The following is a 144179-nucleotide window of genomic DNA, read 5'->3' as shown; positions in this document are numbered from 1 at the left end:
TAACTTATCTTTGTTTCCTTATCATTGTAGATTCAAGTTTGAATTAAGGAAACAAGATCAAAACTCTTTTTGGAGATAAGTTGACACGCTTAAATGGAAGAAAGAACGTAGAGATCTGCGGCTTGGAGAAAAACGAGAGAGCGCAGAAAAGAGAGATCAAGCCGTAGATGAGAATTTGAGTGTACAAAATAAAAGAGAGAGTGAGGCGACCAAGAGAGCTTTGAACGTACATTGTGAGAGACTTTAGCATACGCATAGAAGATCTGGAGAATCATAGAAAAGCTGAAGGACTCATAGTAGCTCTTGTCGTTGTTTTTCGTAGATGTCTTGAAGGTTTAGAGAGCACATGAAGATTGGAGATTGAAGTTTGCGTTGCTCTCGTATTTTGGCATCAAAGGGCCAACTCTATTCTCTTGATTTTCTTGTCTGCCTTCAGTAGATTTTTAGGAGTTGGTTTATTTGTTTTATCCTTTATTTTCTCACATGCTTTGAGAAAATTGATTTTTACAATAATTCACTAGTTTTAGGGTTTGTAAAACTCTTTGATTATTTTCTAGTGAAAGTTTTGCCCTGAGGCGCTGCAAGAGTATTTTATACTCTTGCTTAAATATTTGAGTCTGATTTGTTTGGTTGATTATCTATTTTATTCATGCTTTCAAAAATTATGATGCATGTTACTCAAGGTGTTATTGAAGATGTTGTCAACACCTAGTTATAACATCTGAATCTGTTTGTATGTGCAACATTTTATTACTTTAGTACTTGTGCATATTTACTCTTGAGTATTTTTATTGTTGGTTTACTATTGGTTTACTGTTACTATTCACGTTTTAATATTTTCGTTGCATGTTGTGTAGGATGTTGTCAACACCTAGTGACAACATCTGATTCTGATAATTTTTATGAACCATGATATCCCTTACAAAATATTCCTCTCATTTTCCACTTATATTTTCAATAATAAAAAATAATCGATATATAATTAGAAAGATTTGAAATGTCGCTTACTATAAAACTTTCACTTTAGGTGCTCCATATTTACGATTAAGGTAGTGTTTGGGAGAGCTTATAGGAAGCATTTATCAATTTTTCTTCACAAATTTTTAAAATTTAGTTAATAAAAGCTAAGAAGTGCTTTCTATAAGCTCTCTCAAACACTACCTGCGAAGAATTGCTTCGTAAAAGTTCTTCCAAACACCATCTTAATCGTAAATATGAAGCACCTATAGTGAAAGTCACTTCTCAGCTTTTTCTTTACAAAATTTAATAAAATTTCAAAATTTTGTTAAGAAAAAACTTAAAAGTGATTCCTAAAATCTCTACAAAACACTACCCGAGCATATTTGTTTAAAATATGTGTTAAAAATAATTTCTCGATAATTTTGTAGTATGCCGATTGCCCACTACTTTTTTCTTAATGGGCCTAAATCCTTACTACACAGTTCTCTGGCAAATAGTCCAGTACTAGAACTTAGAATCTAAGCCTAGCTTTAGGCTTAATTAGCCCAAACTAGTGTCCACGTAAAACGTGAAATGCCTGTATTGCTTTTCTGACCCAGTCCGTATGTTCTTAGCCCAAATTAATATTGCTCTCCACTCCACGTGTGAATAACTAAATTGCTTTTCTGGCCCAGTCCATAAGAAACAACCCAATGTAAATTTTCTATAATTTAGGGAGCAACAATAACACGAACAAATGCAAGGGTTCAATAAAAATGGTTGAATCATATTGAAACTAATTAAAGCATCTGCATTATATTAATTTTAATATATCATTTTGGTTACATCACATTTTATTATGAATTTGAGTTCTCAATCATTAAAAAATTTGACGATTCTTGGGTAATCACAAAAAAATTGCTATAGATTACCTTCAAATTTTTTCTTAAACCTAAAATATTTAGATTTTAAAATTTGTAATTGTCACCATGTAATTCTTGATTGATCAAGGGGTTGGACTATATCAAGTTTAGCATCGAACCAGATAATTGCAGAGAGCGAGCGGATAAAGGGCGACAAAATGTGCACAAAATATTGATTCAAAATATATATTGCAATAGGTAATGATTAATAGCTCATCTCACAATGATGTTCCAATTTTTTTAGATAAATTCTTGGTTTGAGGCTCAATTACATCAAATCCAATGGGAAAAACGGCTGTCTATTAAAAATTGTTTATATAAACATGTCGCTGTGGTGAGTGGTACTTCAAACAATTGCAAACTTGATATTTTTTAGGCATGAATATTGTTTGTTTCGCACTTTTGGGAGCAAAAATATTGATTAGGTTTCATAATCAATTTTCTCAACCCCTTGTTTCTAGATGGATTGCATATGTAACTTAGTTGCTCGAATATAAGTTCTAAGAAAATTTAACTTGAAAAAATCTTTCAACAGATAAAGTTTTTAACGGATCACAAAAATTATGTCGTCAAGCGTCGAAAAATCGTCTGAATCAGATTGACAGATGGAGAAATCGATTGATAGCGAGCTTGATCGTAGTAAAATAGTGAATGATTTGTTTTTTGGAGGAAACTCGACCGGAGGTCTTCAAATTGATTATCAATTTTTTTTTAATATTTATGAGTAAATTTTTTTTTTAAAAAAAACGGCGAGATTTTAAGTTTTTATCATGAGTGATTGTCTATTAATTTATAAGATGAAGTAATGAATATAAATACTAGTAATTTTCTTTTTCTTTTCTTTTTTTTTTTGAAACTTTCATGTACGTCTACGCTCGACTTAGATTTTATATTACAGCTAGGGGTGTTCATGGTTCGGATAACCGCCCGATCCGAACAGAAACCAAAAATTCGGTTCGAACCGAAAACCGAACCGAAAATTCGGTTCGGTTTTCGGTTTTCGGATTTCCGGATTTTCGATTTTTCGGTTCGGTTCGGTTTTTTTTCGCGGTTAACCGAATCGAACCGAAAAACCGTTTTTTTTTTTTTTTTTTTGCTTTTTTTTTTTTTTGAATTTGAATTTTTTTACCAATCAATTAATATGTACATCAATATTGTGTGCCCATAAAATTAATTTTATTGAAAAACTGAAATAACAAAAGTCATCCTTCGTTCTTTTTTTAAAAAAACATAATTGGTTTAATTAGTTATCTAATTATTCAAACATACTTGAATTATGAATTCAACTTGAAAAATGTATTGATTTAGTGATTTTAAAAAATATTGATTTTTGAAATAGAAATAATTAAAAATTAATGAAGTTATTTTATTATATTATATATACACATATTTGCATTATATATTACATTATTTTTATAAATTCAAAAATTATTATTATTAAAATTAAAAACGTTAGCAATTTTTTTTGTTTTAAATGCAGTTATTTTCAAATATATTTTTCGAAGTATTAAATCACAAATATTTGATTTAACCATTAATTTTTCCAAAAAATTATTTGAATAACTAAAAATATTTAGTTTTTTTTAAAAAAAAATTATTTTAATATTTTTTTCACAAAAACCGATTTTTAGAAAAAAAAAAAAAGTTCAAATTTTTTTTAAAAAAAAAAAAACCGAAAAACCGAAATAATTTCGGTTAAAAACCGAATCGAACCGCCCAGTTCGGTTCGGTTTTCGGTTTGGCTTTTCGGAGAACCGAAATTTCGGTTCGGTTCGGTCCAAACCGCCCGAATTAACACCCCTAATTACAGCTCCGGGCTCGAGTCCCGACTTCAAATTGGTTTTGTTAACTGAAAAGGGGAAGATACTCGTATATTTTACAATGTTTTAAAAAGTTTGATTAAGTCTCACTTAATCTTGCTTAAGCTTGAAACTTCTCTAAAACGCTTCACTTCGGCCAAAAGCGGTCAGACATAGGTTGACCATGTCAAGTGTCATTAATTACGCATAAATGTGATTTTTCTAAAAACCAAAATTGATTAATAAAACAAAAATAGATTATAAATTAGTGTTTTTACTAGTGAGTGATTGTTAGCAATGTTATAAATGTATAATATTGTATGACCAAGTGTAGCGATGATGTGAATGCAGAACATATTGAGGGATTTTACAGCTAATGTTTTAAATTAGACCAATTTATTTAGTTTATGTTCGATGACACGGGATATAAAGTGAATGATGAAATTAATTGAATTAGAATCTCACAAAGAATTAATGCATTACACTTGATTTGTTTGAGATGACTAAAATTATAGTTTAAATTAAAAACGTTTTTTTACGCTTAAGCATAACTTAAACTCGCAGCAATCGCGCTTAAGCTTAAAAAGCTTGAAGTTTGACACTCACGCTTCGATATGCTTCACGTCTTTTAGAATCTTGATATTTTATATTTTATATTATATTTATATTATATATATTATATATTATATATTATACTGTATATATTATAATTATAATTATAATATAATCCATCGTGGCTATATGTTAGTAGTACTGTATGCCTTTGGGCCTCGTACATAATCTTTTTGTCTCGTTCCTGCATGTGATCTTGAACTTTATTAATGCTTTTATTTATTTATCTAATCATAAAACTTTTTCTATTATAATATTATATTATATGCAATGTCAAGATCTCGTCTTGATGACAACAAGCTTCAGGCTTCACGATATATATATATATATATATATATATATATATATATGTATCAAAAATAAATATAGTATTGTATATGGATAACGGTTGCCCAGCACAGAAGACACGTGTGAATTCAAAATTAGAAACAAGTATACAATTGCATTGATTTCGATTTTCGAATGATAATATTGATAGTTATTTCTCTGCTTGGAAGTTGAAAATAATCTCATGTGAATTGGTGAAATTACCTATAATGCTAATGAATATCAATCTTTTTTGTTAAGAAATGAAATAATCGTAAATTTGCTCAAAGCTTCATCGATTTAATTAATGATACATTAACAATTAATCATATACAAAAAGAATAATCAAACCAATTTTTTTTTTTTTTTGAATAGTGCTCCGCTAGATCGATAAGATCAAAAATAAGATTTTGAGTATAAAATCTAAACATCTTTATTAATATGAACTTACAACCTATGTTTGAGTACTAAAAAATTATATATTTGTATCAGATCTAACACATTGGGTACTCAAATATCATATATGAGTACCATATTTTCAATGTTTTGTATCGATTTCCATCCAAATAAGATAAATGTGTTATTAATATCAATATTTTTTTAGTACTCGAAAATCATATATTTGTACTAGATCTAACACATTTGATACTCAAAATCTCATATATTAGTACCGTATTTCTAATATTTTGTATCGATTGTCATCTAAAGAAAACAAATGTGTCATTATATCAATATTTTCTTACATATTTGAGTACTCAAAAATCATAAATTAATACCAGATTTGAAACAATTGATACTCAAATATCATGTACTTGTATCATATTTTTCATATTTTGTACCAAATTTCATCCGAAACAAAACTTGTGGGCCAAGGAGTTTAAACAAAGTTTTTTTCTAACAGGGACTGATCACTGATTTATGTTTAGGTTTGGGGACTGAATTATAAATTATCTTCTTTTTTCTTTCAAAACCATACATATGCTTTACTTTTATACCAGACACCTTGCGTATTCTAGTAGATATTAAATAGTAAAATATTGGCATCTGCATTAAATGATACACTTGTGTATATGTATGTATTTTGGCATATTTTATACGAGCTTTAGATTTTAAATTTGCTCACATGGGAGATTACCATGGGATAACTTTTTGTACAATGGATTACGTCTCACTTAATTAATTTTATAGAAAAAAGTTGACCCTGAAGAAGACCCTATTTCACATAAGTGAGAGGTTCATTGACTCATGCGGAGATTAAATCGAGGGATGTGCACGAGCGGCAGGAACCTGAAAGAGTGAGCAACATGGTCAACCCCGAGAGCATAGCCCACAATATTTCAGCAAAAAATACGCTCCACACGAGGATCGAACCCGCAACACTGGAGAATCTCTTCTCACATCAATTCAGGTCTTACCAACTCGCTTATGCCTATATGAGCCACTTAATTAATTATATATTAAATTGAATAATGGATATATATAAATATTTTAAAAAAATGCATCTCAATCATTGATTACATAAATCTATCTAATATCTAATATCTAATATCAAGTATATGAAGACTAATATCTAAAGAATCTAATATCGTGCAAAAAAATATCTAAAGAATCTAAAAAAAATAAAATAAAAGAAATTCATCACTTAGTATAATTAGTAGTCGTTATCATTTTATGTGTATTATATAAACTTATAGATTAACCTAATATAATAGTCTGTAAATCAAACTAATTAATCAAGTTAATCCTTAAGAATATATTCATAGGGATTATTAGACTTTTGACCATTGATCAAACAATCGTCTACTTTTTTTTATGACGTGGGAACTCGTAACCGTTATCTTTCGATGCGCACCGGATAAACATCAAACATTCGTCTACTTGATCAATTCAAAAGGATTATAAATCTATAATCTATAATTTTATATAATATATGTATGTGTAATGAATCGATGAAATTATTATGCTTTTAGAATTTATCAACATCCACAGGAACTAATTGGGAACTCAATTATTGTAGTCAAAGAAAGTAAGTTGGGCATCCCGTGAATAAATGAATCAACTAACGTCACGTTTCAATAACCAAATTAATAGAAAACATTTTGGTGTTTGTATGTATCACAAATTCATATGGACAAATAACAATATGTTAGATTGAAGGTTGTTAAAAAATTTGAGAATTTGTTAGGTGAAAGGGGTTTTTGGGGGTTGGGGGCTGACGGCTGCCCCAAATTTTTATTTTTATTTTTCCAAAAAACAAATATATATAGGTACGATATTGGGTGATGGAAGCGGCTTATCTAACTAATTTTCAAAAAAATTTAATTATTATAAAATTGTATATAATAATAAAACAGAAAAACAATTAATATTTCCAAATTTCATTTAACTCTAATCCTTAACCCAATTTTCCAGTCATTTAATTTCTTTACAATTCTTAAATGTCACGCTCCGAGATCGAGACGCGGCACTGATATGGTTAAACAATTTAATATTGCAAGAATAAGCATCGTAGTTCATCAAAAGACCATAAAGTCAGTCTATTACATAAAACAGAATTGTCTTTTACAACTCAAAATAAGAATTCAAAAGCGATAACATAAGGAAAATCAACTTAGACAAATCCAAAAATTTTCTTGTCTAGAAACTTGATCACCAACCCCAAAATATGTCTTGTTCATCTTCATCAACTTGGTCTTCAATCTTATCTGGGGAGGGAAGTAAGGGGTGAGTATCTGGGAAAACACTCAGCAAGTGGAGGACGATCATACACCCAAATAATAGGACATATATAAACAAAAAATGGTTCTTGACATGACATGACCCAGAGCATGTCACGACATGGGTCAAGACATGATAGATACAATACTCAAACGAATCATTGAAACATACCAGCGGTGAAACATAAAAGTATAAATATGATATTGGAATTCATATAGATGTACATGATACGAATATACTTGTAAATATGATTCTGGATGTGAAATGTCTCAGGACGTGTCACGACATGAGTCAAGACATGGTAGAAACAATTCATGGTTCGGTTTTTTGTCTCCTATATGTTACTCCTCTAAGGGACGAGGTCATTGTTTTGGTTTTATACCCACCAAAGGGGGCCATAAGTACGATTTTATACCCATCGTACAGGGCCATAAGTACAATTTTATACCCACAGTACAGGGCCATAAGTACGATTTTATTCCCACCGTACAGGACCATAAGTAAGATTTTATACCCATCGTACAAGGCCGTAACATATCATATTTCTTTCCACTTCAAAATCAAATCATAACAGTGTCGTTTCGAAAAATCAAAGCATAACAAACGAATAACCAGAGTTGCTGAACATATACAAATCAGAGTACTCGAACACATGATGTACGATCGCATTGCAAAACCGAATGATTATTGTTCAAAGCGCAGACTTAAAGAAACTAAGAGCATATGAAAGGTGCCATAGAGAATAGAACGAATTTATACATATCAAAACATGAACGAGATGACGTACGATCAAATTTTAACGCAATATATAACATTTTAAAACATATGTAAGCCCACTTACTGTTCTTGAATCGAAAACGAGGTAAGATCCTCGATGCTCGAAAATCCTTGCTTCTTTGTGCTCGCTCAAGCGTGCTTCTTCCTACCAGATTGTTGTTCGAATTTAAACAGAGGTTTATGCTAATAGTTGGGCAGAGTGCCGCCCAAGAATCTCAAAAATCTGCAGCCTGGGGTTTCGAATTTGAGAGTTTTGCGTGGGGATTTTGGTGTGTTTATATTTGCAAAAATCAAACGTGAATATAGGCTGATGGGGAGGTGAATTTGTAGCCTATTTTGGGATTGAAATCAGTCATGAATATATGCAAAGTTTTGTCTTGATTTTTGCTTCTGATTGTTGGCTGATTTTCGGTCCTTATTATGGCCATCATATGCCTTGAAAAATGAAATAATACAACTTCCGAGTTTGAGTGATTGTGCCTCCAGTTGAAAGCTCCTTGGATGGTAAGCTTCGAATATTTGGGTTTCACACTAAATCTCTAATTTCTTCTTGCCTAATTTCATTTTCTTTTATTGGTTTATCCCCTATTTCATGCCAAAAATCTTTAAGTGATGTAGTAGGCGGTCTTTATTGTTTTTATATTTATCTTATCCACTTTTAAGATATATATATATAGAAATGTAGCCTCGAACCCCATATATAGGCAGAGTTCGGAAGCTCCAAACCCGAGTTCGGACCTTTCGAACTCTGTATGTGTGACACGTTTTCGATTGCCGAAGTTCGGATGTTCGGATCACATTTCGAAGGTTCCGAACTCTGCATGCAGTGGATGAGTCATCGATGCCTAGACAGTTCACTGATAGCTGGCTTCGAAAGCTCCAATCAGGAATTCAAACCTTTCGATCTACCACGTCGCTTGTATCCAACCCTGACCCCATCGACTTACTTGTCTAGCAGGGATGGGACGTTCCGAATTGATTATATGCTTCCAAACTCAAACTGTGCTTTCGAAGTAAGAGTTCGGACCTTTCGAACTGCTTTGCATTCGAACTTGTCAAGGGTCCAGTTCGATGCTTCCGAAGCTTACAATTCATAGCGTAATTCCAATTAATCCATTGATTTTTTAAATTAGTAACCCTTGATCATATTTAAACTTAAACCAGAGTACGAGTTACAACTCACATGATTGGATGCGAATACTTTTTTCCCTCATTGCATTGGATTATATATATCACGCCAATTTCCAAAATTTAGAAATTCATAGATAATTTTTGGAAGGTAGCAATGTTCTAAAAAGAGTTAGGCGGTAGGCGGGCATTCACCCACTGTCTAGCGTCTAGACGCTTAGGCAGCCGCCTAGACGGTTTTTAATTTTTAGCTTAAATATTTAATTATTCTAATCCGATCTATCTCAATATTTCTCCAATAATTCTGTTTTATCGAATTCACCTGCCTAAGTGGTGTTTTTTTCTTTTAAATATCTAATTATTCTCGTTCATCTTAATATTTCTCCAATAATTTCTCTTTATCGAATTTAAACTCGAATTACATGACATATTTCTCGTTTTCATTCGATACAAATTTATGGACAAATATGTCAAATAATGTTTTTTAAAAAAACTAAAATAAAAAATATTATATGTTAATCTAGGCGGCCGTCTAGACGGATTTTGAGGCGTCTAGGCGAAGATTAGGCGGCCTAGACTGTCAATTAATGTAATAACTCCTAAAAGCTTCAACTGTCTAAAAATCGAGGCGGTGAGCAACAGCCTAGCGCCTAGACGCCGCCTAAGTGGTCTTAGACGCCGCCTTTTAGAACACTGTAAAATAGTTATGATCAATGTTTGAGATTTTCGTAGAGCGTGTTAACACATGTAATATTATGTTTAATTAATTTTATTTGCACGCGGTGCGTATATATATAAAAATATTTTATTGTTTTTATTATATATATATATATATATATATATTGCTAATTAATTTCATATTAATTTCAAGATTATGTGGTGAATTAAATATTAAAAAATTTATATAAATATAAAATAAAATTAAAAATTGTAAAAGAGGATATGGATATGATATTATAATTATAGATAATTACAAATAAGTAGATATCATGCATAGTGATAAATATAAACATTTAAAAACCAATTTTATAAAATATTATAGGAACTTTTTGTGAGAATGATGAGATTCCTAGATATATACTCAAGTTTTGCAATAATTTAAGTGAAAAAACAACAGCAAATTTGTGATAAATCCCTACTAGTAAACATAAATTCCTCCTCAGTCTCCAAGTCAGTAATTATTTGTTCTAAATCCCTGACATAAGGCTGCTATTTGTTACAACTCCCTATTTGGGTCAGTTTACAAAAATGCCCCTAAAATTTATTTAAACACCCAACACTATCCCTCACTTTATTTTTCAAATAAACAAAAAACAAGAAAACAGAGACGATCGGTAGTTTCCCTCCCTCACCCAACCGATTCTTCCCGCAGGAAAGCAATGATCTTTTGCGACAAGTTTTTGAGATCAGAAAATGGCACCATTGACTAGACGAAGCAGACACTCAAAAGATAAGTCAGTTGAAGGAGCTTCTAGAGTCCGGAAGGAAAAGAAATCTAGCACGGTGAAGAAGTCGAAAAAATCAAAAATAGGTGAACCATGTTTTAAATTTGTTAAATTGGCCGCTATATATGATTAGTCTCTCGAGTAACTGAGAAAAATTGTTCGTTTAGAGGAATAATTTGGTCCTCATTGTAAGAATCTTTAATATTTATGTGTTTCCATTATTTTTAGGGTTTCGTGGCTCAATTGTCTTAGTACCGTTCTTGTTTGCATATATTTTTCGAAACATTCGCATCATTATTCCTAAATTTTGTATTTAATTTTGACAGTTCCTCAGTTTAAATTATTGATCCCCAATTTTTAGGGTTTTGTTCTTGAAATTGTTTTTGAAGTATATCTTCATAAATGAATTCTATATTGTTATGTTGTTGTGATGTTTGTGATTTATTGCATATATATTCAATAATGTTATATTGTTGAAGACAATTGATAAATTTCTGTATAAAAGTATCCAATTGTTCCCAAATTTGAAGTTTTTGTTCTTTTCCATGCAATATTCCATTCTGTTATTTTTATAATGTAAAATTTTTGTAATGATTTTTAAATATTAGAAATGGCTGATGAAGAGGAAATATGTGATGATTTTGAGTCGATCAAAAGTGGCAAGGTTATATTTACTCGATGTTCTCCCGCCTATTGTAAAAAAATAATGGAGGAGTTGAAGGTGGTCATAGGGAATGAACAAATGAGCAGAATAAAAAAAACTCCATTTGGTAAATGGAAAGACATGTCTATTCTACCTGTGAGTAGTGGCAGGGTTGACTATCTGTTTAAAAGATTTGATAGTCCTTCATGCTCGTTCGTTGTTGGTGGCGATATTTTCATTCCTTTCACATCAAGAGACTTCTCAATCGTGCTTGATTTGCATCAGAGAGGTCAACAAGTTGATCTGGACCTCAAGCTTGAATCAAGCTTTCTTTCTCGGCATTTCGGAGGGAAAATAAGCAACACTCATAGGATCGTTATAAAAAAAAAAGCTTGTTTTCCTTGCGAGTAGTAATATCGAAGCTGACATTGATGACTTTGTTCGAATGTTCATTTTGTTCATATTTAATTCTGTAATATTCTCGACTGGTAATTAAATTACTCCTGCTTTTATCTTTCCCTATATTGATGAACTGAGCACTTTTTTTGAGTTTGGATGGGGAGATGCTGCGTTTAGGTTTTTATACCGAGAATTGGACAATCAAGCGAGTAAATTGTATTTGGATGGTTGCACGGCTGGTTTGATGGTTAGTATATAATTATCTGAGTTATTGTGCTATTAATTTGTTGAATTTGTTTACTTATATGATTTTTTGCTTAGGCTTGGTTCTATGAAAGAGTGTCGTCATTAGCCGTCCCTCGTGGTGTTCATATCTGCCCCCGCCTGTTTCGTTTCGAAAAAAGCAAGATCAAGTTGGATGCTGTGAAAGCTGAAGTGGCTTTTGATGCCATATCGTCAACCAAGGTATCTTCTATTTTACTAATCATATTTCGAATGCTGGAGGTTTGCATGATATATATTTGTTTTTGGATCAGGTTTTGTCGATTCATCCCTTTCCTGAAGAGGAAATGTTGTTGGAGAACAAGGTAATTTGAGTAGCAACCTTCATTTCACGTTTTAAAAATAAGAAATATTCTTCATTAACTTCTTTGTTGTTGTAGTTGTTGCTGCTGGTTTCAAAGGACAAGGAGGCAGCAGAGATAATTGTGAACTCCAAAAAATTATGAATAAACAAATTGCTGAGATTAAAATGTTGAAAAGAATTTGTACACAGCTGAAACGTGAGAGAGTTGGCGCTAAGAGGAAGCTGTTTGATTTGAAAGAAAATCTAGATTTGGAGAAAGAATTTTCTCGAAATCGCAAAGGCAAGGACATTGTAGTTGATAATGATCTGAGTGTTGATGACGCTGCTGATGGAATGAATGAAACCGATGAGCAAGAGGAGTTGAGTGCGAGTCATGACCTATGGGGTAATTTAAATGATTTTGTTGATGTGCCTGTCAAAAATTGTGTTGATTTATCTGAAAATTTGAATGCAGAAGGTGAGGTTGTTTAGAAATTGGTTGAGACAAAAATTTCAGATATTGGTGAATTGAAGAAGGGTGAAGATGTATGTGCTGACGGATTGGGTAAGGGAAAGGGTGTGGCTGGTTTGAGATGAAAGAAAGTATAGGTGTTGATGACTTGGGGGATGGAAAAGGTGTTGTTGGTGCTGAGCTTGAGAGGGATAAAAATGAAGAAAGTGGTGACATGGAAATGAAAAAAAGCAAAGCAGATGGAGAGAATTCTCTTAACGGATCATGTGACGGTAGTAGTGAAGATCTGAATGAGATTGATAAGTTGTTGGATAATATTGTAAAAAAAGTGGTTAAAGAGAATAATGTTTCTGCGGGTGATATTTCAACCAACGTGGTTGAACGAGACTGACGATAATTCTGAGAAGGTTGAGGAAATCATTAATTTTCAATCTTCTGTTGTCGATAATGTCAGAACGAGGGGTGATCGGGTAAAGAAAAGAAAACCGTCAATGTTTGTGACTCCACCCAGTACCACGCCAAAGAGGAAGGGAAGAAAAAAGGTTTAACTTTGATAGAAACCTTCCTTTAACCTTGATTATTTGATATTGAAGTCCTATATTTTAATTCGTGGAAATCTTTATTATTTTTTACCATCTTTGTGTATTCTGACGTAGGCAAATAAAGTAATTGATGTTGACGAGCTACCTGATAACGACTTGAGTAAGGCTTGGACTGGTGAATATCAAGGTAGAACAGATTTCTGTGAACATGAAGAAGCCACCGACGAAGAGAAAAAATTGTTGAAAGAATATCTTTTGAGTGATGACATAGCGTATGACTTTCTATCTGAAAGATCGTGTATTAATTTTAATCTTTTTTTGGGATCTTTTTTTAATACAAAATAATTCGTATTTTCTTGTAGTGTTGATGTTTGGCTAGACGGAATTGTCCATTTACCAGGGTCCGTTTTCTGTGATTTCTTGTTTGGTAAGCTTGTTAGTCATGAGATTATAAATGTTCAAATGCGGATGATGGAAAAATTCAGTGTGGATAATGGAAATGAAATATTTTGCATGGACACTTTGGTGCAGGTTAGTAAAATTTTAATATTTGACGTTTGATATACTATACACTTGAGTTAGTTTTTCATTTTTCTTGTTCTTCCATTTGCAGGCAGAATTGTTTGAGCACCTCAAAAAATTTGGAAAAAAAATGAAGGTTCAAAATAATGATTACGACTCCTTTTTTTCGCGACTATCTTCTGCCTCAAAGTTATTTTTGCAGAAAATGAATGGTGATTTGTTTAAGAGATGCAAATACCTCATTTTTCCAATCAATAGCAGAGCGCATTGGTTTCTGCTAGTGTTTCACGCAAAGGAAGGGGTGTTCAAAATGTGAAATTCACTTCCCGATTCGTTCAGCCTAGGGGCATGTAGAACGTTGGTGAGTTTTTGTTGTGTCATGTTATGTGAATTGTATAAATGTGTATTGATAATATTTATCTTTGAAGGCACGTTTTTTGGTTGGTTGGGTTCATCATCATTCAAATTTCATCATACCCGACTCCGCTGTGTTGAGGGAACGTATGCGTCATCAAGGTGAAACACTTGACTGTGGTGTTTATGCATGCATGTGGATAGAGTGTCTAGCCCGTGACTCAGATGAAATGTGGACATATCAAAATACTGTGAAGATGGACACCTATCGTGCAAGACTGGCTGCAAGTATTTTATGTCACGAAAGGGGAATGCTGAAAAACAACTTTGATTAACATGTATAGTCTTTGTATGCTTTTATGGTTTATGGAGATACAGTATGTAAGTATGTTTAAAAATTGTGCCCCACTTTGTCTATGGTGTAGGAGGAATACATTGATAATTCACCGTTTGTGGATGTCCACTAACAACCAATATATACTATTGTGGTATATTTTCCTAATTCCATACTTGAGAGTTGTTTGATGTGATTTATTCTAGTCTAAGACACCAATTTGTGGACTTCCACTTAGTATAATTTCACTCTTCTATAATAACACGAGACTCTGAGATCGAGCACAACTAGTAAACAATAATGGGATAATCATAACTTAATCGAGAACAATTCGTTCTGATTGTAGGACATACATTGTGTGACATGAGGATCTCACTCTCCTATTGGAAGTGTCTTTGGATCAAAATGTCAGTTAAGTAGAACAATTACATATAAATTAAGAATAATCCTCCCGAAATATGGCACAATATGATTTTTCCTTGTGAACATGCTCCAATAATTACATATAAATTGATTGTGGTGTTTTTGCATGAATGTGGGTAGAGTGTCTAGCCCGTGACTCGGCTGAGATGTGGGAATATCAGAATACAGTGAAAATGGACACATATCGTGCTCGACTAGCTGCAAGTATTTTATCACACTCCCCTAGTGGAAGTATCTTAGGATCAAAATGTCAGTTATGTAGAACAATCCAATATGAATTTGGAACCATCACCCAAGTGTTCCACTCCAATATGGTACAATACGGTGCATGACACAAGTGGAGAGGAGTGTTCAATCCTTAGAGATTGGTGGAACCATCACCCAAGTGTTCCAATTGTAGGACAAACACATGTTTAATATGATTTTTTCTCGTCTTTAAGGACAATCATTTACTCTAATTCCACTCATCTTTAAAAACAAGTCAGTGAGAGATCGAGCACAACTAGTACGCATGGATGGGATAAATATTATTTAATCGAGAACAATTCGTTCTGATTGTAGGACATACATTGTGGGCCATGAGGATTACACTTTCCTAGTGAAAGTGTCTTTGGATCAAAATGTCAGTTATGTAGAACAATTACATATAAATTGAGAATAATCCTCCCGAAATACGGCACAATATGATTTGTCCTTGTGAACATGCTCCAAGATTGTACAATACGCTGCATGACACAAGTGAAGAGGATATTTCAATCTATAGAGATTGGTGGAACCATCACCCAAGTGTTTGTCTTGTAATGGCTTGTGCCCCACTTTGTCTATGGTGTAGGAGGAATACATTGATAATTCACCATTTGTGGATGTCCACTAACAACCAATGTATACTATTGTGGTATATTTTTTGAATTCCAAACTTGAGAGTTGTTTGATGTGATTGTTTCTCGTTTAATACACCAATTTGTGGACTTCCACTTGGTATAATTCCACTCATCTATAATATCACGAGACTCTGAGATCGAGCACAACTAGTAAACAATAATGGGATAATCGTCACTTAATAGAGAATAATTCGTTCTGATTGTAGGACAACCATTGTGTGACATGAGGATCTCACTCTCCTATTGGAAGTGTTTTTGGATCAAAATGTCAGTTATGTAGAACAATTACATATAAATTGAGAATAATCCTCCCGAAATACGGCACAATATGATTTGTCCTTGTGAACATGCTCCAAGATGGTATAATACGCTGCATGACATAAGTGAAGAGGATATTTCAATCTATATAGATTGATGGAACCATCACCCAAGTGTTTGTCTTGTAATGGCTTGTGCCCCACTTTGTCTATGATGTAGGAGGAATACATTGATAATTCACCATTTGTGGATGTCCACTAACAACCATTGTATACTATTGTGGTATATTTTTCGAATTCCAAACTTGAGAGTTGTTTGATGTGATTGTTTCTCGTCTAATACACCAATTTGTGGACTTCCACTTGGTATAATTTCACTCTTCTATATTAACACGATACTCTGAGATCGAGCACAACTAGTAAACAATAATGGGATAATCATAACTTAATCGAGAACAATTCGTTCTGATTGTAGGACAACCATTGTGTGACATGAGGATCACACTCCCCTATTGGAAGTGTCTTTGGATCAAAATGTCTATTATGTAGAACAATTACATATAAATTGAGAATAATCCTCCCGAAATACGGCACAATATGATTTGTCCTTGTGAACATGCTCCAAGATGGTACAATACGCTGCATGACACACATTGTGGGCCACGAGCAACACACTACTTTAGTGGAAATTGACCAATCAAATACTTTAACCACCACCTACCCCCTCATTATTAAGCTTTATCGGTACACTTCGTCTCTTCCATTAGCTTCTTGGTTTCAGTTTGGTTAGGGTTTTGCTTTTCGAAATAAAATTTCAATTCTCAAGATCTAGCACAATGGAAATGAAGATTACACCACAATGTATATGTGGTTTTGGAGAAATGATATTACGAAGAGCCGGACCACGTTCGACCTGCCCTGGGGAGTTGTATTACCTCTGTCCTCGTGAGCTGCAACATCAAAATCGCTTTTTCTGGTACGATGATTATCACGGTGAATCTCTTCAGAAATCGTCAATGTAGTAGCCCGTAACCAAAATCAGTAATTAAGGAATTAATCATAATTACTTGGATAGAGTTCGGAAGCTCCGAAGGTGAGTTCGAAAGTTCCGAACAGGATCGGAAGCTCCGATACAGGATCGGAAGCTCCGATGGTATTTTGTCAGGCATGACGTGTGGCAAGATCGGAAGCTCCGATCAGGATCGGAAGCTCCGATCACCCCTATCCGAAGTCAACAAGTGATATTTTGACACGTGGCAGATCAGGATCTTTGAAAGCTCCGATGGCAGGATCGGACGTTCCGATCGAGGATCGGAGGTTCCGATCGTTGTCTATAAATAGAAGGCCAAGAATTCATTTTCAATTGCCAATTCCGGATTTCCTCTCTACTCTAGTCGTATTCGAGTTGTTCTAGCCTTCCTAGGCTTGACCCGGGAGTCGTCAAGGTGTTCGATAGTCGTAGCGGAGTTGTGCCCAAGTTCTGGAGGCATAAACATCAAAGGGCTAACGATGGACGAAGGTATAGCTTTTGCTTCCTAAAAATATTTAGGAGTATGCTTTAGCGTAGTTAAGGCTTTTAGAGCGCTATAATGATAGTAGTATCATTTGGCAGTGTAGAGCAGACTATAGGCGTGGACCTAGAGTTGGTAGAGCTTGCACTGATTTGAGGTACGGATGTACTGTTCGAGATATCCTGACTGAGTATGCATGTGTTATGTGACTGCATGGTTTATATGTCATTGATTTATGCTGCATTCATTTGCATACTGAGCTATCTCCTTCGAGATGTCTGTTAGTAGGGTTTTTCCCTATCCTGTTAGTGGTTGGACTTCCATCGATTTGGGTCCGGCATATCCACTTGTATTATGGTATGGGAGCCACCTCCTGAAGCGACGGCATAGCGTGCTACAAACCAGGGCCCGGTCTGTCTCTGTTATTTGATCCTTGACCTCGAGTTTATAGGGAGTTCACTTTGCATGCATGTATACTCATACTCTCGTACTGAGCGTTTTATGCTCACGTCTCATACTCTGTGTTTCTGGACACCCTATTCCATGGGGCAGGTTTGCGATTGGACGAGGCTGGGGGATCCAAGAGAGGCTAAGCAGTGGTTGTCCAGCTGGAGCTTCGTCTAAGTTTTATTTCTGTTGTTTTGGGTTGATACAGCTATTCGATTTGGTTGTATAATTTTTGGATAAATTATAGATTCCTTTCCTTGGGATTGTATTTATTTATGGTTTCCGCAAGATTATTTCTGATATCTATTTTATTAAGTTAATTGCATGCCTAAGTTCTGTTTAGTAGGTGATCCGCGTAAGGGTGACTACATTTCGTAAAGCCCATTTAGTTTGACTAATGCGCCGGCTATATTCATGGATTTGATGAACCGTGTCTTCAGGGAGTATTTGGACAAGTTTGTCGTGGTCTTCATTGACGACATCTTGGTGTATTCGCGTAATACGGAAGAGCATGTTTCTCACTTGCGGTTGGTACTGCAGACTCTTCGAGATGAGCAGTTGTACGCCAAGCTGAGCAAGTGTGAGTTCTGGATGGATAGAGTGGTCTTTCTTGGCCATATCATATCCAGAGAGGGGATTTATGTTGATCCAAGCAAGATTGAAGCGGTACTTAATTGGTCGCGTCCGACGACGGTTGCTGAGATCCGTAGTTTTCTGGGTCTAGCAGGGTATTATCGTCGCTTCATTTTGAACTTCCCTCAACTAGCTCGACCTTTGACGCAGCTTACCCGCAAGGGTGTGGATTTCGAGTGGTCTTCCGAGTATGAGGAGAATTTCTGTGAGCTTCGACGGCGGTTGACTTCTGCGCCGGTGTTGGCATTATCGTCAGGATCTGGAGGGTATGTGGTATACACGGATGCTTCTCTTCAGGGGTTAGGTTGTGTCCTGACTCAGAATGGGCATGTGATCGCATACGCTTCTAGACAGCTGAAGCTTCACGAATACAACTATCCAGTTCATGATTTGGAATTGGCAGCCATTGTGTTCGCTTTGAAGATCTGGCGTCATTATCTGTATGGCGAGAAATTTGAGATCTTCACCGACCATAAGAGTCTCAAGTATTTGTTCACTCAGGCGGAGTTGAACATGAGGCAGAGACGTTGGATGGACTTGCTTAAGGACTATGATTGCGAGATTAAGTACCATCCGGGAGCTGCTAATCTCACCGCTGATGCTTTGAGTCGCAAGATGCGACTATCCGCACTTCAGACTTGTTCGATGTCTAGTGCGATCGGTGACTGTTGTACTTTGGGATATACCTTCAAGCATAAGAAAGGTATGCAGAGTATCCAGATGTTTGCGATACTATCTGAGCCAGCTTTGTATTCGCGGATCCGAGATGCTCAGATGTCTGATTCGAAGACCCAGCATTTAGCTCGTCTAGCTAACGAGGGTAGCTCGTCTGGATTTCATTATCAGTCAGATGGCTTTCTGTGTTTGTCTGGTAGGCTTGTGATTCCGCAGGCTGAAGAGTTGCGAGAGGAGATTTTGTCTCAGGCGCATCGCACTAAGTTGAGTATTCATCCTGGGAGCAACAAGATGTACAAGGATCTACGTACTCGTTTCTGGTGGAAGGGTATGAAACGCAGTGTTTATCAGTTTGTTTTGAGATGTTTGGTGTGTCAACAGGTCAAAGTAGAGCACCGACGACCTGGAGGATTGCTTCACAGTCTGCCTATTCCTGAATGGAAATGGGAGTTTATCACAATGGACTTTATGACCCATTTGCCGGTATCTCCGAGGAACTGTGATGCTATCTGGGTTATGGTGGACCGACTCACCAAGTCAGCGCATTTCATTGCCTATAGTCGAGAGTACAATGTGGATCGTATGGCTCGGTTGTACATTCAGGAGATCGTTCGACTTCATGGAGTGCCTGTGAGCATTGTCAGCGATCGGGACCCCAGGTTCACTTCTAGATTCTGGGGGAGTGTTTGCGTGCGATGGGTACTACTCTCAGTTTGAGTACTGCCTATCATCCGGAGACTGATGGTCAGTCAGAGCGCACTATCCGTACTTTGGAGGATATGCTTAGAGCGTGCTTTATGGATTTTGGTTCAGCCTGGTAGGATCATTTGCCGTTGATCGAGTTCGCGTACAACAACAACTATCATACTAGTATTGGGATGACACCTTTTAAGGCGTTGTACGGGCGACGTTGTCGTACTCCACTCTTCTGGGAAGAAGTGGGGGAGAGACAGGCTGAGGGACTGGAGCTTATCCAGCAGGCGGTAGACATTGTCGATCAGATCAAGAAACGGATTAAGACTCCACAGGATCGATGTCGGGAAGAAAGTGTTTCTGAGAGTGTCACCTTTCCGCAAGATTCTCAGATTTGGCCTTAAGGGCAAGTTATCTCCCAGGTTTATCGGTCCGTTTGAGATCTTGGAAAGCATTGGCGATTTGGCTTATCGACTAGCTTTGCCACCGCATCTTTTCAGTATTCACGACGTGTTCCATGTATCTCTATTGCGATGATATGTGACGGATGAATCTCATATTCTGCAGCGATCTGAGGTTCAGGTGAGCAAGGATTTGACTTATGTTGAGAAACCTATTCGTATCCTGGATTATAAGGATAAGGTTTTGCGGAACAAAGTCATTCCTCTGGTTTTAGTTCAGTGGCAGCGCCGAGACACTGCGGAAGCTACTTGGGATCTTTAGGACAGGATGCGTGAAGACCATCCTGAGTTGTTTTGATTTCATTCTTAAGTTGTATTCAGTTGAAAAATCTGTAAACGTTTGATTTGAATAAAGAATGTTTCTGATTTCTGTATTTTATTCAGTACTTAAGATCTGATTTCGAGGACGAAATATCTTAAGTGGGGGAGAATGTAGTAGCCCGTAACCAAAATCAGTAATTAAGGAATTAATCATAATTACTTGGATAGAGTTCGGAAGCTCCGAAGGTGAGTTCAGAAGTTCCGAATAGGATCGGAAGCTCCGATGCAGGATCGGAAGCTCCGATGGTATTTCGTCAGGCATGACGTGTGGCAAGATCGGAAGCTCCGATCAGGATTCAACTAGTGATATTTTGACACGTGGCAGATCAAGATCTTCGGAAGCTCCGATGGCAGGATCGGACGTTCCGATCGAGGATCGGAGGTTCCAATCGTTGTCTATAAATAGAAGGCCGAGAATTCATTTTCAATTGCCAATTCCGGATTTTCTCTCTACTCTAGTCGTATTCGAGTTGTTCTAGCCTTCCTAGGCTTGACGCGGGAGTTGTCAAGGTGTTCGATAGTCGTAACGGAGTTGTGCCCAAGTTCTGGAGGCATCGACATCAAAGGGCTAACGACGGACGAAGGTATAGCTTTTCCTTCCTAAAAATATTTAGGAGTATGCTTTAGCATAGTTAAGGCTTTTAGAGCGCTATAATGATAGTAGTATCATTTGGCAATGTAGAGCAGACTATAGGCGTGGACCTAGAGTTGGTAGAGCTTGCACTGATTTGAGGTACGAAAGTACTGTTCGAGATATCCTGACTGAGTATGCATGTATTATGTGACTGCATGGTTTATATGTCATTGATTTATGCTGCATTCATTTGCATACTGAGCTATCTCCTTCGAGATGTCTATTAGTAGGGTTTTTCCCTATCCTGTTAGTGGTTGGACTTCCATCGATTTGGGTCCAGCATATCCACTTGTATTATGGTATAGGAGCCACCTCCTGAAGCGACGGCACAGCGTGCTACATACCAGGGCCCGGTCTGTCTCTGTTATCTGATCCTTGACCTCAAGTTTATAGGGAGTTCACTTTGCATGCATGTATACTCATACTCTCATACTGAGCGTTTTATGTCACGTCTCGTACTCTGTGTTTCTGGACACCCTATTCCATGGGGCAGGTTTGCGATTGGACGAGGCTGGGGGATCCAAGAGAGGCTAAGCAGTGGTTGGCCAGCTGGAGCTTCGTCTAAGTTTTATTTCTTTTGTTTTGGGTTGATACAGCTATTCGATTTGGTTGTATAATTTTTGGATAAATTATAGATTCCTTTCCTTGGGATTGTATTTATTTATGGTTTCCGCAAGATTATTTCTGATATCTGTCTTATTAAGTTAATTGCATGCCTAAGTTCTATTTAGTAGGTGATCCGGGTAAGGGTCACTACAGTCAAAGTTGAAACCAAACACAAGTAAGCAAGGTAAAGAGAGCTGCATGTATTCAATGCCTCAACATTCTGCCTCCTCCTCCGTCCATGATTCAACGGAATAGTTGAATTACAAGCTTAACGAGCATTCGTCCTCTGAGGCGCTACACAACCAGCCTACTAGTGCATCAGTACACGACCATATTATAGGAATATGTTGTTGCTTTGGTTGCACATGTTTCGTTCTTGTGCTAATATTACTTGTAGCGCTGTGTATTGTAATAATCCGACATTAAGTTCCAATTTTATGTAGCTTTATTCCATATTAAATACAAGTTGTACGAAATACATATCACTTAGCACTTGCCATTTCAAAATGTAAAGTAACGACTTATTTGATTAGTTAACTGAGAAGGCATCGTCCACTGAAAAGTACTGACAAATATCATTTCTCAAATTTAAACATTACATATTTGTTTACCACAAACAGAGAGTTGGTTTCAGAAGAACTTAAGACAACACAATACACTTAACTACACTATGACCCCAGCTCAAGTTAAAATGTGACAGCAGATGGTTCCACAAAATCCTCAAACCAAGCGCAATCCAGCAATGCTTCCACTCGAACGTGTGTGCCTTTTCGAGGGCAATTTCATGCTCGAACCAGCTTCCAGTATTCGCTTGCCCCTGCATATTTTTTGAACAGTCAAGATTAAGTTTTGAATAAATTCTGTTAAAAAGTTATGCTAATAACCAATAATTGAAACATCATATTTTTAAACGATTACATCTACTCTATAGGTTCCTTGCAACTGCGTCTATTGTGTCCTCTAGCATGATAACAACCACATGTTGAGACACGTGTATTAACTTGCGATGGTATTCTCTTCGTCCTTCTGCGATCGGGCTGACTACGCACAGAAGGAGCTTGGATTATATCGGATTCAGCAACACATGACTCACTGATGTCAAAGGTTGGGATAGGATTAATATGTCCTTTGTACGCAGCGCGATACGATTCGATTTTGAAATACTTGTCACAAAAATCATACACAGACAGAGATTTTGTCTCAATGGCAGAAATGGCGTGCTTGCACGGAATCTTATTGATCTGCCAAACTCTGCATGAACAAGTAACTAAATCCACGGCAAATGACTTTTCACCATCAACAACCTCAAACTTCCAATCACATGACCGCTGAACTCTTAATGTTCGGGATTCCATATATGCGCTTACAACAGACTTTTATTTTCTTGGACTTAATTCCTTGGTCATGAACAGAGTTGATTCACGTCTTCGGTGCATCATTTTCATTATCTGCACACGTATGTGATCAACCATAGCAACAATAGGCAGATGACGAGCTGGTCTAACCCAATTATTCCAACACTCGACTATATTGTTATTTATAACACCCCATCTATTGCCAACAAACAATGCATTGGCCCAACTCTGTGGATCAAAATTTACAATAAATCCTCTGGAAAGTGGCATTGACTCTAATATATTGTTTATATGTTGCTCGTACTCTTGAAAAGACGGAGCATACGCAACTTTCTTGAATACCGAAGACCAATATTTTTTGTTATGTCTGGGATAACTTCTCAACACCTAAAAAGATTAATAAAAATTTAGATCCAGCTTAAAATTATCAGATAATATGAGAAATTTAAAGTAAAATTGCTCAAGGATTCGTAATTTGGAATTTACCTGCTTAACGAAATTGTCCACTAAATGTCTCAAACAATAAGCATGGTGACTCCCAACAAATACTTGATTCACTGCCTTGATGATACTGGGATGTCTTTCCAAGAAAAATTTGAACTCGTCGAATGGAATGCATTGATAGTAAAGGAGCACACGACTCAAATGATAACAAAACCAATCCCAGTTCGCATCATTCTCCGCATCTACTATGGCATAAGAAATTGTGAAAAGATCATCGTTCGCATCTTTCGACACAGCAACTAAGATGCATCCTTTATAATTATTCTTTATATGAGTACCATTCAAAATATCAATGGCCTACAACCACTAACAAAACCAACGACACATGCATGAAAACAAATGAACAACCGTCTGAATTTTTTAGTCAAAGGTTCAATCTCACACTCTACAACACTACCAGGATTAGTATTTTAACAGCATCACAATACCATCTTAATCTATCATAGCATCCTTCATCTGTGCCAGGAATATCATGCATCGCCAACTCTTTACCCTTCCACACTTTGCGGTATTCTAACTCTAACCCGAAATCTCTTTGCAAGTCCATCTGCATTGTACACGGACGATAAGAGGGCTCCCCTCTCAATTTTTCTTTCACAACATTCGCTATCCAATAGGCATCGGCTCTAGGATGCCCTCTGCTACGTAGATTATTCTCACCACAATTATGTTGAAGTTTACATTTTCTGATGGCAAATAGATTGTCTCTTTTATGTTTCGAAGCATAAATTCTCCAACCGCAGCTCTTTTCACTACAAATCACAATTACCTTCTCGCTGTCATTTTTTACATACATAAATGAACGTCTTGTGGCAACAGAAAAGTTTTTCAAATAATTCCTAAATTCACCAGCACCCTTGAATGTTTGTCCTACACCATGAATACAATTAATCCAGGCATCTATAGTATTGGCGCAATGGGGCTGTTCAACCTCGTTGTCACTCTTCGACTGCGTGTCTTCCTCATAAACCCTTACAGTTTAGTTTACATTTAATAAGATAAAAAAGAACAATAACCACAAAAACAAATTGATAATGACTAAAAATAAATCTTGGTTTCAATCAACTAATTGATAATTTATACAAAGCAATCTACAATATTTTACCTTTAATTTTTTATATTAAACATGTTACTAAACATATCAAAATAGGAGAATGAAAATATACGTTTAATAATAAGTAAATGAATTTTACCTCCCATCATTCAAGTTGTTGAACTGTTCATTTCTTTTCTCTGCCCTCAATTCAATCGTCGTAAGCTTTACACACATATGAAGATGAATCATATTAAGGACATCATCATCATCATTCAAAAACACAAGCATCTTATGCAGTGGAGCTACGTATTGAAGCATAGTGGATTCCGGAGATATTTCTGCACATTTTTTGCTCAGACTAGAAAAAACATCCGTCAAGCTACAACCACTGAAAATTGATATGACAAACAGCTTCTTCTTGAATTTACAGCAACCCAAAAATGAAAGATTGCAAGGACCACTTCCAGATTCCATCCTCAAACTACAAAAGGGGCATGCTCTTCAATACAGTAAATCGAAGAAATAATATATTTTTTCATCTTATATTACACACAAACAGTACAAAATAAAAAATTCAGAATACTATATTTTAATTCAAATAATTTAAATCACAATATAAATGTAATAGTACTGAACTAAAACCCCAAAATTAAGAATTAAAACATTATAATCGAAAATAATACGAAATATATGCTTATATATCACAAATGCTCATGAAATAAACTGCATTCCCAACAACAGACGTAAAAATTGATATTGGTAAGCTAGTCTGTAAAACTTCATTTTCAAACTACAAAAGGGGAATGCTCTTCAATACAATAAATCGAAGTAATAATATATTCTTTCATCATATATTACACATAAACAGTACAAAATTTCAAATTCAGAATACTAGATTTTAAGTCTACTAAATTAAATCACAGTATAAATGTAATAGTATAGAACTAAAACCCCAAAATTAAGAATTAAAACATTATAATCGAGAAAAATACGAAATATAAGCTAATATATCACAAAAACTCGTGAAATGAACTGCATTCCCAGCAACAAACGTGAAAATTGATATTAGTAAGCTAATCTGTAAAACAAACGCGATGCCCGGAAATTCAACACCACCTCTATAATCATAAAAAATCTCAAACAATTTCATCAATTCAACATTTTAAATTTGTAAGTCATACATCAAGCCGTGACAATAATTTATTCACTCCAAATTTATAAGATTTCTAATCTAAAAACTAACCTGCAAATATGTGAAAATTTCCGTTTCAGCACAAAAATGGGAAATTCCCTCAACCCACGTCAATGTAGATCTTCAACATTACCCGAGTAAACACAGATCTGCGACTTTGGTTGATGGATTAAACGTTTAAGATTGAGAGAAGAAAAGATTCGGGAGAGGAGAATCAAGAAGAAGAAACAGAGGAAAAATAACGATTACAGTGGAACAATCTTGTTTTTTTTTTCATAAATCATTTTAGGGGCATTTTTGTAAACTTACCCAAATAGGGAGTTCAAACAAAGAGCAGGCTTTTGTCAGGGAATGAGAACAAATAATGTCTGAAACGGGGACTGAGGATGAATTCGAGTTTGCTATGAGGGATTTATCCCAAATTCTCCCAACATCAAATTTGTGATAAATACCTACTAGTAAACATAAATTCCTCCTCAGTCCCCAAGTCAGCAATTATTTGTTCTAAATCTCTGACATAAGGCTGCTATTTGTTACAACTCCCTATTTGGGTCAGTTTACAAAAATGCCCCTAAAATTTATTTATACACCCAACACTATCCCTCACTTTATTTTTCAAATAAACAAAAAACAAGAAAACAGGGACGATCGGTAGTTTTCCTCCCTCACCCAACCGATTATTCCCGCAGGAAAGCAGTGATCTTTTGCAAAGAGTTTTTGAGATCAGAAAATGGCACCGTTGACTAGACGAAGCAGACACTCAAAAGATAAGTCAGTTGAAGGAGCTTCTAGAGTCCGAAAGGAAAAGAAATCTAGCACGGTGAAGAAGTCCAAAAAATCAAAAATAGGTGAACCATGTTTTAAATTTGTTAAATTGGCCGCTATATATGATTAGTCTCTCGCGTAACTGAGAAAATTATTCGTTTAGAGGAATAATTTGGTCCTCATTGTAAGAATCTTTAATATTTATGTGTTTCCATTATTTTTAGGGTTTCGTGGCTCAATTGTCTTAGTACCGTTCTTGTTTGTATATATTTGTCGAAACATTCGCATCATTATTCCTAAATTTTGTATTTAATTTTGACAGTTCCTCAGTTTAAATTATTTATCCCCAATTTTTAGGGTTTTGTTCTTGAAATTGTTTTTGAAGTATATCTTCGTAAATGAATTCTATATTGTTATGTTGTTGTGATGTTTGTGATTTATTGAATATATATTCAATAATGTTATATTGTTGAAGATAATTGATAAATTTCTATATAAAAGTATCCAATTGTTCCCAAATTTGAAGTTTTTGTTCTTTTCCATGCAATATTCCATTCTGTTATTTTTATAATGTAAAATTTTTGTAATGATTTTTAAATATTAGAAATGGCTGATGAAGAGGAAATATGTGATGATTTTGAGTCGATCAAAAGTGGCAAGGTTATATTTACTCGATGTTCTCCCGCCTATTGTAAAAAAATAATGGAGGAGTTGAAGGTGGTCATAGGAAATGAACAAATGAGCAGAATAAAAGAAACTCCATTCGGTAAATGGATAGACATGCCTGTTCTACCTGTGAGTAGTGACAGGGTTGACTATCTGTTTAAAAGATTTGATATTCCTTCATGCTCGTTCGTTGTTGGTGGCGATATTTCCATTCCTTTCACATCAAGAGACTTCTCAATCGTGCTTGGTTTGCATCAGAGAGGTCAACAAGTTGATCTGGACCTCAAGCTTGAATCAAGCTTTCTGTCTCGGCATTTTGGAGGGAAAATAAGCAACACTCATAGGATCGTTATAAAAAAGAAGCTTGTTTTCCTTGCGAGTAGTAATGTCGAAGCTGACATTGATGACTTTGTTTGAATGTTCATTTTGTTCATATTTAATTCTGTAATATTCTCGTCTGGTAATCACATTACTCCTGCTTTTATCTTTCCCTATATTGATGAACTGAGCACTTTTTTTGAGTTTGGATGGGGAGATGCTGTGTTTAGGTTTTTATACCGAGAATTGGACAATCAAGCGAGTAAATTGTATTTGGATGGTTGCACGGCTGGTTTGATGGTTAGTATATAATTATCTGAGTTATTGTGCTATTAATTTGTTGAATTTGTTTACTTATATGATTTTTTGCTTAGGCTTGGTTCTATGAAAGAGTGTCGTCATTAGCCGTCCCTCGTGGTGTTCATATCTGCCCCCGCCTGTTTCGTTTCAAAAAAATCAAGATCAAGTTGGATGCTGTGAAAGCTGAAGTGGCTTTTGATGTCATATCGTCAACCAAGGTATCTTCTTTTTTACTAATCATATTTCGAATGCTGGAGGTTTGCATGATATATATTTGTTTTTGGATCAGGTTTTGTCGATTCATCCCTTTCCTGAAGAGGAAATGTTGTTGGAGAACAAGGTAATTTGAGTAGCATCCTTCATTTCACGTTTTAAAAATAAAAAATATTCTTCATTAACTTCTTTGTTGTTGTAGCTGTTGCTGCCGGTTTCAAAGGAACAAGGAGGCAGCAGAGATAATTGTGAATTAGAAAAAATTGTGAATAAACAAATTGCTGAGATTAAAATGTTGAAAAGAACTTGTGCGCAGCTGAAACGTGAGAGAGTTGACGCTAAGAGAAAGCTGTTTGATTTGAAAGAAAATCTGGATTTGGAGAAAGAATTTGCTCGAAATCGCAAAGGCAAGGACATTGTAGTTGATAATGATCTGAGTGTTGATGACGCTGCTGATGGAATGAATGAAACCGATGAGCAAGAGGAGTTGAGTGCGAGTCATGACCTATGGGGTAATTTAAATGATTTTGTTGATGTGCCTGTCAACAATTGTGTTGATTTATCTGAAAATTTGAATGCAGAAGGTGAGGTTGTTCAGAAATTAGTTGAGACAAAAATTTCAGATATTGGTGAATTGAAGAAGGGTGAAGATGTATGTGCTGACGGATTGGGTAAGGGAAAGGGTGTGGCTGGTTTGAGATGAAAGAAAGTATAGGTGTTGATGACTTGGGGGATGGAAAAGGTGTTGTTGGTGCTGAGCTTGAGAGGGATAAAAATGAAGAAAGTGGTGACATGGGAATGAAAAAAAGCAAAGCTGATGGAGAGAATTCTCTTAACGGATCATGTGACGGTAGTAGTGAAGATCTGAATGAGATTGATAAGTTGTTGGATAATATTGTAACAAAAGTGGTTAAAGAGAATAATGTTTCTGCGGGTGATATTTCAACCAACGTGGTTGAAAGTCGTATTGATGAGGATACTTCTGACAAAAGTGGTGGGGTGGACGAGACTGACGATAATTCTGAGAAGGTTGAGGAAATCATTAATTTTCAATCTTCTATTGTCGATAATTTCAGAACGAGGGGTGATCGGGTAAAGAAAAGAAAACCGTCAATGTTTGTGACTCCACCCAGTACCACGCCAAAGAGGAAGGGAAGAAAAAAGGTTTAACTTTGATAGAAACCTTCCTTTAACCTTGATTATTTGATATTGAAGTCCTATATTTTAATTCGTGGAAATCTTTATTATTTTTTACCATCTTTGTGTATTCTGACGTAGGCAAATAAAGTAATTGATGTTGAGGAGCTACCTGATAACGACTTGAGTAAGGCTTGGACTGGTGAATATCAAGGTAGAACAGATTTCTGCGGACATAAAGAAGCCACCGACGAAGAGAAAAAATTGTTGAAAGAATATCTTTTGAGTTATGACATAGCGTATGACTTTCTATCTGAAAGATCGTGTATTAATTTTAATTTTTTTTGGGATCTTTTTTTAATACAAAATAATTCGTATTTTCTTGTAGTGTTGATGTTTGGCTAGACGGAATTGTCCATTTACCAGGATCCGTTTTCTGTGATTTCTTGTTTGGTAAGCTTGTTAGTCATGAGATTATAAATGTTCAAATGCGGATGATGGAAAAATTCAGTGTGGATAATGGAAATGAAATATTTTGCATGGACACTTTGGTGCAGGTTAGTAAAATTTTAATATTTTACGTTTGATATACTATACACTTGAGTTAGTTTTTCATTTTTCTTGTTCTTTCATTTGCAGGCAGAATTGTTTGAGCACCTCAAAAAATTTGGGAAAAAAATAAAGGTTCAAAATAATGATTACGACTCCTTTTTTTTGCGACTCTCTTCTGCCTCAAAGTTATTTTTGCAGAAAATGAATGGTGATTTGTTTAAGAGATGCAAATACCTCATTTTTCCAATCAATAGCATAGCGCATTGGTTTCTGCTAGTGTTTCACGCAAAAGAAGGGGTGTTCAAAATGTGGAATTCACTTCCCGATTCGTTCAGGCTAGGGGCATGTAGAACATTGGTGATTTTTCGTTTTGTCATGTTATGTGAATTGTATAAATGTGTATTGATAATATTTATCTTTGAAGGCACGTTTTTTGGTTGGTTGGGTTCGTCATCATTCAAATTTCATCATATCCGACTCCGCTGTGTTGAGGGAACGTATGCGTCATCAAGGTGAAACACATGACTGTGGTGTTTATGCATGCATGTGGGTAGAGTGTCTAGCCCGTGACTCAGATGAAATGTGGACATATCAAAATACTGTGAAGATGGACACCTATCGTGCAAGACTGGCTGCAAGTATTTTATGTCACGAAAGGGGAATGCTGAAAAACAACTTTGATTAACTTGTATAGTCTTTGTATGCTTTTATGGTTTATGGAGATACAGTATGTAAGTATGTTTAAAAATTGTGCCCCACTTTGTCTATGGTGTAGGAGGAATACATTGATAATTCACCATTTGTGGATGTCCACTAACAACCAATGTATACTATTGTGGTATATTTTTCGAATTCCATACTTGAAAGTTGCTTGATGTGATTTATTCTAGTCTAAGACACCAATTTGTGGACTTCCACTTGGTATAATTTCACTTTTCTATAATAACACGAGACTCTGAGATCGAGCACAACTAGTAAACAATAATGGGATAATCATAACTTAATCGAGAACAATTCGTTCTGATTGTAGGACATACATTGTGTGACATGAGGATCTCACTCTCCTATTGAAAGTGTATTTGGATCAAAATGTCAGTTATGTAGAACAATTACATATAAATTGAGAATAATCCTCCCGAAATATGGCACAATATGATTTGTCCTTGTGAACATGCTCCAATAATTACATATAAATTGATTGTGGTGTTTTTTCATGCATGTGGGTAGAGTGTCTAGCCCGTGACTCGGCTGAGATGTGGGAATATCAGAATACAGTGAAGATGGACACATATCGTGCTCGACTGGCTGCAAGTATTTTATCACACTACCCTAGTGAAAGTATCTTAGGATCAAAATGTCAGTTATGTAGAACAATCCAATATGAATTTGGAACCATCACCCAAGTGTTCCACTCCAATATGGTACAATACGGTGCATGACACAAGTGAAGAGGAGTGCTCAATCCTTAGAGATTGGTGGAACCATCACCCAAGTGTTCCAATTGTAGGACAAACACTTGTTTAATATGATTTTTTCTCGTCTTTAAGGACAATCATTTACTCTAATTCCACTCATATTTAAAAATAAGTCAGTGAGAGATCGAACACAACTAGTACGCATGGATGGGATAAATATTATTTAATCAAGAACAATTCGTTCTGATTGTAGGACATACATTGTGGGCCATGAGGATTACACTTTCCTACTGAAAGTGTCTTTGGATCAAAATGTCATGTATTAGGAACAATCTTTGAATTATGAAGAATAATCTTTTCCATATGAGGAACAATAAGGCATGTCCATGTTAACATGCACCAAAATCATATAATACACTGCATGACACAAGTGGAGAGGTGTGTTCAATCCTTAGAGATTCGTGGAACCATCACCCAAGTATTTGTCTAGTAATGTATTGTGTTCTACATTGTCTAAGGTGTAGGAGAGAGACATTGATCATGACCCAATGAGAGCACCATTTGTGGATGTTCATTGCTACCCAATGTATATAATATGGCTATATTGTCCAAAATCCAAACTCATTACTTGTTTAATATGATGTTTTCTCGTCTTTAAGGACTATCATTTACTCTAATTCTACTTATCTTTAAAAACAAGTCAGTGAGAGATCGAGCACAACTAGTACGCATGGATGGGATAAATATTATTTAATCGAGAACAATTCGTTCTGATTGTAGGACATACATTGTGGGCCATGAGGATTACACTTTCCTAGTGAAAGTGTCTTTGGATCAAAATGTCAGTTATGTAGAACAATTACATATAAATTGAGAATAATCCTCCCGAAATACGGCACAATATGATTTGTCCTTGTGAACATGCTCCAAGATTGTACAATACGCTGCATGACACAAGTGAAGAGGATATTTCAATCTATAGAGATTGGTGGAACCATCACCCAAGTGTTTGTCTTGTAATGGCTTGTGCCCCACTTTGTCTATGGTGTAGGAGGAATACATTGATAATTCACCATTTGTGGATGTCCACTAACAACCAATGTATACTATTTTGGTATATTTTTTGAATTCCAAACTTGAGAGTTGTTTGATGTGATTGTTTCTCGTCTAATACACCAATTTGTGGACTTCCACTTGGTATAATTTCACTCATCTATAATAACACGAGACTCTGATATCGAGCACAACTAGTAAACAATAATGAGATAATCGTCACTTAATAGAGAATAATTCGTTCTGATTGTAGGACAACCATTGTGTGACATGAGGATCTCACTCTCCTATTGGAAGTGTTTTTGGATCAAAATGTCAGTTATGTAGAACAATTACATATAAATTGAGAATAATCCTCCCGAAATATAGCACAATATGATTTGTCCTTGTGAACATGCTCCAAGATGGTATAATACGCTGCATGACACAAGTGAAGAGGATATTTCAATCTATAGAGATTGATGAAACCATCACCCAAGTGTTTGTCTTGTAATGGCTTGTGCCCCACTTTGTCTATGGTGTAGGAGGAATACATTGATAATTCACCATTTGTGGATGTCCACTAACGGTTATTGTAACTATTATGGTATATTTTTCGAATTCCAAACTTGAGAGTTGTTTGATGTGATTGTTTCTCGTCTAATACACCAATTTGTGGACTTCCACTTGGTATAATTTCACTCATCTATAATAACACGATACTCTGAGATCGAGCACAACTAGTAAACAATAATGGGATAATCATAACTTAATCGAGAACAATTCGTTCTGATTGTAGGGCAACCATTGTGTGACATGAGGATCACACTCCCCTATTGGAAGTGTCTTTGGATCAAAATGTCTATTATGTAGAACAATTACATATAAATTGAGAATAATCCTCCCGAAATATGGCACAATATGATTTGTCCTTGTGAACATGCTCCAAGATGGTACATTACGCTGCATGACACACATTGTGGGCCACGAGCAACACACTACTTTAGTGGACATTGACCAATCAAATACTTTGACCACCACCTACCCCCTCATTATTAAGCTTTGTCGGTACACTTCGTCTCTTCCATTAGCTTCTTGGTTTCAGTTTGGTTAGGGTTTTGCTTTTCGAAATAAAATTTCAATTCTCAAGATCTAGCACAATGGAAATGAAGATTGCACCACAATGTATATGTGGTTTTGGAGAAATGATATTACGAAGAGCCGGACCACGTTCGACCCACCCTGGGGAGTTGTATTACCTCTGTCCTCGTGAGCTGCAACATCAAAATCGCTTTTTCTGGTACGATGATTATCACGGTGAATCTCTTCAGAAATCGTCAAAGTGGAAACCAAACACAAGTAAGCAAAGTAAAGAGAGCTGCGTGTATTCAATGCCTCAACATTCTGCCTCCTCCTCCGTCCATGATTCAACGGAACAGTTGAATTACAAGCTTAACGAGCATTCGTCCTCTGAGGTGCTACACAACCAGTCTACTAGTGCATCAGTACACGACCATATTATAGGAATATGTTGTTGCTTTGGTTGCACATGTTTCTTTCTTGTGCTAATATTACTTGTAGCGCTGTGTATTGTAATAATCCGACATTAAGTTCCAATTTTATGCAGCTTTATTCCATATTAAATACAAGTTGTACGAAATACATATCACTTAGCACTTGCCATTTCAAAATGTAAAGCAACGACTTATTTGATTAGTTAACTAAGAAGGAATCGTCCACTGAAAAGTAATGACAAATATCATTTCTCAAATTCAAACATTACATATTTGTTTACCACAAACAGAGAGTTGGTTTCAGAAGAACTTAAGACAACACAATACACTTAACTACACTATGACCCCAGCTCAAGTTAAAATGTGACAGCAGATGGTTTCACAAAAGCCTCAAACCAAGCGCAATCTAACAATGCTTCCACTCGAACGTGTGTGCCTTTTCGAGGGCAATTTCATGCTCGAACCAGCTTCCAGTAATCGCTTGCCCCTGCATATTTTTTGAACAGTCAAGATTAAGTTTTGAATAAATTCTGTTAAAAAGTTATGCTAATAACCAATAATTGAAACATCATATTTGTAAACGATTACATCTACTCTATAGGTTCCTTGCAACTGCGTCTATTGTGTCCTCTAGCATGACAACGACCACATGTTGAGACACGTGTATTAACTTGCGATGGTATTCTCTTCGTCCTTCTGCGACCGGGCTGACTACGCACAGAAGGAGCTTGGATTATATCGGATTCAGCAACACATGACTCACTGATGTCAAAGGTTGGGATAGGATTAATATGTCCTTTGTACGCAGCGCGATACGATTCGATTTTGAAATACTTGTCACAAAAATCATACATAGACAGAGATTTTGTCTCAATGGCAGAAATGGCGTGCTTGCACGGAATCTTATTGATCTGCCAAACTCTGCATGAACAAGTAACTAAATCCACGGCAAATGACTTTTCACCATCAACAACCTCAAACTTCCAATCACATGACCGCTGAACTCTTAATGTTCGGGATTCCATATATGCGCTTACAACAGACTTTTCTTTTCTTGAACTTAATTCCTTGGTCATGAACAGAGTTGATTCATGTCGTCGGTGCATCATTTTCATTATCTGCACACGTATGTGATCAACCATAGCAACAATAGGCAGATGACAAGCTGGCCTAACCCAACTATTCCAACACTCGGCTATATTGTTATTTATAACACTCCATCTATTGCCAACAAACAATGCATTGGCCCAACTCTATGGATCAGAATTTACAATAAACCCTCTGGCAAGTGGCATTGACTCTAATATATTGTTTATATGTTGCTCGTACTCTTGAAAAGACGGAGCATACGCAACTTTTTTGAATACCGAAGACCAATGTTTTTTGTTATGTCTGGGATAACTTCTCAACACCTAAAAAGATTAATAAAAATTTAGATCCAACTTAAAATTATCAGATAATATGAGAAATTTAAAGTAAAATTGCTCAAGGATTCGTAATTTGGAATTTTCCTGCTTAACGAAATTATCCACTAAATGTCTCAAACAATAAGCATGGTGACTCCCAACAAATACTTGATTCACTGCCTTGATGATACTGGGATGTCTGTCCGAGAAAAATGTGAACTCGTCGAATGGAATGCATTGATAGTAAAGGAGCACACGACTCAAATGATAACAAAACCAATCCCAGTTCGCATCATTCTCCGCATCTACTATGGCATAAGCAATTGTGAAAAGATCATCGTTCGCATCTTTCGACACAACAACTAAGATGCATCCTTTATACTTATTCTTTATATGAGTACCATCCAAAAATATCAATGGCCTACAACCACTAACAAAATCGACGACACATGCATGAAAACAAATGAACAACCGTCTAAATTTTTTAGTCAAAGGTTCAATCTCACACTCTACAACACTACCAGGATTAGTATTTTTAACAGCATCACAATACCATCATAATCTATCATAGCATCCTTCATCTGTGCCATGAATATCATGCATCGCCAACTCTTTACCCTTCCACACTTTGCAGTATTCTAACTCTACCCCAAAATCTCTTTGCAAGTCCATCTGCATTGTACACGGACGATAAGAGGGCTCCCCTCTCAATTTTTCTTTCACAACATTCGCTATCCAATAGGCATCGGCTCTAGGATGCCCTATGCTACGTAGATTATTCTCACAACAATTATGTTGCAGTTTACATTTTCTGATGGCAAATAGATTGTCTCTTTTATGTTTCGAAGCATAAATTCTCCAACCGCAGCTCTTTTCACTACAAATCACAATTACCTTCTCGCTGTCATTTTTTACATACATAAATGAACGTCTTGTGGCAACAGAAAAGTTTTTCAAATAATTCTTAAATTCACCAGCACCCTTGAATGTTTGTCCTACACCATGAATACAATTAATCCAGGCATCTATAGTATTGGTGCAAGGGGGCTGTTCAACCTCGTTGTCACTCTTCGACTGCGTGTCTTCCTCATAAACCCTTACAGTTTAATTTACATTTAATAAGATAAAAAATAACAATAACCACAAAAACAAATTGATAATGACTAAAAATAAATCTTGGTTTCAAGCAACTAATTGATAATTTATACAAAGCAATCTACAATATTTTACCTTTAATTTTTTATATTAAACATGTTACTAAACATATCGAAATAGGAGAATGAAAATATAAGTTTAATAATAAGTAAATGAATTTTACCTCCCATCATTCAAGTTGTTGAACTGTTCATTTCTTTTCTCTGCCCTCAATTCAATCGTCGTAAGCTTTACACACATATGAAGATGAATCATATTAAGGACATCATCATCATCATTCAAAGACACAAGCATCTTATGCAGTGGAGCTACGTATTGAAGCATAGTGGATTCCGGAGATATTTCTGCATATTTTTTGCTCAGACTAGAAAAAACATCCGTCAAGCTACAACCACTGAAAATTGATATGACAAACAGCTGCTTCTTGAATTTACAGCAACCCAAAAATGAAAGATTGCAAGGACCACTTCCAGATTTCATCCTCAAACTACAAAAGGGGCATGCTCTTCAATACAGTAAATCGAAGCGATAATATATTTTTTTCGTCATATATTACACACAAACAGTACAAAATAACAAATTCAGAATACTAGATTTTAATTCAAATAATTTAAATCACAATATAAATGTAATAGTACTGAACTAAAACCCCAAAATTAAGAATTAAAACATTATAATCGAGAATAATACGAAATATATGCTTATATATCACAAATGCTCATGAAATGAACTGCATTCCCAGCAACAGACATAAAAATTGATATTGGTAAGCTAGTCTGTAAAACTTCATTCTCAAACTACAAAAGGGGAATGCTCTTCAATACAATAAATCGAAGTAATAATATATTCTTTCATCATATATTACACATAAACAGTACAAAATTTCAAATTCAGAATACTAGATTTTAAGTCTACTAAATTAAATCACAGTATAAATGTAATAGTATAGAACTAAAACCCCAAAATTAAGAATTAAAACATTATAATCGAGAAAAATACGAAATATAAGCTAATCTATCACAAAAACTCGTGAAATGAACTGCATTCCCAGCAACAAACGTGAAAATTGATATTAGTAAGCTAATCTGTAAAACAAACGCGATGCCCGGAAATTCAACACCACCTCTATAATCATAAAAAATCTCAAACAATTTCATCAATTCAACATTTTAAATTTGTAAGTCATACATCAAGCCGTGACAATAATTTATTCACTCCAAATTTATAAGATTTCTAATCTAAAAACTAACCTGCAAATATGTGAAAATTTCCGTTTCAGCACAAAGATGGGAAATTTTCTCAACCCACGTCAATGTAAATCTTCAATATTACCCGAGTAAACACAGATTTGCGACTTTGGTTGATGGATTAAACGTTTAAGATTGAGAGAAGAAAAGATTCGGGAGAGGAGAATCAAGAAGAAGAAACAGAGGGAAAATAACGATTACAGTGGAACAATCCTGTTTTTTTTTTTTTCATAAATCATTTTAGGGGCATTTTTGTAAACTTACCCAAATAGGGAGTTCAAACAAAGAGAAGGCTTTTGTCAGGGATTGAGAACAAATAATGTCTGAAACGGGAACTGAAGATGAATTCGAGTTTGCTACGAGGGATTTATCACAAATTCTCCCAAAAAACAATTGTGTTATCTTTATTTTTAATTTGTTATATGAGATCATCTTACTGACCAAATGTGTTATCATTCTATTTCTCGAGTCAAACAATGCAAAAAATACTTATTTTTCAAGATATCGAACTGAACTGCAACCCTTCTTGAATTGGAATACTATTACAATCGCTCCTTACCAGAGTCGAGATATAACTCATGGTTGAATGATAATTTTTGAATAATTTGGTCGGTGTATAATATTTTTAATTAATTAAATTTCTAAAATTAAAAAAGCAGCCGCCAAAATTAAAAATAAAAAAAATATTAATTTGGAAATTTGAACACGTCGCGATGGGTGTTTCGCCACCAGACTTTGTTTGGTTACTCACGTAATTAATTAATCGATGGCTAAGTGATGAGTATCATTATAGCAGGCAAATTTGATCTTAAATTGAGTCAAATAAGGCCACTCGAAATTAAATACACACGTTTACTCAAAAAAAAATTAAATAAATACATATGTGGCAGAGTCATCAAGCGATTTACTCAAATTATTAATTATGTTATATTATATGCATCTAATAATATATATATATATATATATATATATATATATATATATATATATATATATATATAACATCAAGGTCAAAGTTATCCAAATATTTAGATATTCAATAGTCAATACTAATCAAAATTATGAGTAAAAAAAATATCAATCAAAATTAACATCTCACAAGTAATCAAATCCATAACCGAGTACCTTTTCAGAAATAATTGATCACGTACAATCATCAAAATTAGAATCACGATCGATCGAAACCAAAAACCTTATCTGATAGATACTATTGTAATTTGTATTCGTACGTATAAATTAAATCAATGTATGTCTATTGTGAGAGAAATCAATCGATGTGTACATGTAATCAAAATTAATATTTTAACATAAAAAATAATATTTTTTTTATAAATTGATTCATCTCGTTGAGTTTTTGTGATGATTTTGTTTTATATTAAACACAAAACGATGTCTTATAACTCTTTATTATGGTTTAATTAATTGAGATGTTAAATACAAAATTTATTTTTCCTCTAATTTCCCCTTATATATATATATATTATATATATAATTCAAAAGCATGAATTTAAAATCTATGGTCATGCCACCCGGTACCTTGTCATAACTCATACGTAAAAAAAATTGCAAGATTCATGTTATCAATTCGATTCATGGCACGCATGTACGGAATTTTTATATGAAAACACTAATATTTGACGTATAATTTCATTTAATTTTATCATTAAATTAAGTTACGTGTACTAATTATTACTATAAAATTATGAGTTGGATGGAAGTATTTGGGAAGGGGGCCCGTGTTGATGGAATCAATATTAACAAGGCATTAATATAATGAAACAACTAAAAAAATAAAATAGGATAATTATTCTTCAATTTGGTGTCGTGTTGTAAACCAGTTGCTATTGGGGACCCATAATCACAATAATATTAGCAATAATACAGCTACAAACATATATTCGTGGGGGCGTGCATTTATACTTTCGTTTTGCGCTCCACTTAGATGTCCTTATCACTCTTAAATATTAATTGTCCACATATATATTGAATTTGTGTGGTTAAAAATATGATCTTAATATTGGATTATAAGTTATTAATTATATTTTCAGTAGTTCTCCAATCCGTCACGTCATATTAATCATCTTAATTGGTTTATGTGACATGCGCGCTCAAGAAAATGTTGATAAAGAAAATCGAACTCCTAATCATTGATTAAATGTTCACGACGTATTTCACCATCTCCTGACAAATTTTAAGAAATGGTTATATATATGATTCTATTTTTCTTGCATACTTGCACATTAATTATGTACATCCATTGAGTCTGAGTGGCTTAAAATACTTGTAGTACGGTACTGAAATTGTGATAGTTTGCATGTGAATGAATATAATTAAATTATTGGCTTAAAATAACTCGTGTTGCTCATGAAAATTATGATATAGTTTGCACGCGAATGAAAATACAGTATAATTTAGAATCTCAAAAAAAAAAATCTGTATAATTTATATAAAAATGGCTAGCTAACAAACATGCTGCACGTTTTTTGGACGAACAATTAAAGTCCAAAACATGATCAAACAAGTGAATGATGATGGAAAATTTCTTGATAAACCCTCCGATGTTCAAATCAAATAAATAAAATGTACGTAAAATAGCGAGCATACTGACATATTTTAAAAAATAAAAAATATATTACATATTTCTTTCCAAAAAAAAATTTAAAAGTAAGTTCCAATATTCTATTTCTGTAAATATATAAGTTTTTGCGTGTACCACTTTGCTTGTGCTTCGACACATAAGTTTGGCAATCTATCAACGTATCATCCTTCTGATAAGTTATCTCCGATTGATTGGCTCTTTATATTTTGCCCAAAAGATTTAAAGTCTTTTTTTTTTAATTTGCATCACATCCTAAAAATGTTCTCGTAATATATACTTCATTCATACATAAATACAAAAAATGTATGTTTCATGTAAATTTAGTCTCTATTTTTGTTTTCACAAAAGTAACAAAACATTTAATGATCTTAAAATTCTCTTTATACATCTTCCTATTTAATTAAAAACATGTTATCTTTAATAACTAAACTCTTAATCAATTTAATGAAAACCAAAATGAATTTACAGTTGATATTAATGTCTATTTTTTTATTTTACCCAAAAAATTGATTTTTATCTGTAATTTCTCATTTTTATTAGTGATTTGAAACTTATTTTTCTATTTTTCTAAAATATTGTTTCTTCATGAATCTTAGATACTATCTTTATCTAAAATTTTAAATTCAATCTTATCTTTATATGTATTTTTATATTCTATATGACAAAAACTCCTATGAGACGGTCTCAATGGTCATTTTTTAGACGGATATCTTATATGAGTTATCAATTAAAAAATATTGCATTTTATGCCAAAAGTATAACTTATTATTATAAATATGAGTACAGTTGAGTCGTCTCACGGATGAGACCGTCTCAAAGGAGTGTTACTCATTTTATATTAGACGGTCTATTAATCGTAATTTGCAGGTTATAACGTTAGTTCGAGGGTTTACCCAGTGCGTACTGAAAGGTAGCGATTGCGGGTTCTACGTCATAAAAAAACACGAAAATATCATTCATTGATAACAAAAAATTATCATTGTTAGATATATATTTCAGCATAAAAACTCCTACTAGATGTTCTCGCGAATAAATTTTGTAAGAAGGATATCCTAATTGGGTCACTCACTAATTAAAGTATTATTCTTTATCTCAAATATATTATTTTTTGTTGTAAATGTAGAAAAAAAAATAACATGTCTCATAGATAAAAATGGTCATCACAAAAAATTTCTCATATTTCAATTCCACAATCACACCACATACACAAAAAGTCACTGCTACATATACATACATATATATATATATATATTTATAACCAATAAACATATCAATATATCATGACATAAAAGATTTTTGGGCATGTGGTGAGCTGGAATTGAAATTAATACTTATCAAGAGTGATAGATAATGTGGTGTGCAAATGACTGGTGTCCATGCATGCAACATACCCATGTGCCATAATACAAAGGCGTTGATTCTTTGAATATCACATGTATATATTTCTAATTATTTTATTTTATTTTCTCGCCTTTTACATGGAAATTTTTCATATCAAACAAATGCATCCCATCTAAGATTCAGCAGGTGGAGCATCATTTATTCAATACACGAATATTTAGGCTTGCTTACGTCTTAGGATTATAGTAAGATGATTAAATAATTAAACAAATTAAATTATTAGATCCCATCGTCATAAATTAAATATTCGCTAATCCCAGCATTGATTAGCTCGGTTGGCCGCCATTTGATTTCACGCTCGTCTGCAATCTAATGACATGATTCGATTAACTAATTAATCAAGTTCGAGTAATTAATTAACGTCCTCACATGTTCTTCCGGTAAACTCCATGTTATATTTGGAGAAATTTTCTAGATTTATCATCTTAAATTGGATAAAATTCAACCTACTTTAAAAATATTATTTTAATTGTCGATCAGATCACTCAATAATTTATGAAATCAACTATGTAACATTAATTATATCTATATATTAAAATATAAACTATTAGATTCACGACTTTACACTGTCCCGAGGGGATAGAACATTGAATCGTGAACCCACAACAATCCAATGATTTTCTCCTAGCGCAATTGGTGTGCGTAAATTAATTATGAACATTTATTGAGTTTTCATGTTATCCAGCTAAGCTCGACCCACTTGCAAATTGGCCATTTATATAAAATATATGTATAATATTTAAAATCTAATTTTCAACAAAGCTCTCTCGCATTTTTAAATATATATTCATGTTTGTATCTAAAGTTTAACACGATAAATGTTTTTTTTTTTTTTTAAACGATAAATTATTACATCCTGATGCAACATTCGCAACAAGTAAAAGTACAACAGCTACGTTGCATTTCACTTGGTGAATGTGACTTTTCATATAAAAAATTATAACAAGCATTGCTCAAGAAATGGAGTTACAAAATACCGACTCTTAATTTGCTTGATTTCATATGACCAAACCTTATATTATTGTCTACATAAAATGATAAATCAACCATTTATCTCCCCTTATATATTAATTTTGTGTTTCACATTATAATATAATGTTTAATTCAATTTTTTTTTTACAAAATATACTTTATAAAATAGCAACACAAAACTCCAATAAAACGTTCTCAGTAGTCGATTTTGTGAGACATCTCTTATTTTACCCAAAACTCATGAAAAAGTAGTGTAATTCAAAACTGGACCGGATCAGCCGGTTCGAACGGGAACCGGTCACTGGTCCGAAACTCTAAAAAACCGTTTTAACGGTTGAACCGCGCTCAGAACCGGTCAAGAATCGGTCGAACCGGTTCAACCGGTATTTCGAATTTTTTTATTTTTTTATTTGAAAAATTAGTTTTTTTTAAAAAAAAATTTAAAACCTTAACTTAATATTTTATTATATATATACATGATTATTTAAAATTTGTACATCGAAAAAAAAATTATTTTAGTATTATTAGATTTTTTAATTAATTTATTTATTTTTAAATATATATAACTATAATTAATATTTTGAATATATTTATATCGTTATTTATTTTTTAAACTAGGATAAATATTTTTTTTTATTTATATACATCTTTTAAGTTTTTAAAATTTAAAATATATTATTAATTATATTATATTATATTATATAAACGGTTTCCGATCCTACTGGTTAAACCATTTTTTCAAGGTAGATCGGTTCGATCACCGGTCCTGTTATGAAAACATTGTGAAAATGTATTGCTTTTTTAAAAGTATTACATTTCATTTTAAATATAAACAATATCGATCCGTCTCACGGATATAAATACATGAGACCGTCCGAGACTTACTCAAATAGCAAATAAAATATGCTTGAGTAAGTATCCAGTGAGACGGTCTTATGGATCTATATCGTTGATACGATCCAAATTTATAACAAAAAACTAATACTTAATTTTGAAATAAAAATATAATATTTTTTCATGAATCAAGTTCAATAGGATATTTGTTACAAAATTGATATGTGAAACCATTTTATAAGAGTTTTTTATGAACATGATTGGTATGACACACACAAGATAATAATCGCCTTTTCTTTATTATTTTTTGGGTAAATTTTCTTTATTCAATATATTTTATGTTATTTTATAAAGAAAAGAAGTCTCTGCTCTGTATGATGAGTAATAAATAGCATGAATATTATTCAAAAGAAAAAAAAAAGCAAGTGATCGTGGGCCCACAGTATTTTCCACGTATGGGCCAACTCAGACACCAATACAACGTCGTTTTGTACACCCAAGTAGCCGCTTGTCCCATTATCTCCTCTCCTATAATTTGCAACCATCTCCTCAAACGGGCTCTCATCAAAGCCAACTGCATCATTAAATTTTTATTTACCCTACAACAATTTCCCCGCGGTCTCTCCTCTTTCCTCTTTCGTTTTCATTTCCATGTCCTCTCCCAATCCTTCTTTTTAACCACATGTGTTTGCGCTCCCTTTTGCTTCGTTCCAAGGAATATTGCCCCTTCAAAGATCTTATTTTAGATTCTGTTTTTTCACCCTGCCTCACAAATTAGCTGAATATATAGGGACCCTTTTCGAATCCAAGTGGGAGTGTGTAGAAAAGTGAGGATCTTGTTTCTTGAGAGGTGGGATATCGGGAAATTTTCTTTTTAATGGCGGGGAATCAAGGCAAATGGAAGGCGTTCATGCCCTTTTTAACTGTCGTCTGGAGCTTTCTGTTGGCGTCGATCTTTGTTTCTGCTGAGAGAAGCTTAAAGCGAGAATCTTTGCCGTATAATGGAACTGGGATGTCGGTTCGTGATCCGGATTCAGGCCTTTTGACTGCCGTTGTGAATTTCCTCTGGCAATCGGACGCATCAGGTTACCAGCATGTTTGGCCGGTGAGTCAAGATCATATATTCCAGTTTTAGTGTTGATTGTTTATTTTCATTTTTCTTGATTTGAAATTCTGTTTTTATCCGAACTTTTATGTATGCTGACTTTGAAGATTTAATTTTTTAGAAGTATTTATGGATATTGCTGACAGGAGTTAATTTCTGTAAAGGCATCGATTTTAAATGTCTTTAAGTTATTATCTAATTGTAATTGGATCGCCAACATTAAAGTTTTTTACGTCAGTCTGTTGGGATAAGCTTTGTTAACATGTAAAGTAATGCGTATCCATCATGAATTTATTGTCATTGCATGAAGGTATGGGAACTGTTCATTGAAATTTGGTAACCTCGGAGGAGGAACTAGAAGGGTAGTGAGGCTACCGCCTACCGAATTACTTTTTATTTGTGATTCTTAATATATTAGTTTTGCGCCTCAAAATATATGAAACTGGCTACCTCCACCTATCTCTTCCCCTCCCTTGTTTCTATCATTGTGTGACATCTATAATTCACGCAGTAGACCCCGTTGATGTTTACAGATGTACATAATTGGAATTGTACTTGCTTTGTGAAAATCCATGAACCGAACCATCTTATGATGTTTTTGAATTAATTATCTTTTGCATTGCCTTTGATCTGTTGCCTGGGTTTGTGATCCACAGGATTTGGAATTCAATTGGCAAATTGTTGTTGGTTCCATTATTGGATTCTTTGGAGCAGCTTTCGGGAGCGTTGGTGGTGTTGGTGGTGGGGGCATATATGTTCCCATGCTTAGTCTGATTATTGGATTTGATCCAAAATCATCAACTGCTATTTCAAAATGTGAGTCAGAAACATATTTGATTGCCATGCAATCTTTGGGCATATTCTGGATTTTTTTATGCAATAATGTTGAAACCTTTTGATTTTACGTACATATCATTTTATTGAATTGATCTAAATATGATAAGCAAAATATTAGGTCTCTGAGCTATCCGGTAAGGATGTATACATGAAGATGTTTCAAAATAAGCTGTTCAAATTCCAAGATTGGTGGCGATTATCTCGGGGTCTTATTGAGTTTGTGAGTGCGTTTAGCAAGTAATTTGTTACACATGTGAAAATGATAAATGTGTTCTCTTGTACAACAGGTATGATCATGGGTGCTGCCGCATCAACTGTTTACTACAATCTTAAACTCAGGCATCCTACCATTGACATGCCCATCATTGATTATGACTTAGCTGTTCTCATCCAACCAATGCTCATGCTGGGAATAAGTATTGGAGTTACTTTCAATGTGCTATTTGCGGATTGGATGGTCACCGTTCTTCTAATCATTCTCTTCATAAGTAATACTTTGATGTATTAAAATTTTACATGTTAGAAATTTACAATCCTTTTTCTATCTCCTTACTTTATATGCCAATTTCAGCCACATCAACCCGGGCCTTTATGAAAGGCGTTGAAACATGGAAGAAAGAAACTATCCTGAAGAAGGTGACTAAACATGATTTACTATGTCCATAATTTATTATTTTCCGGTGTTCAAAAATTATGTGCGTGATTTACTAGTATGAAAGTTCAAATTACTAATAGACCTTTGTTTCTTGTTGCAGGAGGATGCAAAGCGATTAGAATCAAATGGTGGGTTGATTGATTCCATATCCTATTCCTTTTTGCCCTCCTCAGTTCACTTACTTATTAAAGCATGTATGCTTCTGCATTGTTAGGCAGTGGTAAAGATGAAGCAGAGTATAAGCTTCTTCCTGGTGGCCCCGTTACGGATAAGGGTGCCACAAATTCAGGAGAAATTGAGGTGAGATGTTTCACCAAGTATCAAATAATCGAGAAAACCAAAGTTTCCTAGTTACATATATCTGGATGTTTCAGGTTGGCATTCTTGAGAATGTTTGCTGGAAGGAGTTTGGGCTTCTTGCCTTTGTTTGGTTTGCATTTCTTGCACTTCAGTTGACTAAGGTTTGGAATATTTTTACCATTTTACTACCATATTGGTTTTCTTTTCTTTTTTTTTTTTTGGCAATTATTATAGTTTCTTTAAACTTGTGCAACCAAGTAAACTTACCGGTCTTGAATTGCTGCTACAGAATTATACATCTACTTGTTCGGCAGCATACTGGGTGGTGAACTTGATGCAGGTTTGTTAGTGTGATTTTCAAATTAATAGGCAATGTAAAGAAATTTCTGTATTTTGTTCCGCATAATCATCGGCCTGAGATTCCTATGCAGATCCCTGTGTCGTTTGGTGTATCTGGTTATGAAGCTCTTTGCCTGTATAAGGGATGGCGCAAAATTGAATCCAAGGGAGATACGGGTACCAATTTTACAGTGCTCCAACTGATTACTTATGGCTTCTTCGGTGTCCTGGCTGGTGTTGTAGGTGGGCTACTAGGTCTTGGAGGTGGATTTATCATGGGTCCACTATTTCTGGAGTTGGGTATTGCTCCACAGGTGAGCTCCAATTCTTGATAGCTTCTTGTATTCAACCTGTATACTTATTTTCCTCTTGAACCACCGTGTATTCTTGGAGAAGAATCTGCAATGTTTTTGCACGGCAAACGTGACTGATGATTTGCAAAGCATTAAAGCCTAGAGGAAGTCACCGAACTTTTGAATTTCAGGATTCATGTGATGAAGTAAAAAAGTTTAATCCTATCTGAATAATAGTTTGATGATAAATCAAGCTGTTAAGCCATAGCTTAAAATGTAAACCATTTATACCTGGTAAGTGGTAACAGATAGCTATTTCGATTTTCAAATGATGTATATCCCAATGTTTTGTTTTATCATTTATTTCTTCTAGAAGTAGAGAAAAACAACTCATAGCAATTGCTTCTTGCTAATTCTTGGCAAATTATGAGCCATAGCTCTAATGTATGATGGCATTCCCATTTAGGTTTCAAGTGCCACAGCTACTTTTGCCATGATGTTCTCCTCATCAATGTCAGTGGTTGAGTATTATCTCTTAAATCGTTTTCCGGTTCCTTATGGTAAGTGAATATCGACACTAAATGCATTGTTCTCATGTTGCTGGTAAAATAATCTTGGAACGTTTTGTTTTATATGTTTTGCTGTTCTCCATGGCAGCTCTGTACTTTGTTGCGGTTGCAACAGTTGCTGCATTTATCGGGCAACATGTCGTTAGAAGAATCATCATTATTTTGGGAAGGGCATCCATTATCATCTTCATTCTAGCTTTCACAATCTTTGTGAGCGCTGTCTCTCTAGGTGAGTACATTTTGCATCTAAAATATATTACTGCCTCTTGTAGCATATATTATCAGTCTCAAAGGTCATTTACTTTTAGGCACCATTTGGTTAGGTGTAGTACTTCTGTAAACGAACTGACCTTTAATGGCCTTATACAAATATCCAACTATGGTAAGATTTTCGCCATGCCAGATATTTTCTTGACTCATGAGCTTCCTCTCCTGTTTAAAACAGGTGGAGTTGGCATTTCGAACATGATTGGAAAGATTCAGCGCCACGAATACATGGGCTTTGAGAACCTCTGCAAGTACGACGTGTGAGATCAAAGATCTTAGCTGCGAATTCTTACACCTTGCATCGCAAGAAGGGCCTTGAATCTTGTTCAAGTACTCTTGTGTGAAACAGGCGACAGGCGGAATTCCATATTATTTATTTTTCCAGATTCTATGTAACATTCAAATTGTCTTAAGGACGATTTTTGTACCTCGTGTAAGTCTTACCTATTTGATCTTGTGGAGCATGTGCTCCTAAGAACAACTCTTGTTAGCTGTAAATTAAATTCATCAGTGTCTCAAGATAAGTTTCACTTTTCGAGCGATATGTTGAGATATTTCATATGGTGTGTCGAACCAAACTCCATGATTTCAGGTGCGCGCCTAGGCACGAAGCATGCCGGTCAAATTCATATACGGCTAGTTGCGTTCCATCAGCTTGTTTTTGCTGCCACCTAAAAAATATTTAAGGTCAATGTTGGAGGCTCTTCAAAATTGCAAGTTAAAACTTACAAGGGCTATGATCAAGGGTTGGTGTTAAATTTATTACATAGATGTATGCATTTTCAAACCAACTTCTTCTTTTATTTTCTTTTTTTAAAAATAAATTTTCAAAGAATCTTTTATTTATTATATATATTAGTGTATCGTGAAGTATTTTTAAATTTTTTTTAAATAAAATTCATAATATTTTAAATTGAAATGGTTGGAGAGAAAAATAAAATATAAAGAAAATATTATTATAATATTGTAAAACCATGTGTGTAGTTTGATAAAATCGATAGTGTTTTAGACAAATAAAAAATTGCGTTATGATTTCACATAATGAGTATAGAGTGTCCTTGCATCATATATGATTTCATCGCCATCATCTCTCTCTCCATACAATTTTTTAGCATTGAAATAAGAAAATAAATAAATATTGATCCCTAGTCTTTTTGATATATATACATTTTTTTTCAACACGATACCTAGTCGTTTTTATTTTTTATTTTTTTGAACATAAAATAATATTCATTTAAGCAGTCAACAAATCAATGCTTGCAACATTTTTCAAAAACACTGGGATAATTTCTGAGTACACAAAGTTGGTTCCCCTGGTGATGCTTATGAGCTAAATGTGGTGTGAAATTTTCCAGGAATTAAAGCAGCGTCCTTCTGCGAAGAGAACAATTCCTGATGAGTCTCGGACTACTATCCCAACACCAAAATAATCCTTATCATTTTCTTGTCCAAGAAAAGTGTTTTTTTTAATCATAAAAAAAACAATAATTTCTCTTTGTAATTGAACTCAATGAATAGACTACATGATGCATTATTGAATCAGAAGGACCACCTTACGCATTAGGTCCCTGCACAATTATCCTCAAAGTGGATGATGAAGAACCAGCTAAAATAATTGAACAGGGACAAGATTTTGATTTGAAACTCGAAAGGGCAAATTTTAATTATTCTTTTCCCGTAATTTTCAGGGAAAATAATTTTTTCTGATGAAATAACTTGTCTCATTTTGAGTTACGATTCAAGGCTCCAAGTATTAAAGATTTGGTTTTTATGCATTAACTTTGATACACATGCATATATATATATATATTTGTTTTTAGTCCTAGTTTGTTGGTGTTTTGTTATCGCATAAAAATTTTGATGTAGTGTCGGAAAATACGGTCTTTACTCTTTACAATGAAAATTGCTGAATTGACTTCAAGAAAAATAATGTGTCCAACGTCTTATTAATAATTTGATCAAGATAGACGGAAATGAAAAAAATCACTGTAAAAATATTAAAGTTTGCGGAGTTAATAATTGACAAAATCAAAGAATAGATCTCTTTTTAGACAATCTTACGGATCTATATCTGTGAGACGGATCGACTCGATTCATGTATACAGTGAAAATTAATATTTTTTTGCATAAAATATAAATTTTAATAGGTCGGTCCGGTCGAAGATTTGTCGCAAAACATTGACCCATACGACATTCTTAATTAGGGGTTTGAGTAGGTCTTTCGTGAGACGATATCACGGATCTATATTTGTGTAACGGGTTGACCCGATCCAACTCAACTTGACCCATATTTACAACGAAGAGTAATACTTTTGACGTAAAAAATAATAATTTTCTATGAGTTGTCAAATAGAAAATTTGTATCACAAAATTGACTCGTGAAGCCGTCTCATAAGAGTTTTTATATAAAAGTTTTTGTGAAACCGAAAATAACACAATTATTTTTTTTTTGGGGGAGGGACGGGGGGGGGGGGGGGGGGGGAGGCCAAGTGTTTTCTCTAGTTTTTAGGATAACATATATAATACATTATCGACCTTGAATTGAATTTTTCTAAGTCAAAATAAGTTAATTTAAAATTTTGTGAAGAAAAAAACTGAGAAGTGCTTCCTTGAAACTATCTCAAACACTATTTAAATTTCATATTAAAATTTTGTGAAGAAAAAGCTGAGAAGTGCTTTCTTAAAACTCTCTCAAACACTACCTAAATTTCATATACTTCCTAACCATACTAAGTTATGTGCGAAAATTAATTGTCATAACCTTTTTGGTTAATTTAACAAGAAATCATTAAATATCCTTGAAAGCTTTGATCTATAAGATTTTTACTTATTTTATGTATCACCTTGAGTGTTTATCTCCCAATGATTTCGTGAAATTTAACAAGAAGTCGTTATATATCCATAAATACGTCTAGAAAGGCTCCAACAGAGTTCCTGCAAGCTTGTTCTAGGACATTTTTCCAACAATGGCAATGTGCTTTTGTGTTTTTATCTGTGTATCTGATTTAAATCCGATAACCAATATAGTTATATACTAACGTTTCGAACATGCGTTGCATGCTTGTACAATCATGATTTTGTTTAATAAATTTCATAATTAAATTATAAAACAAGAAGATTTGTAAAAACAAAAAAAAAAGTAAATCAAAGTTTGTAAAACAAAACAAAAAAAAAAAACTAAGGACATTAAATGATTGATATATTAAAAAAAACTTCACTAAAATTCACTACTGCAAAGTGATGAACTAATGGTACATACACGAATACGAATATATAACCCGAGCATTCCTAATTTCTGCATCACCCTTTAGATGATTAAGATAGTGTTTGCAACCATAAGTGATTGTGGAGATTTTCTTCACAAATTTGTTAAGAGAATCTTCATAATCACTTATTTTTAGAGCTTGCAAACTACCTAAATATAGAGACTGACTATTAAATTCGTAATATATTCAATGCATAATTTGATATTGGATATTTCGGTTTGAAATTGCTTTAAGGATTGGGATCGGAAGATTATTTTCCCGCTTATTGAATGATTTTCTTCACTCACTCACCCATGTCATATGAAAATGAAGAACAAATTGAAAAAAAAAAAAACAGTAAACCCAGTTTTAAGATTGGCGAAGAAATTCGTTGCTGCTGCTATTAATTATTTAGCTTTAGCATTATTCCACAGTATGACATCTATTTTTTTTAGCCATACAAAGTTACAAACACTGTATTATTATTTTTTGTAGGACATCTATTTATTTCTGTTATTAAACAATCAATATTTTCAGTATTATGAAATTAACGACATCTTGGTTGGCGGACACTACAATGCGAACCAACATGTTGGTTTTTTATGAAAGTTTTCTACATAATACATTTTCTTTAAAAAAAAGAGGCCGAAAAAAAAAAAAGCCCTCGAGTGCCCGCAACAAAATGTTTTTCTATCATCTTGACTTTTTTTAGTTTGTTTGTTTGTTTTTTTTTTAAATACCAAATTTTGCCCCAAGTACATTTTGTTTTTCTCTCTGCAAATCCATTTTTAGGAAATGAAAAGTCTCATTAAAGAATAAGAGAGCGACCAAAAGAATATTATTTTTTGTACATCGGGTCAATTATGGCATGAATTCAAAACGTCCCCTTCAATATTAATTAGGCTTAAAAAAAAAAATCGGACATCCCATTCCTAGAGCTAGTTCACTTCTTGGTCAATAATGGCAGCAGCTAGCTAGCTCACCATGTGTGGATAAGTCATCTTCTTTGTTCCCCTCTCAATCTTCCACCCGATTATATAATCCAACTTAAACACGAAACAGCTAGAAAATTAATATCGAAAATAACCGGATAATTTCTATGTCGACTTTGATCAGCAACTGGAAGAACTCTCGCAGCAAGAGCACCGCAGTGCACAGATTGGGCCGGAATCCCTCGAAAATAGAAGAGTATCGTGTTGAGCAGTTGAATATAAATAACAGTGCTAACAAATGGCTGGTGTTTTGGCGAAGCTGGATGGGAGGGAAGAAGAAGAAGAAGAAGAACTCGGACGACCCTTTGTTTTATGTGCAGAAACGATATGATCCAGAGAGTTACTTGCTCAATTTTGATGAAGGGCTGGGGAGGATTGAGCAGGATAATTTCTTCAGATCTTTTTCTGTTAGATATGCTGATTCTTCCAGATTATTTCATGTAGGGAAATGATGAAGAGCATGGCGAGATATTCGACTTGTTAGCACGTGCACGCGCACACATATATATGTATATGTATGTCAGTATGTATGTACATCTTCCTGGTTGAAAATTAGAAGTGCAAATACATGTTAGTTTTATTCATCTGACTTTTTTTTGTTCTCTTTATTTAAGTATTTGAATTTGATTTTCTTTTTGTTTTCACTTGCCATAGAGGTCCGTGATAGTAGTTAACTCGAATTAGAAATCTCATTGCAAATTTGAGACATTCCAATATAATTTGATTTTTTTTTCCCCAATGTTTAGAGATTTTATGTCACCGAGTTTTTGTATAGGTTCTTTAATTTGGTTTAGTTTATGTTATATTGAAATCAATAATATGATAGACTTATCTCTACATGAGATAATTCAATCCTACATACTGGAAGTATCCCAATTTAATACCCTCTCTGCAGTGTCGAGTACCCTCTATGTGATTGTATGTGTACAAATATGTGCGAGCCACACGTTAAAAATGCAATGCTTTTAAATTTAATCGCATTTTGAAATCAATGCACCAAAACGAGGATTTAGGAAAAGATGAGTAGCCTCAAAAAGCAATTGAGATGATTGAGTGTACGAAACTGAGGTCGAATTAACCAAGGTTTCAAGTTCGAATCCCACAAAGTCTAAGTATGTTTGAGCATTTCGATAATCTTCTACAGATTTAGTGCATGTTTTGCAGCAACTATACATATTCGACTGTTACCAAGACAACGAATGACAGAGGTTGCAAGTTCATCATAAATATATATATATTCTTATATATAAAAAAATCTTTCTCTTAGACACCATCTTTTTATTTGTCGAAATTGTCCTTATGTGATATAAATATTACACTTTTCTTTTATTTGTTTTTTTTTTTTTGAAAATTTGATATTTCATATTTTTATAGAAAGATAAGATAAATTGATAAATAAATGTTAAATTTATTTTTATATTATTTTATAAATGAAAAAGTTAAATTTAAATATTATCAAAAAATAATATTTATACATAACATACAATATTAAATATATTATATGATTTTATACACACGCAACGCGTGTGTACGATTATGCTAGTATAAATAAATGATGAGTGTAATGGTTTTTTTAAAAAATAGTGAATGTTATTAAATGATAATGATAATTGAGTAAGTCTCTTGTGAGACGTTCTTACGGATATTTATCCGTTAGATGAGTCAATCTTGTCTATATTTATAATAAAAACTAATATTTTTTTATGAGCGATCGAAATAAGATATTCGTTTAAAAAAAATGACCTATGAGACCGTCTCATGTAAATTTTGGTGATGATACTCACTTAATATGAAGGAAATTAAATAACAATGAAGTATGTAAATTGAAATGAAGTTAAATAAGAATATATTTGTGATACGATTATTTACTTTGGTTTTTTGGATAACACGAGGTTTTTAATAAAATCGTAACATTTCCCGGTATGTTGGTTTTGGTTTTTTAAGCAATCAAATTTCAATTTCAGTTTATTATTATTATTTTTGGTTATTTTACTAAGTTATTTTTTTATTATAGTATTTTTTGGCAATGACATTGATATGACACCAACCAAATGTTCAATAAAAGATTCCATGTAACTTGTAACCAAATGTTTATAAATATATTTTAAAAATAGATATAATTTAAGATAACATAATTTCAATATTTTAAAGAAGATACAGTTTAAAATAACACAATTAAAAAAATGCATAGTAAATGACATGAAAATGTTTATGTTAATGTAAATATTTAACCTCACTACTGCTCAAATCGATGACTGACGCAATTAAAGGTGAGTAAAATATCTATTTAACCAAAATAATTGATCGAATTAAATTAGAGAATTATAGTTCGTATTTTTTTTAAAAAAAAATCGACTGCTAATCAATGAAAATTTTGGGCACATATGTTCTGGTCAACAATTTTTTTTAAAAAAAATAATCTCTTATGCAATTCCATCGACCCATTCCGATTCCTAAAACCCTAACCCCCAAATTTAAATTCGCATATTGAATCAGCCCCTGATCCGTTTTCAATTACTGAGAGGAAAAATAATGGCGTTTAGATCACGGGAAATGATGAAGAAAATTGTGAAGAAAATTGGCGGCGAGAATAATTTAGCTCCGGGAGTGAAAGAGCAATTGAAAAAATCTGTTCCGGGTAGCAAAGTCGTAATGGGCCGGGCTCACAGAGGGCTTTACGCCGGTCGCCATATCCAGTTCGGAAACCGTATCAGTGAAGAAGGCGGCAACAAGTAAGTTTTCATGTTTCTTGGTTTATGTGTGAGTGGTGGCGTTTATTATTTTGTTATGTATTTTGAAATGCGATGAGAGGCAGCTGGTGGAATTTGAGAGTGGAGGCGGTTTAGTGTTACTAATGCTATACTGGCTGAAATTGCATCGAACGGTGATTTGACTATGTGTCGTCCCAAAAAAAAAAGTGTTGAAGCTGGCAGTAGCTTCGTGCCTTGCGCAACATAAATGTCAGAGTTTGTCTTACTTGGAAGAATGAACCTATCATAGCTTCAAGTAGTAGTAAAAACCATTGAAACGGGCATATTCGTGGTTCCTTGTGCTGTATGTCTGACTGTCTGTATCTTTGGGTTGGACTTTTCTATCCTTGAGGTGAGCTGAAATATTGACGGCGCAGCTATAAGTTATTGATATGTGTTTGAATTAAATTTATTGTTTTGTTAGTTGGAAAATACTTCTGGTTTTTTTTTACAGCACTCTGGATTATCTTGTTGAATTTCCCTTATCATACTTCTCCATTTGGTGATGTTGCCAGGAGTAGGAGGACATGGAAGCCCAATGTGCAAGAGAAGCGGCTCTTCAGCTACATTCTTGACCGTCATGTTCGCGTTAAGGTAACCACTCATGCATTGCGCTGCATAGACAAGGCTGGTGGGATTGATGAGTACTTGTTGAAGACACCGTACCACAAGATGGACACGGAAATGGGCCTTTACTGGAAAACTAAGATTCAGAAGATGTATGAAGATCTCGGGGAGATGGAGCTAGTTTTCTTTTCTCAAGAGGACGAGGCCAACATCGAACAACAATTCAAGGAACTGAAATTAGAGGAGCGCGCATCACGTAGAGAAGCTAGGAGAAAAATGTATGGTTGGGCTGCAAAAGAAGAACAAACAAAGGACGAAGCAGATGTTAGTCATACTAGTGAAGAGGCTTCCAAAGGCAATGAAGGAAGCCTTCATACTGACTTTCATGAACGGATGATAGCCAATGCTTAAATGTGCAATTTGGTAACTTAAAAAAAAATATTTCTCGTAATTTTGTTTTTGGATAAACTATTTTATTTTCTTGGTATCTTGGATACATCTCGCCTCATGGTAGATGCCTCTGTCTTAGAAAAGATATCTGCATAAACCACTCTCATATGAAGAGAAAAAAAATCCCACAAAAAAAAAAAATAGAATAAAAAACTAACAAATGCGAGAGAAGATTCATCCATTATTTATGTTTCTTAAAACGTAAATTAATAAATGGGAAACCATTGGCACCGAGCACTCTACTACGCTGTATCTGCTACTATAAACACTTTATAAACCTCGTTCAAGACAATCTAATGATACATCGTATGATTCGTGATATATTTCAAGTGATGAATGCGTTTTAAGAAATGATGTGTGCCAAAAAAAAAAAAACGAAGAACAAAGATAATTTGTGAAAAAGAAAATGAAAAAAAATGATAATAATATAAGAAACTATTTAGTTCGTAGATAAAATGGTTGATAGATAAGACGAGATATGATATGTAATATAAGGTATTAAGGATACTCACATATTTGATAACATAATATTGAATGACACTAATTTTTTTTTAGAAGGGTGGATTATCTTTTAAAAAAAAAGGGTTGATTAATTTTGTGAATTACGTTGTAATGACAAAAAAATTTGAATAAAATTAATTTAATTGAACTATATTGTTAAATAAATTTAGGCTCCGTTTGGTATCAAAAGCCAGATCAGAGTGTTTGTGGTTTAGTCTATGCTAGCACATGGGGCATTGTCCATGTGCTGCATCCAAGGGCGCACATGAACATCTCAAATGCAAAAAAATATGGGTCGTTGGATCTTCATTCGGGTAGTGCCTGAATGAGATAGCATAGACTAAACCGATGTGTGGATTGTCATTTAAGTGCTTAAAAAAAAATACATTTTTAAATTAAATTTAGACCTTTTTCAAAAATCCAAAATTAAAACTTAAAAAAACACTATTTTTTTTTTAAATATATGAATTTTTTTTTTTTTTTTTAAATATATGAAATCCAAAACGGGCTCTTAAAAAACATACAGCAATTCACTTCACGAGGAAGACGAAGAAGAAGCCAGTCTCATGGAAAACGAGAGAGACACGGTTGATTTATGTTGATTCGATGTTGTTATTATGTACACTGCCTCTGTTTCTGATTATTTGGGATGAATTTTGGTGTAGGTGATTCTTATTCATCTTCTAGAATTTGGTTTTGAACAGTGAGAGCTCTGCTAAGAAAATTTAATCATGGAGGACAAGGACACCGAGCTCCTCTCCAGAGTCACCGTCAACCACTTGTTTCTTGGACAATTCGAGGCGTTTCGGGCCACGCTCCGGAGCCTGCGTGCCCGGAACGCGGACCTGGCACGAACCATTCTTCAGACGGTTGTGTCCCGGGGAGGCCACGTCAGTCAAAGCCACCCGGTTCTTTGGTCCGATTCATGCCCTTCTCCCGCCATCCTCACCTTCTTATGCACGCTCGAACTTCTTCAATTCCCCGACCCCACGGCAAATCTTTGGTCGTTCGATGGGAGTATGTTGAAATTGCGTGTGGAGTTTTTGTTGTATGTACATATGGTGAGATCTAGGGTCTTGGAAAAAGTTGAGGATCGTGTAAATACGCAAGGGAGTGAGGAAATTGTTGATGGGAGTTCCGATAATGAGGAGTTGATGGTTCTGGGGAGGTTATGGGAAGTGGGATTGAGCCGTTTATTGCCTAATTTGATAGTTTTGGAAGAAATGGACGAGGGGGTTTTGAGGGGTTTGGATGAAAGGGAAGTAATGAAGTTGAGAGAGGTGATTTTGGATAATTCTGATATCTTTGACGTATTGTGTAGGAATATAAGGGTGCAGATTGGGCAGATGGTGGATGATGATTCGGGGGGGTTGGCTATTGCTTTGAGAGCGGAGGTGAGGCGACAGAATGTAGAGGAGGAGGTGCTTCTGTTGGTGCTGAAGTGTGTGCAGGTAGCACACCTGGATGCCATGAGGCAGTGCTTGGGAATTGGTGACAAGGATGGTGTAGTTTTGCACATTAGATTTCTTCGTTTGGAATGTGGAGTTGAAGAGGCTGAGTATCGGTATGTGCACCCTTGTTCTCTTGGCTAAACTTGAGCACGGTGATGAGTACATCCTTGTCTAGCGTTTCCTGATTTTTCATACGTTGTCTACAAGCTCTTTGTTACTTGTTTTTTTTCTCTCTCAATCGCTACTTCTGACTTGCCTATTGTGATTTACCGCTACTCCTTTTTAATTCTGTAATAGCATGGTTTTGCAAGATCTCCTCAAGACGGTCTTATCAGGGAAGGTTGATTATGGAGACAAATCGCATGTTATGAGGAAGAAATTGCTCTCTATATATGCAGAAGTGCTTTCATCTCGTTCCACTTCCCTCCTGATGATGCTTCAGGTTGACTTTATGCTTCAATCTTTTTTAGCTGGTTTATTCATGTTTTACTTCTGAGTGAATTCTTACTTCAACTGGTAAATGTGCTCTTTATGTATTTTATATGTGTTAAATGCGTATGAACTTGTGCATTCAATGTTTGACACAATGGTTCTGCCATCTTCTCCAGGATAAGAATTATGTTTTAAAAGCCAGAGTAATGAAAGTTTCTAAATATATCCTTTGATTTTGTTCAATGTTTTTGATGTAGTTTGTTTGCTTTATGTTTGTCTTCCAGATTTCAAAACCTTATAAAATTAAAGTAAGTAGAAGACGGTACTGAAGAACATAATGAAATAGCAACAGATGCATTACTCGAGTTCAGTATAATGCTTTTACCGCATCCTGTTGTTGGCAGTGAGCCCACAACTGAGTAAAACTTTTGACAAGCATGATGTCCAGGAAATATGCTACTATAGCATTGATAGAACTTCTTGTTGAATACAATACTAATTTCAGGGATCAATGTGACAATATTATTTTCACCTCCAAGCATTTTCCTGCATACTTTCCGTTGAAACTTTCTTGTTTATATCACCATGAAAGGATTAGTTTGTGTGATGATTGGTCTTACAGCTTATTCAAGATGACCTGCTTTGTGAAGAAATTGAGGCATATAAGGCGTGTGAAGCTAACCAGATTCCTATTCCTTTTCAACGCCTTCAAAACTTTATATCAGAAACAACACTTGAGACAAATTTAAATGACTCATCACCGACACTGAAGATTGCCACTGCTTTTTGCATGCGGGACTTATATCATTATGCTCGTGTGCAAGGCTTCCATGCACTGGAAACTGTCATGGATACTGCTCTGTCTCTGGTAAAGAGAGATCAGATTCTAGAAGCTTCCCAGGTTTGTCTGGTGATTTTTTGTTTTGTTTTTAAGTATATTCTGTCAATAAGTATGTTTCGATTATGATCCATTTTCAATTTGCACATTGCATCTCTAAGTTCAGCTACAAAATGAAATACGTTTGGTAAAAATATATATATTGATTACTTCCCTGATATCAATAAGTTAGTCTAATGACTTAGATGTAGGTTGTTTATTCTTTCGACTTTTCCAGACTTGTCCAAACACTGCTATTGGTGAATTAATTTTCCATCTTAAAATGTTAACTTTTACATCATCAATTATAGATTTTAATGTTGTCTATTAACCAACACATGCCTTATGATACGAGTCAGCAAAACATTTCCCATGGTCTCCAGTTATGTTTTATTGTTTTAATGAAGGAACCTTTTGTGCATGATCCCGCTTCAAGGCTTCCTCTTTAGGGAAAAATAGTGTTAGGACAGTTTCCACGTGCCGTGCTTCCACAGTAGAAATGAGATGATTTTTTATTTTTTATTTTTATCGGAGAGTTTAAAACTTGAAGTCATCAATGACTTTTGGTCTTGCAGTGATTTTTTTTCTTATTCTGGTTACTATATGTATTCTAATATCTTGAATTTTGCACATTAGGTTCTTATGCTGTTTCCTCGGCTTCAACCCCTGGTAGCTGCCTTGGGTTGGGATCTTTTGGCTGGGAAAACCAGAATGAGAAGAAAACTTATGCAGTCTCTATGGACAAGCAAATCTCAAGCGCTGAGGTTGGAAGAGTCTTCTCCTTATGCTAATAAATCAGATGAGGTGAATAATGCCATAAACCTGTGGTGCTGCTTTCTCTATTCATGCATGTTTTCATTATTTTTTATATGGCAATATCTCCACTACTTATTCTGCATGGATTCACCTAGATTTACTTGTTATTTTCATTTTTGGCAGGCATCATGTGTTGAACACCTTTGTGATACGTTATGCTACCGGCTTGACATTGCTTCGTTTGTTGCCTGTGTAAATTCTGGTCAATCATGGAGTCTCAAATCTTCTGTACTATTATCTGGAAAAGATTTAACGAACAATGGTACCGAGGATCCCCAGTTTGATCCATTTGTGGAAAATTTTGTATTGGAGAGGTTGTCAGTCCAGAGTCCTCTTCGGGTGAGTTTTTTAAATGTGTATACTCTGACATTGATGCGCTCTCAACTCATTCTTTCTTGGTAGATTCCTTGAGAGTTGAGGGCATTGGTCATCTTTGATATTATTATATTAATACAAGGAATGTGCACACACGATTGTTTCTTCTGCTTGTAGGTAATTTTTGATTTAGTTCCCAGCATAAGATTTCAAGATGCTATTGAATTGCTCAGCATGCAGCCAATCTCTTCAACAGCAGAAGCTTGGAAGCGGTATGACTGTAAATGTTATATTATATTTAGAATAATGTTATCGTGGTTGTATGGTTTTTTTTAATGAATTTTCAACTTTATTTTGTCATGTAAGCTACTCTGTCTGACCAAGCCAGTAGATTTGTTAACTGGTGTATGTTAGGGCGAGATTATCTTGTAGATTTTATGAATGCATTATTGATTATATAGCTTTGACTGAACATGGGGCACAGTAGTTTTTCGCTTGCACTAGCGTTGTTTCAGTTTCATGCTAGGGAGATTTATATCCTTTTTGTAGATAGATTAGCTTTTTTTTACAAAAGCTCAACATTTTTATAAAATGGATTATCCTTTCGTAATATTTTTTTCCACGGGTTTTGTCTTGCATTGAATTCATTTGGCAGGATGCAAGATATTGAACTAATGCACATGCGATATGCTCTTGAATCTGCTGTTCTCGCCTTCGGAACAATGGAAAAGAATATTTCTGATGGACCAGGAGATCAACAAATGTCGTTAAGTTATTTGAAAGAACTAAAGAATCATTTGGAGTCGATCACAAGCATTCCTCGCAAGGTTTTGCTCACACTCAGCAAATTTATCATACAACAAAAATTGTTCCAATGAATTTTCCAAATTCATCATATGATAAAAATTACTAGTAATAAATATCTGTATTTTAAAAGCTCCCCATCTTGATGTTTTTTTTGGTTATTCTAGTGAATTTTCCAAACGTTAGTTAGTGTGCTAGATCCAGACAATGATCAAGTATTGCTAAAAACTGATCTTTTTCTATGTTTGAAATTCACAACGATGTCTTTATAGATATCTGTGAAGTTCCAATACTCTTTAGGCAATCCAAGCTTTTGAGTGTATAATTCCGGTTAGTAATTGAAAATGCCTACCTAGTTTCTTGTTCTGTCAACATCGTAAAGGTTTTTCAGTGAAATTGAAATGTTTGTCTTCTCTCATTAGTATCTTTTGTTTTAATTTGATCAGCTTTCTTGACCATTGATTATGGGTTGAACTGATGGAGGCCTATGCAAATTTTGGGCATCAGTTGAAATCAAAGATATCTTGAAAAAAATTTATTTGGTTCTTATACCAACTTATTTTAGGTCTTGTTTATTAAATGATTTTGTATCTGTATAATTTGTTTGTATTGCATTGATTATGGAGATGATAAACAAATTCTGTATGTTGAATCAAGGAACACTACGTAGTTTATAATTTGTCATGAGATCTGCACAGTGATAAACTCCATATAACTCAATCACCTAGACAAAGACTTCTGTTTTAACTATAATCAGTCGAGTTAAAGGGTGTTTGGCGAGACACTTCCCAACCAGAAAGCAAAGTTCCCACTGATGGTATACTTAGTGTAAGCGAGCTCTAAGATCACATCTTTGGAATAAAATCCAGTTAGAAAAGGAAATCCAATTAGGGATAAGCTGCCCATAAGCATCATGGCATAGGTAAAAGGGAACGAGGAGGCAAGCCCCCCCATCTTCCGCATATCTTGCTCATCCGACATGGCATGAATCACCGAACCTGCACTCAGGAATAGTAATGCTTTGAAAAACGTGAGCTCATAAGTTGTTCGGATTTATTTTAAAAATAAGTTGTTAAAGTGTATGAGTAAACTTATTTTAAACAACTTAAAGATGTTGATATATTTGGTATTATAAGATTTTTTTATTGTCAAAATTACTAAAAAAAGTATAATGCAATAAAGATAATGTTTCGAGTTATATATATACGAAAATAGTTTTAGAATAAACCTATATTTAAAAAAACAAAACTATTTTAATATTTTAGTTTAGAAAATTTTATGTGATTTGGAAAATTTTGTAAAATAAAATATTTAATGGGTGGAGAATATGATGGGGATTTATGAAAATATTCAAGGATATTTTGGAGAGATAGAATGTTAAAATAAGATCTTTTTCAAAAAAGTAAGGTTACCTTTACTTTTTTAAAAACAGCTTATTTTGACAGCTTATAAGTTTGGAAAAAATTTTACCAAACAAAATTTAAGAGCTTATAAGCTCAGCCAAACACCTTCTTAATTTTGTATTGACATTCAGTGCCAACTATCTGGTGTTATTGTTCTTTTCTTCTTGTCCTCATTCCTTATGCTATGGTTTATCGTGCTTACAATGCAGATATACATGGTGAACATTATTATAGCACTTCTTTATGTGGACAATCTCCAACTTGAATTGGCACCTAATGATCCTTCAAAAAGATCTTCCAAGTCATCTAATATTTTCAACGTTGGACAAAGTGATGCCATGACTCAGGACCGGGGAAATGAAATGGTCGTTTCCTTTACAGGCCAAGTACTTGATATTTTGCGGCAGCAACTACCATTATCAGTTAATGATCTGGATAATTCCCCGGATGACCGCTTTTTAACTAGTGGTAAACAGGCTTTGGAATCTAGAATCTTGAAGGCTAAACAATTCATTGAAGATTGGGAATGGCGTTTGTCAATTTTGCAACGCCTCTTGCCATTATCTGAACGCCAATGGAGGTGGAAGGAGGCTTTAACTGTTCTGCGTGCAGCACCATCTACTCTACTTAATCTGTGAGTTATGATGTTGAAATTGGTTATTTACCTTTGCTTCATGCTTATGATTTATGTTCCTTTTTTGTCATTTAGATTCTCTAAGAAATTAAGGTCTTGTTGGTTATGAATGTCGTATGAATTCATGCGTGTAGTTTTGCATTTATAGGATACACATGCGTGTGTGTGTGTGTGTTTGTACTTCTTATGTATTTTATCCATATAGTTTATCAGCAGTATATAATTGATGTCTCATTATTGGTGGTGCTAATTTGCTCGTATTGAAGTTGCATGCAAAGGGCAAAATATGACATCGGGGAAGAAGCAATTTATCGTTTTTCTTTACCTCCAGAAGACAAAGCGACATTGGAATTGACAGAATGGGTGGATAGCGCCTTCAGAAAAGTTTCCGTAAGATCTTAACTCATGACGCAAATTTATGACTCGATGTTTAGGGTTTTTTGGCCATTTTTTGTTTCTCTTGTGACTTTTACTTTTAAATATCGAAGGTTTATGAAAACTTGGTGATTGTTAAAATGTGAAATTGTGTTTGGGTGATTTTTTTTTATAGACGTGATCTTTTAAAGTGGTATTTTGATAATTATTTCTGTAATTGCTTTTTGAAAAAGATGATGGATTGAGAGAAGGAAAGGAGGGGGGAAATGGGTTGGGATTCTGTAAGAAAAGTAAAAAAAATTCTTGGAGATAAAAAGTGAACAAAGGCGAGATGAATTTTTTCCCACATTTTTTTCTTCAGTTCGAAATAAGTGGAGAGCGAATAGACGTCTACATTTGGAGTAGAAACTGAGAAAGTTTTCACTTGTAAACTGAGACATACATAGCCATAATATTTTTGGTAATGTACGCCAATTGTTTTGGTTACATTCTTTACTTCTGTAAAATTTATAAATCCTCTCAGGTGAGGGTAAAATACATTCTTTACAGTTTGACTATGAATCCCCCCCTCTCTTGTGCTTTTCCCTAAGAGCTCTTCCTCTTCTCGGCTTCCTGCTCCAAACCATCATCAATAGCTGCCCTTCCTTGGTCAAAGAAAGATGATACATTGAAAGTTGGGGTCGTGGTGGAAGTATTTAACTGATATGACATTTATTCTTGTGTCAAATTTTGATGACATTCTACTTGCATGATGCTTTAAACAGTTATCTAAATGGTAGTGGTAGGACCTGGAAAGAAATATCTTGAGAAGAGTGAGTATTGAGCTTATAACCTTTCTGAATCTGATGTTCAGTTGATTTGATTATTAGGTGGAGGATGTGGTGACTCGAGCTGCAGATGGTAGCTCTGTTCAAGAATTGGATTTCTTGTCCTTGCGCTCTCAGTTGGGTTCTTTGGCAGCTGTAGGTTTTCTTCACTTTTTTTGCCTTCTAAATTTGTTGCATGTTGTATAGTTGCTTAATCTTTCTGGATGTGATTCTAGATTGATTTGTTTGTTTTCCCTTACAGATTCTCCTATGCATTGATGTATCAGCAACATGTTCGAAGTTACCTAAAATGTCTTTGAAGCTTCTGAATCAGGTATATAGACCAACCTTACCTCTGCTGTGTCGTTAACCAGAGGTCTTGCATTTAGAGGTTTGCTTGTGTCCTTTTTTGAGTTCGGTAATTCTCCGAGGTCATCTAAATTCCTAATGTTTGTTGTGGCTGGTGGGAGTGGTATTAACTTTTGTTTTCAACATGGATTTCATCTTCAGCTACGGTAATGGTAGCTTGAAATTTATCTCATATCTTTTTGATTTGTAACGAGCCTTAATGATAAACCGATAATAAATGCTCCAATTCTGGCTTGGGTTTAACCAAGTGAATATTTTTTACAAGGCTCAAGTTATGCTCTCTGAGATCTATCCTGGTAGTGCTCCAAAGATGGGATCAACTTACTGGGATCAAGTTCGAGAAGTGGCAATAATATATATTGTTAAGCGTGTGCTTAAGCGTCTATCTGAGATGTCAGAACAGGTATGAATTAGTTCTCCGGTTCTTGTTACTTCAATGATACTGGCAATAATGAATTGAAGATGGATTACAGATGCTTCTTCCCTTTTATTGTCCCTTTGAACATGAGGATTAGGAGCAGTAATGAATTGATGATCGATGACTGATGCTTCCTCCCTTTTATTGCCCTTTGAACATGAGGAAATGACTTTCTTATGATTCTACTAGTGGGGAGTGTTCTAAAAAACTCGCTTAAGTGGTGCATAATGTTGCTTAAGCTTAAACACGCTTATGCTCGATTAAGTATCTGTCTTTTAATTTCAATATATTGATACACAAGGTTTCATTTTGAAAGAATATGTTATATGAAAATATATAATTGAATAAGAAGTCACGAAAATTATATTTAAAAATATGACACTCTTAAGTGATAATGTGATTATTTTTATTACATTAAAATTCTGTAGATTTGTAGGAAGCTATTACTATTGCAATTTTAATACATTTAAATCTTTTCGAACTTATGCATTTAATTTTAAATTTATCGTATTTCTATCATTTTATCTATTACTTGACTCGAAATAATTATTAAAATTATACTAAAAGTTAAAAATGTTTTTTTACGCTTAAACTCCGACTAATTGTGCTTGATATTGCAATGCTTGATATCAACGCTTAATCATGCTCCACAGATTTTAAAGCCTTGCTTATTGGGGGAAATCCTTTCGTACACACTATACCATTGACATTTATGTGTAGTGTTACGTGGCTGGTTTGCTTCAAGTTGCCGCCCTGTCCCGTTTTATATTTTTTTGTTAAAAATCTCAATTTAAAAACAGTCAATTGTTACTAGGCCAGTTCTAGGAATCTCAAACTGTCCTTGACAGCAACTTTGTGAGTAGATGAAGGCTACCTTTTTAAATTTGGTTCGTTGTGTTTCTTGGCATATATATTGGGGTGTATTAGCTGTAATTCCCTTTAATTATGATAAAATCTTTAGGAAAAATCTCCAGCTCTTCAGGCAATTTTATCCGGAGAAGTGATACTTCCATTGTCAAAGGAGTTTCAGAAACAAGGAAACAAAGAACGTGCTCTTGTTATGTTACATCAAATGATTGAGGATGCTCATAAGGGAAAGCGGCAGTTCCTTAGTGGTTTAACTTTTTGCTTCCTTTTTTCCTTTCTTAAGAATTATTGTTGTTCTATCAACTTGCTATTTGAAGCTAAGGGGGTGATGTACAGATTTGTTGACGAGGCATATAAATTCTTATTATTGAGTTCAGGTAAGCTCCATAATCTTGCGAGAGCGATTGCTGATGAGGAGACAGAAAGGGACCATGCTAGTGGCGAGAGCTCATATTCTGATGGGAGAGGACTTCCAAGCCATGACATGAATGTAGTTCTGGGGCTCGGATTGAGAGCCTTGAAGCAATCGTCTTTGATACCAGAAGCTGCTGAAAGTAATTTGAACTCTGCGAGTTATGATGTCAAAGATTCAGAAAAAAAGCTGTTTGGACCTTTTGGTTCCAAGATCACAACATACCTATCTCAATTCATTTTACACATTGCTGCTATTGGTGATATTGTTGATGGGACGGATACAACTCATGACTTCAACTATTTTTCCCTCGTGTATGAGTGGCCCAAAGATGTAAGTTTTCTTCCTTCACCTCTTGTGGGTGGCATATTCTATAGATTGCTCATTGCCATAAGTTTTGGTTAATGCTGATGACATAATATACTTTAGATTTTAGAATTTTTCATCCTTTTAATTTTTCATTTAAATTGAGAAAAGTTTGGATACAAGAGAGAAGGTTTGTTCGCTGTAATCGTGTATTCATCGAAGGAGACAGGTTCTGCATTGATTGAACTGCACCTGACAGTGTTTAGAGCACTTGGATCTGAAACTAGATAAGTTTTATCTTACCTGAGATCAAACTTAACCCCCTTGATATCATAATTTCGAATTATGGTCTACAGCCACTGACCTGTCAATAATAACAAATGCTTTCCATGAGCTAAAAATTAGTTCCCTGATGGGGGATGTTTTGGTGGGGACCCACGTTGGGATGACATGCTGAAGTGAGCAAGTGTACTATCTGCAAGATGATCTCACTGATCCTTGAAGTATAAGCTTGATTCATTTATTATATAGTTAATTTTAGCTGATGATGGCTGTGAAACTTGCTTATGCATTGTTATTTGTTGTCTTTAATTTTTCACTACTTATTAATTTTTGAAAATAATTTCAATAACTTCTAATTTAATTATTTAGAAAGAATAACATTAACATACTGAATTTGGAGGTGAAAGTTTTTGAATTCGTTTAAATTTTTATAATTCAATAATATTCCATGTGCATACATCATGCATGCTAATAATAAATGAACTACAAGTTTACAATCTTAAGCATATTTTGGGAATTACATATTAGTTTATTTGTTGTATGAACGGTGGAGGTAGAAGTTGTTTTTGAACCACATATTATTATTTGGTGTATCATGCTAGTTTCTGTCCACCCTTACCATATTTCATTACATATAAAGTTTTATAATTTAATGATATTTTGTATGGATTCGTTGAGTGATGGTGTTAGGGGCAGATAATGTTCTTGCACGAATAGCATACTAGAGCTGTTACTCACTTACTCTTTATGAGCTTTCTATTATTGAGGGAGTACTTCCCGGACATTCTCTACTACACCGGGCAGAATTTATCCATTGGTTTATTATCACCTGTGGATCATGCAATATATATACTCCTACATAAAAATTTATATAGGATCTAGGATCCAACTTATAAAAGTAAACCTCATCTCGCATAAAATCCGACTCATTATATAGACGGAGCTTTCCTTAGTTTTAGGATACTGACTGAAATAACAAACTTTTTTGAAACGAAGATGCTACAAAACAGAAACTATTGATTAGAAACAAAGCAACTTTCAATTGATCACAGTGAAAAGTTGAGGCTTCTCTCAACTTGCGCATGTTTCATCTGGTCATGTTGAACTGGATTGTTTACTTTTCTTACTGCTGATTTACTGTCATTGTCCGAGACTCTTTCTTCTCATCCATTATGAACTGTTTAAAGATGCTGGTCCAACTTGGCTTAGACTAGTTGGTGAAGTTTCTTGCAGCTCTTAACTCGTTTGGTATTTGAAAGAGGGAGCACTGATGCAGCTGGAAAGGTAGCAGAGATAATGAGTTCAGACTTTGTTCACGAAGTTATTTCTGCATGTGTACCTCCTGTATACCCTCCGAGGTCTGGTCATGGTTGGGCATGCATTCCAGTGATTCCAAGCCTCCCTAGGATTTATACTGAAAGCAAGGTTATCTCACCTACCAGAGAAGCTAAACCCAAGTTTTATACTCGTTCTTCAGCCACTCCTGGAGTCCCGTTATATCCTCTCAAGTTGGATGTCGTGAAGCATCTCGTCAAGTTATCTGCTGTGAGGGCAGTCCTTGCCTGTGTGTTTGGAAGTACTATGCTGTATCGTGGAAGTGATCCTGCTATATCTAGCTCCTTGAATGATGGCTTATTACCTTCACCTGATGATGATAGGTTTTTTTATGAATTTGCCCTGGATCAATCAGAGAGGTTTGTTTCAGCAAAATATTGTGGTAACCTTGTGAATTTTCAACCTATTTGTAACTCTTTCCATATTGGTAAGCAGATTTCCAACCTTGAATCGCTGGATACAAATGCAAACTAACCTTCACCGAGTTTCCGAGTTTGCTGTCATGACGGAGCATGGAATAGATGAGGTTAAAGACCATTCTGAAACCAAAACTGTCATGAAGCGTTTTCGTGAAAATGACACTGATACTGAATCAGAAATGGATGATGTTGGAGGTAACCTTTCAATGCCACTGCCCAAGATTAAAGATCAAGGCAACGTGGGTTCTGATGTCAGGCATGAATCTCCTAGGTCTGAAAGTGTAGAACATGATAATGCAGTTTTCCTTTCTTTTGATTGGGAGAATGAAGGACCCTATGAAAAAGCTGTAGACAGGTAAAATCTTTCAGCTGTCAGCTGTATGTCATAGATGTACTCTTTCTTCAAGTAAAATAAAACTTGTGTTCACTTAAATTAGATAATTTTACTGAACAGATTGATGGATGAAGGGAAATTGCTTGATGCTCTAGCACTGTCTGACCGTTTCTTGCGGAATGGAGCCTCAGACCGGTTGCTTCAAATGCTCATTATTAGTATGGAGGATGATACTTTTTCTGGACCATCTCAAGGTAGTTCAGGCTTTCGTATGTGGAGCAATAGTTGGCAGTATTGTCTACGTCTGAAGGACAAACAGCAGGCAGCTAGACTAGCTCTTATGTATGACGACCGAGTCCTGTTGTAGTCTTTTAGTAATATCTTTTCCTTTGGCTATAGTTTGATAAAATTATTTTTCTTCAGATATTTGCACAAATGGGAGCTGGAAGCAGCTTTGGATGTTCTCACTATGTGCAGCTGCCATTTGCTTGATGGTGATCCACTTAAAATTGAGGTACTAGAATTGGCTTTGATCTGTAAATTATAAATGCGCAAATTCTGTCAACAAAAAGGATGCTGCTTTGTGTTACCAGGAAATGAGTTGACATCTGCGTTTTTAACCATCAATATGTACAGGTTGTTCAAAGAAAACAAGCCTTGTGCCGATACAAACACATTTTAAGTGCAGATGATCGCTACACCAGCTGGCAAGAGGTGACATATCTGTTTTAATAATTCATTAAATGGATACAAATGTGAACATATTTTCTTTTTTTCTCTATTGATTAAGTTTCTTTTTTTATTTGACACAAAATTCGGCACAATTGTTTTCTACTGCAATTATTATTATTATTATTATTATTTATTTTTTGTTTTACTTAGGTTGAGACAGATTGTAAGGAAGATCCTGAAGGTCTTGCACTTCGATTGGCCGAGAAAGGAGCTGTGTCAGCCGCCTTAGAAGTGGCCGAAAGTGCAGGACTTTCTATTGAACTGCGAAGAGAACTCCAGGGCCGCCAACTTGTTAAGCTTCTCAACGCGGACCCTGTAAGTGGTGGAGGCCCTGCAGAAGCTTCTCGATTTCTTTCTTCTCTTCATGATTCTGAAGATGCATTGCCTGTTGCGATGAGTGCTATGCAACTCTTGCCCAACCTAAGCTCCAAGCAGCTGCTTGTAAGTTGAGATATTTTTGTGTTTTGACAAGTTAAATGATTTGTTTTACCCAGCTCTGACAAGTTAGACCAACGTGGCTTTCGTTAAGGTGCATTTCTTTCTAAAGAGAAGAGATGGGAATCTTTCGGAAGTTGAGGTCTCCCGGCTGAATGCATGGGCTTTAGGTCTTCGTGTATTGGCTTCCTTGCCGTTACCTTGGCAGCAAAGATGCTCTTCTCTGCACGAACACCCTCATTTGATTCTAGAAGTTTTGCTTATGAGGAAGCAATTGCAATCTGCTTCTCTGGTAAATTATCACATCAACTACCCTTCGTTAATATTTAGCTTGGCATGAACCCTTTGGTATCAATGGCTTGTAGATTCTCAAAGAGTTCCCTTCATTGAGAGACAACAGTGTTATTGTTGGATATGCTTCCAAAGCTATTGCCATTAGCATGAGCTTCCCTCCCAGGGAATCCAGGATTCCCATTTCCGGTCCAAGAGCAAAGCAAAGAACCAAGGCTAGCACACCCACAAGGTCATCTTTTAGTAGCAGCCTAAGTAACTTGCAAAAAGAGGCTCGCCGAGCATTTTCTTGGACTCCTCGTAATGCAGGAGAAAAGGGGGCACCAAAAGACAATCAGAGGAAGCGAAAAAGTTCAGGATTGACACAATCTGAAAAGGTTGCTTGGGAGGCAATGACTGGTATTCTGGAAGACCGTGTTTCATCATTCACCGCGGATGGGCAAGAAAGGCTTCCTTCTGCCTCGATTGCTACAGAGTGGATGCTAACAGGTGATCTCAAGAAGGATGAAGCTGTCCGTTCTTCTCATAAATATGAAAGTGCACCTGACGTCATTCTGTTCAAGGTTTGTAGAATGTGATACCAAATTTGCATAAGGTTTAATATTTTGCAGTCTGCCTAAATGGAGCTTCAGTTATTGAGACGACTGAGTCTGGGCACCTCTTGCTATGCTTTTTTAATTTGGGTTTTATCTTGTGTCAGTCAATGCCAAGATCAAGGTGATTTCTTATGTGATGGCCTTTCTCTGTGGCAATAATAAGCTACCATTGATAACATATTCTAGCGTAAGCCCATTTTTAAGAAATCTGTTCAACATTAGTGATGGTTACTCTTCTGATTCCTTCGGACCCATAATTTCACATAAATTCAAGACCATTCTTTTCATTAAATATAGTGGCAGTAAGTGTTTGTTTTCACAATGTGAAATCACAAAATCTTGATATTTAGGATTTAACCAAAGAGATAAATAGCGGTTACCTCTGAAAATATTAGAACGATTGCAGGTCTTGAATGAATGTTTCAACTTTCAAGTTATAGTGCACCTGTAGCATACTTTCAGCGGAAAACTACTCTGTAAAACCTTGAGAACTTACTGCTTCAGGCAGATCTAACTTCTCATGTTCGGAATATGAAGTATCATCACTTGATGGGAAATCTATCATATTGCCTCCTTACTGAGTTTCAAAGCCTCTTCAATATTTTGCTCTGATTGATAGAATATGATGTCAAACTTGGCTACTGGTAGAATTCCGACCGCTAGTTTTAGCATGCAGGAGTGAGCACTATCAGTATGGAGCTCAGAGCTTCCTTTATATGCAAAAATAAAGGATAAAAATTTCACTTGCTGAGTATATCCTACTGTAGAATTTTGATTTGAACTAGAGTGCTTTGTTTCCTACCTGCATGCAGTTGATCCTGATTATCTGTCTTCAACATTTGGCCTGAGTTAACGTTATTTGCACTTTAAGCATTTTGAGAAGCCTCACGTAGCTGCACTTAAAAAAAATTATCATTCGAGCAGCAATTCTAATTCCTACGTTGTATTTTCCCCCAAGGCATTACTCTCACTATGTTCGGATGAAAGTGCTGCTGGCAAAGCTGCTCTGGACTTGTGTAGTAATCAGATGAAAATTGTATTGAGCTCTCAGCAATTGCCTGAAAATGCATCTATGGAAACTATTGGTCAAGCATATCATGCAACAGAAACATTCGTGCAGGTACCCAGCTTGTCAACTGTTATAAAACGCGCCACATTTTCATTAGACTAATATTTTTGTAAATGTTTTCTGGTTCTTTCAGGGTTTGCTTTTTGCTAAATCCCAGCTTAGAAAATTGTCTGGGGCCAATGATTTGTCTGGTAATACATCTGAAAAAGGCCGGGACACCGATGATGCATCCTCTGATACTGGCAGCTCTAGTATGGGTTCTCAGTCAACTGATGAACTGTCTGGAGCAGTATCTCAGGTAGACGTATGGCTTGGACGTGCCGAGTTATTGCAGAGTCTTTTGGGATCAGGGATTGCTGTCTCGCTTGATGATATTGCAGATAAAGAGTCATCCCAATCTCTTAGGGACCGATTGATCAATGAGGAACGGTATAGCATGGCTGTATATACTTGCAAGAAGTGTAAGGTAGAAATAAACCAAATCCTTTCTGCCTCAATTGTCCAGCTACATTCAACTGTTTATATTTTATTTTCTTTCTTCAGATCGATGTTTTCCCTGTTTGGAATTCATGGGGCCATGCTCTGATTCGAACAGAACACTATGCACAAGCTCGTGTGAAATTCAAGTAGGTTATAATTTCATCACGTTGGGGGAGTGGTGAAAGCTCATTCCATGAATGATTTTGTGTGATATCATTTTGTTTCTTTATATCTTCTTCATGGATTTGTTAGAAGATTAGTGCCTTCTCTATTTAATGTGGTTTACGGGATAATGTACAGGCAAGCTCTTCAGTTATACAAGGGTGACTCTACGCCTGTGATTATCGACATTATTAATACTATTGAAGGAGGTCCACCTGTTGATGTTGCATCAGTACGGTCCATGTAAGATTTTACGCTTGCAAAAATGAAAATCTTGGCATTTAAACCGAATTTACTAATCTGTTTGTTCTTGGCCTGTATATTTGATTTTCAACGGTCAAATGCTGATAAAAAGTTGATTAGATGTTTCATCAGTACGGTCCATTTAAGATTTTATGCTTGAAAAAATGGAAATCTTGGCTTTCAAACCGAATTTACTGATCTGTTTGTTCCTGGCCTCAATATTTAATTTTCAGTGGTCAAATGCTGATGAAAAGTTGATTACTTTAGCCAAAGAAGTCTTCTTCTGAAGATATTCTAGTCGCTACTTGTTAGGTTTTGTTTGTCTGAAATAATGCCGCTACCTGTTTTGTGTATTGAACTGAAATTGATTAGTGACGGGGTTTTCTGATCTCAGATCTGGACATAAGTCGAATTTCAACAAATATGCTGCATGTCCCAGCATTTTATTCTTAGAATATCTTGTGTTGGTAAAAGTCCTGATAAAACTAGATCCATATACCTAAATTTCTGAGCAAATGTCGTATTAAGAAAACAGTGGGGAGTCTGGGTTCTAAACATGGAGCAAGGTAAAAGGACATGGGGATAAAATCATTCAAGTTGCCAACGAAAATAGTATCTTGGAAGAATCTCTTCTAAAAAATTGCAGAAGATAGCTTGTACTGTTTGAGTGGTTTGCCACTAAAATATCAACCTCTAAGTGCTCTTTCATCAAAATAACCTACAATTGTGGAAGTGCTTTATAACTAATTTGTTGGGTAATTGTTATTCCACACAGTGTATCACCTTATTGACTTCAAACTTACTGTATTTTTATATAAATTAATAACTTATCCAGAATTTCTTGGATCCTTTCCGACAATCAGTTTGCTGCTGTAAAAGTTTGGGTGAATTCTCAGTTTTTTGAATTGGATTTAAGATCCATATAATTACTTTTCTTCGATAAATTCTGTGCACAGGCCAGGTATATGTGTTAGTGTAATGTTCATCTGCATAATTTCTGCTTCGAGAGCTTATCATTTAGATAATTAGTTTCCTTTTTTGAAATAGTTGATATGTCAGCTTATTCTGTGCATTCAATCTATGATATAGGTATGAACATTTGGCTAAAAGTGCACCAGCAGTTTTAGATGACCCTCTGTCTGCTGATTCTTATCTCAATATTTTCTACATGCCTTCTACATTTCCCCGGTCAGAGAGATCTAGAAGGTCCCAAGAATCCACTAAGGACAGTCCTGCACATACCTTAGATCTTGAGGATGGACCACGAAGCAATCTCGACAATAATAGATACATGGAATGTGTTAACTATTTACAAGAAGTAAGTGTTAAGATTTATTATGATCTAATATCTTGGTTTTAAAGTCATTCTATAGTGATCCCGGTTCTCTTATTTTTTGTTTTTTGTTGTTTCTGACTTAGGACTGTGTCTTGCATGCTTTCTAAGTTAGAACGTCACTGTTAATATCTTGCTCTGTTCTCTAATATCCATCTCAAATTTATTACTAATATCATCCAACTCATTTGGACATGGATTATTTAATATTTTATAACTACAACTCGAGAAATTCAAGCAGTAAGTATGATGTGGTAGTTATTTGTCTACTCATATCAATGTTATTTAATTACTAATGGTCTCGATTTTTGTTCTCATCTGTTTTGCATGCCATTAATTGTGTTCAATCTGTTTCTCTCCAGCTTTCCTACTATATAGCCTTTCCACATTCCATGTCGGTATTGTGGCTTTTGATTCACTTTCTGTCTTTTTGGCTGTGCCATGTGTTTTTATACACTATTTTTTTAATCAACTTCATAGATGTTACAACCTGTCAGTATATATAGTTCCTTGATACTGTATGTTTTGCAATTGCAGTATGCTCGTCCGCATTTGCTCAGTTTTATGTTTAGGCATGGCCGATATAAGGAGGCTTGCCTGCTGTTTTTTCCTGTCAATTCTGTTTCTACTCCACCTCAGCCATCTTCCCTGGTTGCGGTTGCTTCATCTTCTTCCCCTCAACGACCAGATCCTTTAGCAACTGATTATGGAATGATCGATGATTTATGTGATCTGTGCATCGATTACGGCGCTATTCCTGTCCTAGAGGAAGTGATATCATCAAGGATTTCCATGTCACAAGATCAGTCCATGAATCAGCACACTGCTGCAGCAGTTGCCCGCATCTGTCTCTACTGTGAAACTCACAAGTACTTCAATTATCTGTACAAGTTCCAGGTATGCATATTTCTTTATGTTCAACTTCCCTTTTTTGACTTCTTGTTTTGGTTACGATACCATTCTAGAAAATTTATGGTTGGTATTCGTGAATACATGCATCAAAATTTGCATCGCACTTTCATTTCTTTGAGGTAAATTTTATTAAAAAATAATTTAAATCAACACTGCCTCTAGAAGACCTAGCCCAGTTTCTGACATACGTGTGACTTCTAAGTTGAAAGGAGCCATTGACTGTAAGGGATTAAAAGATACCCATCACAAGAATGTGTCTGGGACATGCATTTCACTGTTGAGCTTATTATTTTGTACCTGCAAATTTGTTCACTTAGTTTTCCGGTTCGAAGAAAAGAGTTCACAATGTGTTATTTACCTTTATGTTCAAACCTTCAGAGTTATAATCACATCACTCCGTGGAATAAAACGGAAATAGTATTAGTACCTTGAAGTATCTATGAAATAGTTAGAGATTGTTCTTTGTTAAAGAAGTGTTGAACTTATTAATGACACTAGGAGCACCATATTACGTTCAATTGTTTGAATTTTGTAGCTGTAAGGGGTTACTTATTTTTTTAACCACCTGGGATGAGCTTTAGCATACTGTATGGCTGTCAAAATTAATTCTAAATTCCCACTTCTCTAAACCCCCGTGAGACATTATTCATTAAATTAAATGTCTCCTTTCAGAAATTCAGATATCCTCTCTCTCTCTCTCTCTCTAGAGACCTATTTATATGCGTATGGTAGCATGCTTAGGTTTCTCTCCCTCTCTTTGATATGATTCTTAACTGACAATCATATCAGATTGGTATAGATTTGTATTTAGGTTACTGTTATTGTTTTAGGTGATAAAAAAGGACCATGTTGCTGCTGGGCTTTGCTGTATTCAGTTGTTTATGAACTCTGCTTCTCAAGAAGAAGCTTTATTGCACTTGGAACATGCTAAGGTCAGCCATACCTTATTTATAGGTTTTCTTTATTGTTTACTCGGTCTTATTTTCTCCAATTGGTTAATAACTTTTGCAAATAAAGTTATTGTTACTGCCAAGATTGGGGTCCACAGAGGAGGATATTATGCTATGTTTGGTAGATTTATTCTGTTTAGAAAATACATATTGCCATTCTTTGAAGATGGTATATTTGTGTATTGAAACTCATATACTTGCATGGTTTATTCATTTCTGAGGGTGGATGCATTGGGCACAAACTTGGCATGATTAAGAAGACTAGGAGAATTTTTTTAAAAAAAAAACTATTTTTCCCATCGAAATCGTTGAACTTGAGCACAATATTTTTTATGAATTTGGTTCAAATTAATATCTCTAACATTTATTGAGTCTTTTTGGCTCTTGATGTGAATGATTCGGAGCAGAAGTTTTTGGTGTTTTATAGCTGCAGTGCTGACTCTCATCATTTAGTTGTTTAAAATGTGCCCATCATATTTCTAGCCTCTCATATGTAAAATGTAAAATTACCTGGAGAGGCAAAGATTGTGAAAAGGTTGCAATAAATAAACAGGAAAAAGAGCCCCTGTAAAACAGTCTTGAGTGTAGAAAAAGTATGGTTACTTCATACTCTTCACTTGGTTATGTTTGTATTTGTGAAGTTCGAAATCCCAAATGAACTTGTTCTTATTTTTCTTGTGTAGAGTGAATTTAATCTTGTTTCTGTTTAAATTTCAACGAATATTATATGTTTTTTTATGTGCTCAGTACATCATTATGAAGGTTATTTCGAGATTGAGACGCATCTGAAATGCCCATATAAAAGTACACATTTGGGTCTTTGAAAATTTGATTTAGAATCATAACATAACTTATGGCGTGCTCCAAGTACAAAATTTGCAAACTGACAACTTTTTTTCTCATTCTCATGTTTCTTCAATCCTTTTTTGGCGCAGATGCATTTTGATGAAGGGTTGTCAGCACGATCTAGAGTTGGTGATTCTACAAAAGTTGTAACCAGAGGTATCCGGGGGAAAACTGCTTCAGAGAAGCTTACTGAAGAAGGATTGATCAAATTCTCTGCGCGTATTGCAATTCAGGTAATAATATGGAATGAATATGAAGTCACTGAGTGTAAGGAATCAGATCACTTGCTAGTGAAACGAAATGAGTAAGGCAGATCATTCAGATGAACTATCGGATGTTTGTTCTTTACCCAAGGTGCCACTAAGTCATCTTGATTGTGAAGATCCGTCACTTTCTTCTGTACCCTGTTCGGAAATATTTGTCATTTGATAATCTTTTATCTGTTTCGCAAAATCTGCTTTTTACATATTTTTATTAGATCCTTGTCTACTTTGCTACGTAGACTTTGTGATGCAACATTCATGGGTAATTGTTTTGGTTATACCATTTTAAAGCTCAATTCTGAAGTGTATTAACTTTCCATTTTTGAGGGCATTTCTTTTGACCCCTTGGCCAAAATGTGACCGCGAGCATTTTTATTAATTAATTTTCTTGGAACGAAAAATTATTGATTTGGCAATTGCTTTGAATATTATGGATTGGTTTCAAGTATCTGGTGACTGTTGGCAACATGTTTAGTTGTTTTATGAAGAAATTTAGCATATAATTGTCGTAAAATTATTTGATTGTTGTCTTTCATCTGAATCCTTGTTTGAGGCTGTGCATTTCACAGTGCAAGTTTAACTTGTATTTTTGCATGTCAACTCAGATAACCTTTTTAAATTCTTCATAGATGGATGTTGTGAGATGCTTCAGTGATGCAGAAGGTCAACAATGGAGACACTCTCTTTTCGGGAATCCAAATGACCCTGAAACATTCAGGTTTCGTGATTAAATTTTTGCTGCTCAATTATTCTCTCTGTCACCGAAGTACCACTCGCTGATATTTTAATGCCTTATCAGAATCGGGACGAAAGTTTAATAAGCTTATGTTTTAATTGTTTCAGTTTAAGTCATTTGACATAGCTCCAAGGTCAAGATAAGTCATTTTGTCGAAGTCAAATCATATATGCTGGGTTTAAGATATGAGCCCATTACCTTTTTTTCCTAAAATAAAGCTTCGAAATGGTTGTATGCAACTATTTCTTTCCCTTCTATCAAATGATTGATATTGCTACGTTGAAGAGTACATGTCAAATTTATTCAGGAGCCCTGATAAGGTTGCAAATGGCTGAGACCCAAATATTATTCTGCATATATTGATTTTTTTGATGATGTTATACAGTTAATGGGGCAGTTAAGAAAGTCTACCCCCACTCATTTTCGCACTTGCACTTTTATGCGATAGATTGAATACTAGCATTAGTGGTCTCTTGAAGACTTGAATTGAGCTAACGGCTTTTTCTCCTACTGAAGTCTTGATTAAGTTGTCTTTCCCTTCGCCCCCATTTTTTGTCGATGTAATGAGCCAATATATGTGATGTTTGTAAATGCAGAAGAAGATGTGAAATAGCAGAGACTCTTGGTGAGAAGAATTTTGACTTGGCTTTCCAAGTAATATATGAATTTAATCTTCCAGGTATTTATCATGTTTTGTCAAGTATTGGTCATTCCATACCTTGATATGCCAGTATTATGTTGGTGCATTATGAATAGTACGTTTACGGTAATGAAATTATTCCAGCTGTTGATATTTATGCTGGTGTTGCTGCATCACTCGCCGAAAGGAAGAAGGGAGGTCAATTAACTGAGTTTTTCAGAAACATCAAGGGTACCATTGATGTCGACGACTGGGATCAGGTATTGTTCCTTGAGCACAGGGTATCTTGGTATCTACTTGTATGGATAAATACAGATATAAAGGGGCAAATAGAAGGTGGTGAGGCCTGTGAGCATAGTTGAAGAAGATCCAATTGCCTAATCTAATATAGATACTAGCTTAAGATTTTCTTGATCCAAGTATGGTGGTATTCTGGACATAAAATTTCCATTTTGTATATTAGGGAGGTATAGATGGTCTGATTTACTTGGTGAAATCTAGCTTAGGAGGCCTACCAAGTTTGAGTTGACGGGGGATCTACTTTGGTGCACCTGGATTTTGTGCTCTCTCAGAAGTACGAGGATTACTTGCAATAAGCGCATATTTTATCATGGTTATTGTATTTAATCTGTTTTGCAGGTCTTGGGGACAGCAATTAATGTGTATGCTAACAAACATAAGGAACGCCCTGATCGTCTGATTGACATGTTGATTAGCAGCCACAGGTTAGGTATCTTTTTCATTTGCAAATTTAATCAGAGATTTCGCAAAATGATTGCAAATGTTAGGAAATATTTTGTTCAATAGTCGGTTGATTTTGTTAATCAGAAATAAAGGTTGGGGACTCAAATCTGTTCTTTCCTATGCACGCTACACATGAATTGCATTTCAAGCACATTCAAGTAGTCACATAATTTAGCACTGTTTTGCTCATCCTTGTGTCCTTTTGAATCCATCCAGTTAGTGGATAAAGAGGAGGGTTGATTTTACTTTGTAATCGTGATTTTCGATCTAATGAACTAGTTCAGTCTTTTTCATGAATCTTGTTTTTCTTTATTCCGGAATCAAAACGCCTTACAGTCTAAATTGGATTTTGCAGGAAAGTGTTGGCCTGTGTTGTGTGTGGTCGTCTCAAAAGTGCTTTCCAAATTGCATCAAGGAGTGGCAGTGTAGCTGATGTTCAGTATGTTGCCCATCAGGTTTTGCTCACATATCCAAATTAAATTTTGGTACTTCAATGTCGCTTCTACCTCTTCGTCAGTGATAAACCATTGTGTGTTCCTATATTTGCAGGCGTTACATGCCAATGCACTTCCGGTTCTTGATATGTGCAAGCAGTGGTTGGCACAGTACATGTAGCCTTTTGTCCCAAGGCACCAAAATCTTGTCTGAGGCGATCATAGCCCATGTTCTGCAATTGATTTGCCTCATGCTACACAAGCAGGGGATTGTTAACATTATCTTGCGCTGTGTCATTTTTCTAAGATGCTGGTACAAGATATCGATTTACATCAGATAGGAGTTTCAAATCTATTGTAATAAAAGAAAAGCTTTTGAAAGATTTGCATCAGAATAATTGGCTCCAGAAGACATGATGTTGGGACGATGTCAACGAGCTTGAAGTTGCACTCATCCTTTCTATCACCAATTGTTATAGTTGAAACAAAAATGTAAATACTAGTGTGCTCACAGTCTATACAAGATGTAGCATTCTCCATCTGTAGGAGGGATGCCATTTTTGCTCTCTTTTACCTTCCTGAGGGTTCATTTTCATATTACCCTCCAAGGTTGGTACAACAGTCCCTGTTAAATGTGTATCATCTTACGTGAATGCATTTGTGTACTCATATAGTTGCTTGATCCTTGTAAATGTATATTCTTTAATTCTTGATGCGATGATTCCTGGAGATTTTGTGTGCTTCCTCGGTGTGGTAAAACTCGGTTTCGTAGGTGTATTCTCGCAACTCTACTCCATACATCGTGCATCAAGGTTTCTTGTGCTTATGAATGTGAATACATATTTTTAACTAGTCATGATCTATGTTTATTCTACCATGTTTTATGGTGCTTGAAATGAAATTTAAATTGCAATTTCAAGGAACTCCCGACGTATGGCATCTGAAAATAAATCGAAGTTATCATGGTTTTGTAATGGTGGCATCGCCCATGTAACATCACAATTTTGGCATTGAAATGTTCAAATCTTTTTCGAGAAGCTGGAAGGCCATTCTTCATACCTACGTGCGCAAGAAACTAGAAACTGAAATCAAAGAATTGCCTATAAAATATAATGAGATTATATTTGTTTTCGGGGTCCTGAATTTTGGTCAACAGTTTTGGATCTCACAAACATCTGACTATTTATAGCCCCAATTATTTTATGTATTAAAAAAAGGAAAAAGATTTCTAAGTCGGCGCACGATGACGTTGAAAAAATGAAGCGGAAAAGTCAACGCCCTTATCTGAAAAGTACCGATGAAGATGAGTTTGGGTCGGATATGTGTCTAACCCGGATTTGATTCGTTCTACCTGCCAAACATTTGAGGGGGAAAAAAACAAAATAATTTTCATATACCACAACGATAATTCGTCGATACTACATTTCTTAAAATAAAGGGATTGCATCTTGAAAATTAATCGCCTGATATCTGCAGCAAAAGGTTCATCGAGTAAAGATAAAGGGTATTTGTTAGTTTGAATTTGAATTATTGGGTTCTGTTGATACTACATATATGTTAAATCTGACAGCTATTCTTTTTTTTTTTCATGCGAGATATCTGACAGCTATTTTTTTTTTGCATGCGAGATGTTCTCTAGCGTGCAAAAAGAACAAATCATTGGATTCCCGTCCAAGCAATGCTCGAATGAGGTAATATTGACAAGAGTATCGAGTTAAGATCGACAAATCCGAATTACCGATAGTAGCCTTTTAGAGTTCTTGGAAATATTTATCGTGCTACAATTTTTTCATGTTTTTCGTCATCTCGTGAATATTGTTTCCCATTGGTTTCGACAATCCAATCATTCCCTTGATCATTGCTTGTCAAAATTATTGAAAAGTCATAAAACTTCTTATGTAAAAGCAATTTTCCCCTTTTGCCGGTGATGATATTTGCCACATTTGTTGAGCACAGTGGATTATGTGTTTTCTTGGGCTAGATGCTATTTGACAAGTCCAAAAAGTTTGCTCATGCTAGTTTTATGACATTTTTTCCAAATTTAGTTTCTTCGTCTCGTCCGTCCAAGCATAAACCAAATTAAGAACCCACCACTTCACATTTGAACAGTGATTGATTCAAGGATATGATATGTTTTTTTCTCGTATATCTAACTTTTACTATTGTATAAGATTGATTTAGAAATTGAAATGAAAATTCTGATTTTGAGTTTGGAAAAGCATATCTGCCTGCACTTGAAACTTGTATCCTGCATAATTGTTTGGCCTTATATAAATAAGCGACTCCTCAACTTCTCTTAGATTGAACAGCATAATTCATATCATCACAACTTGAAAAGGTCTACATTCTAGTTTGGAAGCTGAAGTTATAATTTAAAAATAAATCGACTTTTTAAGTGTTTACAGCAATTTTGAAGCATGGATAAATATTGAAAAGTGTTTTTTTTTTTTTTTTCAATTTTTAAATATACAAAACAAAGTCAAAAAAACTAGAAATTCTAACTAAAAAAAAATGTTTTTTAAAAGTTTTTTTGTAAAAAAAATGTTTTCAAAGACTTCTTTAACCAACCGGCTCTTACAATCTCAGATTCTCAATGATAGTACACATATGTATGATGTTTTGATTTGATGTTGACAAATACGTTGACTTTGAGAACTTCAAATCCTGATTTCATTACAACTTAGACAGTTTTAGGGTTAATTCGATGCTAACCCCAAGATAGTGTCGTGGGGGTAACGTGGCGGATCATGATTGGTCAAAATTAATGTGCCCCACATGAGATTCATTGATTTTGACCAATCATGAGATTACACGTCGCCCGCAGGATACTACTATCCTGCGGATTGCATGAACAAAATGATGATTATTGTTATTATTATTGACAGACACCCACGCCATGTTATCATCAAGTAAAAAGTCAATCCGCTGCATGTATGCCGTTAAATATGAAATCACCAAAAATAAAATATCATTAAATCCCCAATAATGTTAAACTTATAAATTTCAACTCTCCCACTCCCACTAGAATACAATTACCGCCGCCCCTATAATAAATAACATACATAAATACAAGCCAAACGTAGAAAAAAAGACACAAGAGTCAAATATATATATATATTAAAATTAATTCTCAACTCAACATCTCTTCTCAACCTTCTTCTTGTAGTTGTATATGTATAGCATCATCTGATTTATGAACCCACCCTTCTGCACAATCATTACATACAAAGCATATATAGAGATCAATAAAGAATATTAAAACACAGCTTCATATATCAATATTCTCTAGCTCCGACTTCTTTAATTAATAGATGTATTATTATTATTATTAATTATATATAAATATATATGGCAATGGAAGGAAGATCTCCATTGACATCGGAGACAAGGTCTCCGGTGCCGCTTCTTTACCGGCATCATTCGAGCGAAGGAGAAAGCAAGAACTTGGCGTCTATTTCCAGCAGCCTTCTGCCGGCTTTTGGGACGGTTGTTGGAGATGGCTCTCTTACTCTTAAAAGATTTGTTATTGCTCCTTATGACAGAAGATACCGGTAAGTTTTCGGTGAATTGGATGTTCACTGTATCAAAACTCTTCGTCAACGTGACGTAAACAGTTTTTTTTGTTTCTGAGTTCTTGGCATATGCATAGTTGTACATGTAGTTCTATTCTACCAAGTTTTGCATTTAATTAAGCTTATGTTTTGAAGAAAATGGTAAACACGTTCATTTTTATACTATAGAACGATCATGTATATTTTCATATAGGGAAAATTTTGGGGCCCTTTTAAAATGCATAATTGCATTCATTAATTATATATGTTTAATGACCACAATTATGTTTTGAAAATTGTTAGTTTGATAAATAATTAAGCCTAATATTTTTTTTGTCTAAAAGTTGTTTTAAGACTTAGCTGGCCTTAGTTGCCTCTAATTATTTCCTTGACTAACAAGGATTTATTAAACACAATCATCACACGCAAACACACACACACATACACGGATTATATTAATGGTTAATATGAGCTTGGAAATCGATTTGGTCATTAAATACTTTGAAAATATTGTAATCTAGATTATGATCTTGAACAAAATTCTGAATTTCGTGGTTGAATAACTCCAAAATAATAATAATAATAATAAATTTTTTTAACAACAATATGATTGATGATTCAAAAATATATGTTTCTTTTTCTTCATATGAAATAATTGCATTGAATAACGTGAAAATTCATATGTAATCCATTAAATTTTTGTCCGAGGATAACATCGAAAAAATCTATAGCCGCATCACCTAGTTAACACCTTCAGAATATCGATCATCAGCCATTTCACTTGACTTCCTTTTAATTTCTCTAAAAAGCTGCCAAAATTTTAAATATTATTTATGGTCATCTTCATTAATGGTCCATGCAGAGCCCAATATTTCTTCAATTTTATTTTTCTTTAAAATCGAGTCAAAACGGTATACATATCGATTTGATTGAGTCTGGGCCTGTCTGTCTGGGTCTGGCCACCAAATTTGGCTTCATATGAAAATATAAATGTAAATATTTTTTATTTAGAGTTAATTTTCAACCGGATTCTATCAACTTACGCGCAAATTATGCCAAATCAATAATACATGATTTTTTTATTCCCCAATTTATTTGTCCCATCGGTAGCTAATTTATTTTGAAATTTGGGACCAAAACATTCGAGTATCTAGCCGTACTAGAAAGATCTAAATTTATTTAATAAGAATTAGAGCTTATTTCATTATATACACAAAATCTTTGATTTATATGATTTCCATATCATTTTCTTGACTCAAAATTTTGTTTCACAGAATTAATATATAGCTTTGGAGATACACTCCAATTGCGTCTATTTTTCTGAGCAAAAAACTTTTAAATTTGAGTTTATATATGTTTTATAAGCATGAATTTTGTTGATTAATTTCTCATCTAAAGTTTAAGAAATCCATTGAAAAGTGGGCTATCTTTCAAAAAATGGTTCCTCTATATATTTTTAATTTTTTACATCAATATGAAATTTCTCAGCATAATTTTCTCTATAAATAAAGACTTTATAGTTTTCCCATGATCGTCTTTTGCTCGTGAAATTGTTCGAAATTGTTGTCACTTCGTTCAATAATTATCATATATATGCTGTTCAGTAATCTATTATTAAACCTTATGTCTAATTTATTTTGACTTTTCATACTTTCATGGACTAAGAATTTGGTAGCCATTCAAATCACCATTAATACTCACGAGCTCATAAAGTTTTGATAGACATAAAATATAGTACTATACATTACAGTAACAATTGGCTCATTTAATAAATTTATTTTAAAATACTATGCATGGCATGATCATTAAATGATTAAATTACCATTTAAGTACTCATATACAGTTATATATGCTTGCATTAAATTCCTCGTAAATGTTATAGCATATACACAAGATTCATAAAGTTTTATTTCTGGTATGAACTCTAAAATTGTGCTTAAAATAATCACAAGAATGTTGTGATTGCAGTTGGTGGCAGACTTTCTTGGTGGTGTTAGTGGTGTACTCGGCCTGGTCTTCTCCTTTTGAGCTAGCTTTCAGGAAATTGTCAAATGGAGCGCTCATGCCTGCCGACTTGGCAGTCGATTTCTTCTTCTTTATCGACATCGTCCTCACGTTCTTCGTCGCGTATTTGGACAAATCCACATATTTGCTTGTTGATGATCACAAGAAAATAGCTTTGAGGTATGAAACTAGACAAGCTGTTACATTAACTGCATGCATGTTCGTCTCGCGTTTCTTGTATCGATAATTTGTGTGGTTTCTCAGGTATGTTTCACATCTATGGTTTCCAATGGACATAGCCTCCACTCTGCCATTCCAAACTATATACAGGATTTTCACTGGAAAAAGTTCCGGCAGCGATGTCTTTGGCTTCCTAAACTTGCTTAGGCTATGGCGACTTAGGCGTGTCAGCGACTTCTTTTCTAGGTATTATCTCTACTCCAAGGTTCATGCAAAACAGCATTCTATTCATATCTGTGTTTTGTTTTGAATTCTCCTGAGGAGGCATGTCGAAATATTCGAGTTTATCAGTCTCTTTGCGTCTCCTTTATATATATCTAAAGGAGCTATCTGTCCTCTGACTTGCTTTCAGGCTAGAGAAGGACACTCGTTTCAGCTATTTCTGGACTAGATACTGCAAACTGATATTTGTGAGTAACCATGCATGTATCCCCTTTAACATGTGCGGTGATTAGACGAAGCATGCACCTAACCGTCGTGTTTATGAGGTTGTAACCCGTGTTGTTTGACAGGTGACATTGTTTGCTGTCCACTCCGCGGGTTGCTTCTACTTCTGGATGGCGTTACATTATCGCAATGGAGATGATACTTGGATAGGAGCTCAAGTTCCCGGTTTTGAGGACCAAAGCGTGTGGTTAGGATATACATATTCCATGTATTGGTCGATTGTAACTCTCACAACAACTGGATATGGAGACCTGCACGCAGAGAATACAGGGGAGAAGGTTTTCTCCATCTTCTACATGCTTTTCAACATAGGTCTAACGGCTTATCTGATCGGAAATATGACCAATCTTGTTGTCCATAGCTCGGTTCGAACTTTTGCCATGGTAAATGATCATCGCAAAGCAATGCATTTGCTGATACACATACTTTTCAAACTCGGACAATAACTTTTTTCCTCTCTATGTTGCGTTTGAAGAGGGATGCCATCCACGAGATCCTACGGTATGCTAGCAAGAATCGCCTTCCAGAGGGCTTAAAGGAGCAAATGCTAGCACACGTGACCCTCAAATTCAAGACCGCGGAACTACAACAAGAAGAAGTACTCGAAGACTTGCCTAAGGCAATAAGATCTAGCATTGCTCAGCATCTCTTTCGTAGGACAGTAGAAAACAGCTACCTTTTCAAAGGAGTTTCTGAAGACTTCATTGTCCAACTGGTAATCTATTTTAACTTCCGATTTTTTTCTGAAAATCAAGCATTTCAGAGATTATGGTCACACAATTAGAAACCAAGAATGCTATCAAATAAGTTTGTACTGAAGTTTTCCTATGACAGGTTCCAGAGATGAGAGCCGAATATTATCCACCTAAAATGGATATTGTCATACAAAACGAGATACCAACGGATTTCTACATTATAGTATCCGGAGCAGTGGTATAAACATAACCTTTTCAACTATTTTTTAGCATATTTACACAAGCAAAATCTTATAATCTCCAAAACTGCAGGATGTGCTAACTCACAAAAACGGAATGGAACAGGTATAAACCCGTCATTTTCAAGTTTGCTTGGTGATCATTGACCCGTTGCCTAGTAGTCTTTAGCCTCAGGACCATTATTTAGTGTGCAAACTTTTCGCGGCATATAAAGTTCTTACTCTGATGTAATTTTTCCAGTTCTTGACAAAGTTAGGATCTCCAGATATCTTTGGAGAAGTCGGCGTGATCTTCAATATTCCCCAACTTTTTACAGTGAGAACAAAGAGACTGTCCCAGGTCATCAGGATCAGTCACAACCATTTCAAGCAATTGGTGCAGCCGCAAAACGAAGATGGAAAGACAATCATCTCAAATTTTCTTCAGGTCAGCACAACATATGCCAAGTATTTTTCGTAATTCTCTGTTTCATGACAATGTTTCTACTCATCTGTACATGAATTTTGAAATGACAAATGCTTCTGCAATCTGTATTTTCAGAATTTGAAAAGCCTGAAGAAGGAGATACAAGAAGAGATGCCATTTGAATTGGAGTTGTTTGATGAACCCAACGTGGAGGTAAAATGCAAAGTCTTAATCATATTGCCTGTTCTTACAAGTGAAACTTTACAAAAACAAAAACCTGGCAGTTTTTCAAACTACATGCCTAGAATGTGTACCGAGTGAAACCAAAAACCAAAGCGAACACAGCTAATATGCAATCAAAAAACGTTCGATGGTTGCAAGGTCTAGTTTTCACAAAAATATCCGCGAGGTTCAACCCAGTATATATAGTTTACGAAAAGAACAGATCCCTCCATGTTTCCATCACTGAACATGAGTACAAAGTGATAATCGGTTCATTTTCAGGCCACGGCACCGGGTGAGGAACATCAAAATCATGAAGGACCAAGCCAAGAAGCAAAAGGTAGGACACCATCTGCTTGATGTTTTAGTACAGGATGTTCCACATCTTACATTCACCCAGTGATAGCACAATAATGTATTATTTCAGAGTACACAACTCACATGTCTTATGTCTATATATTAATTCAGTTAGCTCCACTGTTCACACGCCAACCTTACGTCCAACAAGGGTGGTAATCCATGGACATCATCCAGAGGATAAACAAAACGAAGACGGGGGAAAACTCGCCCATCTACCTGGATCAATATCAGAACTCTTGTCCCTAGCAGGTGAGTGTTTTCTATGGTTACGACGCTACAAATGCACGGTACCATTCAAAATCTTACACTAGACTAAAGATTACGTCTTTTTACATGATAAGTGGCCATCATAAGCATCCTGTTTCTATAGCAAACATGAAATAACAAATACAACAGAAGATTACCTCTACTTGGGGAATTCCGTCTTGAAACTTTGTAGGCACTTTGCTTCACATTTGTTTGGTAAATGTAGAAAAAAAGCTTGGGAAAAGAGGGACCACCATTATCATGGCTGACGGGTCTCATGTGGAAGACATAAATGCGTTACGAGACCATGATCACTTATACATCTACTGAAGCTTAAGTAACTCCAATGGCTCCAACGGCTCAGCTACTTGGGGGAATAAAGGCATACAAGGAGCAGTCTACTACAAATGTATGTTGTAGACCCCTCGCATGTAAAAATGCTGGTGTATAATGTTTTCTTTTTTAAAAAAAAGGAAAGAAAAGAAAAGAAAAGTTTTGTCTTTGTGATTGTAATTTTTATTTTGATTTTTTAAGTTCTCCAATCTCATCATTCGGATAAATTTAACCGAAATATCCCAAATTAATTAATTAATACTATAATACCTTAAGTTATAAAAGTGTAAATTGCATTTAAAAAAATAAAACAAAGCAAAAATTGCAAATTGGAATAAGCGGGTGATCATGAGATTAGGAGTAAAAATAAGAGAGAAAAATAATGTTTGTCCTACTTGAAAATAAGCCATTTGTCTTCTATGAGAAAAGTATTTAGTTTTCAATGAATAATTTAGATATTTTCTTTTTATGTTTTTAGAGTAAAATAATGCTAGTTAAACGAAAATTATTATTATTTATATAAAATTATTGTCCAAACTCTTCTTAATCATTTTTAACAATAAAATATTTTTTAAAAAAAACATTTGTCCAAACTCTAAACACATTTTCCACTCTAAAAGCGTTTTTATAGAATGATTTTTCAAACGCATATTTATTCTTAAAAAAACTTTTAAAACATTTTATATAAAATTCGTTAAAAAAAATTTAAAAAAGAAGTACTTGTCCAAACATAATCATATTTTGTATGTTATTTATAAATTATCTATTAAAGTACATAATAATAAAAACACGCCTTTATACATTAGGAAGTAAAAGTCGCATTTCTCTTGTTTTGCTTATATGTATAAATAGCTTTTTGGCGGTTTCTTTTGTAATTTTTGATTCATTCAATCACACTTGGTTGTATTGCATTTTGGAATTCTCTTTCGTTTGAATCTCAATGAAGATTTCTGGTTTCTTTTTTTTGCTCTATTAATTCTGATATGGTATCAGAGAATTAGGCTTCTACTCTGATTTGTATTTGCAATGGCGAGAGGACAGCAAGCTCTCAATAATCAAGCTCCGCCGAATCTGATTGCGCGAGCATCTTTTGAAGACACCGGTAGTCCTTTGTATTTGCAGAATGGGGATCATCCAGGTATGAAATTGGTATCACACCTGCTTACAGGTAACAATTATAACTCTTGGAATCGATCGATGACTACCGCATTAACAACCAAAAATAAGTTCGTATTTGTTGATGGTTCGTTGCTGAAACCTAATTCCGATGATTTGTTGTTTGGGGCATGGATTCGTTGTAATAGTATGGTAATTTCATGGATATTGAATGTTGTGAGTCGTGATATTGCGGATAGTCTATTGTATATGTCTACTGCCTCTGAAATTTGGGGAGATCTGCGTAATCGATTTTATGAGAGTAATGCTCCACGAATCTTCCAGATTAAGAAACTATTGAATGGTCTGCAACAAGGCTTAATGGATGCTAATTCATATTATACAAAATTGAGAATTTTGTGGGATGAACTTAAGGATTTTCAACCGGTGTCTGTGCGCAATTGTGGTTCAATAAAAAAGTGGATGAACTATCAAGATCAGGAATGTGCTATGCAGTTTTTGATGGGATTAAACGATTCTTATGCTCAAATACGAGCTCAAATCTTGATGATGGAACCGACTACAGCAATATCAAAGGTTTTCTCATTAGTATTGCAAGAGGAAAGACAGCGTTCCATACACAAAAATATGAATTCTGGTTCGGATTTATCATCAATATCAACTCAACAATCGCATGTTGCTGCTGTGAAAAGTTTTCAAAACAACAGGGGAGGAAGAAATGGATATCCTAATGACAGAACTCTGTGTTCTGGATGTCATTATCCTGGTCATACGGTTGATAAATGTTTCAAGATTCATGGATGTCCTCCTGGTCATCCTAGGTATAAACAGATGCAACTGACTGATGGAAGAATGAGAGCAAATCAAGTTTATACTCATGCTTCTATTGATGTTCCTATGAATGATGGACGACTGCAAGTAAATAAGTCCTTTGTGACTCCTGATGCATCCATGAGTAAGATGGAAGATTCTTTGAATCCCGACCAATGCAGACAACTCATTGCATTTTTGAGCTCAAAACTTCAGTCAGGGCATGGAAACACAATGGCCAATCAGCAGGCAGAATCGTCTGTTTCTTTCTCAAATGGTATTCATTCTTTATCCATTGGATTTAGTTCTAATCTTGCTTCTGATTGGGTTCTTGATACGGGTGCAACACATCACATTTGTTGCTCTTTATATCTTTTTCTTTTTTTAAACCCAAAATCTCTCGTGTTACCTTACCAAACAATTCCATAGTATCATCCACACATGTTAGCTCAGTTCCAGTGACATCTAAATTGGTTTTAGACAATGTCTTGTTTGTTCCTCAATTATGTTTTAACCTGCTTTCTGTCAGCTCATTAACTACACAAATATCTTGTTTCGTTTCCTTTTCTCATGATTTATGTCACATTCAGGATCTTACCAAGGACAAGATGATTGGGATGAGTAGAAGAGTTGGAAATCTATACATTCTGAACACTCAAATTCAAGACTTTCCTCCAGCAATCTGTAATGTTTACTTTAGTGCTTCTGAACTATGACATTATAGATTAGGTCATCATTCTTTTTCAAAGCTTGTTACTGTAAATAAAGTCTTGCATCCTACTTCAATAAAACAGGCTGATTCTCTTGTTTGTGATACGTGCCATTTATCCAAACAAAAGCATTTACCTTTTGTTTCAAATAATTCTTGTCATGATACTGTTTTTCAATTGATTCATATTGATATTTGGGGACCGTTTCAGACTTTAAGTGTTGAAGGCTATAGGTATTTTTTGACAATTGTTGATGACTATACACGTTTCACATGGGTTTACCTTCTTAAATCCAAGTCTGATGTAGTCAATATCATTCCTCAATTTTGTAAGATGGTGCATAATCAATTCGGACAGAAGGTCAAATCTGTAAGATCTGATAATACTCCTGAATTGAACTTCTCCCAGTTCTTTGAAAATGAAGGGATTCTTTCTTACCATTCATGTGTTGAAAGACCACAAAAAATTTTTGTAGTTGAACGCAAACATCAACACATTTTGAATGTCGCTAGAGCATTAGTGTTTTAATCAAACATTCCACTAGAATATTGGGGGGATTGCATTCTCACCTCAGTATATCTCATTAACAGGACACCATCTTCCTTTTTACCTAACAAAAGTCCTTTTCACCTTCTCTTTGATAAAAATCCTTCTTATGATCATTTAAGGGTATTTGGATGTTTATGTTATGGTTCCACTCTTCCTTCCCATCGCCATAAGTTTTCACCTCGAGCTATACGATCTGTGTTTCTGGGTTATCCACAAGGCTATAAGGCTTATAAGTTGTTAAACCTGGAGACAAATCAGGTCTATATCTCCCGTGATGTGATTTTTCATGAGAATTCTTTTTCTTTTAAGGATCAAGCTTCTACTGCTCCAGACTTAGATTCCTTCTTTGATTTTGTTTTTCCAGACCAGTCTACTGCTCCATCATCCTCCAATGAACTTACACAATTTTTTCCAGAAAACCAACCCTCTTTGACATGTTCTCATCGGGTCACACAAAAACCCATTCATTTGCATGATTTTCATTGTTATTCTACTTCTTCTCTTCTTTCATCTTTTCCTACAGTTCATCCTATGCACTTAGTGCTTAGTGATCAAAAACTTTCTAGATCACATCGTTCCTTTATTCATACTGTCTCTGCCATTTCTGAACCGCAAACATTCGCTCAAGCTGCTGCTCAGCCAACGTGGTGCCAAGCCATGACTGATGAACTTCGAGCACTTGAAAACAATGGTACCTGGACCATTGTTTCTTTACCTCCTCAGAAAAGTGTTGTGGGTTGTAAATGGGTTTACAAGGTCAAGCTTAAGGCTGATGGTTCTTTAGAAAGATATAAAGCACGGTTGGTTTCCAAAGGCTATACGCAACAAGAAGGGATAGACTATCTCGAAACGTTCTCTCCTGTCGCCAAATTGGTTACTGTTCGGACCTTGTTAGCCTTAGCTTCCATTCACAATTGGTTTCTTCTTCAATTAGATGTCAACAATGTCTTTTTGCATGGTGATCTTTCTGAAGAAGTTTATATGTCTTTACCTCCAGGTTATCAACGAAAGGGGGAGCCTTTACCCAATAATTTAGTCTGTAAGTTGCATAAATCGATCTATGGGCTTAAACAAGCCTCAAGGCAGTGGTTTGCCAAGTTTTCTTCCACTTTACTGAGTATTGGTTTTGTACAAAGCCATGCAGATAATTCTCTGTTTGTTAGAACACGTTGTGATATTTTTTTGGCATTACTCGTATACGTTGATGACATTGTAATTGCCACTAACAATAAACAAGAAGCAGAAGATCTCAAAGTGTTCTTAAACAGTAACTTTAAACTGAAAGATTTGGAGGATTTGAAGTATTTTCTTGGTATAGAAGTGGCAAGGTCAGCTTGTGGCATATCTATTTGCCAACGACATTATGCTCTTCAGTTGTTATCGGAAGTGGGACTCACTGGTTGTAAGTCACGCAGCACACCTATAGATGTTAATATGAAGATTAATTGTGAAGAAGGAGAGTTACTGTCTGATCCAATCATGTATAGAAAACTTATTGGGAAGCTGCTGTATTTGACTATCACCAAACCAGATTTAGCTTACTCTGTGAATAGGCTAAGTCAGTTTGTTGCTAACCCAAGAGATGCACATCTGCAAGCTGCTTATTCAGTACTTAAATACATTAAAGGAACCATCGGTCAAGGGTTGTTTTATAGTTCTAAGTCATCTCTGCAGCTTACTTTCTTTTCAGACGCTGATTGGGCAACTTGTCCGGATACACGTCGTTCTATTACAGGTTTTTGTGTGCTCATTGGTGAATCTTTAGTATCATGGAGGTCTAAGAAGCAACAAACGGTGTCACGTTCATCTGCAGAAGCAGAGTATCGCTCCATGGCTAGTGCAACATGTGAAATCACTTGGCTGCTATCATTGCTTAAAGATTTGCATGTTTCTCATCCTAATCCAGCTGTTTTGTTTTGTGATAATCAAGCAGCAATTCATATTGCATCTAATCATGTATTTCATGAACGCACCAAGCATATTGAGATTGATTGCCATGTGGTGCGAGAGAAGATCCAGCAGGGTATCATCAAAGCCTTGCACATTTCTTCTCATCTGCAACTTGCGGACCTGTTCACTAAGTCCTTGCTGCCAAATCAGTTCCGCACATTGCTATCCAAGATGGGTGTTCATAACATACATTCTTCATCTTGAGGAGTATTAAAGTACATAATAATAAAAACACGTCTTTATACATTAGGAAGTAAAAGTCGCATTTCTCTTGTTTTGCTTATATGTATAAATAGCTTTTTGGCGGTTTCTTCTGTAATTTTTGATTCATTCAATCACACTTGGTTGTATTGCATTTTGGAATTCTCTTCCGTTTGAATCTCAATGAAGATTTTTGGTTTCTTTTTTTTCTCTATTAATTCTGATATTATCATTTAACTATTTTATATTTAACCAAATAAATTAGTATCCACTTCGTCAAATAAAATGGGGCTAAAATTCACTTGACAAATGGGGCTAAAATTCACGATATATATATATATAGTTTTGCTATGCTGCCCACCTCTATGCCCACCTATGAGGTGACACTCATCCAATGAATGAGATGAATCATATACAAATGGTCAATGGATGAGTGTTCCTCATAGGTGGGCATGGAGGTGGGCACCGAAGGTGGGCAGCATAGCAAAACTCATATATAGTTTTGCTATGTTGCCCACCTCCATGCTCACCTATGAGGTGACACTCATCAAATGGATGAGATGAATCATATACAAATGGTTCATCCAATGGATGAGTGTCACCTCAGAGGTGGGCACCGGAGGTGGGCAGCATAGAAAAACTATATATATATATATATATCGTGAATTTTAGCCCCATTTGTCAAAACTATATATCTTGAGCAGTTCGACAGCTAAATTTAAAATTTGGCGTACGATTCATACATTCATTTGACCACTCATACTCACCTTTCCTTCCTCGTCGACTAACTATCGCTCTGGTCCGTCTTCCATTCAAGTGACAGACACCATCAAATGACGTTCTTCACTTCTTCTTACATTATTTAATTTAATTCTTTCGGTTAATTGATATAATTATGCAAAAATAAGTTTGAGCAGTTGAATTTGTGGCCATTTGAGGTTAGAAAGTTGCCCAAATAAGAATGGGCAACAACCAAAATGGTGATGTAAGTTTGCTAATTTTGTATTTTGATCCTACAAGTATTCAATTTTATAAGAATGGTAACAACCAAAATAGTCATGCAAGTATGCTAATTTTGATCCTACAAGTATTTCATTTGGGTTTTGACATAAGTTAGGTTATGTTTTGATTTTTAATCCTTTTTTCATCGAGTGCTGACCTGGCGTCGAACACGTCAGCATTTTTCCGTGTCACAATAGCATTTTCTGATGTCATGTCAGCACTCAATGAGAAAAGGACCCAAATATAAAATAGAATACCTACAGGACCAAAACACAAAATGGGCAACCTTACCGAACTATTTTGGATATTTTTCCAAATAAGAACTTAAACGAAGATTTTAAAGTTATGGAGATCATATTAGGATTCAACTAAAGATCACCATTTTCAAGATCTTCAAAACCAGCTGTCTGAAAATGATCCACGCTTCTTAGGTTTCCATATTTCCTTGAGAGAGAGAAAGGTATATAGTTCCTTCAAAATGTACGGGATTCATTTACTTCAACCAACATAAAAAATTTGTACATTTACTGCTAGATATGAATCCTTGACTTGGCTTACACCATGTTAAAATATTTCCTTTCATACTCATGATGTTCATTGTATCATTGTATGGACTTGTACCTAAGCGGGTTTTGATTCATTTCCCATGGTTGTAAAGCCAGATTTTTGTTTTAGATGTTTGATTTTCTCGAATAGAATGGCTTTATTCTTGGTTAATGCTCGAACTCAGAATCTCAAGAAAAATTACAGGCTATTTTGCTGCAACATAATTTTTAACCCTGATGCATTTCTAAAACTGTAACAAATTGTTTCTTGTGTTTCTAAAACTGCAACAAATTGTTTCTTGTGTTACTGCTATCCCTAAGATTCGAACATCAATAAATTTAAATCATCCATATAATAATTATAATGAAAGCACTTTTCAAAAAAAAAAATTATAATGAAAGCAATTATATGACAAAGTATTGACAATCTCAAACAACTCAATACATCCTGCCAGTACATTCTGCAGAACCACAGTAACATTTCTTAATCTTGATATTTCCATTTGAATCACGTACCTGGTCAACTGTGTAGTTGTAATGGTAAGTCAGCTCTTGCAAAGGGGGAATGTTCTCCGCGGCGAAAAGCATTACGTGGGGCATCCTCTTGTCATCATGATCATATATCACATTTTGAGCATAGAGATTGGGTGAACAGCTGTGATTGACAAACCTGCCAACATTTCCGTATTGTCCAGCATCAATTGTATATCCAGCTTCAGCTTCTTCCATAGATTCGATTGGGATTGCCTGTTCTTCCGCATTGAGAGAAAAGTCGCTGTAATTTTGACCAATATCAAAGAGATATTCATCATTTCCGACTCTTTGTTCTGCTTCCTTGTCTTCAAGAAGTTCGCCTGCGTACTCACATATAAAACTTCCTGAAGGAATAGAATTTACGGACCTTAAACCCCAGCCCCTTGAATCTGTTTTGAATATCTCAAGCTTGAATCTGATGCCACGTTGGGTGACTCTGTTATAGCATGAAGGAGGACAATTACAAGAAGGGCCACACTCAAATACCAGAGGTTTGGCTTCAACAATAGCTCCGTTATGGTTGTATGGAATCTCACCCCCGTTTCTCACTGCACATGAGCATTTTTTAGTGTCACTACATCTCCCTGTGCAATTACAACCTTTAAGGGGGATGGAACAGAACCAATCAGGATATATCATCTTGGGGGTGTAGTTGAATGGGGGAGGTTTCTCATCATTAATAATATTGACAGCAAATATAGGGAACGACTCTTTTCCTTCTGAAATATCACTGACACAAACACCTGGCCGAGTTTTGGATTTATATGAATTCTTCAATTCCTTCCAGGCAAGTTCAGGTTGACCAGGATTCCTCCTCAACTCAAACATGAAAACCTGCTTACCCCGAGGCCCTACTTCTGTCCAATATCTTTTCACGGTGTATAGGCCATCATAAACATAAATGGAGACTATCTTAGGTCTTGAATCAGCTGGATCAATTGTCTTTGTTTCCTTCCACCCACGGACAACACGAACCGGAGTCTCGGCTGATATGCTATTCCTTAAAGCCAAATTACCTCTTTCAAGCTTCTGATCTTCAGGTTGCTTAGTCTTCCCAACAACATTTCCTCCTTGCCCCGAGTATATTAAGACATCAGCATTCTCCAAATCATCAGAATAAGCCCCAGAAGCAACAATACTAGTGGCAACTGGTTCGCCATCGACCTTCATCCAGTCTATACCAGCCTGATACAAGCGGTGAATACCAACAATCGCAAGTTCCACCCTGTACTGAAACTCGTCACCCACTTCAACTCCTGGTACTTGTCCAAACATCTGTTTATCGGTGTTAACTTCTTTTCCTTTGTGTTTAATTACCTTTGCAGAGGCAAGATCGATCCTTTTTGTTTTTTTGTCAGACTCCTTCGAGTTTCCTTCCTCGTCTGGCATTGAATTCGCTTCCTCTTTTTGCAAGAGCTTCCGACAAATAGCATGAAACATCCTTAGAGTTTCTCTCACTCTGTTACGGGCATCACCTTGACATGAATAGTTAGGACCAAACGGAGGCAAGCTGACTCCCATGTCTTGCTTTTTACGGATGGCAGAAAAATTTGCAGGTAAGTCTCCATGATGATCAGGACCTGCCTCAACCGATTGCATAATTCCCTTGGGGCTACCATCTTCATGAACCAGGGAATCTTCTTCCTGCTTCATAGATGGATCTCGCGGAAATTTCAATTCAGAACTACTTTTCTTAGAAACAGCCTTCGTCTTTTTTCTCAAGGACAATTTCTGATTCCTCGCTTTTCTTCCACTGTTACTTCCATCTGAGTTTTCTAAAACTATTTTCTCTTGTGTCCATGGACAATAAGGTGTTGTCATCCGACCGTTCACTACCTCCCGCTCCACTTCATCTTTTAAGCTGACACCACCGTGCAAAGGCTTCATATCATCACATGGATCCTGTGCATAGACAACAATCTCCTTTCCAGCTGGTCCTGCAATATCTTTTTCATCATCACAGGGAATTGCTTGGATCGGAACAGGTGTTAAATAGGGTAAATCTTCGTCATAAACATTACAATCTTCCTTGTCAAAGACCACTGATGAACCCGGGTTTCCATCTGCATCATAGGAAGCAGGAACTGCTGTCTTTTTTGTAGATGAATTTCCTAAACAATCTGCTTGAATATTCCTATTTGAATGAACGGCTTTAGACTTACGTTTCCTAGGAAAAGTATGCTTTTTTGACATACCAGCGGTTGATTCACCAGGTAAATCATTTGAAGCTGGTTTTCCTTTCCTCCATGGACAAAACGGTGCAGCAGCCAGGCCATGAACAACTAGTCTATGCGATATGTCATCTGAGCCAAAATCATTGAGTGGAGACCTTACTGCAGCACTTCTCTTTACGGAGCGAACCACAGTTTCTGTCATCACTGATGTACTATGTCTGCTATCAAGCACTGCCTTGGCCGAGGTTGCCGATAAAACGGTAGATTTTCTTGCATCTGTTTCCTCCATATTGCTATCTTGTGAACCTCTATTACATTCCTCAAAACTTACGAGCTCGCGAGCTACACTGCCTCTGTTTTCAGTTGTATCGTATATGTCCTCTGATTTTATTGTACTGGTTTCATTCATCTCCTCGAAATTTTTTTCAACATTTTGTACTCCATCGAGGCAGTCTTTTCCTAAAGTAACAGTCTGTTGCTTTTGTTCGGTAGGAAACCGATCGTTAGTCCCACAACCTGGAGGGAAGTCACGAACAGCTGACACTCTTCTCGGATGGTATTTGTCCTTCACCATAGCAGAAGCCCCTAGCTTAAAACTGCCATGAAATGAAGTTGATGGCTGAGAGAAACCAACCAATGGCAATTCATCAATTGAAGAACCAGCATCTAAAACGGATTTTGCCTCCTCTACAACCGAATTTGGAATTGAAACAGATGCTTCCACCTCCCTTAACGTTTCCAACGTTGTCTGACCTTCAGGCTTGGTCTCTTCCTTAGAAGAATCAGACTCTGTAATCTTTGCAACACCATCCGAGAAATCATCCATGGTGTTCATTTTCCCCTCCAATGCATCCAATGATTCAGCTCCATCTAATTCAACGGGTTGATCTAATACTTCGAGTGTTTGAACTTCAACCTCATTTCGCAACTCGTGGCATGTGGGTCCGATTTCCATCATCACTTCCTCCACATTCGCGCCATCTATTCCTGTGGCTGTAACATCTTCCACCATCGCATCCACCGACTCAACTACTTCTTTATCGACAGGACGACTAATGCAACGCGACTCACAATCAACCTCGATGTTAACGCCACTAGGTCCCTCATCCTCTACAATTTCAGAATTCTTTATCCCATCGAGTTTCAATAATTTAGGAATGTCACCTGTATCACCCTCTATTGAAGTGGGCGATAAGAAACTGTCGACACCATTAGCTATCGCAGCATGGGCCATGTGGCAATCATTAACGCCACCAGACTCGGGAACACCACCGCCACCACTTCCATTCTCTTCATGCTTGAAATCAGCAGATGCAGCACTTAGATCACACCCAGGAGGAAAATCACGGATCGCAGATACTTTCCTGGGCTTATATCTGGGCACAAAACCATTTTCCAATGGCCTCTTGTTCGACGCTCCCCCAAATAACCCAACGTCTGAAATCGAAGCCATTCTTGATGGTCAATGAGCTCTTAAAAATGAAGATTTACCAACCCCATCGAAATCTTGGAAATCTAAATACCAATCAATCCATAACAAGAATGCAACAATTAGGGCTAACAGACGAAACGAAAACAAAAAAAAAATCGATCGATCGATCGGTTCGATACCTGAATCACGAGTTTCGAGATCGAATTCAGAATCCGAGGAACACGGTAGCTGTTCATGTGCGGGTGTATTCGAGAGTATATATGTGAAATTTGAGGAAATGGAGAATATGTGATGCCTCCGAGAGTGACGAGGGGGAACGATGAAATCACCGTTACACCCACTCGTGTCGGGGCGTAGTTTTGCGTGGCGCCAACGCGCGGTGTGTAAAGGTGTCGGTTTTTTGTATGGATTTGGATACCTCCATTTTTTTTTTTTAATATCAAATATTCAAATCGATAAATTTGTCCCTACTTTAAATTATATTTACAAAATCATCCCATTGCTTAATTTAATATTATTTTCGAAATTGAAATGATGTGTTAAGTATTAAAAGAGAATAATATTTAAGCATACGCTTTGCGTGTGTGATATAATATATAAATTGATTTTATGTATTTACATATATATATACGCTTTGCGTGTGTGATATAATATATAAATTGATTTTATGTATTTACATATATATATATATATATATATATATATATAATAACGTGGTTTATTTTTCATTATTACAAAAGATATGGTTAAGAAAAGAATATGAGGAAGAATGTGAGAAAGTGGGGTAATGATATGATATTTTTAGTAAATAATAGTAGGGGTAATTTAGTCTAACCATTAAAATGACCAAAAACAATTACTCTAACACTCTTGTGCATTATAATATTGTATAGATTGTATAGATGAAGAGTAGAAAAACATTTAATAATATAAAATTTCTAAAACGTAGATAAAATATGATAAATAATTAATACTTTCGATAATATACCCATCGCAGTTGTGTGGGCAGTAAATGGTCACACGTGTATTTCATGTGAGGTCCATATAAAATTTAGTCAATCATGACCTTACACACTATTGAGGGGGTTTAACCCGAAAAACCCGAGATATTGTTAGACATAAATTTGATAAATATTTAAAAAAATGCGGATTACTTCCAAAATAAGTTATTCTTAACAATTTTTTTATGAAAAAATTCATATCACTTATTTTTATAGCTACTTAAGCTATTGTGCACTTACAAATATTTGTCTTATAATTATGATTGTTAATTATAAATCTATAATCAATTATTTTTAGAGGTTTCAAACATTATATAAACTATCGTGCACTTACAAAATTTGTTTAATTGTGACTGCAAATATTACCTAAGCTATTGTACACTTACAAATATTTGTCTAATTATGCATGTGTAAAATATAACTGCTAGTTATACATTAAAAAATAAGTGACAAAAAAAGTAAATGAATTAACGTCAAGAATATTTTTTCTTTTTACAATGATACGCACAACTATTATTCTTTGTTGCGCATATGATAAACTCAATAACTTGGACTTCTTGGATATGGATGGATTTGATTTAGTTACAACTTATATAGCTTTTTTGTGTTTCGGTTGTTTCATCTATCGATGAAGGAATTCTAAATTTTTTGACTTAATTTAAGTTGAATTAGATTCATGATTTATAATTTTACTTATCATTCCAAAAATATTATAACCAAAAAAACATGTAGTGTTATGGACGATTTGTGTGTTTAATTCCTTGCTCATTTATCACATGCCTGAAATTCAGGATTTATTAATTAATGTCTTATCATTTAAGCCAAATGGTACTTAAATAGAATATAATATATGCATTAAATAGACATGGATTTGTATCAATCAAAATCTTTTTGAATGGTAAATTAATTAAACTGAATCTGGAAATAACCTGGATTTTGGTAAATTAATTGTATCTCTAAATGCTATCTTCGTACCTACGTTTATAAAAAAGAAATAGAGACCACAAAATCATTCAAAATGACTATAAAAGTCGCCACAAAATTTTTTAGATTCATGAATCAAAATATCAATTTCCTTAATGACAGTGCATAATTAAATACATCATATTGGAATTTGGAAACAAAAACTCTAGGAAGTAACTCTGAAATAGTCCATAGTACATTAGTATCTTAGCATCATCCGCTAATACTTAATTGTTTGCATCTACTAAATAATCTTATTCTCACAATTCATCGATCACGTCGAGAGCGATTTTGTGAGTAATTATGAAAACCAAAATTTGAGGATTAAAACATATAATTAATTTATGCAATAATAATCTGATAAATGTACGTATCAAAGAGAAAAGCATAATGAAAATTAATTACTAATTTATGCTTTAAAATGAATCACAGAAAAAAAAATAATAATCCTTGGTTTCTGCAACATTGAGTCAAGGGTCACTCGTATGCGGACTGAACGTGGAAAAATAGAATGGTTATTAGTGTGTATACTGAGAAGACCTTAGAGAAATCAATTTGGTTTCTTGGTATGACCTTAATTTGAATTTTAAATTATTTAAAAAAAAATGGTGGGAAATAACTAATATAAATATATAATTCATGGTCTTTTAACTACTCCTCATAGATTTTGGCTAATATTTAACCCAAAAAACATTCATTTTTTGTTCACATAAATTTATTAGATTTTTTTTCCAAAATTAATTTTAATAAAAAAATCAAATTTTTCGTCATACACAACGTGTGTGCAAATACGCTAGTATATTTTAATATGAGAGGTCAACCTCTCATAGTAACCAACTTGGTCATTTTAATTTAATGGATGTACAAAACTAACTCGTATCTTCTTTCATTCGATAAAATGATTATAAAACTTATTTTAGTAAACTTTTATGTTAAAATACATGTGCACGGATTGTCGCGTGCATGAATCGCTAGTATTGAGAAAGTGAGAATGAAGAAGTAATATACAAATTATCGAAATTGGGAGAAGGAAACTAGCTAGTATATATTCATGTTCTTGAAAATAAATTGATCTGAAAGTTATTTCCCTTGTGTATGTTCATTGTTAAAATGTATTATCTATATTATTTTTTTTCTCATAATCAATAATGATAAAATAATTTTTCAACACTGTGTATTATTATTACTTCTTAAGTTTTATTTGTTAAATATGTCATGACATCAAATTCTATATTTTTCTCAATTTCTAATTTATACAAAACTATAATATTTATTACAACCATGGTTTCCGACAACTATAGATTCAATTATATTTGTAACACATAAAATCTTTCAATAAAGATTGTTTGCGCTCATTTTATAATGCATGTTGTACATATTATATTACATTAAATTTTACTAATTACTAAAATATCATGAAATCAATAATTATTTGCAAGTCAGTTCATCTCAACTTATTTATTTAACAATATTGTTTATCGATAATAAAAGGTGCATGTTTCCGCGTGCATCGCACGTGAATTTTACTAGCTATAGTTTACTAAAAATATGGGGAAAAAATGTGTTTTCTTTCGATATGTATTATTTTGGTTATGGAATTACTGATTGTAGCGTACCGTAGAGACTCAACTTATTACTTACGTATATATAATATAACAGTTATATATATGTTGGTTATCAAGATTCACATATATATAATTCTCATAATATATATACGTTAACATGAAAAGTTGCAGCTATGGTGGAAGATTGATCGTTCATAAGGAAGAAAAGTAGTTCCAGCTGTGTCCACTCTCATTTAATTTCTTGTTGAGGGAAAGAAAGAAATCTGAAGATCGCATTAATTCACTGAGGTACGTAATTCGTTTAATATAATACGTTTTCTTTTCCTTTTCTTTTTTTTTTTTTTTTTTTTTAACTTGATTTCATGGGGCCGGGAAACAATGCAATTCAAAAAACTGTATGGCATTTTTAATTTTTCCCGTCAATCGTGTGATATATATATATATATCTATCTTGGTTGAGTAGATGCTATCCGCAGAATAGTGGCATGCGGTGACGTGGCGGTCCATGATTGATTAAAATTAGTGGGTCCTATGTGGGACACACTGATTTTGACCAATCAAGGGGTTACACATCCCCGCAGGGCATTACCCTGTGGGCGGCATGTACTAAACCCTTTGATTGATGCTTTCACTATTTTTAATTTTAATTATTTTATTTGTTACCATATATAATTTTTTTACATGTAATTTCTGATTATTTTTAGTCTTGGTTCTTTATTTCTTTTCGTTAGAGGAGAAAGATTTGATTTTAGCGAGCAGTTTCTATGATCAATGACGATTTGTTTTACGACGGGAACTTTTTTTCCTTCAAGTTTTTAGCAATTCGGTTAATTATTTATTCGGTTTCGTCACGGTTGTTTACATAAAAAAAAAAATCGGTTAAACCGATTTTGTTTTCAAATAAAAAAATCAATTTGTTATATGGGCCAATGAATTTAGTTGTTGTTGAGCTTTATCTTGGGTCAAACCACTTCATTGTACTGATACACCACCGTACGCAATTTCCGATCGACCTCGTAGACGGTTCCTTCGACTCTACCCCATGGGCGGTGTGTAAGTATTTGATTAATCCAATTATGTGGGGCCCACATAATTTATATCAATCACAACACTCCACACCATAGGTTCGAAATTTCTCTCATAGACTTCGTTCGTCATTGATTGATTGGTAGTGAGAAGTTTTGTATCAACTGATTTCATATTTAGCAACAAATTTATTTTTAATTATACTGTTCGAATTGAATTTAATGTTTAGGTTCAGACTTGATTATAAAAAGCAAATTAATTCATGGAAGGAAGTGGAACCGGTGCAGCCCATCAAGTGACATTTCTGAATACCATGCGCTGGAAAAGTCGATAGAGAATTTTCAAAACGAGCCGCAAATTCTGCAACACAAAGGTTTGGAATTGATGGCTTATTATTTTGTCTCGCAAGATATTATCTTGGCTACTATTAGTAATTGCTCTGCCTTGGACTATTCAGACGCTTGGTACATTTTATTTCTGTCACTTTTGTCAGCTATACTGACTTGTTTAGCTTTGTTCATCACAATAGATAAGTATATAGCGACCATCAAATGTCACGACAAAATGTGGGAGCGGTATAACAATACGATGCTTCCCCACCATATTAACCCAAGGCCAAGGTCATGGACACGACGTCATAGAAGCTTGGAACGATGATTCTGCACGAAGCAGGAGACATTGGACTCTTGTATCGTGCATGGTGATATTGTAGTATTTTCTGGAATATTGTTTTCAAGCCCTTGGACAATAATATGCAAACATGCAAAGAAAAGGAAGCAACGTCAATTGTAGTGAATAAAGTTTGTAATAGGTCTAGTTTTTATGAATTTTTGTGACTTTGGATATATGATACTTGTTGATTGATTGATGTTGTGTTTTGCGCATATTTTAAACACACATTAATAAATGATGGAGATATGTTATAGCTACCTGAGTATCCAAAAAATTAAAAATACTTTAGATATATAGATTAAGGCTTATTCCCATTTTTTGAATTTATTTATGACCACAAACATATCTTGAATTACATAAAAAAAAACGCACGTGAAAGAATTTATATTATAAAAAATTACAAGTAGATTTTGAGATGAATTTCAATTGATGAACACCCATGTACGTGAGCACCTGCTGACGTGGCAACATGCACACCCAATAGGTAAGTGACACGACACATTAGCAGATGCTCACATGAGTGCTCACTGTATTGCGCTTAATTTTGTTAAGTTTTAAAAGCACAAAAAAACAAAAACAGTGAATTATTTATATTTATAATAATATATAAAAGTCTGGTTACCAATACAAGGGTCGACATCCCTCTTTTTTAGTTTCTACAACCTGGAATCCACAGTTCAGAACAATGTCCCTTGGCCTACCACTATAGTCACTGCTAGGAAATAGGGTTTCCCTAAAACCGTCAACCAAAACAATTAGGTTGCATTTGAATGGATGAATTTAAAGTTAAAATTTATATATATATGGAATCGTTTCAAATACCATTCAAATTCAAATCCTCCAATTTACATGCAATCTTAGTTTATTTATGATGTAGGAATTCACGCAGATGTGTATCACACATTTCTAACACATCATACTGTGAGGACTTCGGGTTGCTAATCTCATTTTAGGGCAACTAATGATTAATTAAACAATTAATCAAATAATTAAAGAATAATAAATCAAGAGCATAAAAACTTTTTTTAAAAAAAAAATTTCCCGAGCCTCGCTCGATCGGGAAAAAACTACCGATCGAGCGAGCATCAAATCAAAAGTCTCGGGTCTGCAGCACAAAAAGCCTCGCTCAATCGGGCAAAATCAACCGATCGAGTGAGCAAGAAAATCAGATTCACTGTCCTTGAAAAACAGGCCTCGCTCGATCGGTAACTTTTACCCGATCGAGCGAGCCATTATTTGCTCGAATTCTGCAGCTGAGTTTTTGCTGTCAAAACTAAATCCAAAGTATATTTCATCATTCAAATCAAGTCTAAGCATGTTATAAAATCTGAGAACATGCATATAATCATATAACAAGTTTCATGCATTATAACATAAGCTTATTACATCCAATAAATAGCATAAAGATATGAAACAGTAAGCTACACGTCATCTTCAAAGGTGAGCTTCTAAACACAAGTTCATATCAAGTTCTATGCTATCAAAGTATCATTCGTTCAACCTACAACCCGAGTCCACACTTGCTACATCTCTCTCCCGAGCTATCAAGGTCGTCTTAACCATGCTCTTGCCCCTCCTGTTGCAATGCACACATACAAAACAAAACAACAGCCGGATAAACTCCGGTGAGAAATTATTCTCAGTATAATCGACATATACATGCGTTAAATAAATTCATATCAACCCTAAACATATCAACTCAAGAATAGAGTAAAAATAACGCATATCTCGCTTCATAATTGATTCATAAATCATCGTTGCCATCAAGATTCGTATCCGATCTTGACATGGATATCCATCTATCAAAATCATTCCGGATTCGAAAATAAAGTCGCCCTCCGACCTTGGCATAGAATCAATTCGTATCATCATCATATCAAAATCATATCGATTCAAAATTAAAGATCCACTACCTGGGATGGATCGACAACATCAAAACAATAACAAGTTCTCAATTAAAAGAAAACATAATCAGTATGTGATTTGGCGGACTACTCAAGATTCATAAATCCTGAGTATCATAGTCCTGAATCTCGATATCGTCTTATACCTTCGTATTTCGTCTGTTTTGAACGCTTCAAATCTGAAACATAGCATCAAAACAATCATATCAAACTTCGTTCTATTCATTCATTTCAAACTCGATTCAGAATCATCAATCAATCGTCAAGAAACATCATTATATTTCAAACCTTCTTCTTTTCTTCTTTCAACGAAGTCCAGGTTCTCGAGTCAATAGACTTCAAAATAATCTGAAATTGAAGAATAAAGATGCTACAACATCAGAAACATCTCAATGAACATCTCGGTTCAATTATCGGCTATCAAAACATCAATCTATTATCAAACAACTCATTCAAACCGCAAGCAAACTTCCTCGGTTCACAATCCTACCTCTTGAGTTGATTGAGCTCGTAACATGTTTGAAATGTACAGATTATCATCTAACAAAATCAGTATATGATCTTCAGATCATTGGTTCAATTGTAGACTATCAAAAACGGTTTCAAAACATCAATCGACGGCATAACGACTGAAAATCGGTAACCGACGAAATATCGACTTCGAATATAACTTTAATCCAAAGCATTCGGCTATTCAATTCAAGAACAGCACTCAACTCATTACACCAGCAGCTAGAATTCGTAATATACATGCTGGAATTCATGCGTAAGTTCATTCAACATCAAATCATCAAGTCGGTTTCAATATCGGATGAATAAACATGTATGAACATCAAAACTAAAATCACGTTCTGATCTCTGTCCATATTCGAATTTCAAAACCTATTCAAGACATCATAAACCTTACATCAAATCGAAGGCCTTGTTGCAAGGATTCCAGAACATCTTTCGGAATTGAAATCGGACGAGCGGATCAAAAGTTACGGCGATTTGAAACCGCAAAATCAAAAGGAAAGGGAAGAAGCTCGGCTCCCTGTTCGAACCTCTGCTCTCAATTCTGAATTTGATCATGTTAATCCACGTAGCTTTTCTGATAATCGATTAAAATTGGATAGCTTTAGCCAAAATTGCAAATTAATCCCTAAAACTTCATAAATTGCAATTCAGTCCTCGTCCTCTTTTTAATTCAATTTCAATCCAAAATAATTTAAGAATATTAGAATTTAAATCAAAACTCTAAATATTTCCAAATTAAATATACTCGGATTAAAATTAAATAAATTCGGATTAAATTCAATAATCCTGGCCGTTTGCACTTTAGTCCTCAAAACGTCGATAATTCCAATTCAGTCTCTGATCGATTTGCATCGTCAAAATAAATCATATTAATTTCTGAAACGTGGAATTTAATTTCAAATTCCATAAATATTCAATTCGAATATTTATTCTTTTAATTTAAGAATTCTCGAAATTTAATTCTCAAAATCCATAAATTCTCAAATTAAATATTCTCGACTCGGAAATTAATTCTATAATTTCCTTAGCTTCTCAAATCAATATTAGCCCATAATATAGAATTTAATTCTCAAATTCCATAATTAATAATTTAATATTTTCGGGCCTTACACATACAGTACTGAAAATTAAAAATAAAAATCGATCGAGGTGGCTTTCTCACAAGTTGAATTTAGGTTCCAATATGCTTTAATTAGACTGCATGCATTCATGTGAATTGTATTGGATCCCCTTGTGTTATCATTAATGTTGGGTCTTTGCGGGCCTGCGGCTGTTTTCAGCAATACCACCTTGAAATGAGTTGATGTCTGGCATGTATTTTCAGCATCAGTTTTGGCAGTTGTTGTCAATTTTTTCTACATGCTATCAGTGTCTATTAAATACGTCGAGTTTAAAAATATTCTTGACAAAAAAGCAACGGGGCCAGTGCCTTAGAAGGAATTCAAGGAACAAGGAATTCAAGGAACAAGTGTGGATAGAATTGCTCTGATATTTCGCATCTAAGCGGGCATTAGATATGTGACTCTCGCATTGGGTATATTGTAATGAAAAGATTCGATCCTACCGAAAATAATTTTAAAATGGATAAATATTACACAACTCCTCAAGTAAATTGAATTATACACACAATTTTACTAGCCAATTTAGTCATGCAATTTAGGGTAGAACTCTGGCATCTAGATATATAGTAACATACAAATATAACAACACGAATAAAAGTTGTCTGTCTATAAAATAGAAATCCTTGGAGATATATAATTTTGTATAATCTTAACAAAATATATATTGTTGGATTATTATTATTATTATTATTATTATTATTATTATTATTATTATTATTATTATTATTATTATTATTATTATTATCTATACTATATATAAAGCAAGAGCACCTTAGTGGTATCTTGGTATGCTAACTTTTAATTTTATTTTTTAAAAAAACATGCAAAATTATCAATTGCAAAAAAAAAAAAAAAATTAAAACAAATACTTGAAAAAAATAAATTTATATTATATATACATAAAACATAATATTTATATATAACATTACACACGCAATGCGTGTGCGGTATGGCTAGTTATTATTATGGAGCGATCGAATTCAAACGAGGATTTCTTCACTACTTATAGGTGAAGTGTTTATCCTTAGTTTGTCTAGAATATTTTAGGATTTCCATTTCTATAAAGTTATCCATGCACATATGGTTTTCATGAGCAATTGATTGTTCTAAAACGTTATATATCTTCGGTAATCCTTCGGAATATTCTGCGTTTACTTGCCCTGATAAATGGGGGATAACATAATTAATACTAACTAATCATATATTTAATTTAGTTGCAAAATTGAAAATCATTATAAATCCTTGAGTCCGATAATATTGAGATTTACAAATGATTCTTAATTTTAAATTTTAGAAGGGATTATAAATCTGTACATGGCTAAAAGAGAAAAAAATAAACCCCAAATTTAATCCATCAAACTGAACGTATTATTATTTTTCCATAACCACTTTATATCTTATCAAATTATATTAATAATCACATTTTAATCTATCCTTTCACAATCTCATATCTCAAAGTAAACACGACTTAAGAGTTTTATCGAGTCTAATTATAGAGGTCCTAGACAAATACTTTAAAAATATTTGGGTAATTGCATACACTACCCCTATGAAATACCGAGATAGCTAAAAACCTTATATGAAAAAAGAACGGTCTACTAGATCTATATGTTTTTTAATGATGAGCAGATACATTCTATTATTTTCAAATTTTGAGCACACTAAATTTGAAAATACATGAGGTTAATAGCTATAGAAGATTTTTAGAAATCTCATGATTTCACAGGGATAGTGTATGCAATTATCATAAAATATTTTTTGTATGTGTTTTAAAAGTTAAAAAGATTTAAAGTATGTGTTTGGACAAGATTATTATAAAATATTTTTTTAAAAAAAATGTTTTTCCAAATTATAAGTTTTAAGAACAATTGAGATGTTTTTATGATACTTTTAGAATTGAAAGAAATAATAGAGAACAAAACATAACAATTTTTAATTGTAAAAATATGTTGATAGGATAGTTGTCCAAACACATATTTATTTTCAAAATATTTTCTAAAATTTTTTTTAAAAAAACATTTTTATAAAAAAAATTATAAATATTTGTTTAAACAGAACCTAAATCTCCACATTTTTCCATAAACAAATTCTGGAAATTCTACATTATTTTTTAATTATATGATGTTGTGGTTTTGGCAGCGAAAAACCGAAAATAAATAAGGGGATGTTGTGATTTGTTGTATCAAGCGGGGTTAATATTGTACTTTCAAGCTTCAATACTTCAACAATTATGAATTCAGTTTTAAGTTATGTAACTTTCAAAATAATTATCAATTATTCCCCAATAAAAATATTTAAGAATCATATTAATATTTTAACGTACCTCTTTCTCTAACTAGGATTATATAAATGTAAATATATTACATTTTTTGTGCGAAAAAATTTATTACCAATAAAATGAATAAAAATACATGAAAATATCATATACATAACCGATCTTATATCTTATGTACACAAACTATTAAGTTACACAAAGCCTTGTACAAACAGTTAAAACAGAGAGTCTGACTCTGGATTGTAAATTATAGCAACCCAGCTGGTGCTGTTTTTTCCTCCCAACAACAATGAGAATCGAACACGTGATCATGATTTTAATATCAATTGTAGAACCGAGAGCTTGCCAGTGCAACTCAAATTTTTTTAAATCGTAAAACAGCTCAGACACCACGTTTAATTTGATTGCTCTATGCAGCGGCCAGAGGGACAATTATTGCACTCAACATAAAAAAATAGCGTTGATATATATATATATTGTGAGACGGATCAACACCGCCCATATTTACAATAAAAATTAACATTTTTAGCATAAAAATAACATTTTTTCATGAGTGACACGAAGAGGAGGCCCGTCACTCAAAATTGACCCGTGAGACCGTCTCATAGGATTTTTTGTAATAAAAGTCATAGACGACTCCAAGGGGAGGCCACCTAGACAGCTGCCTAGGCCTCTTCTTGGCGAGGACTCAAATTTTTTAAAATCTTATTATTATTATTATTATTATTATTATTATTATTATTGTTGTTGTTGTTGTTGTTTTTTTTTTTTTTTTTTTTTTTTTTTTTCTATTAAAACTTTGGAGAGTCTCCTAATTATTTTTTTTAAAATTTGAAACAATTGTCAATTTTTTTGTACATTTTCTAAAACATCTCTTTATTCTTTTAAAAAAACTCTATTTTTCGTTAAATTTCTCTACTCAGGTGAGTTAGATTGTTCAACTTGAGTCAACTCTCTGTTTTTTTTTAATTGAATATGATTATCTGTCTAGTTGTGTATTTTGGTTGATATATATTTATTTCTTAATTAATAATTGATTTGGTTTTTGGTCTCTGAGAGTCTAGAATCTTGTGATTTGTTTATTCAGCTCTTGAACTGATTTTTCTCCGTTCAATTATAATTATTTCTTGCATTTGTTAGTATTTAAATAATATATTTTTTATTTTTTATTATATTTTTTGTGAAAAAATAAATTATTTATGCTTCCTTAGTTTGATTATTCTTATTCTATTTGTATTATGCACCTATTCATCTATGACTTGTTAAGATCGAAAACTTTATGTAAGGGGGGGGGGGGTGAATACACAATTTAAAAATATTTTAGAGATACAATAGCTCGTTCTTGATATATCTGAGATTTGACTTGTCGATATTTGAGTAGGCTTTCCAACCATTTTTGCCTCGAGTCATTTGGATCACTGAGCTATTAGATATGTTTGAATCAATCAACTGTGCCAGAATTCCAGCTTGAATAAATTTGAGTTCCAGCTCAAAACTCCCAACTTTGATCTACCAACTACACACTTGATTAAATTTGTTAGAAACACAATAACAAGTTTTGTTATCATCAAACTCAATATCGCTTGTGTTTTCACAATTGGTAAAACGGCAAGCATTCAGTCCTATAATTGATATCAGAGTCAAGGTCATGAGTTCGATTCTCATTGATTGCAAAAAGTGCAATTATTGGGAGATAGATTGTTGGGGTGTAGCAGACCTGTCCACGGGTCGGGTTTGGATCGGTAAAATACCAATCCTTAACCGGCCCGCAGTGAACCGGCGGTTCGATTCCGAGTCCCGACCAACCCTTAAATATATATTAAAAAAAATGGGCAACTGGGCAAGGGCACCCACGCTGGGGGAACGCCTGGTGGGTTGCCCCAATGTTTCTTTACATTACTTAAAAAAATTAACTATTCTAAATGGCTAGACCTGTTTAGATATACAAAATAATTTTTAATGAGCCTACTTAATGCATGAAATAAATTTCCAAGGTATCTTAATGGTGAGCAAAATTTGGGTTAATTCAAATTCATCGATCAGATATAATTAATTTATAAAATTTTTGTTTAGTTAATTCAAAAATTCATTTTTTTTTCAAAAAACCATTTAAATCGGTTTGGTTTAGTTATCACTGAAAAATCGATTAAACCAAACTGATTTAATACTTATATAAGATTTAAATTTCGTGTTGGGTCATATTTGCATAATATTGGATTGTGATTTATACTAAACCTAGCTTCTCTCTCAACACTCAGCAGTCAATCTTCGCCGCAGCATCACCGGAGGCACGTCGAAGATTTCACTGCAACGGTGAGAAAGAATTGAATAATATATAGTCATAGAATAAATAAATAAATATAAAAAATTACCATTTTATTCTTTTTTTTTCCTACTATTTTGATTACTTTATAGTTTATCAAACAACGTAGATGTGGATGAACACCAGGACATGGTTGAACCTCTTAGAAATCTACAAGATAAAATCGATAATCTAGAGCAGTATACCTTTAAGTTGGATTGTTGCTATTATCTGTTTCAGGGTGTGACCATTGCGATGTCATTTTTCTAGCAGTACCACCTTGAAATGCACTGATGCATATTGTCTAGTATCTTTTTTGAGCGTGAGTTGTTGCGGCGGTCATCAATTTTTTCTACTTGCTATCGAAGTCTATTATATAATCGAGCTTAAAAATGTTCTTGACAAAGAAGCTACGAGGTCAAGTGAGCATTAGATATGTGACTCTCGCATTATGCATGTTGGCGGTACTTGCATTTAATGGGGTTATCATCTTTGGTATATATGGGTCGTGATTTGTAGGCATGAAAGGGGAAATGATCAAAACTGTTTTGAAGTTTGTCATTCTGCAAAATGCATGAAGTTCTGCTGCCCAGTTTGATGAGTAAGCAAGGATTAGTGGGCATCATGAATTTAGTTTTGAGTTCTATCTTGGATTCTAAGCAGTTTTTTGTCTCTATTACGTAGTATTTGGGAGGGATTTTAGTAAACACTTTTCATCTTTTTTTAACAAAATTTACATTAGTTCCTACAAATCTAACGATACATGCGATAATCTTTCTGAAATATTGTGTTGTCTTGGCATGTGTTTATAGGGCATATGAACCATCATGTTATACAAAAGTATACATGGACTAAGGTCTAACGGATGCAGATTTGCTTTATTCACTAATTACCTTATCGTATAGATTTACACAAATATTTTGAATAATAATAAAATTTTAAACCAATAAAACTTAATTATAGGATTATGTTGTCCTGTCTCCATCCTAATTTGATATATTTAATTTGTTTTTTTGGAAGTGAAAAAAAATATTCATCCTACGTATTTTGGACAGAGAGATATACGTATTTGGCTTAAATTCATCAGGATTATGGACCATTTAAATTCATTTTTAAAAGTTAACTATTTTGTTAATTCATTCTTGAAATTTAGATAATGGTATTTTTATAATGATTTTTTTTTATTCTTCACGTGAATTATTTTGGATATTTTAATAGTTTTGTTTTTGTTTTAAATTGTGATTTTGAAAAAACGTGAAGAAAAATTTGTGTTTTTTGTTCTGATGATGAAGCCTTTTTGAGATGTCGTAAGAATCTTGAAATTTTTTGACTCATAGGGATTGTCTGATATTAATGGGTATGATTTATTTTCAGAATCGAAATTCTTGAAGTGCTCATTACCAAGAAAAGTAAAATCGGTAATTGATGTAGTGAATTACTTGAAGAAAATAGATTAATGTTTCACAAATGCTCACTTGCTTATAAAATTTTGTTGACTATCTCGGTTACGGTAGCAAGTACAAAACGAAGTTTCTCGAAGTGAAAACTCATCAAAAAATTTCTTTCGTCAACTAAGTCACAAGAAATATTGAATGGATTGGCTGTGTTATCAATTGAAAAATAAATTGCTAAACAACTTGATCATACAGGCTCGATTAGTATTTTCGCTCATAAACTGTAAGGCTTGTTGTTTTTTAGCAATCATTTTGGACTTGCTTGATCTTAATATTTAATTATAATAGAAATTTTTTGAATATCGTGTGTTTAGATTTTATATTGTATTTAATATATCTATTTAATTCGATAAAGTTGTTATGGAACAAAAAGAAGACATGAAAAAACATTATGAATCGGGGGCCTTTTTTAAAAAATGAACTCGACTAAAAAATTGTTAGGATATATATGCCCTGAATATCACTGAGGGAATTGAGATACGTTGTTCTATGCGTGATGGAGATTATGGCGATGTGCCCTGATTTTGTTAGCATATCTTTTCTTCATGCTAGGAGGTCGGCCAATGAAGTCGTCCATACTTTAGCAAAATTTTTTGTTCCTCCCCCGTATCTTTCTTGTGGGTGCCTGAGACTTTTCTTTTTTGGCTGCATCAACTTGTGAGGAATGATTCTATTATTCATTAATAAAGTTACAAGTTTTTGTAAAAAAAACTATAATATAAATTTATGAATTTTAAAACATTAATCCAAACAAACCTTAAGGAAGAAGAAAAACAAGGACACAAATGCAAATTTTCTTTGGAAAAGTATGAGCGTTGTTGGATCTAGATCTGACAATGAGTCGAGTTTGGGTAGGATTTCATACCTCTTTCCTCATCCACATTTATTATATCTACCCCATACTCATCTCATCCCCATCCCCGTCTAGTATTTAGCTTTCATCCTCATCTCCAACCCCATGCCCATCATCCATCCCATCCCCATCCCCATCCCCATCGAAGTATGGATACTCGTACACTACCCTAATATCCTATATATTACCAAATATAATTGCATTTTTTCAAATTTAATTGTTTAAATAAAACTATTATTATTCACCAAATTTTTAAATGAATAATAAGAAAAAATTGAAAAATAAAAAATAAAAAATAAAAAATAGCAAACCAAACATAATATAAGAAATAAAAATATAGTTTATATAATTTATCTCAACACCATTATTCTACAAAATAGCGTTATACTAATAATTTTCTATGTTCTATCAAACTACCATCATTCAACACAAATAATTTTCCCCCTGTTTTGATTAGTTTATAATATAAATTTTCTAAAATGACGTAGACGTGGATGAACATCAAGACATGGTTGAACCTCTTAGAGAGCTACAAGAAAAAATTTATAATCAAGAGCAATATACATTTCAGTTGACCAGTTGCTATTATCTATTTCAGGGTATGATCATGAAATTTTCCAGCAGTACGCCAGTACCACCTTGAAATTCTTTGATGCCTATTGCTTGGTATTTTTGAGCATCAATTTTTGCCGTAGTCGTCAATTTTTTCTACATTCTATCGAAGTCTATTAAATACGTCGAGCTTAAAAATGTTCTTGACAAAAAAGCGATGGAGGAAAAGTGGGCATTAGATATGTGACTCTCGCATTATGCATGTTGGTGGTACTTGCATTTAATGGGGTTATCCCCTCTGATATATATGGGCCGTGATTAATTTGTAGGCATGAAAGGGAAAAGGATCAAAACTGTTTTGAAGTTTGCAATTCTGCAAAATGCATGAAGTTCTGTTGCTCATCTTGATGAGTATAGCAAGGATTAGTGGGCAGCATGAATTTAGTTTTGAGTTCTATCTTGGATTCTAAACAGCTTTTTGTCTCTATTACGTAGTATTTGGGAGAACATTTAGTAATCACGGCTCAACTTTTTTTTAACAAAATTTACATTAGTTTTTAGAAAACTAATGATTTTATTTTATTTCTTCACGTGAGTTGCTTTGGCTATTTTAATGATTTTGTTTTTTTTAAAAAAAACGTGAAGAAAAATTTATGTTTTTGTTCATTTTGGAGAGGTTACAACAAGCTGATGATGAAGTTTTGTTGAGATGTCGGAAGAATCTTTAAAATTTTCTGACTCATAGGGATTGTCTGATATTAATGAATATGATTTATTTTCAGAATCGAAGTTTTGAAGTGCTCATTACCAACAAAATAAAATCGTGATTGATGTAGTGAATTACTTGAATAAAATGGATGGATGTTTCACAAATGTTCACTTTCTTATAAAATATTGTTGACTATCTCGGTTACAGTAGCAAGTACAAAACGAATTTTCTCGGAAGTTAAAGCTCATCAAAAAATTTCTTTCGCCAACTACGTCACAAGAAATATTGAATAGATTAACTGTGTTATCAATTGAGAAATAAATTGTTAAACAACTTGATCATACAGATTTGATTAATATTTTTAGCTCATAAGCTATAAGGCTTATTGTTTTTTAACAATCATTTTGGACATGCTTGATCTTATTATTTAATTATAATAGAAATGTTTTGAAAATAGCATGTTTAGTTTTTTATATTGTATTTAATATATCTATTTAATTCGGAAAAACTGGTATGGAACAAAAAGAAGATATGAAAATAAATTATGAATTGGGGGCCCTTTTTAAATGACGTACTCGGCCCAAAAATTTTTAGGTTATGCCTTGAATATCGCTGAGGTGATTCGAGATACGTTAGTCTATGCGTGATGGGGATTCTGGCGATGTGCCCTGATTTTGTTTGCATATCTTTTCTTCATGCTAGGAGGTCGGCCAATGAAGTCGTCCATTCTTTAGCAAAATGTTTCGTTCCTCCCCCGTATCTCTCTTGTGGGTGCCTGAGACTTTTCTTATTTGGCTGCATTAACTTGTGAGTAATGATTATATTATTCATTAATAAAGTTACAAGTTCTCGTAAAAAAAACTATAATAGAAATTTATGAATTTTAAAACATTAATCCAAACACAACCTTAAGGAAGAAGAAAAACAAGGACACAAATGTAAATTTTCTTTGGAAAAGTGTGTGCGTTTTTGGATCTAGATCTGGCAATGAGTCGGGTTTGGGTAGGATTTCATACCTCTTTTCTCATCCCCATTTATTATATCTACCCCATACTCATCTCATCCCCATTCCCATCTAGTATTTGGCTTTCATCCTCATCTCCAAACCCCATCCCATCCCATCCCCATCCCCATCGAAGTATGGATACCCATACACCACCCCAATATCTTATATATACCCATACACTACCCCAATATCCTATATATTACCAAATACAATTGCATTTTTTAAAATTTAATTGTTTAAATAAAACTATTCTTATTCACCAAATTTTTAAATGAATAATAAGAAAAAATTGAAAAATAAAAAAATAGCAAACTAAACATAATATATGAAATAAAAATATAGTTTATATAATTTATCTCAACACCGTTATTCTACAAAATAGTGTTATACTAATAATTTTCTATGTTCCATTCAACTACCATCATTCGAAACAAATAAATTATAATTAAGATTTCTTTGTATAATAAATATATAAATAAATATATACATATATATTTATAATAATATGTGTGTGTCTATATATATATATACATAAATTAATCGGGTATTAGGGTCGGGGATGGATAGGATGTTATTACATCCTCCTCCATCCCCAAATCTAAATCTCCATACCCAATTACTCATTTATGTTTCTTTACCTTACTTAAAAAATTTTGAACTATTCTAAAAGGCAAGACTTGTTTAAATATACAAAATATTTTTTTAATGGGCCTACTTCATACATGAAATAAATTGTCAAGGGTATCTTATTGGTGAGCAAAATTTGGGTTAAACCAAATATATCGATCGGATATAATTAATTCAAAAATTTTGTTTAGTTAATTCGAAAATTATTTTATTTAAAAAATAATTTAAATCGGTTTGGTTTAGTTATCACTAAAAATACCGATTAAACCAAACCGATTTAATGCTTATACAATATTTAAATTTTGTGTTGGGTCATATTTGCATAATATTGGATTGTGCTTTATACTAAACTCAGTTTCTCTCTCACAACTCAGCAGCCATCCTTTTTCTCAGGCAGCATCATCGGAGGCATGTCGAAGATTTCACTGCAACGGCGAGAAAGAATTGAATTATATATAGATCATAGAATAAATAAATATCAAAAAGTACAATTTTCTTCTTCATTTTTCCTACTGTTTTGATTAGTTTATAATCTAAATTTTATAAAATGATGTAGACGTGGATGAACATCAAGACATGGTTGAACCTCTTAGAGAGCTACAAGAAAAAAATGATAATCTAGGCAATATACATTTCAGTTGGCCAGTTGCTATTATCTGTTTCAGGGTGTGATCATGAAATTTTCCAGCAGTACGCCAGTACCACCTTGAAATGCATTGATGCCTACTGCTTGGTATTTTTTAGCATCAACCGTAGTAGTCAATTTTTTCTACATGCTATCGAAGTCAATTAAATACGTCGAGCTTAAAAATGTTCTTGACAAAGAAGCGATGGGGGAAAAGTGGGCATTAGATATGTGACTCTCGCATTATGCATGTTGGAGGTACTTGCATTTAATGGGGTTATCCCTTTGGTATATATGGGTCGTGATTAATTTGTAAACATGAAAGGAGAAAGGATCAAAACTGTTTTGAAGTTTGCAATTCTGCAAAATGCATGAAGTTCTGTTGCTCAGCTTGATGAGTATAGCAAGGATTAGTGGACAACATGAACTCAGTTTTGAGTTCTATCTTGTATTATAAGCAGCTTTTTGTCTCTATTACGTAGTATTTGGGAGATCATTTAGTAATCACGTCTTAACTTTTTCTTAACAAAATTTACATTAGTTTCTAGAAAGCTAACGATACATGAATCCTACGTATTTTGGATATAGAGAAATATGTATTCGGATTAAATTCATCAGCATTATGGAAAATTTAAATTCATTTTTTTTAAAGTTAACTTTTTTGTTCATTCATTCTTGAAATTTAGATAATGGTATTTTTGTAATGATTTTATTTTATTTCTTCACGTGAGTTGCTTTGGCTATTTTAATGGTTTTGTTTTTTTAAAAAAAATTGTGATTTTAAAAAAAACGTGAAGAAAAATTTATGTTTTTGTTCATTTTGGAGAGGTTACAACAAGCTGATGATGAAATTTTGTTGAGATGTCGGAAAAATCTTGAAAATTTCTGACTCATAGGCATTGTCTGATATTAATGAATATGATTTATTTTCAGAATCGAAGTTTTCAAGTGCTCATTACCAACAAGAGTAAAATCGTGATTGATGTAGTGAATTTATTTGAAGAAAATGGATGGATGTTTCACAAATGTTCACTTTCTTATAAAATATTGTTGACTATCCCGGTTACAGTAGCAATTACAAAACGAATTTTCTCGAAGTTAAAGCTCATCAAAAATTTTCTTTCGTCAACTACGTCACAAGAAATATTTAATGGATTGACTGTGTTATCAATTGAGAAATAAATTGTTAAACAACTTGATCATACAGATTTGATTAATATTTTTAGCTCTTAATCTATAAGGCTTATTGTTTTTTAGCAATCATTTTGTACATATTTGATCTTATTATTTAATTATAATAGAAATGTTTTGAATATAGCGTGTTTAGTTTTTTATATTGTATTTAATATATCTATTTGATTCGGAAAAACTGGTATGGAACAAAAAGAAGATATGAAAATAAATCATGAATTGGAGGCCCTTTTTAAATGACGTAATCGGCCCAAAAATTGTTAGGATATGCCTTGAATATCGCTGAGGTGATTCGAGATACGTTAGTCTATGCGTGATGGAGATTCTGGCGATGTGCCCTGATTTTGTTTGCATATCTTTTCTTTATGCTAGGAGGTCGGCCAATGAAGTCGTCCATTCTTTAGCAAAATTTTTTGTTCCTCCCCTGTATCTTTCTTGTGGGTGCCTGAAACTTTTCTTATTTGGCTGCATCAACTTGTGAGTAATGATTCTATTATTTGGCTTTCATCCTCATCTCCAAACCCATCCCCATACCCATCGAAGTATGGATACCCATACTGTGATGACCCGAGTTCTAATCTCTCATTAATCAACACTGTTAGACAATAATCAAAGTCTAAACAATTAATCAACAATGCTAGACAATAATCAAAGTCTAAACAAAAGAATAAAAAAAAAAAAATTTTTTTTTTTTTTCAAATGGATTGCCCTGCGCACGCGCGGCCTGTCCTCTCGCGCGCGCGCCGGCATTCAAACCCGAAACTCAAAGGGTTGGCTCGCGCGCGCGCGAGCAGGAGCTCGCCCGTGCGCCGGCCACGGCACCAGAAAAAAAAATGCTGGCTCAGCTGCTGTCAAAAATGAAATCAAGCCTACAATTGATTCAAGATCATCTCCTACAAAAGTCTAGACATGGTTTAATCAATCATAACATCTAACATGCATTCTAACATGCTATAATTGTTAGGAATAAACCATTCCAAGGCTTTACAACATAATCAAAATCTCATAAACATGCAATAATCTTGTCATATAAAAACTAGTTCAAGATACAACATGTTGGAGTCAAATATTTGAAACATTACTCAAATTTCAAATATAATAACAAGACCTTTAGATCATCCTTAACAAGTCTTGATACAAGTAACTTCTAAAATGATCATATTTACGACTCAATAAACTTCATGACAGTTCAAACAACTCCTAACTCGGATCCTCACACTATATCTCTTCAATCCTTGTTCTTCATGATTGCTTTTGCCCTGTTCCAATTCCCCTATTGCAATGACACATACAACAAAACAATAGCCAGATAACTCCGGTGAGAAATATATTTCCCAGTAAAAGCAACTAAACATGCATATCAAACATATATCAAGATCATGATATAACAATAAATACAATGCATGTTTTCAAAACAAGGTTCATTTCATCATTCGTCGGTTGGGATCCCGAGAAGTAGATATCATAACTAATCCACCGACTCTCCCGCTCGAGGTGGGGTTACTTATCTTTCTTCTCTAGACTTTGAAACAATCATATATGCAAATCAGACGCTAGGCTAAATCAACCACCCAGGCCATACATATACAATCCTTCAAATCGTCTATTCGAACGTTTCCGTTCATTTCAAAATCAAGGAATAAGTCTTTCAAGATGAATGCAATATATATCATCATCAAGACATTCATTATATCAAGAAATTATTCAACAACTCAAATGAAAGCACATAAGAGCAAATAAACAAGCAAGTATGTGATTTAGGGGAACCCTATATAAACCATCTCGAGTTGTATTCCCAATCAAATAGTAGTCTACTTTTAACTTCGTATATTGTCCGTTCTGAATTCTTCAACCTCAAAACATGTACATCAATCTTCGTTCAATTCATTCTTTTCAGAATCGAGTCGAAATCATCAGCACATCTTCAATCAAACCATTTCAAATTTCAAGCGAACTTCCTCGGTTCACTATTCGACTTCTTGAGTTGCTTGAGCTCGTAGCATGTCTGAAATATACAGATTGCATCTAACAAAATCAGTATACAATCCCAAGTTCATTAGCTCAATCGTAGACTATCCATATGGTTTCAAAACATAACCAATCATCGTAGCGATTGACAATCGGGAATCGTTACGGTATCGAATTCATTTCTAATTTCAATTCAATTCATACAGCTTTTCAAATCAATACTACATCGTTTGAATCTTCAAAACAGTAGCTAAACATATCAAATAACATCTTATCTCGACAATCATCTATCAAACTTGTCTCAAAACATCAATCGACGGCATAACGACTGAAAATCGGTAACCGACGAAATATCGTATTCGAATTCAATCTCATCTCAACATATGTGATCATAAACCAGACAAATAACCACATACCAGCAGCTAAAATTTCGAGAATACATGCTGGAGAATCCATACGATTCATTCAAAACTAAATCTTCAATCCGGTTTCGAATATAAACTAAACAACACGTCAAGAACAAGATCATATGCTCATGTACTGATCTCTGCCAATTTCGTTCTACAAAACATACTTAAAGTACTCATAAACTTACATCAAATCGAAGTACTCGTCTCAAGGATTCCAGAACATCTTTCGGAATCGAAATCGGACGAACGGATCAAAAGTTACGGCATTTTGAAAATCGGAAAATCAACCAAAATGAAAAACGAGAAGGGTTCTCGGCTTCCACTGTTCAACTTTTGAATTTCATATGCAGCCTACACGTTTCACTCCTGAATTTAAGACTTAAAATCGGATATGTATTGAGTAAATTGCAATTTAGTCCCTAAAACTTCATAAATTGCAATTCAGTCCTCGGCTTTCGTTTTAATTCAATTTCAATCCTACATAATTTAAGAATATTAGAATTTAAATCAAAACTCTAAATATTCCCAAATTAAATATACTCGGATTAAAAGTAAATTAAATTCGGATTAATTAAATAATCCTGGCTATTTGCAATTTAGCCCTTCAACGTCGATAATTGCAAATCACTCCCTGATCAGGTTAAATCTTCAAAATTCATCTTCTTTAATTTCCGAAACATGGAATTAAATCTTCAATTCCATAAATATTCAAATCGAATATTTATTCTTTTAATTTAAGAATTCTCGGAATTTAATTCTCAAAATCCACATATTCTCAAATTAAATATTTTCAGCTCGGAAATTAAATCTATCATTTTCATAACTCCTCAAATCAATGTTAGCCCATAATATGGAGTTTAATTCTCAAATTCCATAATTACTAATTGACTATTTTCGGGCCTTACACATACACTACCCCAATATCCTATATATACTCATTCACTACCCCAATATCCTATATATTACCAAATACAATTGCATTTTTTTCAAATTTAATTGTTTAAATAAAACTATTCTTATTAACCAAATTTTTAAATGAATAATAAGAAAAAATTGAAAGATAAAAAAATAGAAAGCTAAACATAATATAAGAAATAAAAATATAGTTTATATAATTTATCTCAACAACATTATTCTACAAAAAAGCGTTATACTAATAATTTTCTATGTTCCATTCAACTACCATCATTTAACACAAATAAATTATAATTAAGATTTTTTTGTATAATAAATACATAAATAAATATATACATATATATTTATAATAATATGTGTGTGTGAGTGTGTGTGTCTATATATATATATATATAAATCAATCGGGTATTAGGGTCGGGAATGGATAAGATGTTACTACATCCTCCTCCATCCCCAAATCTAAATCTCCATACCCAATTACTCATTTATGTTTCTTTACCTTACTTAAAAACATTTGAACTATTCTAAAAGGCTATACTTGTTTAAATATACAAAATATTTTTTTAATGGGCCTACTTCATACATGAAATAAATTGTCAAGGGTATCTTATTGGTGAGCAAAATTTGGTTTAAACCAAATTCATTGATCGGATATAATTAATTCAAAAATTTTGTTTAATTAATTCGAAAATTATTTTATTTAAAAAAATCATTTAAATCTGTTTGGTTTAGTTATCACTAAAAATACCGATTAAACCAAACCTATTTAATACTTATACAATATTTAAATTTTGTGTTGGGTCATATTTGCATAATATTGGATTGTGCTTTATACTAAACTCAACTTCTCTCTCACAACTCAACAGTCAGCCTTTGTCGCAGGCAACATCACCGGAGGCATGTCGAAGATTTCACTGCAACGACGAGAAAGAATTGAATTATATATAGATCATAGAATAAATAAATATCAAAAAGTACATTTTTCTTCTTCATTTTTCCTACTGTGTTGATTAGTTTATAATCTAAATTTTATAAAATGACGTAGAAGTGGATGAACATCAAGACATGGTTGAACCTCTTAGAGAGCTACAAGAAAAAATGATAATCTAGAGCAATATACATTTTAGTTGGCCAGTTGCTATTATCTGTTTCAGGGTGTGATCATGAAATTTTCCAGCAGTACGCCAGTACCACCTTTAAATGCATTGATGCCTATTACTTGGTATTTTTTAGCATCAACCGTAGTAGTCAATTTTTTCTACATGCTATCGAAGTCAATTAAATAAGTCGAGCTTAAAAATGTTCTTGACAAAGAAGCGATGGGGGAAAAGTGGGCATTAGATATGAGACTCTCGCATTTTGCATGTTGGCGGTATTTGCATTTAATGTGGTTATCCCCTCTGGTATATATGGGTCGTTAGGGGTGGCAAAAATTCCCGAAATCCCGACCCTTCCCGAATCCCATCCCATTCCCGTCCCGAAAAAATTCCAACCCAAAATTTTCCCGACCCGAACTTTCGGGATTTTTCACATCCCGATTAATATCGGGAGAGGGATCGGGAATAAAACCATATCCCGACGGGATTCCCGACCCGTCCCGAAATAATATAATTATATATTTTATTAATAACTTTATTAATATAATAAGATAAATATTATTAGGTTTCAACTCATATAACACTTAATTGTGGACTTAATTCGCATAATTTTTATTGTTGGGACGATCAAATTGTAAAATCCTGAAATGCCATTTATTTTTGTGTATTTTTTTTAAAAAGTTAATTAATAATTTAATTAATTAATATTTATAATTATCTAATTAAAACAAATATGTAGAACAAGACTCAAGAGATTAATTTGATAATCTATTTAACAAAATTTATTTAGTAATTGTATCCGAACATTTTATTAATAGTTATTCGATACATTTTTTCTCTTAAAAAAACTTTGAAACATTATCTGAAATATTTTAATATTATATGTTTAAAGTTGAATATTTATTTTTATTTATAAATATAAGTTTCTAAATAGTATATTTAATAAAATTATCACATTTTTTTATTTTTTGAACGAAATCTTGAACTTGAAAAAAAATTCGGGATTTTCTCTCCCTACCCGATGGGATCCCGAACATTCGGGATCCCGAATAGTCGGGTCCTGAAATGTTTCGGGTACGGGATCAGGAGAAAAAAAAAGTTTCCAGATTCTTTTCGGGACGGGAGTTGGGTAGGGGGTTTACGGGACGGGTCCCGACCCTATTCCACCCCTATGGGTCGTGATTAATTTGTAGGCATGAAAGGGGAAAGGATCAAAACTGTTTTGAAGTTTGCAATTCATCAAAATGCATGAAGTTCTGTTGCTCAGCTTGATGAGTATAGCTAGGTTTAGTGGACAACATGAATTCAGTTTTGAGTTCTATCTTGTATTTTAAGCAGTTTTTTGTCTTTATTACGTAGTATTTGGGAGAGCATTTAGTAATCACGTCTCTGCTTTTTCTTAACAAAATTTACATTAGTTTCTAGAAAGCTAACGATACATGAATCCTACGTATTTTGAATATAGAGAAATATGTATTCGGATTAAATTCATCAGCATTATGGATAATTTAAATTCATTTTTTTTAAAGTTAACTTTTTCGTTCATTCATTCTTGAAATTTAGATAATGGTATTTTTGTAATGATTTTATTTTATTTCTTCACGTGAGTTGCTTTGGCTATTTTAATGGTTTTGTTTTTTTTAAAAAAAATTGTGATTTTAAAAAAACGTGTAGAAAAATTTATGTTTTTGTTCATTTTGGAGAGGTTACAACAAGCTGATGATGAAATTTTGTTGAGATGTCGGAAGAATCTTGAAAATGTTCTGACTCATAGGGATTGTCTAATATTAATGAATATGATTTATTTTCAGAATCGAAGTTTTGAAGTGCTGATTACCAACAAAAGTAAAATCGTGATTGATGTAGTGAATTACTTGAAGAAAATGGATGGATGTTTCACAAATGTTCACTTTCTTATAAAATATTGTTGACTATCCCGGTTACAGTACCAATTACAAAATGAATTTTCTCGAAGTTAAAGCTCATCAAAAATTTTCTTTCGTCAACTACGTCACAAAAAATATTTAATGGATTGACTGTGTTATCAATTGAGAAATAAATTGTTAAACAACTTGATCATACAGATTTGATTAATATTTTTAGCTCTTAAGCTATAAGGCTTATTGTTTTTTAGCAATCATTTTGTACATATTTGATCTTATTATTTAATTATAATATAAATGTTTTGAATATAGCGTGTTTAGTTTTTTATATTGTATTTAATATATCTATTTAATTTGGAAAAACTGGTATAGAACAAAAAGAAGATATGAAAATAAATTATGAATTGGGGGCCCTTTTAAAATGACATACTGGCCCAAATATTGTTAGGATATGCCTTGAATATCGCTGAGGTGAATCGAGATACATTAGTCTATGCATGATGGAGATTATGGCGATGTGCCCTGATTTTGTTTGCATATCTTTTTTTCAAGCTAGGAGGTCAGCCAATGAAGTCGTCCATTCTTTAGCAAATTTTTTGGTTCCTCCCCCGTATCTTTCTTGTGGGTGCTTGAGACTTTTCTTATTTGGCTGCATCAACTTGTGAGTAATAATTCTATTATTCATTAATAAAGTTACAAGTTCTCGTAAAAAAAAACTATAATAGAAATTTATGAATTTTAAAACATTAATCCAAACACAACCTTAAGGAAGAAGAAAAACAAGGACACAAATGTAAAATTTCTTTGGAAAAGTGTGAGCGTTTTTGGATCTAGAGGTTAATGAGTCGGATTTGGGTAGGATTTCATACCTCTTTCCTCATCCCCATTTATTATATCTACCCCATACTCATCTCATCCTCATCCTCGTCTAGTATTTGGCTTTCATCCTCATCCCCATCGAAGTATGGATACCCATACACTGCCCCAATATCCTATATATACGCATACACTACCCCAATATCCTATATATTACCAAATACAATTGCATTTTTTTAAATTTAATTGTTTAAATAAAACTATTCTTATGCACCAAATTTTTAAATGAATAATAAGAAAAAATTGAAAGATAAAAAAATAGCAAACTAAACATAATATAAGAAATAAAAATATAGTTTATATAATTTATCTCAACACCATTATTCTACAAAAAAAACGTTATACTAATAATTTTCTATGTTCCATTCAACTACCATCATTCAACACAAATAAACTATAATTAAGATTTCTTTGTATAATAAATACATAAATAAATATATACATATATATTTATAATAATATGTGTGTGTGTGTGTGTGTCTATATATATATATATATATATAAAGTAATCGGGTATTAGGGTCGGGGATGGATAGGATGTTACTACATCCTCCTCCATCCCCAAATCTAAATCTCCATACCCAATTACTCATTTATGTTTCTTTACCTTACTTAAAAAAATTTGAACTATTCTAAAAGGCAAGACTTGTTTAAATATACAAAATATTTTTTTAATGGGCCACTTCATACATGAAATAAATTGTCAAAGGTAACTTATTGGTGAGAAAAATTTGGGTTAAACCAAATTCATCGATCGGATATAATTAATTCAAAAATTTTGTTTAGTTAATTCGAAAATTATTTTATTTAAAAAATCATTTAAATCGGTTTGGTTTAGTTATCACTAAAAATACCGATTAAACCAAACCGATTTAATGCTTATACAATATTTAAATTTTGTGTTGGGTCATATTTGCATAATATTGGATTGTGCTTTATACTAAACTCTGCTTTTCTCTCACAACTCAGCATTCATCCTTTGTCGCAGGCATCATCACTTGAGGCATGCCGAAGATTTCACTGCAACGGCGAGAAAGAATTGAATTTTATATAGATCATAAAATAAATAAATATAAAAAAGTACAATTTTCTTTTTCATTTTTCCTACTGTTTTGATTATTTTATAATCTAAATTTTCTAAAATGACGTAGACGTGGATGAACATCAAGACATGGTTGAACCTCTTAGAGAGCTACAAGAAAAAAATGATAATCTAGAGCAAACATTTCAGTTGGCCAGTTGCTATTATCTGTTTCAGGGTGTGATCATGAAATTTTCCAGCAGTACGCCAGTACCACCTTGAAATGCATTGATGCTTATTGCTTGGTATTTTTGAGTATCAACCGTTGTCGTCAATTTTTTCTACATGTTATCGAAGTCTATTAAATACGTCGAGCTTAAAAATATTCTTGAAAAAGAAGCGATGGGGGAAAAGTGGGCATTAGATATGTGACTCTCACATTATGCATGTTGGCGGTACTTTCATTTAATGGGGTTATCCCCCTCTGGTATATATGGGCCGTGATTAATTTGTAGGCATGAAAGGGGAAAGGATAAAAATTGTTTTGAAGTTTGCAATTCTGCAAAATGCATGAAGTTCTGTTGCTCAGCTTGATGAGTATAGCAAGGATTAGTGGGCAGCATGAATTCAATTTTGAGTTCTATCTTGGATTCTAAGCAGCTTTTTGTCTCTATTACGTAGTATTTGGGAGAGGATTTAGTAATCACGTCTCAGCTTTTGTGAATTGTAAAACATTAATCCAAACACAACCTTAAGGAAGAAGAAAAACAAGGACACAAATGTAAATTTTCATTGGAGAAGTGTGAGCGTTGTTGGATCTAGATCTGAAAATGAGTCGGGTTTGGGTAGGATTTCATACCTTTTTTCTCATCCCCATTTATTATATCTACCTCATACTAATCTCATCCTCGTCCTCGTCGAGTATTCAACTTTCATCCTCATCCTCATCTCATCCTCATCGAAGTATGAATACCCATACACTACCCCAATATCCTATATATTACCGCTTACAATTGTATTTTTTGTCAAATTTGATTATTTAAATAAAATTGTGGTTATTCACCAAATTTGTATATGAATAATAAGAAAAATATGAAAGATAAAAAAAAAAATGACAAACTAAACATAATATGAGAAATAAAAATATATTATATATAATTTATCTTAATACCATTATTCTATAAAATAAAGTTAATATATTAATAATTTTCTATGTTCCATCCAACTACGATGATTCAACAAAAATAAATTAAAAATAAGATTTTTTATATTAAATACAAAAATAAATAAATATATATATATGTGTGTGTCTATATATATATATATATAATCGGGTATTCGGGTCGGGAATGGATAAGATGTTACTATATCCACCTTCATGCCCTAATCCAAAATCCCTAAACCCAATTACTCATTTATATTTCTTTACATTACTTAAAAAATTTTGAACTATTCTAATAGGCTAGACTTGTTTAAATATACAAAATAATTTTTTAATGGGCCTACTTAATGCATGACATAAATTGTCAAGGGTATCTTATATTGGTGAATAAATTTGGGTTAAACCAAATTCATGGATCAGATATAATTAATTCAAAAATTTTGTTTAGTTAATTCAAAAATTATTTTATTTAAAAAATCATTAAATCGGTTTGGTTTATTTATCAATAAAAATACCAATTAAACCAAACAGATTTAATACTTATATAAAATAAGTATACAAGATAAAATCGATAATCTAGAGCAGTATACATTTCAGTTGGCCAATTGCTATTATCTGTTTCAGGGTGTGATCATGACATTTTTCCACCAGTACCACATTGAAATGCACTGATGCCTATTGCTTGGTATTTTTTAGCGTCATTTTTTGCGATGGTCGTCAATTTTTTCTACATGCTATCGTAGTCAATTTATAAATACGTTGAGCTTAAAAATGTTCTTGACAAAGAAGAGATGGGGAAAAAGTGGGCATTAGATATGTGACTCTCGTATTATGCATGTTCGTGGTGCTTGCATTTAATGGGGTTATCCCCTATGCTATATGGGCTATGATTTGTAGGCATGAAAGGGGAAATAATCAAAACTGTTTTGAAGTTTGTCCTTCTGCAAAATGCATGAAGTTCTGCTGCCCAGCTTGATGAGTAAGAAAGGACTAGTGGGCATCATGAATTCAGTTTTGAGTTCTATCTTGGATTCTAAGCAGTCTTTTGTCTCTATTACATAGCATTTAGGAGAGCTTTTAGTAAACACTTTTCATCTTTTTCTTAACAAAATTTACATTAGTTCATAGAAATCTAACGATACATGCGATAATATTTTTGAAATATTGTGTTGTCTTGGCATGTCTTTATAGGGTATATAAACCATCGTGGTAAACAAAAGTGTACACGGACTAAGGTATAACATATGCGGATTTTCTTTATTCACTAATTACCTTATCGTATAGATTTACACAAATATTTTGAATAATAATAAAATTATATACCAATTAAACTTAATTATAGGATTATGTTGTCATGTCTCCGTCCTAAATTAATATAATTAATTTGTTTTTTCGGAATTAAAAAAAATATTCATCCTACTTATTTTGGACAGAGAGATATATATGTATTTGACTTAAATTCATCAGAATTATGGACCATTTAAATTCATTTTTAAAAGTTAACTATTTTTTTCACTCATTCTTGAAATTTAGATAATGGTATTTTTATAATGATTTTTTTATTTTTCACGTGAGTTAATTTGGCTATTTTAATGGTTTTGTTTTTGTTTTTTTAAAAATTGTGATTTTAAAAAAACGTGAAGAAAAATTTGTGTTTTTTGTGCTGATGATGAAGCCTTGTTGAGATGTCGTAAGAATCTTTAATATTTTCTGACTCAATGGGATTTTCTGATATTAATGGGTATGATTTATTTTCAAAATCGATATTCTTAAAGTGCTCATTACCAATAAAAGTAAAATCGGCGATTGATGTAGTGAATTACTTGAAGAAAAGATATGGTGTTTCACATATGCTCACTTGCTTATAAAATCTTGTTGACTATCCCGGTTAAAGTAGCAAGTACAAAATAAAGTTTTTCGAAGTTAAAGCTCATCAAAAATTTTCTTTCATCAACTACATCGCAAGAAATATTGAATGGATTGGCTGTGTTATTAATTGAGAAATAAAGTGTTAAACAACTTGATGATACAGACTTGATTAGTATTTTTAGCTCATAAACTGTAAGGCCTTTTGTTTTTTAGTAATCATTTTGGACATTCTTGATCTTATTATTGAATTGTAATAAAAATGTTTTGAATATTGTGTTTTTAGTTTTTATATTGTATTTAATATATCTATTTAATTCGAAATAGCTGTTATGGAACAAAAAGAAAATTTGAACATACATTATGAATTGGGGCCCTTTTTAAAAGATGGACTCAGACCCAAAAATTTTTAGGATATGCCCTGAATATCGTTGAGGTGATTTGAGATACGTTGGTCTATGCGTGATGGAGATAATGGCGATGTGCTCTGATTTTGTTAGCATATATTTTCTTCATGCTAGGAGGTCGGCAAATGAAGTCACTCATTTTTAGCAAATTTTTTTTGTTCCTTCCTCGTATCTTTCTTATAGGTGCCTGAGAGTTTTCTTTTTTGTATGCATCTATTTGTGACGAAAGATTCTATTTTGCATTAATAAAGTTACAAGTTCTCGTAAAAAAACTATAATAGAAATTTATTAGTTTTAAACCATTAATCCATACACAACCTTATGAAGAAGATAATCAAGGACACAAATGTAAACTTCCTTCAGAAACGTGTGAGCGGTGTTGGATCTAGAGATGAAATTGCGTCGGGTTTGGGTAGGATTTCATACCTCCGTCCTCACCCCCATTTAGTATATCTACCCCAAATCCATCCAATCAAATCCCCGTCGGGTACTCAACTTTCATCACCATCTCTATCGAATGATGGATACACATACCCTACCCAAATATCCTATATATTACCACATGCAATTGTATTTTTTCAAATTTAATTGTTTAAATAAAATTATGCTTATTCACCAAATTTTTATAAGAACAATAAGAAAAAGATGAAAGATAAAAAAAAAATAGCAAACTAAACACAATATAAGAAATAAAAATATATTATATATAATTTATCTCAACACCATTATTCTGCAAAATAGCGTAATACTAATAATTTTTTATGTTCCATCCAACTACTATTATTCAACAAAAATAAATTATAATTAAGATTTATTTATATAATAAATACATAAATAAATATATACATATATATTTATTTATGTATTTATATATTTATATATATAATAATAATATATGACTATATATTTAATTGGGTATTCGGGTCGGGAATGCCTTCCATCCCCAAATCCAAAATCCATATACCCAATTACTAATTTATTTAATTGAGTCCAAAAAATGCCTCCATATCCTTCTCTATTCATGTCGGGTATCGGATTTAGAGGAAATTGTCATCCCTAATTGGATCCTTTATCAACACTAGTAGCTCGCCAAATATTCTGTATTCTATTACAAGTTTTTTTTTGTTACAAAAAAAACCAAAACATTGAAAAAAAAAAAAAGAAACAAACCAAACCTAATTCAGTCAATACCGAGATTTAATCTTTTGAGATTTGAGATTAAGAAAGATGGGAAAAATTAAATAGTGAAAATGAAAGGAAAAAACAGGAATTTGGTGATAAAAAAAATTATAAAAAGATCGATGAGGTCTTAGTCCAATGGCTAAAGTTGAAGCCTTGAGATCAGTTGGTCTAGTTGTTCTCAGATTCGATTTCCACTATTTGCGGGTAGTTTTCCTAATTTATTTATCTAGACTAGATTTAGAAGTTTTCTTTGTAATTTGCACAAGATAAGTATTTTCTAGATTTATAAGTTTTTTTGTAATATGCTCGAGATAAACATGTCTTGAGTCCATGCTCAGGTCTCGTTTATAATGCGGGCATTTACTTAACATCGTTCTAATCTAGATCATGATTGTACATGTATTTTTTTTAAAAAAAAAACATAAAAAGGCCACACCAAGTCATCAACCGTACGTCCGTACGTCAATGGTTTGAGTTTTGTGTATGAAAAAATTCTCTCTTTAGATGGTTCTATGACAGTTCACTTTACCTTCTTTATGATTGCCTGTTCGGTTTGGGTTATAATTTCTTTGTGAGTTTCGTGTTTTATTATTATGTATTGTGGGAGTTTCTCTTTTATTAGTGCGTGGTGGAGATCTCGATCTGTTGATGGATTCTAATATCGTGAAGGAAGAAGTACTTCAAAATGGAGCTCTTTCACTATTGCACCTGAAGAAGAATCGATTCAGGTTAGTGATGAGATTATTACTCAGGGACAGAGAATGATGATAGTGGGTTTGGCTGGAAAGCTTACGGCGTCTAAGATTGTGAATAAGAAGTTTTTTTTGACAATGTTTAAAAAACTTTGGAATGAGGAGCTTGGGGTGGACATCACAGTTTTGGATAACAATCAGTTTATCTTTTTTTTGGAAGTGTGGAAGAAATGGAACGTATACTATCTAGAGAGCCATGACATTTTAACGGCTCACTGTTTCTCCTAAAGAAATTAGAGGGGGCAGAAATGGGTGACTTGGGTTCTTTCAAATTTGTACAGCTATGGACCAGAGCTTTCAATATCCCACTGGAAAATATGGTGGTTGAATTTGGTCATTTAATAGGGGCGGTTCTCGGTGAATATATAAAGATTGAAGCTGATGACCAAGGTAGATGTGTCAGAAATTTTATGAGAGTGAGGGTGCGGATGGATGTCACTAAACCCCTAAAGCTTATGGTTACATTGAATCTAGGATCAGGGGTACTAAATTGCGAGTTTTCTTGAGATATGAAAAGCTACTCAACTACTGTTATTCTTGTGGGCTATTGGGTCATACCAATCGAGAATGCAAAATTGTTGTTTTTGACCCCGAAATTCCAATGTCAGATTACCCATATGGACATTGGCTTTGGGCAGAACTTTTTATAACCCCTTGGCCACCTTTGGGTTTATTGTCTGCTCCCCCTGATCACCCTTTGCAGATACAAAAGCTGAAGGACCCACATATTAAATATGGTCCATCGGATTTAGGTTCCAACTCTTCTAATTCAAACGATTCCATGATTTTGGTTAAGGAATCATTGGCCTTAATTGGACACAAGAGGGCCCTTGTTCACACTTCTTTGTCTGGGGTCCCTCAAACTTCGGATGCAGACAATTGTGAGGATGAGATAGAGCCTCTTAGAAGAAAAAAAAAACGTCTCCTAGAAGATATAGCTACTTTGTCAAAGTCAGTTCTATTGTTATGAAAGAAAATGAAAATATATCGGTGGTGGTGTTCGACAAGCCCGTTGGGAGTCATTAGTATACTATGCTAGAACGCTCATGGGCTGGGGGACTCATGAGCTTTAAACAGACTCCGGATGGTGATTCGGAAATTTTCTCCCAATTTGGTTTCATTTCGGAAACCAAATTACATGGGTCTTGTTCATCTTTTGTTAAAAAATTCTTTAGGTTTTGCTAATGCCTTAATGGTTGATAATGTTGGTTGTAGTGGCGGACTTGCTGTATTTTCGAATTTGGATTGGAAGTTGGACATCCAAAGTTATGGCCCAGGTCATATTGATGCTATAATTACGATGGAATAAGGAATAAAATGGAGGTTTACTGGATTTTATGGACACACGGTTCAAAATCGATGACATCATTTTTGGGACCTTTTAAGGCGATTACACTCTCTAACTTTTCTTCCATGGGTGGTAGGGGGATTTTTAATGAAATCGTTTCTTCTTTGGATAAAGAGGGGGTGTGGACAGAAATGCAACAGTTATGGATGAATTTTGTTCAGCTCTTGGAGATTGTGGTCTTAATGATATTGGATTTGATGGGCCTTTGTATACCTGGACTACTAAACAACAATTTCCTAATATGATACAGGAGAGACTAGACCGTGTTGTTGGTTCGGCTGAATGGTGTGAGATGTTTTCTGATGCTCGATTTTTTCATGATGATTTATATGGCTCTAATCGTAGGTTGCCAAGGTTGGATCTATCATATCATGCTGCTCCTGAGATCCTTTATCAATCTCACTTATTTCGGTTTGAACATTTGTGGAGAACCAGAGCTGGTTTTAAAGAGGCAGTTGACACATGTTGGAATCAATACTATCTTGATGCTCATTTGAACTCTGAGGACTTGTCTCATAAATTGTCACAATGTTCTTTGGTTCTTAAATGATGGGGAAACCAAAAATTTGAGCATATCCCTCGCCAAATTAGATCTTTACAGAATCGGATATCAATAATGAACAATCACCACAATGTTCAATATTCAAGTTTCACTGAGTGACTAATCTCGAAAGAAGATTAGACCATCTATTGGCTTTGGAGGAATATTACTGGAAACAGAGATCTCGTATTGATTGGCTAAAGGGTGGTGACCACAATAAAATTTTTTCACACTAAAGCAAATATCAGAAGAAAGAATAATAATATTCTGGGTGTGATTTTTTAGAATGATGTCTGGGTTTCGGATCAGCATGAGGTGTCTTTTATATTTGAGGAGTATTTTGAGAATCTCTTTACTTCATCTTCTACATCTTCTGATAGCATTTTACGGGGGATTGATGACCTTTCTTGCAGAATTACTGAGCATATGAGATTATCATTGGACGCTCTATTTTTTCTTGATGAAATACGCTAGGCATTATTTCAAATAATTCCTTGGAAAGCCCCAGGGCCCGATGGATTTCACACCGGATTTTTTCAAGATAATTGGGATGTGACTGGAGATCAAATCACTCAAGCATGCCTTAAAATTCTTAATGGACAAATATCTATAGGGCGGTGCTACTTTTTTATTCCTTATTCCAAAAATTAAGAAGCCTTAGTGTGTTATGGATTATCGACCCATCGGCCTTTGTAATGTGGTCGCTAAGATTGTATGGAAAGTCATGGCAAACCGACTTAAAATTTGTATTCCATAACTTATTTCTCCGGAGCAAAGTGAATTTTGTACCTAGGAGATTAAATACGGATAACATTATGGTGGCTTTCGAGTGTTTACATACATTACGATGGCGCAAACGAGGTAGACATGGGTTGATGGCATTAAAATTTGATATGAGCAAAGCATATGATCGGGTAGAGTGGGACTATTTATTTTTTGTTATGGATTGAAATGGTTTTTCACCTCACTGGATCAACAGGATTAGAGATTTCTTGGCACAATGACTTTTTCAATCTTGGTTAATGGGAAACCTTCAAGAATTATCCATCCTTCAAGAGGAAAATGCGACAAGGGTGTCCATTTTCTCCATAATTGTTTCTATTATGTTAAGGGAGACTATCAACTCTACTTCGATCTAGATTGATGCGAGGAGATTTGCATGAAATTAATTGTGCAAGACAAGCTCCTGAAATATCCCACTTGTTCTTTGATGACGACACTTTGTTATTTGGGCAAACTGATTCTGAGACTTGTCGCAATATTCGAAATATTCTCTAAAAATATGCAATTGCTTCAAGTCAAGTAATTAACTTACAAAATTCATGTGTGACCTTCAATCCCAATGTTACATCTCAAATGAAAGATATTTATTGTACATTGGATATGCCTCGGAACGAACATCATGACGTATACTTGGGGCTTCTAGATTTTGTGAGTCATAACAAAAGAAGAGTTTTTGAGGGAGTTAAGGAAATTAAAAGGCGGCACTAGATTACAGGGTTGGGAAGGAAGATTATTTTCTGCAGGAGGTCGTGAAATCCTTATAAAGTTGTTGTTCAGGCGATTCCTACATGCACCACGAGTGGTTTTAGGTTTCCTTTGACTCTTATGTCATAATCTTCAAGCTCTGATTGTTAAATTTTGATGGGGAAACATTGGAAACAACTGAGGTATTCACTGGCTCTGGTGGAGGTTGTTATGTCTATCTAAGTTCCACGGAGGACTAGGTTTTTGGGATTTTACAGCTTTCAATCAAGCATTATTGACCAAGCAAGCATGGAGAGTGCTGATACATCCTGAATCTTTGTTGTCTCAAATTTATAAGGCTCGATACTTCCCAAATGGAAACTTTCTTAATGTTGTGCTTGGACATAGCCCATTTTATACTTGGCGGAGCTTATTATGGGGAAGGGAATTGCTTGTAAAAGGAGTTCGATGAAGGATAGGGTCTGGCCAACAAGTGCGTGTATTTAAAGATCCGTGGCTTCTGCGCTCTCGACACTTTAAACTTGTAACATTGTCATCTCCTGAATCTGCCAACATGTTGGTTAGTGATTTAATGTCGGTGATGGAACCTGGAATCGGGAAATCGTTCATAATGTTCTTTGGGAAGTTGATCACTTAGAGTTACATTGAATTATGACAGGATATACCTCAAGACCCGATATTCTGATATGACATTACGAAACTAATGGGACATATACAGTTCGTTCGGGATACAAAGTGGTTGTCCAAAGTGATGAAGAAAATAGCCAAGGCAACAAATGGTCTCACAACAGGTTTGCGTAAGTTATGGAATCATATACCTAATAAGATAAAGATACATCATTGGAGATCAATCTACAATATATTACCTGTCCGGGTGCATTTGATTTCTCGTCATATTCCAATAACTCCTTTATGTCCAATGTGTAATGTTATGCCTGAAGCTTGTTACATGCTTTATGGTCTTGTCCTATTGTTCGTGCTTGCTGGAAACTTCCTTCTTTATGACCTTTATTAGCAGCTTTTCTTGGGGGATTTTTTGTGGATTTATTCTGCCAAGTCTTTAATTTTGGACAAGGTGACGATCTTGGTGTTTTTGTTATGGTTTGTTGGAGTATTTGTTTGGCAAGAAAGGAACAAAATGGTTTCTGGTGGACTGAAGATAACTTCTCAAGGGATTATTGAGCTCACAAGGAGGATTTAGAAATACTATTCGAGGTGTGATTGGGATCATCGCCGTAGCTTCAGAAATATGATTTCAAATGGTAGATGGCAACGACCAGGTATAAACTTTGTAAAAATCAATGTTCATGCAGCTGTTCTATTAGATTCGGAGTTCTACAGTATAGGAGTTGTGGTACGAGACGAAGCTGAACATATACTTTTTGTGCGAATCAAGTGTATCCAAGGTGTTTTCTCCCCTCATATTTCTGAAATGTGATAGGGAATCAGTTGATTTTATTGATTCGATTCCATCATTTTTGTGTGATATTGTAAATACTGATCTAGGCGGATGGCAACGGGGCGGGGCGGGTTGGGTTTGGCTAAACCCGAGACCCACCCCGTCTACCTTTGGACCCGTCCCGCCCCGCCCCGCCCCGCCTCGCGAACCCGGCGGGTTCAATCCGGCTTAGACCCGTTAGACTTGCCAAAAATTAAATATTTTTATTAAATTAAAAAGTTTAAAAATTAAAAAAATCAATAAATTTAATTTCAAATATATATTAATAATATTTAAAACAAAAAATATTATCACAAGTTAAAATTTATCAATTTATAATTAATTAATAATTATTAGCCAAAAAATATTATAATTATATATTTTTATACTAAACATATCATAATAAAATAAATTCATTTCAATTCAATAATATTATTTTTTTTTAAAATCAAATAATATTATACACTCAAATTATAGATAAAATATTAATTATTTAGTATAAAAATATAATTATATATTATTAATATTACATATATATTTTTTATTTTAAATTAAATTAAATTTATATACATATATATATTATGGCGGATCCGGGTCGGGTTTGGCCAAACCCAAGACCCGCCCCACCGGGGCGGATTTGATGCGGAACCCGACCCATTGCTATTCCTATTATCTAGCCTATATTTAATGAAATCTTATCTTCAAAAAAAAAAAAAAAATCAACAACCGTTTCATATTTAATGGGCTGAAACTAATAACCCCCAAACACTGGAAACCCAAATCCATCCCTAATCTACAAACGCCGTTAGTGAAAAAAACGTTTGTCCCATATAACGTTTCTAAAGAAGCGATTGGACCGATTTTACGTCAGGACAAAATGCCCCAAAAATTAGATATAAATTCGCTTCAAACACTACGAATCGGAAATATGTGCACCGATTTTGCTAGGGTTTCATTTTGTGGCGTCGGCAGTCTTATGGCTGTTTACTAGTGGATTTCAAGATTTCTTCATCCCGTCGGTAAATTTCTTATCTTCGTGTTTCGTAGATGCGTTATTACCTTTGTGGATTTTGTTGTATCAGAGTGGAGTATATTTATTTTTGCATATCATCAATTGATGTCGATTTCGTTAGTTTTTGATTGGAATGTTCTTTCAATTATTGAGTTGGTGATTTTAATCTTTAGGTTTCCAAAAGATTGAATCTTTCGGCAATTTTATTTTTTTTTTAATTTTGCTTTTGGCTCGCAAGATTTAAGTTTTCTATCGCTATTTATTTTGTTGTGTGGAGATTTTTTTTCACTTTGTAACCAAGTGATCAGAGTTTTAAGTTAATTCGATTTGGCTTCTGTACGCTTTTATTTTAATCAGACAAATTGTTGGCATCTTTAAAAATTCAGATTTGTTTTGATAAATTCTTTGTCAAATGTTAAAGGTTGTTTTACAAGATCGTGGTTTTCACTTTTCTTTAACATTTATTTATTTGCATTTTATGGTGCATATTTGTGATGGTTAAATGGTGAGACGATTTCCCAAACTTAGATTTGGCTGTGTTTAGATCTGTGCGCCATACGTGACCTTTTTGTGAACTAGTTTGGCTTGTACATTGGCTTCCTTGATGTTGTATGTGCAAATAAGTTATTTTGGTGATTGTAGGATAATGATTACATTCTTGCCTGGTGTCTTTGAGAACTTTTCTCTATAGATACACTGATACAGATTGTTTCTCTGCTTTCTTTTTATAGAAGTTGCTGCAATCATAGAACTGTGTCTGATTTTGGTCGCAACTTTTGCAAATTATGTTTTGATGCCTGATATGGCAACTGTTTGGCTAATCAATATTTTTTATTTCCGATTCCTCTGTCATGGCTATAACCTGTGTTTGGGTTGAATTTGATGATAGTTTTGTGTTTCCTAGGGTGTTTGAGTGGCTTGATCATTCTTTATGTATATTCTTACTGTCAGCGTTGATACTGTCCTATTAAAAAAAAGTGTTGATACTGAATGTATACTTTGAGTTACATATATTATGGCTGTTTTTTCTAAGAGACTTTACTTGATAGTATCCATGCTGATTGTTTGTTCTTTGGCAGTTAAATTGCTGATAGTGTGATCACTTTGTTGGGTTATCCAAAGAACGAAATGTAATACTTGTATTTGATAAAAGCTTTTGTTTTTCCCCCTTTTCCATCGGCTTTTGAATCTTGCCTGGCAGGTAAAATCTTGGAGTATCAACCATTTATACAATCTTGAGGTGAGTAGTCAGTCCATTGTGTCCGGCACTATTGTTTCCAAAGTCCCTGTATCTCGTTGGAAGGTGATTTAGATGGAGCATTCATCCAGCTCTCTGAACTTACCGGTATCAAACATGCAAATGAAAATGGTAGGTCGTGTGTCGAATAATCCTGTATCAAATCATTTCTTCGTATCAAAGGAGCAAATGGATTTGGTTGTGCCCGTACCAAATCATCCTGGGTTCAATGCATCAGTTATGCAAAACAACCAAGTTGGACATAATGCAATTTCAGGTTATAATCATGGATCAAGCGCAATTTTGTCAAACACCGTGGGTCATGTATCTGGAGACAAGGCGTTTTTGCCAGTTAAGCGGAAGGCTGACCCGGAACCTCTGATGAACAATTCTACTGCACAGCAACCGTTGCCGCCTAGCAAGCGCCCATCGCACATGGGAGCTAATGTAGGTTCAACAAGACTTCTTCAGCCGTCAGCACCCCATAGGAGGGCTTCAACAATTCAGTCAAAGTTGGGGGCTCCTGATTCTCGAGCTCAACCCTTGGTGGATAAAAAACCGATGCAAAACAAATTGACAAGTGGAAAGGATGGCTCTGAAGCTGTAAGGTCCAAAATGAGGGAATCTCTAACTGCTGCATTATCTTTGGCAGATATGAGCCAACACAAGGTTTTGAATACCCAGGAAAACCAAATTAATTCACCTAATACACATCAGATGCCTGTGGATTCAAAAGTTTCTGATTCCAATTTAGCTACGAGAGGGCTTGCTGTAGGTTGTACTTCTGAGGAACTTTCGTTAAAACGATCAGATGCAGTTGGTGCAACCAATGATTGTCGCATGTTAGCTGATGAGCTTCCTACAAGTGGAAACAGAGGGGATGCTGATCAGTTCCAGGATTTCCAGTATGGCTCCATTTTACCCGATGAGGACATTCCATTTGGTGATAGTTTCTTCCCTAAAGATGACCTTTTACAGGGAAATGGACTTTCTTGGGCGTTCGACTTTGATGTTCGGATGAGGGAAGGACTGGAGGCTCAAAATTCAGAAAAGCTCAAGCCTGTTGAAGAGGAAATTATGGGTCACAGTGACAGGAGTGTTGTAGATATTCTAACACCGGAGAATGTGGCTGTTAAAATCGAGTCTGAACTGTTTAAACTATTTGGCGGTGTGAACAAAAAGTACAAAGAGAAGGGCAGGTCTCTTTTGTTCAATCTGAAAGATCGAAGTAACCCAGAACTGAGAGAACGAGTCATGTCCGGTGAAATATCTCCCGATAAATTATGCTCAATGTCTGCTGAAGACCTTGCTTCCAAGGAGTTATCAGAGTGGCGCATGGCAAAAGCAGAAGAGATGGCCCAAATGGTAGTTTTGCCTGATACAGAAGTTGATATTAGACGTTTGGTTAAGAAAACACACAAGGGTGAATATCAGTTAGAAATTGAGCGTGATGATGGAATTTCTGCTGAGGTTTCTGGCGGAACTACCATACTAACACAACGTCATCCACAAAAGAAGATTGAAACTAGTTCTCCTTTAGTAGCAAGTCCTAAAGATAAAGAAACAGGTCAGAAGAGTTCAGATAATCAAGATTTTTTAGGTAGCCTCATCATTCCAACTGATGGGACTGATTTAATGCAAGGAATGATGGTTGATGAATTGAAAGATGCAGAATTTCTACCTCCCATTGTTTCATTGGATGAGTTCATGGAGTCTCTAAATTCTGAACCTCCTTTTGAGAATTTATCTCCGGACGCTGTGCATAAGACACTTGTGACACACAAAGAAAGCCCCAAGGTTGTCAACTCTCGGGCCCCTGATCATACTTCAGTTTCTCCAAAAGATGTTTCTCCCGAAAAAGATGCCTCTCCAAAAAATTCAGATGTTGTCAAGAAGCTCGAAGTTGTGGAAGAGAAGTCAAGTGGGAATCCTGCAAAGCAGAAATTTCTTCCTAGTTATGCATCAAGGGTTAACTACATTTGGGAGGGCGTGCTTCAGCTAAATATATCAACATCAATCAATGTTGGTGGCGCATTTCAAAGGTTTGCTATTTTATAGGTGGACAACCTGAATAATGACCATTGATTCATGCTGTGTTATTTGTATCTTACTATGCTACACTAGAGTTTTACTGTAAATTGCATGAGGTAAATTGGTAAGTAATTTGTGAGTGATTCAAGTCACGTGTGCATTATTTACCCCTAACTTATTTACGGTGTAGAATAAAACCCTTTTTGGCTAATCTTTTAAGTTATTCGAAAGTTATTTATGAAAGCTCCTCAAACAAGGTTTTATAATAATAATAACAGTATAAAGTGTTGAGATCTTATATAATCTTTTTAGAAGAATGGATATCATACCATTATTTTTATCATAATATAAATTCTAAACTAAATAATCTCAAATTTTTTTTTTTCCTGAATTATCTTTAAAACCATTTTTATCTGTCCTTTTATCGCTTATTTTTATTCTGCTTAAACTCGTTATTATCTAGATGGTTTGAGAGCTTAGTTTTAAAATAAGAAAATCTGAGAAACTTTAAAGCATTGAAATATTGTGTTTTCTCAAACTGTGATGTACCTGAAACGAGTCTAGCCAGTCTGACTCTAAATCTTAGATGGTGTAAAACTATAATTATGACTCTTTTCCTTACAGTAAGCTACGCCTTTGGTTGAATTCTTTGTTCCCATTCTAGAACTCTCATCCTTGTCTAGTGCCTGACGATCATCGCCTATGACTTCAATATTGTCGTCATCTGTAGTTAAGGTGTAAAGGATTTGTGATTTGTCTACTAGAATGTGCAAGTTTGTTCAAATTTTTCTGTGTCAGATTCTCGGTGTACAAATTGTGAACTGTTACTGTAATAACAATTGATTCTTCTCTTTTTCACTTCTCCGGTTGTATTGTGTTTGCATGTTTTTCATGCTGATTTGCCAGTATTGCCTGACATGCATGTTTGGTCATAAATTTAGTCTGAAGTTATTAAGAAAGTTGATGTATTTATGTACTTAATTGCTTTCCCTCATTTGTTCATTTTCTATCAACAGTGGTGAGAAGACATCTACCAAGGAGTGGCCCACCTCTCTTGAGATCAAGGGACGAGTTAGACTTGACTCATTTGAAAAATTTCTTAGAGAGCTCCCTATGTCTCGAACTCGTGCGGTCATGGTATACCAAGGCCTCTTCTTCCTCTTCTCTGCAACTAATGTGTACCACCTGTTTTTCTTAACTAAGGCCTTCTGTTTTCGTATTAATCATCGTCGCCCCTTTGTGTTTATGGGTAGAGGTGTTTATCTGGTATTAGAGTGGATGTACAATAGTAGTTTGGATCGAAAATTTACGAGATGGCTAGTTGTTCAGGATAAAGATTTTTTCTCCAGCTTGCATTCTTTTGGATTTCTGATAGGTGACAATGTTATGCATA

The 144179-nt window shown here is 34.2% G+C and overlaps 9 protein-coding genes and 2 long non-coding RNA genes across 15 annotated transcripts in view; 7 read left to right on the top strand and 4 right to left on the bottom strand.

Moving 5' to 3' along the window:
- The first annotated feature begins 11747 nt into the window (after nt 1-11747).
- On the top strand, nt 11748-12286 carry LOC140876197 (uncharacterized). The gene is made up of 3 exons (XR_012148703.1): nt 11748-11936; nt 12011-12154; nt 12226-12286. It is a non-coding gene; the product is annotated as an uncharacterized lncRNA (long non-coding RNA).
- An 11110-nt stretch (nt 12287-23396) lies between these two features.
- Nucleotides 23397-25389, bottom strand: LOC140872651 (uncharacterized). Its single transcript, XM_073275541.1, has 4 exons — nt 25073-25389; nt 24277-24850; nt 23862-24176; nt 23397-23762 (listed from the first exon to the last, which is right to left on the bottom strand). The coding sequence occupies exons 1-4, from the start codon at nt 25387-25389 to the stop codon at nt 23397-23399; spliced, it is 1572 nt and encodes a 523-aa protein (XP_073131642.1).
- A 9036-nt stretch (nt 25390-34425) lies between these two features.
- On the bottom strand, nt 34426-36874 carry LOC140872644 (uncharacterized). The gene is made up of 5 exons (XM_073275535.1): nt 36744-36874; nt 36036-36521; nt 35594-35855; nt 34739-35137; nt 34426-34506 (listed from the first exon to the last, which is right to left on the bottom strand). Exons 1-5 carry the CDS (start codon nt 36872-36874, stop codon nt 34426-34428), a joined length of 1359 nt encoding a protein of 452 aa, XP_073131636.1.
- A 7317-nt stretch (nt 36875-44191) lies between these two features.
- On the top strand, nt 44192-48542 carry LOC140874467 (sulfite exporter TauE/SafE family protein 3-like). Its single transcript, XM_073277760.1, has 12 exons — nt 44192-44738; nt 45395-45554; nt 45863-46063; nt 46147-46211; nt 46331-46358; nt 46445-46530; nt 46605-46691; nt 46820-46870; nt 46962-47183; nt 47629-47722; nt 47820-47960; nt 48177-48542. Exons 1-12 carry the CDS (start codon nt 44511-44513, stop codon nt 48260-48262), a joined length of 1449 nt encoding a protein of 482 aa, XP_073133861.1. The 5' UTR covers nt 44192-44510; the 3' UTR covers nt 48263-48542.
- Nucleotides 48543-54675: 6133 nt separating this feature from the next.
- Nucleotides 54676-55986, top strand: LOC140876259 (uncharacterized). Its single transcript, XM_073280177.1, has 2 exons — nt 54676-54967; nt 55501-55986. Exons 1-2 carry the CDS (start codon nt 54768-54770, stop codon nt 55961-55963), a joined length of 663 nt encoding a protein of 220 aa, XP_073136278.1. The 5' UTR covers nt 54676-54767; the 3' UTR covers nt 55964-55986.
- Nucleotides 55987-57031: 1045 nt separating this feature from the next.
- On the top strand, nt 57032-80737 carry LOC140875968 (uncharacterized). Of its 5 annotated transcripts, XM_073279813.1 has the most exons (37): nt 57032-57090; nt 57169-58067; nt 58252-58396; nt 59009-59287; nt 59900-60067; nt 60203-60418; nt 60572-60666; nt 61050-61221; nt 62811-63235; nt 63502-63625; nt 64480-64572; nt 64679-64750; nt 65051-65188; nt 66165-66318; nt 66448-66815; nt 68304-68764; nt 68841-69179; nt 69279-69500; nt 69582-69672; nt 69795-69872; nt 70041-70331; nt 70420-70617; nt 70691-71179; nt 72171-72332; nt 72415-72747; nt 72825-72907; nt 73062-73166; nt 74256-74484; nt 75037-75396; nt 76242-76343; nt 77297-77440; nt 78100-78188; nt 78803-78885; nt 78991-79106; nt 79486-79571; nt 79946-80045; nt 80140-80737. In XM_073279813.1, exons 2-37 carry the CDS (start codon nt 57235-57237, stop codon nt 80203-80205), a joined length of 7509 nt encoding a protein of 2502 aa, XP_073135914.1. In that variant the 5' UTR covers nt 57032-57090; nt 57169-57234; the 3' UTR covers nt 80206-80737. The 5 variants fall into 5 exon arrangements, 4 of the variants coding, with proteins under 4 accessions (XP_073135914.1, XP_073135906.1, XP_073135932.1 ...); XM_073279805.1 differs by having other exon boundaries at nt 57038-58067; XM_073279831.1 differs by lacking the exon at nt 57032-57090 and having other exon boundaries at nt 57927-58067; nt 58277-58396.
- A 2391-nt stretch (nt 80738-83128) lies between these two features.
- Nucleotides 83129-88967, top strand: LOC140875999 (potassium channel KAT3). Its single transcript, XM_073279841.1, has 13 exons — nt 83129-83575; nt 85544-85759; nt 85844-86005; nt 86172-86229; nt 86332-86649; nt 86742-86981; nt 87101-87199; nt 87274-87306; nt 87442-87627; nt 87742-87819; nt 88111-88168; nt 88297-88437; nt 88661-88967. Exons 1-13 carry the CDS (start codon nt 83373-83375, stop codon nt 88762-88764), a joined length of 1896 nt encoding a protein of 631 aa, XP_073135942.1. The 5' UTR covers nt 83129-83372; the 3' UTR covers nt 88765-88967.
- Nucleotides 88968-89793: 826 nt separating this feature from the next.
- On the top strand, nt 89794-90724 carry LOC140872636 (uncharacterized). The gene is made up of 2 exons (XM_073275527.1): nt 89794-90493; nt 90591-90724. The coding sequence occupies exons 1-2, from the start codon at nt 89794-89796 to the stop codon at nt 90722-90724; spliced, it is 834 nt and encodes a 277-aa protein (XP_073131628.1).
- Nucleotides 90725-96003: 5279 nt separating this feature from the next.
- On the bottom strand, nt 96004-100173 carry LOC140875736 (uncharacterized). The gene is made up of 2 exons (XM_073279515.1): nt 99970-100173; nt 96004-99873 (listed from the first exon to the last, which is right to left on the bottom strand). Exon 2 carries the CDS (start codon nt 99809-99811, stop codon nt 96089-96091), a length of 3723 nt encoding a protein of 1240 aa, XP_073135616.1. The 5' UTR covers nt 99812-99873; nt 99970-100173; the 3' UTR covers nt 96004-96088.
- Nucleotides 100174-106288: 6115 nt separating this feature from the next.
- Nucleotides 106289-107975, bottom strand: LOC140876495 (uncharacterized). Its single transcript, XR_012148811.1, has 4 exons — nt 107829-107975; nt 107210-107269; nt 107068-107100; nt 106289-106593 (listed from the first exon to the last, which is right to left on the bottom strand). It is a non-coding gene; the product is annotated as an uncharacterized lncRNA (long non-coding RNA).
- A 31363-nt stretch (nt 107976-139338) lies between these two features.
- LOC140890679 (uncharacterized) overlaps nt 139339-144179 on the top strand; it is a 6805-nt gene continuing 1964 nt past the window's right edge. The window contains exons 1-3 of the mRNA XM_073298647.1: nt 139339-139525; nt 140720-142797; nt 143803-143923. Coding sequence (XP_073154748.1) covers nt 140831-142797; nt 143803-143923 — 2088 coding nt within the window. The 5' untranslated portion in view covers nt 139339-139525; nt 140720-140830. The remainder of the gene's footprint in view (nt 139526-140719; nt 142798-143802; nt 143924-144179) is intronic.

This window comes from Henckelia pumila, chromosome 1, assembly GCF_033568475.1.
Source record: "Henckelia pumila isolate YLH828 chromosome 1, ASM3356847v2, whole genome shotgun sequence".
In the NCBI taxonomy this organism is placed as follows: domain Eukaryota; kingdom Viridiplantae; phylum Streptophyta; class Magnoliopsida; order Lamiales; family Gesneriaceae; genus Henckelia; species Henckelia pumila.
Note: the sequence above shows the minus strand (reverse complement) of the source record. Positions and strands in the feature narration are given on the sequence as shown.

Excerpts from the sequence above, each read along its gene's own strand:
- LOC140872651 (XM_073275541.1), bottom strand. The coding sequence starts at position 25,389 with ATGGAATCTGGAAGTGGTCCTTGCAATCTTTCATTTTTGGGTTGCTGT. Across the intron at positions 24,851-25,072 it reads AACAACTTGAATGATGGGAG|GGTTTATGAGGAAGACACGC; the intron begins GTAAAATTCATT and ends CTAAACTGTAAG. Across the intron at positions 23,763-23,861 it reads TGGACAATTTCGTTAAGCAG|GTGTTGAGAAGTTATCCCAG; the intron begins GTAAATTCCAAA and ends TAATCTTTTTAG.
- LOC140872644 (XM_073275535.1), bottom strand. The coding sequence starts at position 36,874 with ATGCTTGTGTCTTTGAATGATGATGATGATGTCCTTAATATGATTCAT. Across the intron at positions 36,522-36,743 it reads AACAACTTGAATGATGGGAG|GGTTTATGAGGAAGACACGC; the intron begins GTAAAATTCATT and ends TTAAACTGTAAG. Across the intron at positions 35,138-35,593 it reads TCATCAAGGCAGTGAATCAA|ATAATGAAAATGATGCACCG; the intron begins GTATTTGTTGGG and ends ATACGTGTGCAG.
- LOC140874467 (XM_073277760.1), top strand. The coding sequence starts at position 44,511 with ATGGCGGGGAATCAAGGCAAATGGAAGGCGTTCATGCCCTTTTTAACT. Across the intron at positions 46,212-46,330 it reads AAGAAACTATCCTGAAGAAG|GAGGATGCAAAGCGATTAGA; the intron begins GTGACTAAACAT and ends TTCTTGTTGCAG. Across the intron at positions 46,531-46,604 it reads CAAATTCAGGAGAAATTGAG|GTTGGCATTCTTGAGAATGT; the intron begins GTGAGATGTTTC and ends TGGATGTTTCAG.
- LOC140876259 (XM_073280177.1), top strand. The coding sequence starts at position 54,768 with ATGGCGTTTAGATCACGGGAAATGATGAAGAAAATTGTGAAGAAAATT. Across the intron at positions 54,968-55,500 it reads AGTGAAGAAGGCGGCAACAA|GAGTAGGAGGACATGGAAGC; the intron begins GTAAGTTTTCAT and ends TGATGTTGCCAG.
- LOC140875968 (XM_073279813.1), top strand. The coding sequence starts at position 57,235 with ATGGAGGACAAGGACACCGAGCTCCTCTCCAGAGTCACCGTCAACCAC. Across the intron at positions 71,180-72,170 it reads CTGACGTCATTCTGTTCAAG|GCATTACTCTCACTATGTTC; the intron begins GTTTGTAGAATG and ends TTTTCCCCCAAG. Across the intron at positions 76,344-77,296 it reads TGCACTTGGAACATGCTAAG|ATGCATTTTGATGAAGGGTT; the intron begins GTCAGCCATACC and ends TTTTTGGCGCAG.
- LOC140875999 (XM_073279841.1), top strand. The coding sequence starts at position 83,373 with ATGGCAATGGAAGGAAGATCTCCATTGACATCGGAGACAAGGTCTCCG. Across the intron at positions 83,576-85,543 it reads CCTTATGACAGAAGATACCG|TTGGTGGCAGACTTTCTTGG; the intron begins GTAAGTTTTCGG and ends TTGTGATTGCAG. Across the intron at positions 86,230-86,331 it reads GATACTGCAAACTGATATTT|GTGACATTGTTTGCTGTCCA; the intron begins GTGAGTAACCAT and ends GTTGTTTGACAG.
- LOC140872636 (XM_073275527.1), top strand. The coding sequence starts at position 89,794 with ATGGCGAGAGGACAGCAAGCTCTCAATAATCAAGCTCCGCCGAATCTG. Across the intron at positions 90,494-90,590 it reads ATTGCAAGAGGAAAGACAGC|GGGAGGAAGAAATGGATATC; the intron begins GTTCCATACACA and ends TCAAAACAACAG.
- LOC140875736 (XM_073279515.1), bottom strand. The coding sequence starts at position 99,811 with ATGGCTTCGATTTCAGACGTTGGGTTATTTGGGGGAGCGTCGAACAAG.